The 142,925-nt window shown below is 41.3% G+C and overlaps 4 protein-coding genes across 8 annotated transcripts in view; all 4 read left to right on the top strand.

Moving 5' to 3' along the window:
- The first annotated feature begins 1,864 nt into the window (after positions 1-1,864).
- LOC308325866 (macrophage mannose receptor 1-like) lies at positions 1,865-19,916 on the top strand. Its single transcript, XM_080778593.1, has 31 exons — positions 1,865-2,000; positions 2,848-3,216; positions 4,158-4,328; positions 4,650-4,805; positions 5,045-5,155; positions 5,303-5,440; positions 5,585-5,761; positions 6,115-6,269; positions 6,986-7,099; positions 7,186-7,301; positions 7,444-7,592; positions 7,786-7,985; positions 9,135-9,247; positions 9,385-9,457; positions 11,134-11,287; positions 11,735-11,773; positions 12,188-12,351; positions 12,542-12,603; positions 12,748-12,848; positions 13,218-13,360; positions 13,839-13,944; positions 15,031-15,158; positions 15,427-15,471; positions 15,695-15,800; positions 16,241-16,473; positions 16,789-16,954; positions 17,229-17,426; positions 18,224-18,340; positions 18,790-18,948; positions 19,208-19,234; positions 19,357-19,916. Exons 1-31 carry the CDS (start codon positions 1,928-1,930, stop codon positions 19,596-19,598), a joined length of 4,305 nt encoding a protein of 1,434 aa, XP_080634719.1. The 5' UTR covers positions 1,865-1,927; the 3' UTR covers positions 19,599-19,916.
- A 2,511-nt stretch (positions 19,917-22,427) lies between these two features.
- LOC308325867 (macrophage mannose receptor 1-like) lies at positions 22,428-45,335 on the top strand. Of its 2 annotated transcripts, none has more exons than XM_080778595.1 (34): positions 22,428-22,492; positions 22,696-23,058; positions 24,124-24,294; positions 25,185-25,340; positions 25,653-25,763; positions 26,061-26,198; positions 26,290-26,466; positions 26,602-26,756; positions 27,471-27,584; positions 28,674-28,789; positions 29,457-29,605; positions 30,109-30,308; positions 31,427-31,551; positions 31,680-31,752; positions 32,386-32,539; positions 33,266-33,304; positions 33,868-34,031; positions 34,237-34,298; positions 34,436-34,536; positions 36,363-36,505; positions 37,565-37,670; positions 37,948-38,081; positions 38,216-38,242; positions 38,939-38,983; positions 39,148-39,177; positions 39,508-39,525; positions 40,263-40,383; positions 41,146-41,381; positions 41,812-41,977; positions 42,566-42,736; positions 43,122-43,241; positions 43,643-43,819; positions 43,925-43,951; positions 44,067-45,335. In XM_080778595.1, the coding sequence occupies exons 2-34, from the start codon at positions 22,812-22,814 to the stop codon at positions 44,318-44,320; spliced, it is 4,227 nt and encodes a 1,408-aa protein (XP_080634721.1). In that variant the 5' UTR covers positions 22,428-22,492; positions 22,696-22,811; the 3' UTR covers positions 44,321-45,335. The 2 variants fall into 2 exon arrangements, with proteins under 2 accessions (XP_080634721.1, XP_080634720.1); XM_080778594.1 differs by having other exon boundaries at positions 41,809-41,977.
- Positions 45,336-46,019: 684 nt separating this feature from the next.
- LOC308325871 (extended synaptotagmin-2-B-like) lies at positions 46,020-125,206 on the top strand (the record flags this gene model as incomplete). 4 transcript variants are annotated; one of them, XM_080778600.1, is made up of 24 exons in its annotated part: positions 46,020-46,203; positions 46,495-46,891; positions 78,410-78,451; positions 80,754-80,888; positions 81,226-81,302; positions 81,860-81,932; positions 85,957-86,046; positions 99,319-99,374; positions 107,107-107,227; positions 108,187-108,363; positions 108,803-108,885; positions 109,851-109,899; positions 110,317-110,406; positions 111,005-111,103; positions 115,796-115,858; positions 116,913-116,987; positions 117,952-118,038; positions 118,754-118,903; positions 119,426-119,916; positions 120,492-120,590; positions 121,020-121,151; positions 121,633-121,738; positions 122,409-122,458; positions 123,119-125,206. In XM_080778600.1, the coding sequence occupies exons 2-24, from the start codon at positions 46,502-46,504 to the stop codon at positions 123,162-123,164; spliced, it is 2,781 nt and encodes a 926-aa protein (XP_080634726.1). In that variant the 5' UTR covers positions 46,020-46,203; positions 46,495-46,501. The 4 variants fall into 4 exon arrangements, with proteins under 4 accessions (XP_080634726.1, XP_080634725.1, XP_080634727.1 ...); XM_080778599.1 differs by lacking the exon at positions 115,796-115,858 and adding an exon at positions 112,886-112,987; XM_080778601.1 differs by lacking the exon at positions 115,796-115,858.
- Positions 125,207-137,634: 12,428 nt separating this feature from the next.
- LOC308325873 (vasoactive intestinal polypeptide receptor 2-like) overlaps positions 137,635-142,925 on the top strand; it is a gene marked incomplete at its 3' end in the record, with an annotated part of 68,354 nt that continues 63,063 nt past the window's right edge. Inside the window, exon 1 of the mRNA XM_080778606.1 lies at positions 137,635-137,770. Within this exon, the coding sequence (XP_080634732.1) occupies positions 137,714-137,770 (57 nt within the window). The 5' untranslated portion in view covers positions 137,635-137,713. The remainder of the gene's footprint in view (positions 137,771-142,925) is intronic.

Here is a 142,925-nt window from a genome sequence, read left to right as displayed (position 1 = left end):
ATAATAACATTTCCAGATGCAGACCATGTTGACTCAATAAATTTCCTATAGATTTCCTATATATTTCCTATAGTGAACTACCATGTGCAAGATATAGGTTATAACTGACTCCCATTCTATCTCTACGCAACTCGAAATATGCTGAGACATCATGGGCACTCGCTTGCCTATCGTCTGGCTCGGGCACACCTCAGCATCTCTTCCTACTTTCAGTCGTGATGGAGAGCAACTGGGTGTAGAACTTTCAATTCTCAGAGATCTTCTCCTTTGCTTTGGCTGTCAGTTCTCACCTGATGTCGTGTGGGAGTCCTGACTGCTCTTGAAACATTGAGATTCAACATATTTGTGGTTTGTCAAAACGTACAACCCATTTCTATGCCAATATGATTGCAAGTAAAATAGCAACAGGTTAACAACCCAACTTGGGCAGAGCCTGCAAGAGTGTAGGTTTTCAGCACTGGACAGCGCCAGATGCAGCCACAATGAGAAGTACCTTTATCAGACCGTCAACTACATTAATTGACTATAATATTCAACATAAGCCGTTTTGCAATGGAACACCCCAACCATTAGTGATCCACTTGTCATCTGCGATTGAGGAAGCTCTCCCTCTCAAGTTTTCTCTGATATCTGGTGTTAACTGGACATATTTTTCTATATATTATCGTTTGACTTTAATGTCTTGATGAATTGAATACACGGGACCATAATGGAAATAAGTCCTCAGAGATTTTTGTGTTATCCTTTTAGCACCATTTGTATAATCATATTGCAAACTGTAAAGTATTCAATGAATGAATGAATCAATGAATCAATCATCTTCCCAATCTTTTTCAGCTATGGAGAGAGGGTCAGGAAGTCCCCCCCCGATAATGTCTACGTCACAATGCGTGTTGTGAGCTTGTGGACCGGCTATTTTCAGCAGAAGCTTACCCCACAATAACTGAAAACAGAAAATAAACTTGCAGAGAGCCCTGAGGTACTCCACTCAACCATACTTTAAGCGCTGACATGCTTGAGGCGGCTAAACCAGAGCTAAACAGATTTGTGCAATGGCCACATAATGCTAGCACCGGGGTACAGCGACCCAGGATGAGTGTGCTGACAGTGCTGAGAGGAGTCGGCTGACTTTCAGTTTCGAGCTTAACATTTTCATAACTCATTTCAAAATAGCACTTCTGCTGAAACAAACGGTAATGCTCCTTGAGTGACTGACCACAAGAATGTGGAAGTGTGCCCTCTGGGGCACACATATCCTTTTCATGAGTTTAAAGTCTGATATGTGTCTCCTTTATTCTTGACAAATGTTCTGTCTAAGATAATAGTAACTGTAGTAGCAATAGTAGTTGCAGTAGGCCTATATGCTTTTGTAGTAGTAGAGGTGGTAGAAGTAGAGGTAGTAGTGGTAGTAGTACAAATAATAGGCTAATAGGACACTGGTCTAGTAATACTATACCACGACTACACGCACTAGCATTATCTTGCTCTTATGTTGCACAAGACATCACCCAGTAGAACGGGCATTGCATTGAGAGAAGATATTGCAAAGGAATTCTACAAACTTGGACTTCATTAAAGCATTATGTGACGGAGTGGTCTATACATAACATTATAACATAAGCCACCAATAAGTAATTTGATAAAACACATTGATAGGTGACCCAGGTTAATCTCTCCATTTGGCCTCTGGCCTTTTTATCCTGCTGAGCATGAGTCATGTTTTGGGTAGGTTCTACACACATGTCCTCTCCCCCTTGAAACAAGTGAAACTGCACTGAAGGAAAAAAAACGTCATGTTGTGACGTGACAGGATGTGTCACATTTACTATAAGTTTCACTCTTCCTGGAGATTGTGCTCACATGCTATACACTGCTGGCAATGCGTGGATGATATTGTTTGATGACAGACGTGCACGTATGAGGAACAATGCTAATTATGAGGGGAACTGTTGCAGCTGTTGTGATCTTCATCCAAGTTTTCCAGGGTGTGGCTTCAGATGGTACAGTATACTATTGACCTTTTTATGTGATATGAAAGAGTCTACTGCAGTTGTCAAGATGGTCAGGGCACACATACTGGCATATTAAAATGCAAAGGGTCATTTTTCTGCATTATTTCAAAAGGCTTTGTAGGCTATAAGCTCTCAAGATTGGGTTGATTGATTGACTGATTGAAAACAAGTAAAACTAGCATGTACAATAGTGCAAGTAATGCTAAAAGGAAAAGCCATGATGGCTTGTTGCCATTGTGGTCCTATGTATTCAATTCATGATCAAGACATACAGTATAAGAAACATATCAACATGCAATACAATAGAAATCATCAATACCAGGAGCAATAAAAGGTATACAGCTAGACAATGTGCAATGTTTGTCAATTATAGTTAGAAGTGTGCCTGTTTTTGGAGTGTTTACGGTGTGAATAGGAAGTGGGTCCTTACAGTCTGCTGACCAGCACAATTTGTGACAGGCCTGCAAATCACTATTGTGAAATTAATTGACACATATTTGTGCTTTTTAAAACCTGCTATATGACATACCGTACATTTGTCTGCAAATGTGTCAACACAAAATGTGAATGTTTCAATGAAGAAATCAGTCTAGATTAAACTATTAAGTTAGCACCTCCATGGCCCACTGGGAGGTGTTCTGAGGACCACCAGTTGAGAATGGCTGGTCTACTGCTATTTAGAATGAACGAAAATGTAACACTGTTAAATAATTTCAATTGTATAACTATGAACTATGAACATTATAGTTATAGAGGGCCTTAACCTGAACAAGTTCAAGATGTACAGTATGGGCATGTCTCCCCACTGATTGCTTTATCTACTCTTTCCCCACAGATTCGCCATTTTCACTTGTAAACAAGCTGGGTTTTTGTTTGGTGGGGATTCAGCAGTGGCATGTCACAGAAGTGTGCCATGATGTGCGCTGGACAACCAACAACCGCCTCTTTGTACCTCACATCAGGAAGTGTCTCGGAGTCCAGGGGAAGACTTTGGGCAGTGCAGTGAGCCTTTATGATTGTGATGAAAATAGTGACCTCCAGAAGTGGGAGTGCAAGAATCGAACACTGCTCGCCCTGCAACACCAAGCTCTGTACATAAACCTCACAGGACATGAATCAGGAGTTCTCACCAACGTCGCTGGTCCCAGTAGCCACCTCACAATTCAAGGAGGAAGTGAGGGTGCTTGCTCCAGAACATACAGAGGTATGGTATTACATCTGGATGGATGAACAGGTGTCCATTTCAGGTTGTCCAAAGTCTTTGCTCTGGTCCAATCAGGGTTACAGTTACATTTCTGATAAATAATGCCAAAGAAGAGATTTTCAGCTGCAGATTTTCAGGATATTTAAATGGTTGAAGATAGGGTAACACTAGTGGAACAGCTGATTTGCTAATTATTTATGGGGTTATTTTACAGTCAAAAAAACGAATCTTCCAAAATTGTCTTCTCCAAAAGCACATTTCAAATATTTTCCCATTTAATATCATGTGAGTTATACAATTGTGTGTACTGTACATAATCGCTCTAATACCATTATGTAATGTAACTTATTAAATGCAACACAATTGATCACTTCTATTTCAAATCTGCTCCCATGTGATCCTGAGCGTCAGTTCCCACTAATAAGCAGACATCAACTGTAGTTGCTTTGCAGTGGTACTTTGTATTCAACCTTTGTATTCAACATAAAAACATGTTCATTGCAAATCTTTGAGTGAATCATGATCAGTCAAAAGGATAGCATAATGGAAATCAGACCCCCATTTGAAAATATTTTGTGCCAGTAGGGACCCCGGGAAGAGAAATGTGTGTTTAAAAACGAATCAGAATTATCCAAAAGTGTTCAGCCTGTGAGATTCACCCTGTGAGATTCATAAACACTGGTCCCGCGCGGACCCCACTGAGCCCGAGAACCATGAATGCAAATTAGGCAATTATAGGTAATTAGAGAAAGGAATATCCTTTCTAAATGTTGCTGTAATTAATTGTGTAGGCCTACTCTGTACTGTAGACCTATTCACAGTACAAAAAATAAATGTACGGTATGACAGTATTCATTTGTTGGAAGATACACTTTTGTGCCCTTGATTTGCCAGATAACCAGATCAATATCTTTTATTCTCAACTTTTCTCCCCCTTTTAGAACTTTTCACCATTGAGGGAAATTCCTTTGGAATGCCTTGCATGTTTCCCTTCTTCTACAAAGACAAGTGGTATGGAGACTGCACTGCGTTTGACTCCTCTGCGAAGCGCCTGTGGTGTGCTGTTGAAACTAAATATGACCACGAACTCTGGGGCTACTGCCCATCCACGTGTGAGTATCATTATTGTGCCGAAACTGAATCATTTCTGCAGAAAGACTAAAGTTGCCCATATAGAATATAAATAATAAGGTTATTTGCAGATAAGTAATCCATCTACGTGTGATGCAACATATTGTTAAACAGTTGAACTCTGTCTCTCAGCACGCACACATTACACCGTTCATGATCCAATAATAAGGCATTGAGTAAGGGCTACAGTTCAGAATAATTATTGTATACAATAAGCTTTTTTTACTTCTCTAAAGCCTTAATATGGAGCAATATTAGATGCTTGTGTTGATTTGTTCTATTCCTGTACTGGTGTTTCTCAGCCACAGATCATTGGAAGAAGCACCCTGTAACTGGAGTGTCCTACCAGGTCAACAGGCAATCAGCTCTGAGTTGGTTTCAGGCTCAAACCAGCTGCAGGCAGCAGGGAGCCTCCCTTCTCAGTATCACAGACCCCCATGAGCAGGCATATGTCACAGGTATAGTGCCACCCGGTGGTGAATGTGAAATACACCGCATCGCAGATGGTCTGAATTATTGTTAATATCACATAACTGACAATTTGCCATGGTAGCCATATGTTATATCTTGCTTATACCATGGCTAACTGTTGGTGTCTAGAGAATTAATGTAACTCCATAAATTACCTATAGGTTTTAATAATTATACCCCCCCCCCCCCCCCCCCCCCTCTCTCTCTCACATGCACACACGCACAGCATTGTTAGGTTCAGAGAATTATATTCTCTGGACTGGACTGAACCTGAACCCAGACCATGGCTGGGGATGGGCAGATGGGAAGCCATTCCGCTATCTACAGTGGGATTCTGGTAAGTGTTCCTTCCTGTATGCCACAACAATGATTGAATTAATTCCCAGTCAATCTCCGAATAGAGATTATATTTTACAATATATTTTATGAAGGTACTGTACATCTTTAACTCCAGAAATAAATGGAAGGTTTTGTCTTGCTTCAGAGAATCCACTTCCTACTCCCGGACACGCCTGTGCAGTGATAGACTCTAGAGCGCAGTCCAACTGGAAAAGTGCTGTCTGCAGCAAGAAGCTAGGTTACATCTGTCAAAAAGGAGGATCCGTTCCCCGGCCTACTGAAGGTACAGGAGAAACAAATACACAATTCTATGCTGCTTTGCTGTAATGGCATCTACTGTAGATATGAAACATGTGTTGTATTTATTATAATTCATTTGCTCATTTATTTTTGCTTAATTGTATTACTACCGGTACTTTATTATCAGTTGAGACAGGTCACTGTTCAAGCCCTTGGACTCCCTACAACGGTCAATGCTTCCATCTTCAGCGTGAAAAGAACACCTGGTCCGATGCTAAGACTGAGTGCCGCAAAGAAGGAGGAGACCTGGCCAGTGTCCATAACATAGAGGACCACAGCTTCGTCATCTCTCAACTTGGATACGGTACATGAAGATCTCAGGCACCAACAAGCATTGAGCGTCTATTTTCTATAGACGCTCTGTGTGTGTGTGTGTGTGTGTGTGTGTGTGTGTGTGTGTGTGTGTGTGTGTGTGTGTGTGTGTGTGTGTGTGTGTGTGTGTGTGTGTGTGTGTGTGTGTGTGTGTGTGTGTGTGTGTGTGTGTGTGTGTGTGTGTGCGTGCGTGCGTGCGTGCGTGCGTGCGTGCGTGTGTGTGGTGTGTGTTTGTTTACACAAATTCAGGAAGCCTGATTCTTCCCATTTTTCAGTTGAAAATCTGTTATAGTACACTCTGCAATGTAAATGAGTGTTTACATTGCACTTTCTCCACGGGTGCAGCTAGCAGTGACGAGCTGTGGATCGGTCTGAACGACAGGAAGACTGAGAGACTATTTGACTGGACCGACCACTCCACTGTCACATACACCAGCTGGGAGTTTGGGGAGCCCAGCACCTCTGGTGACACAGAGGACTGTGTTCTAATGCGGGGAGAGGTAGTGTTGAGCATACATTTACACATCATATACATTTTTAAAACATGGCATCATTCTCTAGGCCTAACTTTTTCCACTTGCACAAAATATATCTCAATCTCCCCTATGGGTGAACTTTCCTGGAGGAAGAGCTCTAACCATAAAATATCTCATAATCTAATAGGCAGATTGCATGCAAGATGAACCTATAGCGCCACCCAGGCGACACCCCTTTAGGAGCTGCTAGTGGGGGATCCTTTTGTCATCAAAGTCAGAGTGGTTCTAAAACTTTTTCATGTCAAGGACCCCCAAATGATTATTCATTTGTCTGGGGTACCCATCTGAATATATATTGTGCCAGGGATTCCTATACAAAATGTGTTTCAGAAATATTCCAAATTTGTAAAATAAATGTTCAAGATTTGAAAATAGCAAATAACCATATAGTATGTATTATATTATTATTTTGATGCTATATGAACAGATTTAGCTGGGCACTCCAGGAGCTCCTTGAATAACCCCTGGGGGTCCCCGTCACCAGTAGCCCTGGTATACAGGAGCTCCTTCAATAACCCCTGGGGGTCCCTGGGGCTCCCGACACCAGAAGCCCTGGTATAATGAGCTCACTGCGTTGAGTTATTCTCTATGGATGAGAAAATAAAATAATGAAAACAGCTTGAGATATTTTTGCTGTACTGTATCGTCTCTACAACCTTTATCACCTTCGTACCGTGCAGAAGGGGAACTGGGCAGACCGCTCATGTGAGGAGAAACATGGGTTTATCTGTCGTAAACCAAGTGCTACCAAACCCACCCCAGATGAAGTGGAGCTGGATATAGGCTGCAAGCCTGTGAGTGAAGTTCTAATAACCACACAAACATATTATACACATTATTACACAACTATATTATAATACAGTATGTGCTTGCATTACAGGGTTGGAAAAGACATGGTTCCTACTGCTACTTGGTGGGTTCTGTGACAAAGACGTTTGATGAAGCCAAAGCCCAATGCAATAATTCAGGCTCATACTTGGTGGATGTTTCAAATGGGTGAGAATGTTTTTTCTTTTCACTTTAATGTGCGATCGGATCAACCTCAGGAATGCACGGGTCTTTACATGTGATTTACAAGGTGAGGAAAGATGATTGAGTGAAAGCCAAACATCCTGTCGATTTTTCTGCATGTTTCTAGGGTGGATAATGCATTCCTTATCAGCTTGGTGGGGATGAGACCAGAGAAGTATTTCTGGCTGGGTCTCTCAAACCAGAGAAATATTGATAGTTTTGAGTGGAGCAACAAAGCAACTGTGAGATTTACTCACTGGAATGCACTGATGCCAGGTACTGTATGGAGAAAGAATATTTCCATTTAACTTTTAATTTTATTCCAAAATGCTGCAAATTTGAAAATGAAATAAACGAATGAACTATTTTTACTCAACTGCTGAAATACCATATGCAGTACTACGCACTAATTGCCTAAATAAAATTAAATCAAATCAATAACTACATACATTAATTGTATTTATTTTAGGCCACCAGCAGGGTTGTGTTGCCATTCTGACTGGGATTTTTTCCGGGCTCTGGGACGTCCTGCCCTGCACTAATAAAGAGAAGTACATCTGCAAACATCTGGCAGAAGGGGCGGTCATAACCCCGCCCCCACCAACTCAGGCCTTACCCAGCTGCACTCTGGGTTGGAAACTTGTGCGCAGCAGACCCTTCTGCTACAAGGTATAACTACTGACCCTTCTGCTACAAGGTTTAACTGACCCTTCTGCTACAAGGTATCACTGACCCTTCTGCTACAAGGTATCACTGACCCTTCTGCTACAAGGTATCACTGACCCTTCTGCTACAAGGTATCACTGACCCTTCTGCTACAAGGTATCACTGACCCTTCTGCTACAAGGTATCACTGACCCTTCTGCTACAAGGTATCACTGACCCTTCTGCTACAAGGTATCACTGACCCTTCTGCTACAAGGTATCACTGACCCTTCTGCTACAAGGTATCACTGACCCTTCTGCTACAAGGTATAACTACTGACCCTTCTGCTACAAGGTATCACTGACCCTTCTGCTACAAGGTATCACTGACCCTTCTGCTACAAGGTATCACTGACCCTTCTGCTACAAGGTATCACTGACCCTTCTGCTACAAGGTATCACTGACCCTTCTGCTACAAGGTATCACTGCAAGAAGTATCGTGCCGTGTCTCTTTTTTTCCCCAGTGTTGAAAATATTTCAGCTCTCGGCATGCAAATAAAACTGCCACACATGAACGTGCAAGCGCAGAACAACATGCTGAGAGCCTCATCATCACACTGCGGATGTGTCCAAAAACACGCCGCTCCCATTGTAAACATATACGCTGCACTCAGGGAAAAATTTATTGCACGTTCAAACGTCTTGGTGAACACACACTGCAAATTTGCCCAGGCTTCCTCAAAAAATACATACTGTTCTATGTAGACCCGCCTTGTTAAATGATTACGGTATAATAATAATTCAAACAATACTAATAAATAACAGTGGCTTCCCTGTGTCATCGAAACAAGTTACTAGGTGTGCAATTTGTGAAAGGAGTGCCACCAATGTGGTGCTAATGTGAGTTTAGCAGCACACACACACTTCCCACTTTCCCACTGCAGATCCAGAGCTTAGCACTGGATCCTGACAGTGCTTTCCTTTGCCTCACTCTAAGTCTAAACGGTTAAATAAAGATTTAAGAAGAAAATAGACAGGTGCTCAGGAGGTACAAGAAGGTTGCCAGCTTGATCCCAGCTCCCCAGAATATGACATAATGAGCTGAGTCAGCCTGAGTGAGCCGCCATATGAATATGCAAACGGATTAACTCACACTTTGTTTTGTGTCCCAGTTCTTTACAGGACCGCGTTCTGGTGAGAAGACCTGGAATGAAGCCATAGACTACTGCAGGGCCATCGGAGGAGATCTTCTCAGCCTCCACAGTAGTACAGACATAGCAGTGAGGTAAGATCTGGAACTCAAAATTATGTTGTATTTCAGATGATCAGTGTGGAAAAAGCTCACTGCTTAAATATATTTCTATTGAAGTGAAGGTATAGTTGACAACTTGTTATTTATTTGTCTTTTTTTAATCACCACAGCCACGGGAAAGCCTGGATTGGCCTCAATGCTCCTGACCAAACAACTGGTTATGTTTGGACTGATGAATCCCCGGTGAGTTGTATGTAAATTCCATATCTCACGTTGGAGATATAGTTCCAGAGCTGTTTTTCGGCAGAGGTCTCCATTGAAGTCTCGAGTCACAGTCATATAGTCATCTTGATCATGAATCATTATTGATTCATTGAATCATTCATAATTGGCACCCTCTCTTTAGGCGTCCCTGAACACATTGCTGTAGTTCTCGAGGGGTTTACAGGGGGTCCCCAGCTAAAGTAGTTAATATAGCATCACAATCAGCTTAACCCATTCTGAACGGGAACCCATTTTGGTGTTATAGCATCATGTTATGCTTTAGCTATTGAAAAATAGCAGATCTACAAGCTCATAGCGCGCCACCGAGTGGCGCGCTACGAGCTTGTAGGTCTGCTATTTTTTGAAAAATCGAAGAACGACTGACATTTTTTAGAATCTGATCTCGGGTCAGAATGGGTTCATCAGACCAGTGTGTGTCCAGTGGAAACCTCGTATGAATCTGATCTCAGGTCAAAATGGGTTAAGGCGGTTTCAGGTGGTCCCCAGCTAAATGATGGAGAGTTGGTGACCAAATGTCTTTTTATTGTTAACATCTGTATTACTTCATTTACAAGAAGTCTACACAAAATTTGAGAATGTAGAAGAATTCTTATTTTGATAAACGTTTGCCAAAAGCATGGAATTGTAGACAAAATATTATCCAACGACAACAAAATATTCTTTCGTTTTTGGTCTGAGAGGCTAAAATCTCATAAAATGGTGGTCCGTGGCTCAAATGCCAAATAAATAGTGGGCCTTGAAATGAAAAGGGTTGAAAACCCCTGATTTATATGTCGGCTATTTAAAAATAGCAGATGTACAGGCTCACTTTATCTGCTATTTCTAAAATGTTCCTTTCACTTTGGGTATACCATTCATGTTTGGGTACCATTCATTTGACTTAAGTCACTTAATTCAGGAAAAGTCAAATCTAATTCAAGTCTTATAATTCTGACATTGACATCGACTGATCGACATTTTGACTCAAGTCTGAGTTGCGACTATAAGTAGGTGAGTCGGTCGGGGGAACCAAGCATACCGTAGCTCAAGTGAGACCTTAAAGGACCTATAACATAAAATTCAACTTTTTCAATTTATTTTGTGTTTTTGGGGCTCCCATGTGTGTTTTCTATCCCCACAAATAACCAATTTTGAACAATCGGGCCTTCATGTCATATGGGTGTTTTAATGGAAATTGCTCTCAGAAACAGCTCGACTGATTTTGGCCTCATCGTGATGTCATCAATGTCACCCTACTTTGTATAATTTCTCCTTTTCTTCAGTCTTCAGTTGCAAATTTGCATTTCCACTTTGTTTACAATGTCCACCATTGTTGATTTTCCAAGCTGGCATGGAATGGAAACAAGCCTGGTTTTATCTAGCATGAGTATTATAATGACTCAAATATTAAATAATCTGCATATCAGCACTCCCACCACCTCAGGACATTGTGGTACTGCAGCTAAAACTGCTTTCAAAGTCCAAAAAGAAATGACAAGGACTGGTTATATCAGTGGTGATTGAGGCTCAAACCATTAGAAATAACTTTGAGGGACATAGACAATAAGATTATTAAATATTAAAAGCAGTTTTAAAATGCATGTTATTTGCGCTTTAACAAACCATCTAACTGTGACGTTTGTTTTTCATCACAGGTCAATTTCTTACATTGGGAGAGTGGCGAGCCCAACAATCTAAATAATATGGAATCTTGTGTTGAATTCAAAATGACTGAATGGGGTGCAGAAGGGTCTTGGAATGATGTGCACTGTGAGAGCTACAATGACTGGCTGTGCCAGATACGTCTAGGTAAGTGTGTGTGTGTGTGTGTGTGTGTGTGTGTGTGTGTGTGTGTGTGTGTGTGTGTGTGTGTGTGTGTGTGTGTGTGTGTGTGTGTGTGTGTGTGTGTGTGTGTGTGTGTGTGTGTGTGTGTGTGTGTGTGTGTGTGTGTGTGTGTGTGTGTGTGTGTGTGTGTGTGTGTGTGTGTGTGTGTGTGTGGAGCCAAACACTACCACTAAAGCAGAGACCAGGGTTTAATTCATGGCAGGCTTTAGCTTAGACAGAGCTTTTTTTCTTTTTATTGTGTGGAGGTTGGCAGTGATAGGCATTGGCAACACAGTACACACAGTGAAGAATTTACTACATTAGGAGAGAATGAAAAATAGTACAAGTTGTTCTAAACTTAATGTGAATGCAAGTTATTTTTGTCCTTGTGGACCATTGATTGTTATCGCCTCTTGTCTGTAATCCTCACAGGAGTCACTCCAAAGCCACCCCCCCCTGACCCTGCCAAAGGTACGTCGTCCATTACAGATGTAGATGATAATACTAAGTATATGAGGTGACAGTACTTCATTAGATCCCTTGGTGTGGTTGTTATGTGCAATTATTCCCTTTGTATTTTGGGTTTCTTCCTGGAGGCTGAAACATCACAATATCATCCCCTCCCCCTTTATCATACAACAACAGCTGTGGGTGCGGCTTAGGTTCAGGCCACCCACCAGGCAAACCAGGCATACTTGATGAACTGGTCGGCGTGTCCACATAAAAATATATTTATATTTTAACAAATTCTGTACACTTTTCTGAAAAAATACTTCCTCCTTATATAATAATAATAATAATAATACCTGATGATGTTTTACGGTGGGAAAAAAATCACGGCACTCCATCTTTAAGTCAGCATCTTATTTTTCCAACCCTTTGCAGAATACAATTTAACTGCGGACAACTGGCTTGTGTGGCGAGGCAATCAATATTACATTAATTGGAACTCGATGCCTATGGAGGATGCCCGTCATTACTGTCAACAGAAACATAGTGACTTGGTCATCATCAACAGTGAAGCTGAAAATGTCTTTCTGTGGAAACAGGTAAAAATTTGGCACTGGCACCAACACGTTTATTCAAATCAAATCAATCTCTGCACTCTACCATGCAGTTCTAAAGGTGTGTGTGTGTGTGTGTGTGTGTGTGTGTGTGTGTGTGTGTGTGTGTGTGTGTGTGTGTGTGTGTGCGTGTGCGTGCGCGTGCGTGCGTGTGTCTATGTTTGCTTATGTACAGACAGCTAGAAGTCATGGTCAATTTTATATAGGAATGACAGCGGATCTTGACGGTTCATATGAGTAAGTATGTTATGTAATGTGTTACAGTATATTATTGATACAATGCTGTCTCTAACGCTGCAACAGTGATCCAAACAAGACTGCAGCGTTGAGTGTTAATATTACATAGACTAACCTACAGGCGTGATGGTGTTGTTCTCTAAGGTGGCTGGATGGATCTCCAGCAGTGTTCACGAGGTGGGGTGAGAATCAACCGGATTTTCTTAACAGTGATGAGAACTGTGTTGTCATGAACCACTATAACGGTGAGGACATTCAGAATGCCCCCCTTTGAGGGCATACCTGCATTATTATACACATACCACATGAACCATACTGTATAGCATCCCTATATGCTGGACAGACATGTCACATTAACACTGCAAACACTGAGTGACAATAGCAGCATAGATTGACTATTTTCTGAAAAGAGATATGGTATACCGTACTGCCATCTAAAGTTTGCACGAGTGGCTTGTTTTGAACAAAATGCCTCAACTTTTCTCCATACTCCATCCTTATTGGCGAATTTTCGAACATTGCTGACGCACAATAACCTATACCTGACCTGGCGGGAGACCTGTGCTCCGACTCTCTCTATAATGTGTTTGCTGTTTGCTTCAATGTATTCACAGGGTTCTGGAATGATTACAATTGTGGTGTTGAGCACCGTTCCATTTGCAAACGCAGCGCCTCACCCCCTGTCAACACAACTGTAGCCCCCACTGTGGCTCCTAAAGGTGGCTGCCCATCAGAGTGGACCAAATTTGGCTCAAAGGTCAGAGGTCATTGTTAACATTCGGACTTGTTGAAGGGTTGTATCAGAATGTAAAGTAACGTGTATGTGCACTCCACCAATTTTAAACATGCAACCAGTGTGTGTAATGTTTTGTTCTTTAGATGTGGAAATCTCTATATGTGCTCCTTAGAATGTAAAGACAAGACACATATATGGGCTGTATTTTGCGTGTCTTAAGTACCAGGTCTTATTCCCTAACTTGAGTAAACTAAAGACCTGGAGGCGTGATCAATGTTCATTGCACACTCAGAATAGCCAAATGGTATTGATCACGCCTCCAGGTCTTTAGTTTACTCAAGTTAGGGAATAAGACCTGGTACTTAAGACACGCAAAATACAGCCCTCAATGGATATTTCAGTGGTATCCGATCTCTTTGGGAATACTGTCTCTATGGGTTTGCCCATTCTCTCAAAAGTTTAAAGTTAACATATGTACTCTAACATTTGATACCCATAGTGTTACCAAATTGTTCAAAATCGTAAGGAAACATGGACTGATGCAAGGAAACTGTGTCAGGACAAGGGTGGAAATTTAGTCTCCATTATGTCAAGGTCTGAGCAAGGTATGTCCTATTTCCTTTTCTTAGAAACATGTATGCGCAAAAATACAATCTAAATATAGCACTCATTAACATATTGCAGACATGTTGCACAATAAAATCAAATGTTTTCAAAATCATTCAGAGATTATACGATTTGGATTTTTTTGTCTGCAGGAAAAGCACCCATTTTAAAAGAGGTATCTGTATGTGTTGATGTTTGTTTAGAATAATAGCATTCTAAACAAAGACTTTAGTAGGCTACCATGACACTTAGCGGAGGTCCGGTGGTCCATACAGTATAACTGTGCATCCATAACGGCACAGTGATGAATTTCCCTTTGTTTAATGTTTGTCGTGCAATGAGTACCTGCAACACTTTTTTATTTTCCTTTTTATACATTAATGTGTAATACGTGTTTTAAAGATGCTATAAGCAATAATATGTCAAAATTGTAATGACTTTTTTTTTTTTTAGACAGCCAGCAATGGGTAAACGCTCCCAAAACTAATTTAGTCTCTGTGACACATCTAGGGGTCACAATCTGCATTCAAAGATTTTCCTAGAAGCTTTGTCATTGGTCGATTTGCCTGTGTGCTTCCTGATTGGTTAGTCATTGCGACCAGGTTTTTTCCGACCAATGACAAAGCTTCTAGGAACATCTTTGAATGCAGATTGCGGACCCTAGATGTGTCACAGAGACTCATTTTTTTGGGAGCGTTCTACCCATTGCTGGATGTCTGAATACCAAAAAAAATAAAAATAAAATAAAGGTCAATACAAATTTGACATATTATTGCTTATAGCAGCTTTAAGTGTTTTAATATTGATATGAAGCTTCTCCAAAGAACCTTTGGAAAAGGACTTCAGGTTGTTTGTGTATTTACCCACAGTATAAAACATGTCAAAAAATAGGAATTAAAAAAATCCAAAAAGGTAGCACATCCAAAAATTAAACAAGCGGGGGACAAGGTACTCACATTTCCATTTCTTTATTGGCACACACCAAAAAGGAACGCTAACGCGTTTCGGCTATGCAGCCTTCATCAGAGCATGTATAAAACATGTATTTGAGACTCTCTATAATAAGACTTGTATGCATTTTTCAGCCTTTCTGGTCATCCAAATGGCAACAGCAGCGGCTCCAGACCTTTGGATTGGTTTGAATAGTCTAAGAGGTGATGAATTTTACTGGACTGATGGGCGACCAAGGAAATATTCAAATAGGGGCACACTTGTAAGTAGAGTATTGAGATCTATTAACAACTTGAACCCTATTCTATGAATGTCATACGCAGAAATATAGAAAATCATATACAGATTAAATTCAAGATAAAGAAGGGGAGGAAGTATTGACCCATGGGGGATCCTGGTCAACAAAGTATATAGGGTTCATGCTGTTAAGAAATGTAATTGAGTGCAACTATGCTTACTACAAATATTAAGCTTTCTTAATGCTGTTGCTTATTTAGGAATTTCTCTGACATTCAAATTTTTCATTCCAGTCATCCCAACAACAAATATATCATTTTCTTCGTAGATGGAGTGAGGTAACTATGTTCTAACATTGTTATGTAATGAATTATTCTCATGACCAAGAGTAGTGTAATTCAATACAGTATATTTAAACATAATTATAAATCTCACAAACTCCTAAATCATACGGACATACCGTAAAGCTCCATTATGTTTGACGATGAACCGTGTAATGTACAATGGCTGTTTGAACTGTATATTTTCGCATTAATCCCATTTCCTCAATGTCTTGTCCAGCAGGATCAGTGTGCTGTTTTGAACAGCAATGTTGACATGGGCTTTGGGACATGGCTACTAAAGTCCTGCAATGACACCAATGGATATATCTGCATGAGAAATGTTGGTGAGCTACATTTCTGACCCAATCTTTTCTTCACCTTGCACGACCAATGAAACCAATGTTTCATACTTGCTATAAATATTCAGAAGTATTTATCTGAAATAATTAATATTCTGCTCAAGTCTATCTCACATTGAGGCAGTGCCTCTATTTTGTTCACCAAAAACAAAAGTGTTGCATCATTTTTGGGTGGTTCTGTATTACCTTGGTTCTATACATACGTGTACTTTGTTCTGTTATTGAATGGAGCATTCCAGCACATAAACAAGCATTACTGTATTGTACAGTATGGTTCTTCGATAAACCAAACATCTGTGCATTCTATTGTATTCTGTTAATCTGCACTTTAATCTGAATGACTTTAACTCCTAGAGATGAATGATTCTATGCATCTAAGAAATAAGAAAGTAATAGCGATTTTACTTTTATTTTATTCTCCACAGACCAACGTTTCCAAGTTGTCGCAGAACCAATGACTCCGAACTACTATGTCCAACTGGGCAATGACTCTATCAAAGTTCTGACTCAGAATCTGACCTGGGATCAGGCTAAGACGCTTTGTGAGGCTGACGGTGCACAACTGGCTAGTGTTCGTAATGACTTGTCACAAGCCTACGTGGAACTGCAAGCTCTGAATCTCAACACACCTTTATGGATTGGTCTCAATACAAATCATGTAAGTACATGGTTTATACAAGCTGAATATAACCCAACTGAATGACTTTAATAGTCTTAAAGTAATTTAGTGTTACACACTGAATAGTTGTTCCATTGCAAAGTTTTGCAGTCATTTTGATCATTTGCGTGTATTCATACAGTATGTGCAGTATTTGTCTAATTTGAGGTCTATCATGTTGCTGTTATATTGGGGTAATTAATTATAACTATGTATGGATATATGTGTGCGTGCGTGCATGTGTGTATGTATGTGAATGTGTATGCACAGTATGCATGTTTAGATCCTTTTTTAATGAACCATCCCTGCTTTCAGACTGGAGGTTACTACAGGTTCATTGATGGTTGGCACTTGATCAAAACCTACTGGGCACGAAACGAGCCAAGCAGAGGCCAGCCCTGTGTGTATGTGGACGTGGATGGAAAATGGAAGACTGCTCTGTGCAATCAAACCATGAATAGTGTCTGTATGAAGACCACAGGTATGACTAGTATTATTTATACACAATAATAAAAGAGTCATGCCCTTTAAAGCACCAGCATATAGCGATAGAATGGCACAGTATAGTAAATAATATAACAGCATAATAGTCTTTCCCCATAGCAAGTGCACTCTGGTTCATGTGTAATATTATAATACAACGTTATTCCGGTTTAATTTGTAAATTGTCTTCGTCTTACGCAAATCAGAGTTGCCATTCCGAACAATGAATTGTGTAACTTGAATGTGTTCATCATAATGGCTCACACCCACAGAAGTGCCCCCACCGACTGAGTCAGGGCTGTACCCCGGTAGTTGCCCTGACCACACCACCAGAATCCGGGAGCAGGTTTACTTCATGACTCCAGATTCAGATGAGACTTTTGCCTGGGTGCCATTTAGGGATCATTGCTACCTTTTCATGACGGATGAAAGTGATTGGGCAGATGCAGCATCAAGCTGTGTAAGATTAGGTAAGACCACCTCCCCTCTCTCTCTCACACGCACGCACGCACGCACGCACGCACGCACGCACGCACGCACGCACGCACGCACGCACGCACGCACACACACACACACACACACACACACACACACACACACACACACACACACACACACACACACACTATGCATCTGTATATAAATGTGTATTTCTCTGGCAAAAAGTGGTTCATACGACAGTTTGAGGATCCAATCGAGTTAGGAGGTTTAGTCAGAAGCGATTTTTTTTATACTTTTCATTCGTTAAATATTTGTAACATTTTTGTGAAGTGGGGCGCTCTTATCATCATACATCATTGCATTCCGGCCAATCACAATTTGCAACCTCACCTTCAATGTTTGTGTTTACACAAACACTCAAAGCTGGCCATTCATTGTCAATGACATTCAATGTTTGTGTTAACACAATGTTACAAACCCTCAAAGCTGGACATAGGAGAGGCTAGCGCCCCTCAAACAGTATTGAACCAATGAAAAGCATTAAAAGGCACTTCAGAAAAAACCTTTTAACTCCATTAGACCCTCAAACGGTCTGCTAAAGCAGCTAACTCCACCATCTCTCTCCCACTCATGCAAGTATATAAAGTCACTATACCAACTTTGATGAGGCAGTATTGATTAAATATATAAGGTTTTCTTAATTTCCTGAAAAGATTATATAATATTTTTAATTTCCTGTAAAATGAACATTTAAGAGTTAGGTGGTTTCTTCTCAACAGCAGAGATATATGTAATATATTAACAACTGTCATTTTGTGTCATAAAGGTGGGGTTCTAGCCAGCATTGGAGATCCAGCTGAGCAGATATTTATTAAAAGCAAGGTGGAAAAGCTTAAAGACAGCCACAGTGCTTTCTGGATAGGCCTGTACAAAACTCACAAAGGTACGGTTGCAGTTCTATTGCCAAGACAATGAGTTATAACGAGTTCCTGATTAGGTCAAATTCCATTTCGGTTAATTTATTTAGGCCTTTGGGTAGGCTCTTTTTCTATGTTCTATTGGTCATAACGGATTAATGGATGTATATGCTGTGTGACATGGTTTGTTTTGTGTTTGCTAGACTGACAGTCATCCAGTAGGGAAGGGTATAGTCTATCCAAAATCAGGAATGTGTCACGCCAACACAAAATAAAATAAAGTAAATTGCACAATAGCATTGATACCGATATTTATAATAATATCTATTTACTTACATATATTGACTCAGCTTGTGCTTAGATTTGTGCATTTTCAGCTCATTTCTTTTTTCAGACATTGTGGTAGAGGAAACCAATATTCATGGTTGTTTTGTTGAAAAACAATGATAAAAGGAGAAAACTTCTTTCTATGTAGGGACGTGGTTGTGGCTGGACAAGACACCCATAGACTACGTGAACTGGGCTCGATTTGAACCCGACGATGACACGTATGGAACAGTTCATTCTGACGACGGCACGTGGAGGACTGGACACCGCTGGCATACCAGGGCCTATATCTGCGAAACGCCCAAAGGTGAGACCAACATTCCACATTTAAGCCCGAGTTATACTTGGTTGCTTGAGGTTGCCACATTGAAAATAGCCGATCTACAAGATCACTACACGATACACATTGAAGCGTGAAGATTTGCGAGCTAGATCCATTTTTGGCATGCAGCGAAGTTATGTACCGTATGCAAACTAAGTATGAATCGGGATATACTTTGCTGGGGCAAAGACGTTGTGATTAAATTCCTTATCAATGATGATTATTTTCCATTCTCCTCTGCCAGAGATCACAAAACAGTTGCCAACAGCTGGTAAGATTAATTCATTAATCATAATATATGTACTATTTCTCTCTTTAAAAAATAATAATATATATATACTGCATTTCTGAACATTAGTTGAGACTGATTATTTTGTTCCTTTGAATGTGCAGCTGCTCATAAACAAGAGGGAACTCACCAACGCCATCGTGTCCACTCAGCTTTGGTAGTGGTGCTGGTATTAACGGTGCTCTCAGTCCTAGCGGTCACCGCTTTCCTCCTCTATAAGAAGTCTGGCCGTCCATTGCCTACCTTTGACAATCCACTCTACTTCAACCGTGACAACGTGATAGACACCAGCCAGCTGGTAGGAAATGCAGAGGTTGAGAACCCAGAGCCTATTATAACTTTGTGATTAGCAAACAAGTCGTGGTGTACAGCTAATCGCTCGTGGATTGTGGAAGTAATTCAACTGTGGCAGGTGACATTTTACTCAGGGAAAAGGACATTTCACCATGTTTGATGCTTTATTGACATAATTGTATACTTATATTAACTGAATATTTTTGTATGCTGTTACATAGATGCATTGTTTTTAAAAACAATTAATTTGTAAAGATGTTTGACACTGGTTAATGAAGAATGAACCTTGTACTTTAACATTCACTGAGCAATATTATATAAAACCAGCATGTACATAAATGTTAATGATCGTCTTGTTAACTCATAAACTTCGGAATCGGAATGTCTCAGAAACGTATTAAAGCGAATTCAAGTAAATCTAGGCCTACTAGTACATACATACAGTACACGGGGATGCAGGCATCCAAAGATGTTGAGAGTGTAATATCCTTAATTGTAATAAATATCACAATAGATATACAACAGACTTGGCATATATTGTTTTATATTACTTCATTTGACATAATCCCATTCCATTTATTCATTCAATATTTATTTATTTTGTAAATACAAAGCTTATGAAATCAGCCAGTATACCATGTCTTCCCAATGCAATCTTACAGAAGCAGTACTGCACCTGCGTCATGGGGGTTGACTGGCCACAGGCTGACTAAATAAGCTATTTAAGCCTGATAACTGATTTAAGCGGTTGTTTCACCCCGCAGTCCCGCTCCTGGCTCCAACATCTTTACTTTCCACTCCAAATTCTATCATCTGTAACTCTTTGCTTTTTGGATAAGATACATGCGAAAATTGTTTTTTTTCCACTGCTCTTGGAGAGCTCGACCCATACATGTCAGGGATAATAGGAACCAATCGCCCCCCCACCTCAGAAAATGGCTGGAAGTACCTCCACCCCAAAATGTTCACATCTGCCTCATTGTGGCACTTCAACAGCCCACTCAATGTTTTGACCAATAGTGTTGCTCTTATATTCTCACTCTCCAATCGTCCCCGGACAGTTTTCTCCAAAACATAATTTTTCCTAGTACTCCTTTTTGACCCAAACTCACATCGATTATCTCTGGGGTCATGTGAACAAGATGTATAAAAGTTAGACTATTCAAATTCCATTCCAAGTTATGACTGTCTTCCAGTAGGCAACCCGGCCTGACGGGAGACCTGTGCTCCTCTGTGGAGCACACATTTCTAGTTGAAAATATTTCAAACCTCGGTGGCCAGATAAAAAACACCAGACATGAACGCGCAGTGCAGAATAGACGACCCAGCACCTCATCATGTTGCAGCCTTTTCCAGCACAGTGCAATTATCTGGCGCTCAAAACAATTTAAAACACCGGGGATTAAATGCCATGGCCTTACTGTAGTTATACAAAGAATAAGCTGACTTCAGGTTGTATTGAGTAATCAGCACACCCTGTTACGCAGTTATTTTTGAAGAACTGACTTTCTCCCACTGCCTTATCCTTCACATATGTCTCTGCCAAAACCAACGAACTAAAGAGGTAGTGAAACAAGAAGATATACTCTAGAAATTAAAGCTGTGATTGTCAGTTAACACACAGGATATGACTGTCGTCTTTCATGGCTATATCCAGAATGGACAAGACAGAATCTCTGTGCGCAGTAACCTGATTAAAAACACCACATGTTCAGACTACAGAATTTCATCCTTGCTATGTAAGGTTATTCTATTCAGTAAAGTATAATTGTAATCCGTTCTGGTATTTCATTGTTTTACGGGCAAGGTCCCACTCCGAACATTCGGCAAAAATAGACAATACAATCTACAAGCTGTGAGCTATAGACTATTTTGCCAAAAAGATTTGTTGTGAAGGGGAAAAAAAGGAGTGGTACATAGCAACAACTACCCCCAAAGAGGTTCCATGCTTGAAAGGTAATGTTACAAAAAGGGGTTCCTGGTCTAAATGGGTTAAGATACAATTTACTATTTTACAATTTAGGCATTTAGCAGACGCTCTTAATCCAGAGTGATTTACAATAAGCAAGAACAAAAAGCATGGAAATACATCATATACATAAAAAGTAGTTCATGAAACATGCGTAAGCTAAGAACATAACAGTGGAATATATCGAATGAAACTATATGAATAAACTATACATAATATAATATACTATACTAACAATAAAAACAACCCTGAATGAAAATGACTGAGAATCTCAGAATTAAGTTTACAAGTTTGGAAGTAAGGCTGTGAATGTCTGTAGTAAAAAAGGAGAACAACCAACATCCGTCTAGTACTGTTTGCTGACGGATAGGGGTTTCGGTATTCTGTAAGAGTGTTCCAGTAGATCCTATGTGCATACACATAATTCCATGTATGTGCATGAGTAATGAGAGCTTTGAGCATGAGTAATGAGAGCTTTATCACTAAGGATATGATATTGCTCATCTGAAGGTTTTTGCTTCAGAATGCTAACAACAGCAATACAATATACAATATAATACTGGATAGGACACACATTGCTCAGCAAATCGTTGTGGAGAGGTGCAGCAAAATGTTTGGGTAATTAATTTAAGCTAGAATAGATCATGGCCATGATTAAACATAATATCAGTAGCCACTTGTGTAGGCTCAGGTTGCATATCAACTTTTGAGTTATGGAGAAATGAGTGTTCCTTGTTTCCCAGAAGAAAGAACATTTGTGATTGAATTATGCAACACTTGTGACGACATAATGTGACGTGAATTTGTCACCGCTATTAAGGTTCCCTCTTTTGACCCCGACCTGCTCACGTCCTCTGCTGCCAATGCTTGGGCGATGCCGTTTCATGACAGACCTATGAGAACAATGTTAATTACGAGGGGAACTGTTGCAGCTGTTGTGATCTTTATCCAAGCTTTCCAGTGTTTGGCTTCAGATGGTACAGTATACTATTGACCTTTTTGTGTGATATGTATAATTTACTAATACTATAATTAAACATGTATTATTGTTTAGGACTGTAATTAAAATGTAATTGTATATCAATCATTCTAAGAGCCTTCATCCCTTGACAAGGTGAAGATGTATAGTATTATATATGTCATCTCCCTACTAATTCCTTGAACCACTCTTTCCCCACAGATTCGGCATTTAACCTTAAAACCAAGTTGGGTTTGTGTTTGACTCCGAACCGTTACTTCCCAGAAGTGTGCAATGATGTGCGCTGGACAACCAACAACCGCCTCCTTGTACCTCACATGGATAAGTGTCTGGGAGCCCAGGGGAAGACTTTGGGCAGTGCAGTGAGCCTTTATGATTGTGATGAAAATAGTGACCTCCAGAAGTGGGAGTGCAGGAATCAAACTCTACTCGCCCTCCAAAACCAAGCTCTTTACATAAACGTGACGAGAGTTGGATCAGGGGTTCTCACCAAAGTAACTGGTCCCAATAGCCACTTCATAATAAGCAACGGACTGCAGGGTCCTTGCTCAAGAACATACAGAGGTATGGTATTTATAAATACAATTTCGCTGGACTATTTACTATATTTTCAGTACTTTTACTTCTACTCCACTACATCTCAATGATCTCAGAGGCAAAATTTACTCCACTACAATTATTTAGTTTTTACAAAAACGTTAGTTATACTATAGTTACTTTGTAGATGTATAATTCCAAAACATACATTAACCACTTCAGCCCTACTGTACATTTCACCATTTGAAAATAGCAGATCTACAAGCTCACAATGAGCTTGTAGCTATTTTAAAATGTTTTTTTTAAAAATACATTTTACACACTTGAAAACATGTGAAATAGGACATTCTGTATAATGATGAGTACTTTTACTTTTGGCACTTTAAGTACATTTTGATACCAATACCGTTGTACTCAAGTAAATTTGGAATTCCAGACTTTTACTAATAACAGAGTATTTCTACATTGCAGTATTGGTACTTTTACTTAAGTACAAAATGTGAGTACTTTCTCCACTACTGCATTTTAGTAGTCACTCCTCGTAACGCTGTTGTCTGATGTAAAAAATAAATGCTGCATGGTCCTAGCGCTTGATATTGTATTTCAGTAATTGTATATTTATTAACTGTAAAATACATACAATAAATATATTTCCGGTACATTTACAGTATATTTCTATGTCATCAGGGGCAGACACTGATACATACAAATTGTGTTTAATAGTGTTATAGAAGAATGGAATTTTGTTCTGTGAAAAACATACTGAAAGATATAAAAATATATTAGTTGAAAAGGTTTCGCAAATTCGCAGTATGACTTGGAACTGCTGATGAACTTGTTTATCACACATTTTTAGTGAATCAGGATTTGTCAAAATGACATTATAAATCAAATCTCCTTTCTAGAATTGGCAAGTGTGGTGTGTTCTCGATCTCTCAAATTTAATTTGCAAAGAAGTCAGTGGTATACAATATAGAGATAGAATCTATTAAGATACTGCTTTGAAACACTTTGTACTCTCGATTGCCTCATATTCTCTGTACAGATCAATATATTTTATTCTCACACAACTCTCTTTTCTCTACAATTTAGAAACTTTCACTATTGAGGGAAATGCCTTTGGCAGGCCTTGCACGTTTCCCTTTCTCTACAAGGATGAATGGCATTCAGACTGCACTGCCGCTGACTCCCGTTCGATGCGCAAATGGTGTGCAGTTGAAGCAAGATATGAACATGAACTCTGGGGCTACTGTCCATCCATGTGTGAGTATTACCATTGGTTACCAATTTACAATTTAGGCATTTAGCAGACACTCTTAATCCAGAGCAATTTACAGTGAGCAAGAACAAACATGGTGTACATCAAATGCATACAAAATAGTCATCATGAATCATACGTAATGTGAACCTAACAGTGGAATATTATCATAATAAACTATGCGTATACACTAGAGTGCTATATGTATACATAAAATGCAAAGTTTTACATAAGTTGAGCCTATGCATACGCCTGTAAGGTCGTCGAGGCTAGGGCAAGTATACTATGGCAAGTGCTACGGGCTAAGATAGAGTCTGAAGAGGTGGGTTTTCAGACTACGGCGGAGGTTTGGGAGTGAGTCTGCACTCTGCAGTTCTGATTGCAATGGGAAGTGCATTCCATAGTTTTGGAGCCAGAAGGCCAGGGAGAAGAGTTTGGGTCGTGTGAAGCGTCGTCCCGGCTTTTCTAGCTAAAGTAGTTCCAGCCTCCCTGCGTCGGCTGATCTGAGCGGGCAGGAGGGCTTGTAGGGTCCGATCAGACTTGCAAGATATGGGGGTACCATACCTTTGGTTGCTTTGAAGGCTACCATCAGAGTTGTGTACTCTGTTATATATTACCATAATATATTACCATAATTTTTGCAAACGATAGTCTGTCTATATAAAATATATAAAAATATTCTTTGCAAAGCAATAATCCAGCTACTTGTGAGGAAACCTTTGGTATCTTGTATGTAGCACACTGACTGTTCCAATCCAAAACATGTCAGAGTTTAATTTCAGAATGACTAAAAGTTCTACTCTTTTTACTCATTAAACTTATATAGCCTTAAAGTATACAATTGCAGGTAGATGTTTGTGTTGATTTGTCCTATTCCTGTACTGGTGTTTCTCAGCCACAGGTAATTGGAAGAAGCACCCTGTAACTGGAGTGTCCTACCAGGTCAACAGGCAATCAGCTCTGAGTTGGTTTCAGGCTCAAACCAGCTGCAAGCAGCAGATAGCCTCCCTCCTCAGTATCACCGACCCCCATGAGCAGGCATATGTCACAGGTATAGTAGTACCACCCTGTATATCCTACCAATGGTTTTCAAACCTTTTCATTTCAAGGACCCCAAAAATGATATGCATTTGTAATTTGAGAAGCAAAGATTTTAGTTAAAAATGTTCGCTTAAAAAAATATACTAGTGGTATATTAAAAGATTTGCAAACATTTTCTCTTTATCTTCTCTTCTCTCACCACACACACACACGCACACACACACGCACGCACGCACGCACGCACGCACGCACGCACGCACGCACACACACACACACACACACACACACACACACACACACACACACACACACACACACACAGCATTGTTAGGTTCAGAGAATTATATTCTCTGGACTGGACTGAACCTGAACCCAGACCATGGCTGGGGATGGGCAGATGGGAAGCCATTCCGCTATCTACAGTGGGATTCTGGTAAGTGTTCCTTAACCTGCAACATTTCTTCCATTCCATAGTATCACTTACCTGTGCAGTGCATGGCCGCAGCAGTGGCGTGGACTGATTGTGGCTGCCTGTGGTGGCTCAGCCTTGGTTACCCACCATTTTTAATACATTCCCTCGAGGGAGTGAATTGCGCGCCTCCGATGTGGCTAATTTTGAGGTCTGTGGAAGACAACTGTAGGGCCTTTCTGAACTGTGTGCAAAGATACAAATGTTTACGAGTAAAAAAAACCTGAAATAAATGGATGGTTTTGTTTGGTTTGTTTTCAGAGAATCCACTTCCTGATCCAGGACACGCCTGTGCAGTGATAGACTCTGGAGCGCAGTCCAACTGGAAAAGTGCTGTCTGCAGCAAGAAGCTAGGTTACATCTGTCAAAAAGGAGGATCATTGCCACGGCCTACTGAAGGTACAGAAGAAAATTATTCTATTCTTCTTTGCTGTAATTGTTTGTTTGCTATTATTGTTATTCTATCTATTTACTATTCATTTCTGATCAGTGGAGACAGGTCACTGTTCAAGCCCTTGGACTCCCTACAATGGTCAATGCTTCCATCTTCACCGTGAAAAGAAAACATGGTCCGATGCTCAGACTGAGTGCCGCAAAGAAGGAGGAGACCTGGCCAGTGTTCATAACATACAGGACCACAGCTTCGTCATCTCTCAACTTGGATACGGTATACATGATGGCCACAGTTGAAGATGTTTTGTTTTTTTTACAGATTGTAATTATGTGGATCTGTGTTTGTATGGGGAAAAATAGGAAAAACTAACACCTGGTATTCTTTATCTCACTGTCTCCATGTATGTAGCCAGCAGTGACGAGCTGTGGATGGGTCTGAACGACAGGAAGACTGAGAGACTATTTGACTGGACCGACCACTCCACTGTCACATACACCAGCTGGGAGTTTGGGGAGCCCAGCACCTCTGGTGACACAGAGGACTGTGTTCTAATGCGGGGAGAGGTAGTGTTGAGCATACGTACATTTACACATTTTTATATCGATCTATAAATGCACCACGTCTCTCTCTGTCTGTACAGTACATACAGTACGTATGTACGTGTGTACGTCTGTAATGCACATAACTTGAGAACCGTTTACCCCACCGACTTCAAATTCGACACACACGTTCCACACCCTTGCAAGGAGTGCAGTGCCCGGTGTTGAGTCGGTCAGACCCACGGTTGTCCAGAACCGCCACAAAAGGCCCCTGCCTGGGCTCTGGATAGGGCCCCTGCCCAGGCTCCTTCTGACATCACAACACTCACACATATTTGGGCATGCCTGATACTGTACATATATCGGAATAAAGGGACACAGAGAGACAGATACAGAAATCTCCATATATGGGCATAAAAGGCGGGGGACAGATGGGTGGAACAGGTACTCTGACACTGGTACAACGGGTGGGGCATGGATCTTCACCTTCCATCGTTACCGACTCTGTGCTCTACACCCGGGCACCAGTCTAGTGTATAACAGCTATATTTCTTAGATGGCAACTTTACTGATATTTTACATTAATTTTCTAGTGTGAGGAGAACATGTACACATTTGCATATTGTAGGCTATATTGCACTGCTTGTGTGCAGTGATGAAAAACACCCAGCTAGAGATATTTTGTTGTACTGTCTGTAATATCACTATAGTGACCTTTGTAACGTTTGTACCGTGCAGAAGGGGAACTGGGCAGACCGCTCATGTGAGGAGAAACATGGGTTTATCTGTAGTAAACCAAGTGCTACCAAACCCACCGAAGATGAAGTGGAGCAGAATGTAGGCTGCAAGCCTGTGAGTGTTTAAAACATTTTGTTATTACAGACACATTCACATTTCACTGGAATTTAATATAGGCCTATACCGGGGTCGATAATGACCAGGGCAATCATTATCACATTATTTCTAATACCAATATTTTGTGACAAAGACAATGAGAAAACAGTCATTCTAGGAAGTGTGCAATCTACACTTTAACTATGAGCTGCGTGCGTGGCATGCCAGTGACATTGTCATGGTTAAACTGACCTTTATTATAAAATTGCCAATTGCAATTACAGGTAATGTGGATGTGTTCACTTCAGTGGTCATATAGTTAGCTTTCATTAGAATGCCTCTCACATCGCAAGGCCATTGTTGTACAGTATAATATAAGACTTAACTACACCTCACACAGCCATGCACTTAAACTCTATACTTAGTTGACCATATTATTATTCCCATGGGCTCCACTAAAATCTCCTTGTGGAAAATAGCCAACATAGCATATTTTCTGCTATAATGTCACCCCCTGAGGATGCTATGGTTCCAGTGGCTAACCTATAAGCGTTGCTTCCAGATGCACCCAGCCACCCACCATAAAATAATGGATCTACAGTATATAGTCAAATATTATTAAAATTATTATAGTAAATCTATGTCATGGAGTAGATCAGGCTATTTTCTCTTTCCGGCTGCAGAAAGACTAATTGGGTTAAATAGTAATGCCTTTTGCAGAAGGATTTTGTAGAGGCATGGAATGAGTAACTACAATTACTTTCTTGCTCATGTAACCTATTTCAATTAGCCTAATGCTGACAATGTCAAAAAATATTTGAATATTTAATTAAATTAAACTATATTTAATAAATACCTTTTTTTTTGTGTGTTTTTTTTATGACACAGAATCAAATTCTGTTCTCTGGTCATGATTAACCAGGATCCTGGATGGCTTAAAACATTTTAGATTGATATTGTGGGAAATCTCTATGGGAACAATGAATGGGCTTTCTGTATCTGTGGCACCACAAAATGTCCACCACTGCCACCACTATACTATAGCAATGATTACTCATCAGACTATATAGTGCTATTAACAGTATTTATATATTGCCTGTGTTACAGGGTTGGAAAAGATATGGTTCCTACTGCTACTTGGTGGGTTCTGTGACAAAGACGTTTGATGAAGCCAAAGCCCAATGCAAGAGCTCAGCCTCATACTTGGTGGATGTTTCAAACGGGTGAGAATGTTTTTTCACTTTAACGTAATCAACCAGGAAATCAGGTCTTACTGTGATTTACATAGGTCGCAATGTAAATCTATGAAATAGATTGAAATACTATGAAACGCTCGTGACATCACGCCTCCATATATGGTCACGCGGCTCACGCCTCTTTACATCATGCCTCCATAATATGGTCACACGTCGTGACATCATGCCTCCATATATGGTCACGCCTCGTGACATCATGTGACATCATGGAGACCCTTAGATCTCCATATATGGTTGTCAGTCCATCACGCCTCGTGACATCACGCCTATCAGGTGACTATCATCACCTGGATCTCCATATATGAAGATCACAACACTGACCTCATCAAACCCTGGATAGCCATACATGGAGAAGACTGGATCATCACCTAGATCTGCATATATGGAGCCTTACAGCAAATCTACATCTGACCTCACTGACACCAGCTAGATTAATAGTTTAACTCCTGCTTCTCAACTGTGCTGTTTTAAGAATCTCTGTTTCAGTGTGACCTCGCCCTTTAGTGCGAGGTCGCTTCTCGCCCTCAGGTCGCCTTACTGGTTAGATAATATGTACTTTTATACTGGTTATATAATATGTACTTTTATTGCCTTCACATGTTCACATCCTGTTGATTTCTCTACATGTTTCTAGAGTGGATAATGCATTCCTTGTCAGCCTGGTGGGGATGAGACCAGAGAAGTATTTCTGGCTGGGTCTCTCAAACCAGAGAAATATTGATTTTTTTGTGTGGAGCAACAAAGCAACTGTGAGATTTACTCACTGGAATGCACTGATGCCAGGTACTGTATGGAGAAATAATATTTCCATAACTTTTAATTGAATTCCAAAATGAAATTGAGATCTCTACACTCAATAATATAAAGAACTGCAGAAGTATTTTTGTCATCCAAGCAACCAAGTAAAAAAGCTGCAAAAACAATAACTTTTTTTGCCATGACACTTTCATGGACACTTTCATGGGAGCCAAACTCACACCGGAAGTGCAATGAATACATGGCAGTGAATGGAGCCGGCTGGACCAGCTCATAACAACCATTATTTATGAAAAACATGTATAAACAGCTATAGTGTTTGTGTTGTCTGAACACAAACATTAAATGCCATTGACAATGAATGGAGAATTTACATTGTATATGTCGGCATATGTATGTCGGTGGGAACCCTTTGCCAAGACGGGACCACCATTCTTGATGATAATGTACAATGATTAGAGCTCCCCTCATTTCACACAGATAAACGTTTTTGACAGATAAACGTTATTATAGTATTTATTTTATTTTAGGCCACCAGCAGGGTTGTGTTGCCATGCTGACTGGGATTTTTTCCGGGCTCTGGGACGTCCTGCCCTGCACTAATAAAGAGAAGTACATCTGCAAACATCTGGCAGAAGGGGCGGTCATAACCCCGCCCCCGCCGACTCCAACCCCGATCAACTGTACTGAAGGCTGGACGCCTGTGGCCAACAGACTCGTCTGCTACAAGGTAGAACGCAAGGAAGCTTTGAGAAGGAAGAGTGGTCACCTGACTGGGCTGCGCCATGACACTTTCATGGACACTTTCATGGGAGCCAAACTCACACCGGAAGTGCGATGAATACATGGCAGTGAATGGAGCCGGCTGGACCAGCTCATAACAAACACTATTTATGAACAATTGAGACCTTTGTCATGTAATCGGTTCAGGAATATAAAGGAAGACATATCACAGGTTGTTTTCTAATCACTTACTTTTCGATGTGCACAGTATTTAATTTTATCTGAGGATCTAAACAGCAGCAGGTATCGTTTCTGGCTCCGAAGTATCGCAAGATTTGGCTGCTAGACAGGAAACGGTGGGAAGTCTTGCGATACTTGGTACGTTCAGAAAGGTACTTTGTGCTCTTTAGATACCATAGCAGACCATAATGTGTTACATGTCTTCTGTTATTTTCCAGAAGTGATTACTTTACAAAAGGTCTCAGTCATTCATAAATAATATTTGTTCATGAGCTGGTCACTGAGCTCTCATTGACTCAAGTGCATTCTGCCAAACTTCCGGGTAGTTTGGCTCCCATGAAAGTGTCCATGAAAGTGTCATGGTGCGCAGCCCAGTCATGTGACCACTTCTCTTCCTTCTCAAAGCTTCCTTGGTAGAACGCAGGAAGTAAAATGTTGCTCACATGGTCGTTGACGTCACCATGTGCGTCCGTAGTGACGTGTGTCATTGCAGCTACAGTGTTAGTTTTGTAGCTTTGCATCTAGAAGTTGAACCCAGCTCAGCTTCAATTTGTAGCTTCGTATCTTCATGACGCTGGCTTCCATTGACAATGCATGGTAGGCTATCCTTGCATCTGCCTGTGTAAATGCAGCAAAAGGCTTCATTCACATTTAACACTGTAATTGTGTAGCCAGGGATCACTCAAGTAAGATATTGTGTAATCCAACTCAATTGGACTCACCAGGTTGAATTAAAGTTTAATAAAAAATAATTAAAAGACCTACTGTAACCCCACTTGCCCACTTGACATGTGTCCGGATGTACTCACACTGTAGCATATTAGCTATAGGCCGTAGCACTGGATCATCATGATAGTGACTTAATTCTTCATGTTTGTGTCGCAGTTATTTTCAGAACCACATTCTGGTGAGAAGACCTGGTATGAAGCCAGAGACTACTGCAAGGCCATCGGAGGAGATCTACTCAGCCTCCACAGTAGTACAGACATAACAAGAACAAGAAGTACACGGTAAGACCTGAGACACAGCTTCAGAACCAGTTCTCAGGATGTTTTCAATATGGTGCTTTTCAACACATAATATAACCTGGGGAATGCTCACTGCTTTTCATTTGCCTTTCTTTTTTTAATCACCACAGCTACGCGAAAGCCTGGATTGGCCTCAATGCTCCTGACCAAACCACTGGTTTTGTCTGGACTGATGATTCAGCTGTGAGTTGAAAATTAAGTGTAAATTCCACATATTGGACAACTCATTGTCATGTTTTTTTTACTCCTCAAAAACATATTTAAGGGACAAATAAGGGACAGGGGTTTAGTGGGGTACGTATAGTCCGTACAGGCGAATGGGGCACTCCCACAGCTTTCTGAACAGTTGCGTGAGCTCGCTCGTATGTGTATGTCCTCATCCCTGACCTCGACCATGCATGGTCTCATGATGTCAGACTCATCATCACATATAGAGGGTATGCGCGTGACATCATCATCATACCAGGCAGTGAGGCAGTTATGCAGGACTACCTTCTGAGTGGCTAAAATATAGATGAATCCACAGAGCCCTAATGCTAATTCTGCCCTGCATCGCGTATACTGTAGCTCTCACATGCAGCCTCTCTTCTGTAGCGGGAATATAAAGAACGCTTTACCTACTCACCAATACAAACACGGGTTGTGTAATTAGAAAGCCTACTTTCCTTAAGTGGACACACTCTGAGCCCCCCGCCACACGTATAATATGTACCTTTTTGGGGGGGCCAGATTGTTTTCACCGGACGGAAAAATCTTTCCTAAATCCCTTCAAATGGACAGCAAATAGATAATTGTGCCATTTGTTTTTCTTCACAGGTAAATTTCTTACACTGGATGAGTGGACAGCCAAACAACCCAAATAATTCTCAATCATGCGTTGAATTCCGAATATTCCAATGGGATACGGTAGGGTCGTGGAGAAACGCATACTGTGAGAGTTACAATGACTGGCTGTGCCAGATACGTGCAGGTAAGATTATGCAGACTGTCAGTTGTCCTACGTGTGCTTCACTGGACCCTGAAGTCCAAGATCCACACAATTTTTAGACCCCATCTTGTTTTTCTTTACTTAAAGGACCTATAACATAAAATTCAACTTTTTCAATTTCTTTTGTGTTTTTGGGGCTCCCATGTGTGTTTTCTATCCCCACAAATAACCAATTTTGAACAATCAGGCCTTCATGTCATATGGGTGTTTTAATGGAAATTGCTCTCAGAAACAGCTCGACTGATTTTGGCCTCATCGTGATGTCATCAATGTCACCTTACTTTGTATAATTCCTCCTTTTCTCAGTCTTTAGTTGCAAATTTGCATTTCCACTTTGTTTACAATGTCCACCATTGTTGATTTTCCAAGCTGGCATGGAATGGAAACAAGCCTGGTTTTATCTAGCATGAGTATTATAATGACTCAAATATTAAATAATCTGCATATCGGCACCCTCTCCACCTCAGGACATTGTGGTACTGCAGCTAAAACTGCTTTCAAAGTCCAGAAATAATTGACAAGGCTGGTTATATCAGAGTGGTGATTGAGGCTCAAACCATTAGAAATAACTTTGAGGGACATAGACAATATGATTATTAAATATTAAAAGCAGTTTTAAAATGCATGTTATTTGCGCTTTAAAGAGAAAGAACCCTGATATTGACAGCAAAACATCAATGAAAAAACTCTTTTATGGTGTCTTCACAGGAGTCACTCCAATGCCACCCCCCAGTAACCCTGCCAAAGGTAAGTCTCCATTACATAACTAGTACAGTAGATACTATCGGCTAACAATTTGTTTGACATTAATGTTTTTAATGAATAGAACTTTGTTGATCGCGGGGGATTCAGTTGTCATAGCAGCACTGTAGTAGCCATGAAACACGGAAGACTAGAAATATACAAAATAAGTTGTACGGTAAGGTTATAATTAGGGCATAGCATAACCACTACGTGGTTCTATCAATCCAAAGCCCATTCATTTTACCAGGCTGCTGGTCAATCATGACCAAAAACATTTGATTAAGTTGGGGAAAAAAGACAACGCAAAACAAAGGGTATTTATTCAATGTAGTATCATAATTTACCTGATTAACTTGATTCTAGGCGTAAAATAATTCACATATATTTTTTTGGAATCTCTATGGGAAAAATGAATGGGCTTTGTATCAGTGGAATCACAAAATGGCCACCACTGCTATGCCCAGCTGGGCCTATAATAAAGACAATTGATGAAGAATATGAATGAAAAAAGACTCTGGCGATGTGCTGCACAGACTTAATTCATAACATTTCTCAACCCTTTGCAGACTTCAATGAAACTGCGGATGGCTGGCTTGTTTGGCAAGGGAATCAATATCGATTGAGTCTGTTGGAAATGTCAATGGAGAATGCCCGCCATTTCTGTCAAGAGAGACATGGTGACTTGGTCATCATCAACAGTGAAGCTGAAAATAGATTTCTGTCGAAACAGGTTGGCAACAACATTACATTACTTACTTAGTTACTTATAGTATTCATTCGTATGACAGTAATAAGAAGTCTGTCTGTCTGTCTGTCTGTCTGTCTGTCTGTCTGTCTGTCTGTCTGTCTGTCTGTCTGTCTGTCTGTCTGTCTGTCTGTCTGTCTGTCTGTCTGTCTGTCTGTCTGTCTGTCTGTGTCCCCGTTTGTGTCTACAGATATATCCAAAAATGTATAGATATTACATAGGTTTGAAAGTGGACCTCGATGGCTCATATGAGTAAGTGTGTTATGTTATGTATTTCATACTGCCTCCAAATTTGCAACGACAATCAAAATATAGTATTAGTATATAGTAATATTATAGTATTATTGAGTGTAGACTAACCTACAGACGTGATGGTGTTGTTCTCTAAGGTGGCTGGATGGATCTCCAGCAGTGTTTACGAGGTGGGGTGAGAATCAACCGGATTTCCGTAACAGTGAGGAGAACTGTGTTGTCATGAACTACAATAATGGTGAGGACATTCAGCATTAGGGCTGTGCATTTTTTTATGATCAGTACTAAAACAAGCACAAGCGACAACAACAACAGCGACAACAGAATACGTATGCATGGACATTATTTATGAGCACAAAAACATAATATAAAACAAGGATAGACAAGATAAACAAATTAAAACTAAAATAAATCAAATTAAAAGTTTAAATTTATACCGGTAGTTTACACGACCAAACACGCAGCATCATGAACCGTATCATATGTATACTACTAAGACAGTAAACAATCAAAAGGGCATTGCCTGACCATGGATAGGGGCTGTGAATCTTTGGGTGTCCCACAATTCAATTTGATTCCAATTCCAATTATTGGGGTCACGATTCGATTTAAAATAGATTCTCAATCCAAAAAACGATCTCTATTCAAAATTCTTCTCGATTCAATACATATAGGATTTCATCACGATCTACTCCAGTCTTGTGGCATGAAAGTACATTTCTTAAAAAAGCTTATTGTAAAGGTTTTATCAACTGAATAATAATAATAATAATAATAATCTTTATTGTCCCGAAGGATATTTTTCTTCACAATCTGTTCAACACCCACATCAAAAACAACACAGAGCACATAACACCAAGACAAAAACAAAACATGAGGTCCCCACTGTGTACAGAACCATCCTATCGGCGCGGCGGGGCAGTTTGTTTAATGCCGTGATGGCTGAGGGGACAAAACTCCTACTAAAACGGACCTTTTTCCATGGCAAGGTTCTGTATCTTTGTCCAGATGGCATGAGGTTAAAGAAACGATACAGAGGATGGTCAGTGTCATTTGATATCGAGAGTGCTAGTCGTGTGATGGCCTTATTGTTCATATCAGAAAGTGTGGGTGTAGGAAGTCCGATGATTTTGGAAGCAATACGGGTGATACTGAAAAGTTTGTTCCTATTAGGCAGGAATGATGTGAACACACAAAGGTAAATCCAAGACAACGTGTACAAAACCTTTTTAACTTCTGACTGAAACGGACTATTTTTTCCTCACTTTTTTTTTTTAAATCGTTCATAACGGGAATCACGATTCTAATTCGAATCGATTTATTTTAACACCCCTATTCAGCATGCCCCTTGAGGGCATACTTGCATGTACAATATATTTCACTCAAACACAAATCCAAGAAGCTAAAAACAAACAACTGAAGACACTGGACTATGTTTAGGTGTCATGTTGTGTGCGATTGAAGCGGCTGCTTCATGACGTCTATAATGAAACCAAGAAATACATATGCAATCCCAGCAGCGAGATCGACAGACAGGGCAGGGAGTGTTGCCACCGGCAGTGAGACAGATGGACTATAACTGGCTAAAACAAGGCTCCAGACTTCCCAAAACAAACTGGTCACGTCAGGCTCCTACTTGGCCTCACCCCCCGAACCCACCTCCCCCCTGCCCACTTTGACAGGCTGGAATGGCTTAGGGTCGATGACAGAGTACAGCATCTTGCAATGGGTCTGGTCCACAAGATTCGATACACCACCAAGATACCCATGTACCTGTCTAAATACTTCCTTAATGTTAACGAAGTCAACACCCACAACACAAACAAGGGACTAAATTATTTTCAATCAATCAAACTGACTGATTGACTATATGACATGAAAGTGCACAGCAAAGTATGGATACATGTGTTTACTGTATTCTTCACATTTTCAGTTATTCAGTCCATATTCCATAATCAATCCTTAATTGCTGCACACTGTGTACAGTTTTTTGTTTGTTGTATAGGCTACAAATTCAGAAATGAAACAATTGAATTAACCCCTTTCTCTTCAATGTATTCACAGGTTTCTGGCATGATTACAATTGTGGTGTTGAGCACCGTTTCATTTGCAAACGCAGCGCCTCACCCCCTGTCAACACAACTGTAGCCCCCACTGTGGCTCCTAAAGGTGGCTGCCCATCAGAGTGGACCAAATTTGTCTCAAAGGTCAGAGGTCTTTGTTAAGGAATAAATATAGAGCAGTGGTTCGCAACCATTTCTAGACTGGGGCCTACTTGACAATCTCAAAAGTGTTGACGGCCCACCCATGGTCATGGGCATGGATATGTATATGATACAGACTATAATAATGATATGATAATGAATCAATGATATAATACTGACATGATACTGACATAATGACGCAATACTGACATTATACTGACATGATAATGACACAATACTGACATGGCTGTAGAAAAGAATACCAGCACTCACGTAGTATCCTGGAACAACAGTGTGGACATTTCGTTCCGAAACGTCCACACTGTTTGTTTGCTGCTGGGGGAGAAACATAATAAAGCTTAAATCCTTCCAGGATACTACGTGAGTGCTGGTATTCTTTTCTACAGTTTGTATCTTCCAGAACCGTGCACCTGTGACATTATGACATGGAAATACTCTACAGAGTACTTGCTTTTGCTTTCTTCTTCACAATACTGACATGAAACATGATACTGACATGATACTGACATGGTACTGACATGGTATACAACACGTCACATCGTGACAAGCAAGTAACCATCAGTCCGTCGTACAACAGAGTATATATTAGGCTTCAGTAACCTTTCCAGATGGTTCCACCTCAAACCCCATTCAATCTTGAAAATAGCAGATCTATAAGCTCAGAACGCTTTGCATTGCGGCTCACTGTGAGCTTGTAGATTTGCGATTTTCACGATATATTTAAAAAATGGTGGTTAATTCATAATGTACTTTTTCCCTTTCCTTGAGTCAAAAGTACAATATTTCAAAAGTACAATATTTCTCTTTGAAATGTTGTGGAGTAAAATTCAAGTATCCACAAATAAATACAGTTCTCAAGTAAATATGTGTGGTTACTGTGCAACACTGGTTGTGGCTTGGTCTTCCCTCCTGAACTACAGTTGTAGCAACTCCATAAATGGGGATATAATATTACTTTGTAAGGATATTGGCTATTATTGGACTTACCCGAATCTCTCAGAAACAGAAAGTTAACATTATTTTAATATTTCATACTCATAGTGCTACCGAATCATTACCGACCGGAAGGACACATGGACTGCTGCAAGGGCACAATGTAAAAATAAGAAAGGGAATTTAGTCTCCATTATCTCAAGGCATGAGCAAGGTATGTCATATTTCCTTTTGTCAATGAAAGATTTCACATACACACGCGTGCACGCCTATATATCCATCCATTGAACAATGTCCCTGTTTAGTTGTAATGTTATATTAAATAAATGTATATTCAGGAAACATTTGATGTATTTTTGATTAGTTTACATAATTATCATTCTTTGGAAAAGGGGTTTTAAGGCCTATTCATACTCACCAAAAAAGGTTTACCAACCCAGTATAAATCCAGCTGCATTCACGTGAGACTCTCAAACGATTTTTTTTTTTAGTATTTCTGGCCAGCCAAATGGCAACAGCAGCAGCAGCTTCAGATCTTTGGATTGGTTTGAACAGTTTAACCGGTATTGGATTTTACTGGACTGATGGGCGTCCAAAGCGATACACAAACATGAGTCCCACCTTTGTGAGTAGAGTATTGAGATCTGTTTTAAGCAATTGAGTTCTTATGCTGACTACAAATCCATTTCTTAGACATCATAAAAAATAATTACATTTCCGTGAAATAATTAAGATTGACTTTCCGATTCTTCATTTTAGCCACCCCGTCATCGATGGCATTTATTGGTAATTATGTTCCAACAGGATTTTTTATTATTATTTAACAATATAGTCATTTTCCCCCACATTGGGTTGTCAATCAATTACACATTTGCATTGGTTCATATGGCACAGATGTTTTAATATTGGATCAAAGTCAAATATCTGATCAGACCAGCCCATTGAATCTCCAAACAGGAAATACCAGGCCTAATCTAGTGGTTCTCACCTTTTCTGGACCAAGGCCCACTTGAAAATACAGAAGGCATTCACGCCTCACCCATCTGACCACTTAACACAGCAGCCGGATGGATCAATGGGAATAATGTAGTATATATTTATCACCATGAAAACTCTTTCATTTCTTTACCTTTATTTCAAGATTTTAAAGAAAAATTCCATACTGTATATAGTTTCTTTTGCAAGTTATTTTGGATTCTTTTGAGAATCACTGCCATAATCTGTGTCCTCAGGCATTCTGAATTTAATCGTATGAATACTGTCACGCCTCGCTCCTCTGCCTTTGTATTTGAGCATTGACTTAGGTCCAAACCACTGGACTAATATGTGGCTTGACCTTAATGGTTATGTGGTTGTTATATTGAGATCTGTTTTAAGCAATTGAGTTCTTATGCTGACTACAAATCCATTTCTTAGACATCATAAAAAATTATTACATTTCCATAAAATAATCAAGATTGACTTTCCGATTCTTCATTTTAGCCACTCCGTCTCCGTCATCGCATTGTTGCGTCATCGCATTATATGGTAATTATGTTCCAACAGGATTTTTATTGTAATGGTTCTTAAATAAGTTATTCTATTAACTAAGGGCAGTGTGATGAATATGTACCAATATATACATCTCAGAAAAGAAGCAAACAAAAAAAAAGTACATTCATATATAACTGTCTGTCTGATTTTTCATTTAGGACTATCGAATACATGGCGAAATACATGGGGTAATAAACATGAATTTCAATTGTAACGCTTGAATTATACTCAAATTACAATGTGCAGTGTAATCTAGTACAGTATTTAAAGGTGGTGTAAGTGTTATCATTTTGTTAAAATAAGTGTTAAATACATCTATTGTGATCACTGAGTGTTTGTTCAGTAATGCTGTTTGTTCAGAGTCTCCCCATCTCTCCAGATCTTTAGTAAACTAAAATACACTGTCAGGCCAGGATAACAATTTTATCCATCCAGAAAATGAGCAGTCAAAAATGGAACTGGAACACTATGGCATTCATATTACTTAAAATGCACATTCTGATTCTTCTTAATTTCAGATTCACAATTCTGAGGAGGTAATATGTTCTAACATCTATCTATAAATGCTTGTTCGTTCGTGAGTGTCAAAGTGATTTTAACGTTATGGTATCATTTCTGTTTGGATGTATGGGCTGTCAAGGCCAGAAAGTCCTTTTTTTACCCTCTTTAGGCGTTCGTGCAAAACTTCCGGTTATGATGATGATGTCACACGCATACCCTCTATAGTAAATTATAACGACTATCCCTTACCCGTTGTGAGATATTTGCCCCCCTCTTGTGGCCGTGGGGGGTACTGCGCCCGGGCGCATTGCCCATCGTGTGGTGATGTAAAAACAATATTTGTACAGTAAATATGACAGTTGCGTCTGTAAAAAGTAGCCTAGCCGGTTTCTGGGAGCGTGCAGGTTTTTTTTGGCATGGAGAGATGTGTGCTAATAGTGTGGCTCGGTCGGAGATAGACCACAGACGGATAAACGGGGGTAAACGGCTGTCACTAATAAATTCATTATTAATCATTAATGTGTCAAATCGAAAAAAGGGTTAAGACCTCCATATTCATATGGTCAATGCCTGTGTGAAAAGTGGGAGTGATTCGTGCAGTGAATGATGAGATAACACGCTGTCAGTGACATTCAGACAGACAGACATTCAGACATTCGCTGAATTATAGTATGATGATGATGTGAAGCCCAGAATTCTAAGTTGCATCTGGTATTGTACAGTGCAGTGGATACCTTTCACAATAATCCTGTTTTGCTTGCAATCTTTCCAGAATAAGGGTCTGTCTGCTCAGTGTGTTTCGTTGACCAGTGAACTTGCAAACCAGGAGTTTGGGAAATGGAAAATAAAGTCCTGCAATGACACCAAAGGATATGTCTGCACGAGGGATGTGGGTGAGCTAAACTACTGACCATATACCCTAATATAGTATGTACTTGTTATGGTTCAGACCTTGCTGGGCAGAACCAAGAGTGGTGGACAACCCTGACTCAAGCCCAATACTTGAGTCAAACTATAGATAATCCTGCACAGATATTACTCAACTACAAAGGGAAAGTTGCTCTGTCAAATTAGTAATGGAAATTTCTTGGAGTACTTCAAATTACAAAATGATTACATGTTTTAATATCAATGCCTTGCATTATTATATTGTGTATTTGCATTATACTTAGGCCTATGTGAAATATGTCTTTAAGTGGTTAATTGATAATGCACTTTGTCCAAGTCAAAAGTACAATATTTGTCTTTGAAAGGTAGTGGTAAAGTATCCAAAAATACAAATACTCAAGTAAAGTAGGCTACACATATGCCTATTAAATCAAGAAAGATACTTGAGTACAGTACCCAAGTAAATGTACTTTCACCACTGCACATTTAACATTTACAATTAACATGTACATAATTAACATTGTCCTTAACAATGTCCGACATTGAAGCATTGCTCACAAAGAGTGCAATGCTAATAAATATAGTAGTTGTTTTGTCACTGAAGTAGGCCTATTTCCAAAACGCAATGACTTTAAATGCTAGAGCTGAATGATTCTATCTGTCTGTCCCTGGAATGTAAATGAGAAAGAATTGATTTAACATGTACTCTGTACACGTGCAAATACTGTATTATGGTCAAAACGACTGTCCACTATAATTTTCCACAGACAAACGCTTCCCATTTGATGCAGAAGAACCAATGACTCCTGATCACTATGTCAAACTGGGCAATGACTCTATCAAAGTTCTGACTCAGAATCTGACCTGGGATCAGGCTAAGACGCTTTGTGAGGCTGACGGTGCCCAACTGGCTAGCGTCCGGAATGACTTGTCACAAGCCTACGTGGAACTGCAAGCTCTGAATCTCAACACACCTTTATGGATTGGTCTCAATTCAAAGGAGGTACATGTTTGTGGGGGGGGGGGGGGGGGGGGAGTCGGGGGACGTCCCCCAGCACAATGTGTTGACATAAACATCAGTTTAACCACTTTATACATCACCACTGAACTGAACCTGGAACTATAGCTTTGTTTATTTGTGCTCAAGACCTCTTGTGATTTAATTTGATAATTCTTGAAATTATTAATAATGGTTGTAGGCAAGAAAAAAATACTCAAATCAAAATCGAGGGTTAGTGTACACTACATGTATACTCAAATCAAAATTGAGGGTGTGTGTGTGTGTGTGTGTGTGTGTGTGTGTGTGTGTGTGTGTGTGTGTGTGTGTGTGTGTGTGTGTGTGTGTGTGTGTGTGTGTGTGTGTGTGTGTGTGTGTGCGCGCGTGTGCGTGTGCACGTGTGTGCCGTGTGTGTGTGTGTGTGTGTGTACAGAAGACTGGAGGTTACTACAGGTTCATTGATGGTTGGCGCCTGTTCAAAACCTACTGGGCACGAAACGAGCCAAGCAGAGGCCAGTCCTGTGTGTATGTGGACGTGGATGGAAAATGGAAGACTGCTCTGTGCAATCAAACCATGAATAGTGTCTGTATGAAGACCACAGGTATGACAATTATAGTAGCTGGATTACATCATTTTATACGCAATAAAAAAACAGTCATGACTTAAGCAATTTAGTATAAATAAAGATTAATGTGTGTATTCATCTCCACAGTAAACAATATAGTCATTTTCCCCACATTGGGTTGTATCAATTACACATTTGCATTGGTTCATATGGCACAGATGTTTTAATATTGGATCAAAGTCAAATATCTGATCAGACCAGCCCATTGAATCTCCAAACAGGAAATACCAGGCCTAATCTAGTGGTTCTCAACCTTTTCTGGACCAAGGCCCACTTGAAAATACAGAAGGCATTCACGCCTCACCCATCTGACCACTTAACACAGCAGCCGAGTGGATCAATGGGAATAATGTAGTATATATTTATCACCATGAAAACTCTTTCATTTCTTTACCTTTATTTCAAGATTTTAAAGAAAAATGCCATACTGTATATAGTTTCTGTATTTTGGATTATTTTGAGAATCACTGCCATAATCTGTGTCCTCAGGCATCGTATGAATAGTGTCTTGTTTTGTGATTTTTTTCATGTTATTTTGGTCATTGCAATTTCTCCCAACTACAGACATGCCACCACCGACTGTGTTGACTGAGCAATACCCGGGTGTCTGCCCTGACGCCGTGACTATGCCATATTCAGATAATATTTACTGGATGCCGTTTAGGGATAGTTGCTACCTGTTCGTGACACATGAAACCGAGTGGGCAAAGGCAGCTGCTAGCTGTAAAATAAAGGGTAAGACTACACACACACACACACACACACACACACACACACACACACACACACACACACACACACACACACACACACACACACGTATACCAGTAAGACTTGAGTGTACAGGGTTTGATGAGGTCAGATCAACATGTCAGAACAGGTCAGCTCCATGGGTGGCAGGGGGGAGTCACCTTTACACTTCTGCTCATAGGGGGCTCCAACAAACATGTAAAGTTGCACTGTCTGTCGCTATTTCTCACCATGCAGCTTCCTCCAGTCCTTTACGGCTTGCCCTATAACTGCCACAGCCTTGGGTAGGCAACCTGGACTGGCGGAAATCTGCGTTTTGGGGTCGGGGAATGCACTTTAGTTTTAATGTTCTGTATTTTGTGTTGTGAAGGTGCGGAACTAGTCAGCATTGAGGATCCTGCTGAGCAGAGTTTCATTGAAAGCAATGTGAAAATGCTTAAAGACAGCCACATGGGCTTCTGGATAGGCCTGTACAAAACTTACGTTTTTGGTAGGTACAGTTACACTGTCTTCTTCACCATAACAAAGACGATCAACAATTCACTGTCATGGTTCATTAATGTACTGTAAATAAATACTAAATCAAAGCAAATACATACTGTGTATATACATTACCAATAGTCTTGATTATGGAAGGAGAAAAGGGTAACACTTTCTATAAAGCCCAAATCCATATATTGATTTAAAAACATACTTATAATGCATTATAAAATGCTGTATAATGTGTGATTATGGGATTATTGTAATAATTGTTATTTTGAGTATAACTATAATTATGCCGTGTTATAAGATTTAATACATTTAAATTATGATTATAATGCATTATACACACACGGTTTCATAGAAAGTGTTACTAAAGAGGACATATATAGATTTATTCTTTCTATGCAGGGAAGTGGATGTGGCTGGATGAGACACCTATGGACTACGTGAACTGGGCTCCAACTATGCCAGATCGTGGCCAGTATGGAGAGATTCGTTCTGCTGATGGCATGTGGAGGACTAGTATGGAAACTAGTGGAAAGTTACATATGTTAGACAGGGCCTATATCTGTGAAGCCCCCAAAGGTAAGACCAGCAAACCACTATTACTTTTCTGCAGCAAAATACTGTGACTGGATTCCTTATCAGTGTTTGTTAATCCGATTCATATTTTCCATTCTCCTCTACCAGAGATGCCGGAACAGTTGCCGACAGTTGGTAAGATTAATTTATGGATTCACGGTGGAATCTTTATAGTTTCATTCCTGATAATTTGTTTTACAGATTATTTGACTAATTATGCATTGCATATTTTGGTCCTTTGAATGTGCAGCTGCTCATAAACAAGAGGGAACTCACCAACGCCATCGTGTCCACTCAGCTTTGGTAGTGGTGCTGGTATTAACGGTGCTCTCAGTCCTAGCGGTCACTGCTTTCCTCCTCTATAAGAAGTCTGGCCGTCCATTGCCTACCTTTGACAATCCACTCTACTTCAACCGTGAGCACTCCCAGCCTGACGTGATAGACACCAACAAGCTGATAGAGAAGGCAGAGTTGGAGAACCCAGAGCCTATTATAACTTTGTGATTGGCAAATCCTCGCACGATGTAATGAGACACATTGCATCTAGTGATGGTAGTCATTGGTGTTTGCATTTGTACAGCCTAGTGATTCTTTTTAACACTCTGCTGTGCCATTATATAATCATAATTTAATATGATCAATATAATTAATAGTATACATTTCCTTCCACATAAATTTCACTTGTCTGTATGCAATTGATAGTTAACTCATGAGAGGTGAGTCCCAGTCTCCCACACATAAAATTCTGAATGTCTTAGAAATGTAAACATAGAGGTAAGATGAAAACTAATTAAACATATATTTACAAGCCCTACAAGTATGTTTCACATTCAAAGTGTGTAAAACAATGTGGGTGTGAATTTTCAACCAAGGTGACACTGATTTTGACTTAATTTTAATGTTGGATTGAAATCTTTTTATGTGGTTAGAAACAATTAGATTTACATGTAATTACTATTGATGCATTACGTGTAAATAGGATACATTGTAAAAATCTATTTATGAGACTTAACCGTCTTTTGCATAACGTCACTGTCTGGAGGAAACCACCTAACTCAATTTTTGAGGTTTTAGATTGTTTTGCCCCCCCCCCATAAATCCATGCTACCCCTTACATCTGTGTGTTGGTTAAAAAAATTGAACGATAAAAGTATTAAAAGAGCTTCGGACAAAACCTCTTAACTCCATTGGACCCTTAAACTGTCTAAAGCGGCTAACTCCACTACCTCTCCCCCATGCAAGTCATTGACAATAAAGTCCCAATACCTATTTTGATGAGGCAGACTGCCACAGACAGTATTGCATTTGTAATATAAGGTTTTCTTCATTAACCATGCTCTTGAATCTTCTTTTTCTTTCTCTCCTTGCTCTTTTTAGCACTCTGCCTTTCTTTAATAGTTTTACATTTTAGTTTTTTCTTTTTCATTAGTCATTACTATTCTACTGTTGTTATTGTCTATGCTGCTGCATTGTCTAAAGGAAGCCAAATCGTATGTACCTGTACACAAGATCTTCAATAAAGTACAACCTTGAACCTTGATTTTCTTAAAAATTTATATTTTTCATTTCCTAAAAAAAACCCATTTTGGAGTTGGGTAGGAAATATCCCCCCTCAGACCAGGTCAGATCAGATGGGTTATCCAAATTGACCATACCACATCCAAACAGACCCATTTTAACCTCAGTCAGTAGCTTTCACTGCCGGAAAATGCACACTTTAGTTTATATATACAGTATATAGGAAATTGGCTATGCCAAATCCAAAAAACACATAAAGAATTCGTATTTAGAATGTTTCAGATGTAAAAAAAACAAACAAAAAAAAACATTCTGAGATGATGGAATGATGATGGTCATCTTCTGAAGCTTCAAGGGCAAAGATAATCAACTTAAAAAAAATAATATATATATATATATATATATATATATATATATATATATATATATATATGTCATGACTCATAACGACCTCTCACTCTCAGTCATATGATGTACCCCTCCGTACCGGCCAGTATTTATAACTGGGGGTCCTGAGAATAGCTGTTCTACCACTACCACACATCCACCACAAGATGACGCATTGAATCCTTTTTTGAAAGTACCCTCTCTAGTGAACGCGATGACAGTTTCCTGTAGACTGGGAGAAGGGGCCGAGCCTGAAGGCTTGGATGCGTGTGTGTGTGTGCGTGTGAGGCGGTGTGAGAGAGACAGGGAGAGCCCCTGGCAGAGCAGGATGTGTTCTAGGAAGAGATTAGTCTACGCTACGGAATATACTAGCTGAAATAGACGACATGAAGTGAAGTGGACTGAAAAGCGCTACTAGACTCCTTCATTATTATTATTTTTTCAATTTTAATCTTGTGCGGATGTCGCAGGTGATACGAAGGGTGAGTTGCTGTTTTTCTGTGCGTAAAAGGTGAAACTGGTAACGAAACTGGTAGCGCTTGTTGTGGTTTTGGTTTCGTCTCGCTGGGCTCGAGTGCTTTTGAATCAGACTGTTGTTCACCAGTGAGATGCATAAAATAATAATTTTGTTACAACACAGACCCCCCGGGCCCCGGTGTGGGAAAAAATACGACACGGCAGGTTCTAACTTTTCCAGGCTGTAAACGACATACTGGCGTGCCGCGTATGTCGCCTTGTTTGATGTTAATGTCTGTTCCGAAACTTCTTTCCAGAGTGGAAATGAGTAGCAGCAGAGCGCAAGGAGCAGCTGGGTCCAAACTGGGGAATGGACCCACCACCACACCGCCCGTCAGTCCGGTCAGCAGCACCACCCCGTCGGTGCCGCTGTCCCCCATGGACCTGGAGGACGAAGAGCCGCAGTCGTCCCTCGCGGAGATCTCCCAAATGTGGATTAAATTCGCCAAGACGTTCGCCGTCATCTTCCCGATCTACGTGCTGGGATACTTCGAGTTCAGCTTCAGCTGGGTGTTGGTGGGACTCGGGCTGTTCTTCTACTGGCGGAAGAACCACGGCTATAAAGACAACAGCATAAACCGTGCGTTGGCGTTCCTGCAGCACGAGGATAAGATTGTGAAGCAAAGTGTGGCCACCTCAGAGTTGCCACCATGGGTAAGTCAAGTCTGTTGTAGCTATAGGGCCAGGATTCTGTTGCAGCTGTGTCACTGTGTGTGTGATCGCACAATGTTTCAAAAATGTTTCAAACATAGCAGATCAACAAGCTCGAGCTTGTAGTGTAGAGTAGCTATTTAAACAAGGAAATATTTGAAAATTGTGCAAATGTCGCCGTGGTTAATGTGTTTAATTATAACGCAAACCGATGGGTTTCAGTTTCAGTGGGGCAGTGGGATGCTACACAGGTCAACGTTTTGGGTAGAAGACACTGACTGTATACGTACTGTAGCACGTAGGTGCTATCAAGGACAGTATTGCTGACAGTGACACTGTGACAGGAACTATTCATGACAGGTTTGTCAGACTGTAGCAGGACTTTGTTGACTTTTTACTGTGATATGTATCCACTTATATCATGACAACCAAATTATTTATTGCAATGCTCCACTATACTGTAAGCCAGGAAGGAAGTTGAAGTGAGTGACACAATGAATGGCTTTAGTGTGTGTCATCATCTGTACGCCTTACATGCAGGGCTCTGAAAATATTTATTAAATTAAAACTACTCATTCATAGTGACATAAACATCTAACAAAACACTAACGGAAGATGTGATAGAATTAAGCGTATCATTTGCATGATTTGCAGTGTCATACTGTGTTAACTTAAGCTGCACATTGTTTTGACATTGTCTTTTTTCTAGTCCCGAGAGACTGTATGTCCCCAAAATTCCCCAAGAGCTAAAGAAAGAGATTAAAACTCATGTCAGTTCCCCTACATTCGTTCTCAGTTAGCATCCAGCCAAATCGCAGGAATGTACTGTAGCAGTGCCCTATGATTTCCCTGAGTGGTGTAACCTTAGTGGTAAAATGTTCCATGTGCAGCTGAGGCCAGAATAGTGGATCTGCATTGGCAACACTACAGAATCTCCACTGGCTATTATTCAAGAGACCTACCACTTTCAGTTTCTATCCTTTGTTTTGACTTTTGGTGGGCATACATTTTGTTCCAAAACTGAGCCGGAAATACTTTTGAAATAAGTCGGTTACAAATAACTGCCAGGAAATTCTTACCCGTTATGTTATTTTACAAAATTATATAGGCAATAGCAAGTTGAAACATGTTTTACATTTTTCTTTGTCATGAAATATGTCTCGCATTGTCATTCTAAGTTGAGATATAGTATTGGTGAACCATAAAGGCAAAAAGAACTCACTCACACACATTATGTGTACCCCTAGCGCACTGACTGACTCATCAAAACAGTAAAATGTAGCTGTCGTAGTGCCCTGTCCACTGTGATTTCATTCCAGCACGAACTCTTGTCTGCATGGTGTCACATTGCTGTCAGAGTACGGGTTACGCAAAGGTCAGCCAAAGGGGTCAGCCACCATACAGTACACTACAAAGGGAAGTGAGGTTCAAAACCGAGCAGGTGACAGAATATCTCCTATTTATTTCAGTTGATCAACCAGCTGTAGGGGTGTATACCAGGATTGGTGCATTTATCTATAAATTGTGCAAATCTCTGCATGTGCCTGTGTATGTCTTTCCTTCACATGAACTGAGAGCCGTCCAATAAATTGCCTTCTCCACATTTTGGCAAGTACAGTGTAAAATATGACGGGATGCAAAATGACGTGAATGACGGGCTCATGGGTACAGGCCAATACTGATGTCATAGTACAGTACCTGCTGACAACCGTTAACTGCACTATAGGTGCATGATTCCACACGGGAGAAGGGGGTTAATTTGCATAAGCTAACTAGGAGTGCTGAAACTACAGTTTAATGTGTATGTCTATGCTTTCCGTGGGGAATAATTCTGCAACCAGCTGCATCCCCTCTTATCGGTTTCTGCACCTGTTATAGTTTAACAATGAATCTATTTACATCTGTGTGTGTGTGTGTGTGTGTGTGTGTGTGTGTGTGTGTGTGTGTGTGTGTGTGTGTGTGTGTGCGTGCGTGTGCGTGTGTGTGCGCGCGCGCTGTGAATTTCTCAACCTATTTCTTACCCCAGTACCCGCAGTTTGATATCCATTCATCCAAATAGTTTTTTTCCTTTTCTATCTACACTGTGTAATTCACTGAAAATAATAATAATTCACTTTAACTCTGAGAGTGTACAAATGCACATTCAGAGTTACAGACCTGTGAGGTTCCATTTAAACTAAAACATCCATTGCAGCAGTGAGTTTATACGTTTACAGCAGTTTTTTTTTCTTTTTTCGATACAACACAGATGTTACAGAGACAATGAAGAAACACTATTGAAATTGTTTGGTCTTCAGGTTTAGGTCCAGGCCACATTTGGGTCAGTTGAACTCAGTTCAAAGGAACACTGAGTATTGTATAGTCGATGACCAGGTGTGACTGTTGATTCCAGGTCGTGAGCCAAAGTGTTCGATCATTTAATATCTTCAATTGCTAGGTGGAATGATAGATTCCCGAATTAATTTGAATCCTTTTAAATAAAGTGGATCAAATACAAGGTTGCTCTGTTTTTGTTTAGCTAATTTGTATATTTCTTTGTATATTTCTTCTCCTCGTGCAACTAGCCTGTGTTTTGGTTTCCTGTGGCACAGGCAGCATGAAGTTGGTTTGGGGTGGAATGAAAGGGTATCCCTCACGGATGCCTCTCACATACCTGTCATGCCTTTTCCCCCGACAACCCATGGCCCTAGAAGACTTGTATGTCACAAGCTATCATAGCCTACATTGCTGGTTCTCATTTTGCTGGATTTGGTTATGTGCCGGCATGCACTGTACATGCACATTTCAACATATATATTACTATACTATATAATTAAAGGGATAGTTAATTGTTTTGGAAAATAATCTCATCCAGGAGCAGGACGGAGGCAACCAAAATAATCTAAAATAATTATTAAAATTAAATGAAAACGGTAGATAAAAAACCACGGCCCCTCACATATTAGAAGGTCAAGATCAGTCACCAGAAGAAAGGACGGGTATTTTCGATGAATCTATCATGGTTAAAATGGAGTTTGAAGTTACAATAGTTCGTATAGGAAGGGGGCGGCTGGGCGGGGCAGCTAAAATGAATATCGAATATCTAAATATTGAATAGAGCAACTTCAAAATTGTCTGGGGTGTTCACATAAGCCTGAGTAGACGATGTATTGACCACAAGTTTTTTTTTAAAGTGAAATATCCCCTTTTAAGCTTGTCACAGATGAGATGCGGTTGAGCTGCTTCAGCCTGTCTGGTAAATCAAGTGCTACTGTCCCAGACCTGCTCAAAACAAGTCTACAGGAATAGTTTGAGACGTTTTGAAAGACCAATTAAAAGGAAAATGAAATGTCCTTTTTTCAACAGATTTATCTTCAGGCAGTTTAAAAACATTTCTAGAAGAAAACGGTGCAGCCTGACCCTGTTGCATTCTAGAATCAATTGTGTTTTCCTTGTGTAGAGGGATGGCTAAGTAACACTGCCAAATAAAGTAATGCGTAGTAAAGACGAGCAGAATCTTTAGCATGTGACAGCAGCGTGATGAGTCATGGTTTTAAGCCTGTAATCAACTCTTTGCATTTGCAAATCATTCAGGTCATTGACAGAGGCTGATAATACAGTATGTCATTGGAGCAACCTGACAATACGGTCAGCCGACAAACAAAACCACAGGACTTTAGCCTTTAATTTAAATTGAATACCTTAATTTTCTTGAATTACAGCCTCCTAAGAAAGAATAGCCATTCACAGATGACCCAGCATTGTTGCTTGACTCTGTATTTTCTCGCCCTCAGAATGTCCTGGATTACGTGTGTGTGTGTGTGTGTGTGTTGGTGTGGTGGGAGAATATTGGAGTCTGGCTGATATCCAAGCAGCCACTCTCAGTTTTCAGATTCTGTCTCGTCATCAACATTAGAAGGAGTGATGTATGGAAAATTGGAAATCCTGTGATATAGGTCGAGGATACAGGCCAGGAAAGTCTAGGAAAGAGTAAGGACTAAGGAGATGTTTTGGGTATTTCTTGGAAAGCAAAGCACCAGACAAAATACTCTCTATGAGTTTGGCCGCGCCAGGCTAACAGCTGACGGCTCCTGTGTTGTTTCGACTCGGTGCAGAGTGCAGACATGATGCAAAGGTATCGCATTTGGGTTTAATACAATGCATTATGGACAGATGTCTATGCATTGTCGAAATGCTCCCTTTCGTGCATGTATGCATGTGTAGGCTACATTATTGCATTTAGCGCCCCTCGTCACCAAACTTTTTCACCCGTTCCACCATACTTCCACGGCAAAACGATGACGCACCACAATGTGATTTTTGGGCTCCATCCCTAATCCTAAATGCCTAACATTGGCTTCCAAAATTTGCAGGATTGGCCCGCTTTGAACAAAATAAGTCATGAACGCAGTGTGCAACTTACGTGAAATCTTTCACACACTTTCCTACTAGGCTGAGGAATAAATCCCACCCTTTTCACATTGGCCTGTCATTGTGCCAGCAACAGGTGGATTTTTTCAAAACACATTTTTGGAACAAAATGCCTCAAATCATCCAATTGCCATCAAAGGCGTTAGAAGAAATGGCACACTTTTCACATTGGCCTATTTAGCATTGACCTGGTGGAGACCTGTGCCCCGAGGGTCACTTTTTCTAGTTCAAATTCTGGTTAGTGAAATATTCCTCATGTATCATGTTCAGATGTGTCTGTCGGTATCCAGTGCAAAATAAGAAATTGAAGTCTAGCTTTTTATCGACAATGTAGCTGCAAAACGTTTTCCGAAATTAGACAGCCGGGCCTACAGTGTATGCGTGGAACTATTTTAATTACAGACAGGCAGCATTACGAATGAGCATGCCAGAGATTGGGAAATCATTTCTGGGCCTGGTGGCATGTTTCCTTCCTCCACCAGAAGCCATTATCCAATAGCGTGTCGTCCGCATTCTAAACTAAGCATTCCATTAGATTTTGGTCATAGACGATTACTATGGTTGATAAGGTAACTAGATCAGGAATGGAATTCCCCTTTTTGAAGTATGTTAAATGTACATGACTATGGAGACGTTTTGAGTGCACACAATGTGACCTACATACATACTGACACACATTATTATCACGTGTACTTGTACTAAGCCTTTATCTACAGTAGAACAGCAGACGTCTTTACTAATACTATTTGTAATTCGCACGCCCCTAAGGATCTCCTAAAATCCTGTCGAACTTGGGCAGTTCTGTGTGGACGCAAAAGGAAAACAGGACTCTTAACCGTTTGGCCGCCCGCATTTATTAAGAGTTACAATAAATTAATTAAGATTTTACTGTGTACAGTACATGCAATGGGACATCGAAAGACGTATGACTTGTCACTACATAGTCATTTAGTCACGCTACATCTCTACTTATTCTGTTCGCACATTCAGGTACATAATATACTCATTCCATTTTAGCAAGAAATTGCAAGCCTCACTTAAGACAAAACGGGGGCAAGTCTAGACATCTCTGAGAAAGTCTTGTATGTGCACAACGATAACTTGCCATCCAATGACCGTCTCTACAATATGCATTAGTATTTCCAACGACACGTGTCAAACATTGTGTAAATCAGCTGTAAGCATTAGCAATGGAGCAGCACTGGTCCAACAAAGCTATTCATATTAGATCATCATTAAGAGAAATGCCAGGTTTGGTTGTGAGCCTAAAGCTCTCTCAGAAGATATGTGTGGAATGCGGCCTGGTTGTCTGTAGTGTGTTTCAGGCAGCCGGCAGGCCAAGAATGCCTCAAGTAGGGCCGCCTGTCTGGCAGCTGAACCTGTGCAAGTGCACTAACTACATTCACTTGTAGTAGAGAGAGATGGACAGGAAACGGGGGGGGGGGAGAGACATGCAGCAAAGGTCGCCAGAAACGGGACTTGAACCTGCAGTGCGCCGTCAGGCTACTTATGAGCCTAGGTGCCCGGACCGCAAGGCCAGCTTTCTGGGCCCCAAATCCAGGCGTGCTGAATGATGACTCACACTTGATATGATGAAAAAACACTAAAATATATTTCATTATGCAGTGTCATTCAATGAGGAGACTACTATTGGGATATCAGGAAAACATCTCTGTCATTTTCGATTTTATCTCTGGTTATTCAAACATAGCAGATCTACAGGCTCACAGATCTTGAAACACACTATTCTTCTCTCTTGGGGGTCCCTGGTAAAACATTTTCAGATGGGGGGCCGCGGTCAAATGCAATTTGGGGGTTCATTTGGAGAACTACTGGTTTAGGAAGGCATTAGTAGAATCGGCCTCAGGTCTTTATTGGTTACAGGGGTACAGTAAGGCCTCAGAGGTACTTGCCCATCGGGCAAGTACAGGTCATGTTCTACTTGCCCAAAGTGAAAGGACATGCCCACTTGCCCGAAAAGTAAATTGTCAATTATAAAAGTACTAGAATTTCGCCGGCCTTCGGCCGGCGAATCCTAGTTACATTGCAGCGCAATATGGGAAGAAGGAAACTGCGGGAGTTGACAGAGTCCACTTCATGTTTCAGCTGTGTTTTTAAACTCAGTAGTGTGCCCTGCACATGTAGTAACGGATGGGTTATAAATTATTATAATAACAGAAAGTGTTTTTTATTTCTCATAAATACGCAAACATGGTGAAACAACTACAGTCACAGAGAGCAGTGCCAAGGTAGCTGCTGCCTGCTAACGATGCAAACAACAGCCTTGCCTGTCGTGTGTGTGTGTGTGTGGGGGGGGGGGGGGGGGGGGGTAGCACTAATTTTCAACATTTTACTGTGTCATAAATATTTACATCTGTAGCCTATATTGTGATTACATTTGACCGTACATTTGACTCTTGTGTTATATTCTTGTGAAATATTCAGTAAAGTATTGTGGTGAAATATTCACCCCAAGTTGATAAGATATGCAGAGAATATAATACCAAGAACCCCCAGTTTGAAATGCATTAGGCCACAGACCCCCATTTGATACCATTTGCTCTCTGGGAAAATCAGAGTCCATTTGGTTCCATTTGTATGCTCTTGGAGTATGATGACTGTGCTAACAGTATTATGATAAAATATGTCTCAGTTTGAAGATTCAAAAAAACATATTTCATATGTGTGAGCTTGTAAAGTAGAACGTTCAACCTAGAGACAGTGTTGCCAAGTCTGATCATTATAAGCTACTTTGGACTTGTTTATCTACTAGAATTTCGCCGGCCTTCGGCCGGCGAATCCTAGTTACATTGCAGCGCAATATGGGAAGAAGGAAATTCTCAGTAGTGTGCCCTGCACATATGTAGTAACGGATGGGTTATAAAGTATTAATAATAACAAAGTGTTTTTTATTTCTCATAAATACGCAAACATGGTGAAACAACTACAGTCACAGAGAGCAGTGCCAAGGTAGCTGCTGCCTGCTAACGATGCAAACAACAGCCTTGCCTGTCGTGTGTGTGTGTGTGTGTGTGGGGGGGGGGGGGATAGCACTAATTTTCGACATTTTACTGTGTCATAAATATTTACATCTGTAGCCTATATTGTGATTACATTTGACCGTACATTTGACTCTTGTGTTATATTCTTGTGAAATATTCAGTAAAGTATTGTGGTGAAATATTCACCCCAAGTTGATAAGATATGCAGAGAATATAATACCAAGAACCCCCAGTTTGAAATGCATTAGGCCACAGACCCCCATTTGATACCATTTGCTCTCTGGGAAAATCAGGGTCCATTTGGTTCCATTTGTATGCTCTTGGAGTATGATGACTGCTAACAGTATTATCATAAAATATGTCTCAGTTTGAAGATTCAAAAAAACATATTTCATATGTGTGAGCTTGTAAAGTAGAACGTTCAACCTAGAGACAGTGTTGCCAAGTCTGATCATTATAAGCTACTTTGGACTTGTTTATCTATTGGTAGTCCTTGACATGGAAATGTTTGAGTTCCACTGCTCTGAAACAACATTAGACAACAAAGTTTGACAGTCAACACTATAATTGATTATTTTAAGACTAATTTCCGGACCATTTCTGATTTACCTACTTTGAACTGGCCTATTAACATTTTTATAGACCTGGTTGCTTGTTTCACTCTCACATCCACGATATGTGGCAACCCTGGTTTGTTTTGGTTTGCGTGTGGATGTGTTTTTGTGTTGCTTTAGCATCTTTATCACAGTAGCTATCAGAGGTTGCAGCAGCTGCTGCTGTCATGAAAACGCAAGTTTCTGTCCCAGAAGCTCACGTTAGGTCTGCGCACACTGTATGTTGCTATGGCAACCTGTCATCAAATGCTGCTAACGTTGTGGTCAGCACTGTTAGCATGTGTGCTATCAGGCAAAAGCTGAGATAGATATAAAACTACTGGCCAAAATGTCATACAAAACACAACAACTAAAATCGGAATGTAATTGTGACCTACAGACCATCATGATTTGCTTGCTGGACCTATAATTAATTTATTTGCATTAAATTGCCACTCGCCCATATAAATAAAAAGCAATAGCCTGCATGTGTGTGTGTGTGTGTGTGTGTGTGTGTGTGTATGTGTGTGTGCGCGTGTGCGCAAGACAGACGTGCGTGTGTGTGCAGGCTGAGAGCTGGTGACTGTGATTGACGTGTGAGCTGGATAAATCAGTGAGAGTTGGAAAAAGCGCCCGCAGAGCCAACTCGCAGGCAGTGCCTCAGGCCAGATGCCCGAGAATCGGTACAGGAATCTCTGGGTCACCAGTTTTGGTGTGACACACACGGCTTCCACATTTAGCTTCATACTGGGTGAAAGTGGCGTTCCAAAAATTATTTTTCCCCTCGGAATTCTTATTCACAATGAGATGGAGTTGAGGTGTTTGTGTTTGCTTGCTGGAGCTATAATTAATGTATTTGCATTAAATGTCCACTCGCGCATCGAAGTAAAAAGCAAGATGGCTGCCGATTGCGAGCTGAGAGACGGAGAAAATAGTGACGTGTGAGCCGGGGGCGGGCCTCTGACAACAGCATGAACACAGGGCAGTGTTGCCAGGTTTGCGAATTGTAAGCGAGTTGTAGTGTGTGTAAATAGCGTGGTTGTGGCCTTGTTTCTGCCCCTGTTCGGGCAACAGAACATGTCGACCAGTTTCTGTCAACCGCTTTTGGTCAGGTGACCAACTCCACAAATGTTAAATTAGATTGCAAATGTAACACTGAAACAGCGTCCACGTTCGGTTTAATAACTCCCGACCTGTTTTATCAAAAAAATAACTTGAAGTGGTTTATGGTAGCTGACATGTGTAGGTCCGTTGCCTGAAAATATCACATGTGTAGCTAAACGGATCTCTGAGTTAAAAAATTCAATGTGCAAAATGTTACATCCTTGGCGGCTCTCCCCTATTAGTTTACTCACAGCACAGCACCGTCACTCCTGTCAGTTATTTCGTCCTAATAACTTGAAGTGGTTTATGGTAGCTGACATGTGTAGGTCCGTTGCCTGAAAATATTACATGTGTATAAACGGATCTCTGAGTAAAAAAATGAAACGTGCAAAATATGTTCTAAATTTGTATTGTATTGTGTAGTGTATTCTAAAATTAGTTTAGGGTTGTATAACATGGTACAACTCAATCAATCAAACGTTTGTTTAATCAATGTATTGCCCCATTGAAGAAAAAGAAATGGCCCAACTGGTACACCCGATACTATTTAATATTTCCCTTATGTTTGATACATTTTCTTGTCACATCCATGGTATGAAAACAATGCTAAGGAGTTGCTTCAATGAAATATAATTGCTTTAAGCTGAAAACGATATGTTTAATGGTGTTTTGTAGCGTTGTTACATTTATCATGCATGCCGTTACAATTAATCCGATATGCGCAGCAAATGTAACACTGAAACAGCGTCCACGTTCGGTTTAATAACTCCCGACCTGTTGTGTGTAAGTCGCGTGGTTAAAAGGCCGTGTGTTTCTGTGGTAAGCAACGAATGTTAGGTCTGCGCACACTGTACGTTGCTATGGCAAGTGGCTGCCTGTCATCAAATGGTGCTAACGTTAGCATGTGTGCTATCAGGCAAAAGCTGAGAGATGTGAAACTACTACTGGGGAAAATGTCATACAAAACGCAACACCTAAATTTGGAATGTTATTGTGACCTATTGAGCACAAACAGACCATCATGATTTGCTTGCTGGACCTATAATTAATTTATTTGCATTAAATGTCCACTCTCCCATGCACACTGTACGTTGCTACGGCAAGTGGCAGCCTGTCATCAAATGCTGCTAACGTTAGCATGTGTGCTATCAGGCAAAAGCTGAGATAGATATGAAACTACTACTGGGGAAAATGTCATTCAAAACACAACACCTAATTTCGGAATGTTATTGTGACCTATTGAGCACAAACAGACCATCATGATTTGCTTGCTGGACCTATAATTAATTTATTTGCATTAAATGTCCACTCGCCCATCAAAAAGATGCGACAGAGTGTGAGCTCGACGGACAGAACAGAGCTGGTGACGTAAGAGGCAGGGTGTTGCCAGGTTAGCGAAATCTAAGCGAGTTGTAGTGTGTGTAATTGCATTGGTCCAAAGCAAACGTCAATTGAAGTAAAATAAAAGGTTTTTAATTTTCAGGTCATGTACGCTTTTCATGAGACAGAAATAAATGTGAAATGCAATGTATAGGCTATTGTAAAATGCCAGGGTGATATAATACCCAGTCCTGTGTGATTGTAAGCGAGTTGCAATGTATGTAAGTGGCGTGGTTTTTTCTGGGCGTGTTGGGCTTGTTTGTGTCCCTGTGTGGCAAACAGCAGTTTCTTGGGGAGCCGGGACTGTGTGTGTGTGTGTGTGTATATATACACTCCGTCGGTAATTCCCTGTAGGCTATACCCACATATTGGTAGGCTATCTCAATATTGGCGTGACGCATTTCACGTGAATAATGTTGTGTGCGCGCGTGCGGAGAAATGGAGTTATTTAATGAGTCGCATGTTGGTGTGTGTGTGTGTGTGTGTGTGTGTGTGTGTGCACGTCAGGCGTGCGTGTGCGTGCAGGCGTATGTATACATGTGTACTGGGTCTGGGCAGTTGGCTGTCTGGCGAAAATAGGCAAAGTGCTCGGTGTAATGGGGATATTTCGGCCCAATCCAATGAATGGCAAAGAACAATGTTGATGTAACTAAGGGAATCGTCGAGTCATTTATTTTGTAAATAAAGAGATTGAGATGGAAGAAGCAAAATAGCGATCGTATAATCTGTCCTCTTCCTTCTTTCTCTCATCAATGTCCTGCGCGAGATCAGATTCTGTGCTGCGCGAGATGTGTTTCTCTGTGGGGGCGGGCCTGGGAAGAGAGGGAAGCCTGGCTCCAGGTTGCCAGGTTAGCGAATTGTAAGCGAGTTGTAGTGTGTGTAATTGCATTGGTCCAAAGCAAACGTCAATTGAAGTAAAATAAATGGTTGTTAATTTTCAGGTGATGTACGCTTTTCATGAGACAGAAATAAATGTGGAATGCAATGTATAGGCTATTGTAAAATCCCAGGGTGATATAAGACCCAATCCTGTGTGATTGTAAGCGAGTTGTAATGTATGTAAGTGGCGTGGTTGTTTTCTGGGCGTGTTGGGCTTGTTTGTGTCCCTGTGTTTGGCAACAGCATAGGCAGCATTGATTCCGTGTTGCGTGTAGGAAAGGCTCGGGGATGTGGGTGTTTGGGTGTTTGTCCCGAGAATGTGTGTATTAAAGAAATGCATTGGCGGCGTGAGTGTGGAAGTGAGGCATTATTAGTGCCAATGCCGAGATTATTCTTTGTGGGCTGGTGCTGAGTTTTGTCGAACGACGGTTTTTGAGGAGATAGGCCAGGACCACTGCGAAGGCCTACGAAGGGTAAGTGTGTGACGTCACTGGCGTGTGAGTGTGTGTGGGTGTAGTGTGTAAGATGGTGTTGTGGGTGTTGCAATAGCGACGTAGCGGTTGTGGCTTTGGGTTTTTTTCTTCTGTATGGGTACGACTTCTCACTTGTATAAATAGATGGGTACAATTTGAACTTTGAAAAAGTGTGATATAAAAAGTCATACCTCAATTTGTATGCCAAATAACTATCAACGGTCGTCCTAAATATTTTTACTTACCAAGCTGGGATGACCAGATCTTATGCATTATACCTTATACCTTATAGGTAAACGGTGCCCTTATTTTACATTCCACAGACCTGAGCACTTGCCCAAATACCACCTGCCCGGAAGTTTTATTTACCTGCAAGGGGCAGGTGGACAACCCTTAGCGTCAATGCCTGGGTTAGAATTTGATAACCTGCTTAAAGCATGATATTTCACTCTCAAGCTTATTATTTAAAAATAAGCTGCAGTTTGTGAGTAGAAGTTTGCACTACAGAATTTCACCCATGACTCTTTTATACCTACCGGTAATGTACATGAGACGATAAACTAAAGTAAATGTGATTTTCCAAAGTTCTGGCACTGAAAAAAAGAAAATCACCACATCCAATGATATAGGCGTGGAATAATTGGAAAATACTTTAAGAATTATCCTTTAACTTCGGCACTGCACTAGAGTAAGCTTCTGTTGAAATACATCACTGACTTGGCCACACTGAGGCTATATTGTTACTTGTATTCACATGTTCCTCACTGCAAACAACACAACCCTCAACATCACTCTGTTTCTGCACTTTCATTGAATCTCTTTTGCACTACCTCCTCATTACCCGTGAGGAGGAAGCCCAACAAACCTCGGTGAGGCCTTTAGGAGGGCCATTATAATCCACCACTCCTGAATGGAGTGCCTGGTGCTGGGAGTCTGGTGCAACGCACAGGTCCTGGGCCTGGTGAGAGCAGGAGTGGACCTGGTGAGACGTAGGAGGGGACAGGAGTCAACCCACAGAGCCTAGTCCTTCCACGCGCCAGAATTTGGTTCTCCCAGTCCCGGCAGAGTAGTTCCGGAGAAACAGATTTGTGCATTCCCTGATGGACTGATCGAGGGTAGCTACTGGGACGTAAGTCGGGATTTGATCAACCCCGGCTGGGTCGCCTGAGTGAGGGGTATGATGTTGGTAGACCCGAAACCCCGTTGACCTCAGGACACATCACTGAGGATACGTCCCAGGTGCATCCATGCGATGTATTTTTTGTTATAGCTCTATAACTATAGTTATTAGGTTCAAACTGAACTTTATTGTTAAGTGTTAACAAAAAAGTGGGTGAAGTTCTTATCTCCCGACATTTGCGTTTTTTTGTAGAAAGGGCTAAAGAATGGAGATGCATAATAAATCAAGGGAAACAAGTCACATTATCACAAATATTATCATTATAATACGAGCAATGTCAAGTATATAGGTGCATGGTTAAAAATAACAATGAAATGAGTCCGGCGTTAAAAATAGCAGCAGGAACACAGTCTCTTGTGTGTGTATAATCTCTTGTGAAGGTGAGACATCCCGTGGCAGCATACGTCAAACAGGTCTGCATAATTGACAGTGCCAGTGCAGGCCGTGATGTAGATAGGGGTGTGCTCTCTCCTCTGCCTTCTGGAGTCCACGACTCCACAATCAGCTCTTTGGTCTTGTTGACTTGTTGAGAGTGAGTTTGTCCTGGCACCATAGTGTCAGTGATTTAATCTTGTCCCTGTGGGCACACTGGGCAGACTTGTCATCGACAATCGTGTGTGTCTGTGACTGTGTGTGTGTGTGTGTGTGTGTGTGTGTGTGTTAAAGTAGATGGGCACCTGCACTTTTTGGGTTGCAGGTCTCTGAGCTTTGTGTCGAGCTTTGCAGGAACCATTGAATGATCCTTGAGCTGTAGTTAACAAACGGCATTTGTATGCATCTGTTCCCTGGCCTACATCATCCATGTGAGAGAGGACGGTGTGAAGAGCCATGCCAATTGCATCGTCAGTGGATCTGTTTTGACGATAGGCAAATGTAATTGCCATGGGTCCAGCGAGGCAGTCAGCATGGAACAAATGCATGCCATATGACCTCATTTAATGCTTAAGTTTGTACATTTTTTAAAATATGGTGATGTTATAGTTATTTGTCTGTACATATTTTATGCCCATTTTATGCCCATCCCTCCTGGACACGCAAATGGATGTCCGGGTGCCACAAGGGCAAACGTTCCTGCCCACCACCATGGGGTTTGATTACTCAATTTTTTATTTTTTGAATGGCTGGAACATGCAAATTAAGAGTTTACAAAACTTTACAGTCAGTTTGTTTAGGTGGTGGGGAGGGGGGGGTCGTGAGACATGGCCAAAGCATTTCTGGGGTCCCCCCAGCCAACAACGTTGAGAACCCCTGGATTACTCCATAGTCCAACAACACAGTTCACAATGTTTGTGCGTGGGAAGCTGGTTGGTATTGGAGAGAGGTCAGGGTGCCTATTCAGCTGTTGGTGGAACTGGGAGGCATTGCATGACAAATGCCTCCTAGTGAAACTCCTGACTGTCGGGTGAAAGGAAATGGCTGGTGACTCTATGGGTATTGGACGAGAGACATATGTCTTGTCTAGTATCATGTCTACACCCTCACCAAGACCAAACGGTAGTGGTTGGCATGTGGCAGGGACTACACACAAGGGGGTGAATTGGAAAATTTGGAATCACTAAATTAGAGAGAAAATATAATAAAACTGTATTTTTATATTGTATTATTGAGTCTCACCTCGCACTAAAGATGTGGATGTGCATCAAACCACATAACAGGTCCCTGGCTAGTCTACATATAGCAACATACTGTATATTGAGGGAGAGGTTTCCTTGCCGATCGAGGGTCAAGAGTTTTGTTTCTTTTGTTAAATGTGGGCTTGTAAAGCCCTTTGTGAATGTCTCACAATGATTAAGCGCTAAACATATTTGATATAATAAAGGCTCCTTATTCCCTAGAAAGTGATGGGTAACTGAAGTGCCCCGACAATAATTCTAGGTTATGTCACGTGGCACTGACCCTTCACTTTATTATTTACTGCTGCTGATGTTGGTTGTGGAACTTAAACAAATCATATATTTAATGTAGTTCTGCCTGAACGTCTAAAACATAAAAGTACTTTTGCCGAGTCCCAAAGTTGAGCTGCTGCCTGTTGCAACACTCTGAATCCCTCTGGATTTGACCATGTTGGGTGCCTGAAATACATCAAATGTAAGTGTACTGTGTTATGTTACTATTTTGAGCCAATTTGAACTGTTGTGCTTATTGCAGCTCACTGTATAAGAAGCACATTGGCTGAAAGCGTACAGTGTAGAAGAATGTAGCGCCCCCAAGTATAATGTGAGGCTGATGCTGAGGTCAGTATAGGTCACCCTGTTGGCTGGGCATGCAGGCTAAAGAGTTAGGTCTATTGTGAATCAAACGCAGCAGTGGTGCAGCTGAGAATTAATGGGGTCAGGCTGATAAACAAATGTTGTAGAAATTCGCCACACGTTGCACAATGTAGGGGTCTGTCCTCTACTCTATATAGCTGGATAGCCTCGCTTTTGGGGGAAATACCACTTTATCATTTTTGACATTTACGCACGGCAGGATAAATGTCTTACCACATTTCTGCCAGGATCACAGGTGGAAGACTAGTACCTGTGTGCTCCATTCAAGTATTGTACCAGGTGTATTCCTATTCGCAACATTGTCTGACGGTACCACGTGCTGCTTACATTTCTGACTAATTAAGTGTTAAATCAATCAATCAATTACTGGTTAATGGTTATACTGGGTGCGTGGGTGTGAATTAGCAGTGGGTGAGGGTGAGAAAAAAATGCCCATGCATGATCACCCAATATTTCTAGGCTTAAGAGATGTAAAATAATATTAATAATCATAAAAAAAATCAAACCACATGAACCTTAACATATGTATTCTGGGCTGAACATTCGGCCAAAATACCACAACTAGTACAAGTTCACAACATGTCATGAGCTTGTAGATGAGGTATTTATATTTGGTGTATTAGGAAATGTCCTTTTACAGACCTATTTATTACAATGACGGCTGGGTGCGTAGGAGAGAACAGTCAATGTGAAAAGAAGGTGTATAGCGAAATGTAATGTATGAATGAATAAACCATTGTAAAGCGCTTTGAGCACTTGGAAAAGCGCTATAAAAATGCAATTCATTTTAAAGGAGTGGACCTAGTATCGAGCCTTAGGCCTAGGGGGCCCCGGTCAACTAAATATATAGTTTGAGAATGTGTTGTTAAAGATAATTTGAAGGGAAATACTTTTACCGTGCAATCCTTTTCTAATCACTGCTGCTGCAATAACAGCTTAATCCATTTTGGGCGGGAACCCCTTTTGGTGTTAGCATTATGTTATGCTTTAGCTATTGAGAAATAGCAGATCTACAAGCTCATAGCGCGCCACCGAGTGGCGCGCTACGAGCTTGTAGGTCTGCTATTTCTCATCCTCTTTCTCCTCTCATCCCAGACTTGTGTGACATGGCATGGATGGCGCAGTTTATTCCTTTTTATGTGCCAAAGGGCGGGGCAGGGCAGAACGGAACACAAAATGGAAACAATGTGTGTGCAACTGAAAGGCTTTGTGCTGTTCTCCACGGTCTACATTTGAACGGCAACACAACCCCAGACCTGTGGCCGGTTTTAAATGTAGCCTCTCTGTTTACAGTTGAACAGCTGGATTAATTGTCCCAGATGGTTAATTTAGTGTGTGTCACGGTCAAGGTACACGGAACAGAAGCACGTAAGACACCGTGCTGTACATTCAACTATGAACTTTATTGGGCACTATATCACCTGAATTATACATACAAGTCCTGCAAGCAAACAAACAAACAAACAAAGAAAATCATTCAGGCGTTTTGAGTAATATTTCAAGGAAACAAAGTATCTGTCCACACAACGAGGCAGTGAGGTAGAGAGAGTGTTATGTATTCATGAATCATGTTTCTGCATGATTTGATCAAGCGGTGTTGAATTATAACCACCAACATGCTGGTAAATTAATCTACCGGTAGCCTGTTAGCTGGGGAGGTGGCGGGTGCTCTAATCTCAGAAACATTGACAGGCAAAGCAAGTTTCGATTTTACATTTCAATTTTGATTGTTTTAAACATTTGAATGAGCATAGAATGGAATATGCAGCCTGCTACATATAATTCATAATAGTGTATCAGATGGGGGCTAATTTGTACTGAAGTGTTCAGCTGAAAAAAGTCAAAGTAAATTAGCCTTGAGTGTGTATGAGACAGTTTGGTTTGCTTTTAAGAGTGTGGAATTGCACATGAAGTATCTTATCACAGTGGCAGTGATGGCTGCTTTCATCTGCTCTGATGCTTGAAGTCAATTTGGTGTCAATTAAATTTACAATTTACAATTTAGGCATTTAGCAGACGCTCTTAATCCAGAGCGATTTACATTAAGCAAGAACAAAAGCATGGCAATACATCACATAAAAGCATTTATCATGAAACATGCGTAAGCTAAGAAAGTAACAGTGGAATATCTATATAATGAAACTATACATATATACTAATATGCTATACATATGTACTATGGCGTGCTATGACTATATACAATGCAATTCTAGTGCTGTCTACATAACATGCTATAAGTCTGTTTCAAATGCTATCTAAGTCTACAGAAATGCTATCTAAGGGCGTAGGGTAAGTGCTATGGGCCATGATGGAGTCTGGCTTTGTGCTGTTCTCCACGGTCTACAATTCCCCTTCAGTTCAACCAATTTAAAGTTTTCTCAAAAGCTGGAAATCTCAGGGTGTTATGTTGTTGTTGAATTATTTTAGGCAACTGAATTAACTGAGTACCAGTACCAACTCAATGACTCAAGACTCAGTTGAATAGCTTCCCTCATGCTTCAGACATTCTGAGCCTAAAAGAATAATGGTTGGAAAGCTGACACACCTTGTAAAAGTCTGACTCTGCTTGGGGGGAAATCTTTAAAACCCCCACCCCCACAATAGCCTTTTGCCAGGAACACACACACCTAAATGCTAACCATACACATGCACGCATGCACACCAGGTGAATGCTAGTTCTCCATTTCACAACAAGCCATCACAAGTTTAACAACAACATGTCCAGTCAAGTAAATCCATATCCTTAACTAGAACTGCACTCTGTCGACAGTGTCGAGTGCCTACTTGCTTGTTGCAAACAAGTAGGCCATAAATGGCCTACTAGTGTGCAAGCAGAGCGTGCAAGTACTACTACTACCACTACAAACTTTCAAATCTCAGCCTCTCTGTGAAAGAACGTTTGCAATATTGAATTATTAGGTTTAGCTATTTGCTACGTACCTTGCTTTTGGATGAAAAAAAAGTAGTATTTTGAAGTATGGTAATGATTACTTATGCCTGTTATGGAAGTGGTGTCAGATTACATACATGTATACGTAGGGGCATTACCTTTAGTCCACCCGACACTGAAACATGTCATCGTTACGTCACCATCGATAATCAATTATACCCTGGCATTGTTACATATATTCATCACGTCATATGTCTATATGTATATGTCTATATGTATGTATATGTAATTTCCGAGTTGGTTAGCGACTTAGCGGTATAATGTGGTTACTCGGGTGGTTTGACGCGTATGTCCCTTGAATCCACCCGACACTGAAACATATCATTACGTCACCATCGTAAACCAATTATACCCTGGCATTGGTACATATCTGGGACATACGCTTCGTAGCATGACGGAAAACATACCTGCACGGTCTGCTTCGTGCCAGCATATGACGTCATATCATTATGCTGCTAAGGGACATACGCATCGTAGCACCTGACTGACAACATTACTTGCACGCAAATAAGTAAATAACAGTAAATAACAGTTGAGGCCTTAGAAACAGAAATGGATCACTCTTTATTGGCATTCTTGGCTGAACTCTTTTCTTAAGCTTTTCCCTTTTTTTGAGCCTCCTTTTGGAATGGAAACATCAACTGAATGATCTGGTCAGCTTAACAGTATGAACTAATTATCTTGCTTTCATCTTGGGGGTAATTGAATTTGATACTTAATATTCTTACTTAACACACGCTTCCATACACATCATAGAGTGTGTGTGTGTGTGTGTGTGTGTGTGTGTGTGTGACTGTGTGTGTGTGTGCGCGTGCGCGCGCGCACATTCAGATGCTAAGCTAAGCTCATTGTTTAGCTGCAAGCGTCTGAGTGAGAATTGACCTTCACTGCACAATGGGGCACTCGAGCTGCATCTCTCTCTCCCTCTCTCGTTCAGAAATATACTCTGAGTGAGCTTATGCTAAGATTTCTTTGACGTCATATAGAGTTCTCTGATAATTAGTTAATTTGCAAACTGTCAGAGCAGATACTCATTCATCCTTTCAAATGCATGATTCAATCCATCCCATGATGTATGAACGTGATTACTACCCGTTAGTGTGTGTGTGTGTGTGTGTGTGTGTGTGTGTGTGCGCGTGTGTTCACTCACTGTGTTGAATACTGTCTAGAATACGAAAACAATCTGCTATCACATTTAGCAATGACTTCCTCCTCCATTATTCAGACACTTGGGACAAAATGCTTTGCCCTCGTAGTGGTCAGTGTGACGCTCCAACTGACTAATACGCCAAGAGCACCGCCGGAGTGACCCCCAGCTGCTCTCTGGTTGTTCAGAAAGTCTCTCTCTCTCTCTCTCTCTCTCTCTCTCTCTCTCTCTCTCTCTCTCCAGTCTTTCTCTCTCTCTCTCTCTCTCTCTCTCTCTCTCTTTCCCCCTCCCCCTCCCTCCCTCCCTCCCTCCCTCCCCCAGTCTTTATATATATCTCTCTCTCCCATCCTAAATATAGGCCCCAGATCTTTGGAACAACTGTCTTGTGTTCATGGGCGGTCTTTTCCCTGTTAATATCCACCCATCACTCTCATATATGTCACACACACTCACATATGTCTCACACACACACACACACACACACACACACACACACACACACACACACACACACAGGCAGGCACACACGCACATCAGAGTTGCAGGAAAAGCTGAATGGGCAGGTTTAGTCACACTGGAACTAGGGTCCGTTTTGAGGAGGTCAGGAAATGCCCACAAAACTATAAAATGACTAACGCAGACTAACTAGAAATCATGTATCTCCATATTTGAATTTTGAACTTTTCTTTTGTAAAGCTTGACTTATCACATTGCGGCACGTTGTGAACTTGTAGATCTTGTAGATCTACATTGGATCCACTGGAATATAGTTGATATTTTATCCATTTCCTTAGTTTAAAAGTAACGCTTTAGCTTAGGACAAGGTTTCCTTTTCCACCCAACGGCGACATGTACTGTATTAGCTCTGATTCATCCAGGGCACAATAAGAGCTGAGCAGTGCTTCCGTAACAGTTAAACGGTAATGGCCTTACTGGTGCTGGAAACGGGCAAAGAATGAGACCATGAAAATGAATCTTGTAGATTCATTCAGAGCTAATGAATAAAGGGTAAGGTTTAATGTTATTGGTACAGTGAAAGTATCCCATACACATCAGACAGACAGACAGACAGACAGACATGGCATCAACTGATTTCATGTCTAACATTTGTTTCCAAATGTGGCATATGCTAGGACAAGGAAACGCATGCCATGCCACACACCCACACATGCGCGCACGTACCATACACATATCAGTCTGGGCAGCTTAACCCATTCTGACCTGAGATCAGATTCATACGAGGTTTCCACTGGACACACACTGGTCTGATGAACCCATTCTGACCTGAGATCAGATTCTAAAAATGTCAGTCGTTCTTCGAATTTTTCAAAAATAGCAGACCTACAAGCTCGTATCGCGCCACTCGGTGGCGCGATATGAGCTTGTAGATCTGCTATTTTTCAATAGCTAAAGCATAACATGATGCCAACACCAAAATGGGTGCCCGGTCAGAATGGGTTAAGTATGCTGAATCTTTCAACACACACAGTCACACACAGTTCAATTCGCATCTCCTCTTGGCTGTCGATTGCAATCCGCACACAATTTCATCTGCCAAGTATTTGACTACGGAATTCAGCCGGTGTCCAGAATAGGGATGCTATAGGTTAAAGTGGTTTACTTTAAATGATGAAGATGGTGATTACAATGATGATGATAATTAAAGTTCATCCACTGGGCAGATTATTTTTTATAAGTTTAGATTATTTTAGAAAGGTGTTTTTTCACAAATACTATTTCATCACCGTTCAACTAAACTAACCTAACCTAAGCGGTCGGGTAAAAGAGTGGACCCTGATAAAAAATGATGAGCGTCGAAGCACATTGGTCACCTGCATGGTTTTACCCTTCTTTTTATGTTCTACTGGAACTGAACAGAGCTGCCTTGGACCTTCTTTAAGTTCACCACCTTTTTTTCCTACAAAGGAATTGAACTTGTGACCCTAAACGGCGTTGGAGAAATTCTCGTCAGTGCTTTAGAAAATCCGTTGGGCGCACCATGCTTTGATTTGCTTAAGTTAAATATCCAAATCCTGTTTCTAGCTAGCTGTAAAGTGCTTTGTTTATCCACTTTTAAAATGTAGCTTGTCACGCAGAGAGAGTAATGTGGCCGCTGAAAGGCTGCTCTGAGGACACGTGACCTGGGGTTACCTCACGCAGCAGCAGGATGAGTGGTCCAAGCCAGGAAATAGTTTGGTGCTGAGTCAGAGTCTACAGCTTCCAGCCTCTGTGATCAGGACACAGTGAGTGGTGAAAGCTACTGCTGTTGTTCCACTGCTCCGCTAATAGTCTCTCTCTCTATTCATCTGTGACTCTTACTTGCCCATGTATCTTGTGTTGTGGAGTGAGACGTCTGAACCTGTCTGCCGCTGACTCTGTCTTAATGTTTTATTTATGGGCCGGGCTGTGAAAGCCATTGGTTTGTCTCCGCCAGTCTCCACAACATTTACTGCAATGGGACAAGAAGTCTTGTCCAATATGCAGCTATACTGGTATTGCCATACAGAGTCTCTCTCTCTCTCTCTCTCTCTCTCTCTCTCTCTCTGTCTGTCTCTCATCCTTCTCTTCTTGCCACTAAAAACAAAATACAAGGCCCTGTTGTCACTGTGTGACCAAGCTAGAAGAATCTTCCTATTATCATTTTTTACCATAAAAGGAGATATGTGTTACTGGGTCAAAATTACTCGACAGACCAATGTTAGGATATTATTATGTTCTGTATGTTGGTGTACTCTCCTCTGTGTTTGTAAATGTTTTTTTTAAGATAAACGTCACACTTCATTAAAGTGTTATCAGACAGCGCATGTGCACTATTGAGAAACGGGTGCATAATGGACTTGATGTATACTTGAACTGGAGTTATATTTACAGATATATTTACAGATTTGCTGTGTATCCTCAGAATCCTGATTGGTTTGTTCAGTGCTCACGTGTCACACAAATGACTGCCTGGTCCCACCATCACTTTTCATGATACTTTTCTGAAGGGTGAGGACAAAAAGCTTCAACCACCGGTAGCAATGTGTACTCGAACCACAGCTGGTGAAACAACATGACATGCATGCTCTAAATATAGCCCAATTTGTGAGTGTGTGTGTGTACCGGTATCTATCCTGCTACCCTAATAGACAGGGGTACATGAGCACCTGGCCGTTCATTCGTGCTCTATCTCCGACCAAGCCACACTTCCACCACACATCTCTCTATGCAAAATAAAACCTGCACACTCCCACAAAAGACATAGACTACATTGCATTCGCCAAAAATGTCTTCTTTACTGTTTAAATATTACTTTTCTGAAACACGCTATTCTTGCTCAACCTCAACAGCCTACGTCAGAATCGTCATGTTGGCGTCTACTACGCCAACTACGTTCACTTAATGGGGCCAGTCCTTCACAGTGACACACGCGTTACATCAACCACGCGACCGGGATGGTTTCTACCCCTCAATGTCGTGCCTACTCTACACTGCCATCCCAAGTCCCCTCCCCCTTTCACTGCTCCTGTGTGTGACCTGTGAACTACTCTCTGACTGCACTGTGGCTTGATTTATATGTGCGAGGTGGAAATGTAATGCACATAAATTAATTATAGGTCCAGCAAGCAAATCATGATTGTCTGTTTGTGCTCAATAGGTCACCATCACATTCCGATTTTAGGTGTTGTGTTTTCTATGACATTTATTTTGGCCAGTAGTTTCATATCTATCCTTTTCCCTTTCACCAACACAGACCATGCTAACGGTGTTAGCGCGTTAGCATCACACAGCTTACAGCGTCAGTGTTGCATGAATACTTTCAACCATGACAATGCCGACTACTTTTGCTACACACACTTCCCAAGGATTATGGAGATGTCTTTATTTATTTTTTAAGGTTGAGAAATGAAATAATTATGGTCGTTTCTAATCTCAGCATTTCACAAGAGAAAGACGTGGATGCCTTTCGCTGCTGTTGCCATGTCTCATAGAAACAAGTAAATAGGTCTATAAAAATAATCCCAAAACAAGCGCATATAACAGGGGTCTGTAACCTATTTTAAATGAAGTGCCATGTTTTCATTTTCTAGATAGTCAGTCAGCCACAAGCTCACATCACAACAATAATCCATGTAATAATCACAATAACAATACTAATAATAATAATCATAATAATAATAATAATAACAATAAACTTCTTTGTAAACTCACTCATTTACAAACAAGCTCACATCAGAACAATAATGCATGTAATAATAATAACAATAATAATAATAATCATTATAAGAAAAACAACAATAACAACACTAACAACAGTACAGTACAGTACAGTAAAGACGTACAGTAAAGTACAGTACAGAGGACAACATTACAGTACAGTGCAATACTAAGGAGTGCAGTACAGTATTATAATAATTTATAACCCATCCGTTACTACATGTGCAGGGCACACTACTGAGTTTAGACTTTTTATGCAGGCCCTGGGAAATAAGGCAGAATCTTTTGTTTGTGTAAAAAAAAAAGGGAATATCAACAAAACATATCTGTTTATTGTACACAATGCAATATTGAATGCAATGATATGGTGTGTCCTGTAAGCCCATGTGGGCTGGGCGCCTTTGGTGCATGACACAAAAATAAAGAAATCTATCTATCTATCTATTCAGGCCCATCCTGCTACCCTAATAGACAGGGGTACATAAGCACATGGCCGTTTATCCAACAGCTTTCTCCGACCAAACCACACTTTTACCAGACATCTCTATATGCTAAATAAATTCGCCACACTCCCAGAAAACATATAGACTACATTGCATTCGCCAAAAATGTCTTATTTACTGTTTAAATATTACTTTTCTCAAACACGCTATTCTTGCTCAACCTCTACAGCCTACGTCAGAATCGTCATGTTGGCGTCTACTACGCCAACTACGTTCACTTAATGGGGCCAGTCCTTCACAGTGACACACGCGTTAGATCAACCACGCGACCGGGATGGTTTCTACCCCTCAATGTCGTATTTGCTGCGCCCTTCTAATGCTGCGCCACGCCTACTCTATACTGCTCCATAGACAGCGACTCGAAGTCGAACAGCAGCAGCAGCTCGCCTCCGTCACAATTTAAAGCCCACAGCACTGCACAGCCCCACACCCAAATGAATCGAATTAATGAATAAGGCGCTTATATCGCTTTTGCTCAGTGGATGGGACATTTACATTAAAAGCTATCGGATGGACGCGTGGACAACGGCATGGTTGTGTGCACTCGGAGGGAAAGGTTCCATATAGCTTCCATGCTAGCTGCTTCAGACACAGGGGAGGGGAGTGAGATGGCCCGCCTCACGGGACTCCAGTGCGAAATAGCGCTTATGCAACAATTACCCTAAAAACAACACCACAACTCAATGTCATTGTGAATAAGAATTTCGAGCAAAAAAAATATTTTTGGAAGGACACTTTCAACCAGTATGAAGCTAAATGTGGAAGCCGTGTGTGTCACACCAAAACGGGTGACCTATATAATCCTGTCACGCCGTGCATTCTGTGCTTGCGTGCGCATTTCCCAAATCTCAGTCATTTATCCACACATCGCTCTCTGTGTGTGTGTGTGTGTGTGTGTGTGTGTGTGTGTGTGTCGCGTCGCCCTCCAGCTGCAATTGCGAGTGTGCGCTTTGGCAGACTTTTTATGCAGGGCGTGGGAAATAAGGCAGAATGTTTTGTTTGTGTAAAAACAAACAAGGGAATATCAACAAAACATATCTGTTTATTGTACACAATGCAATATTCAATGCAATGATATGGTGTGTCCTGTAAGCCCAATTAGCCCATGTGGGCTGGGCGCCTTTGGTGCATGACACAAAAATAAAGAAATCTATCTATCTATCTATTCAGGCCCATTCAATTAATCTATCACTACATTAGTTGCCTGTTCAAAACTAAACTACACTTTATGAAATCATTGTTGCAGCCTACAATTTACAATTTACAATTTAGGCATTTAGCAGACGCTCTTAATCCAGAGCGACTTACATTAAGCAAGAACAAAAAAGCATGGGTATACATCACATAAAAACATTTATCATGAAACATGCGTAAGCTAAGAAAGTAACAGTGGAATATCTATAATGAAACTATACATATAAGCTATACATCTATACTACTATGCTATACATATGTACTATGACGTGCTATGACAATAGCACATACAATGCACTTATGCTGTCTACATAACATGCTATAAGACTGTATCAAATGCTATCTAAGTCTACAGAATTGCTATCTAAGGGGGTGGGGTAAGTGCTATGGGCCATGATGGAGTCTGAAAAGGTGGGTTTTCAGACTACGGCGGAAGATTGGGAGTGATGCTGCAGTTCTGACTGCAATGGGAAGTGCATTCCACAGTTTTGGAGCCAGAAGGGAGAAGAGTTTGGGACGTGTGGAGTGTTGTCCCGGCGTTTTTAGTGAGGGTACTTCCAGCTTCCCTGCGTTGGCTGATCTGAGTGAGCGGGAGGGTTTGTAGGGTTCGATCATACTTGCAAGATATGGGGGAGCCATACCTTTGGTTGCTTTGAATGCCAGCATCAGAGTTTTGTATTCTGTGCGGGCAGCGACCGGGAGCCAGTGGAGGGAACGGAGCAGGGGGGAGACATGTGAGAATTTTGGCTGGTTGAAGACCAAGCGAGCTGCGGCATTTTGGATCAGCTGGAGAGGTTTAAGTGCACAAAAGGACACTACACACATATATTCAGGCCCATTCAGAACACATTTCCCAAATCTCTGATTTATCCACACATCGCTCTGTGTGTGTGTGTGTGTGTGTGTGTGTGTGTGTGTGTGTGTGTGTGTGTGGGCGTGTGTGTGTGTCGCGTCGCCCTCCAGCTGCAATTGCGAGTGTGCGCTGTGTGCAGGGCACACTACTGAGTTTAAAAACACAGCTGAAACATGAAGTGGAGTCTGTCAACTCCTGCAATTTCCTTCTTCCCATATTGCGCTGCAACGACACTGGGATGAGCCCGCCGAAGGCGGGCGAAATTCTAGTTTATACAAGTGAGAAGTGGTACCCATACTCATTCTTTGTGCTCTATCTCCGACCGAACCACACTTTTACCACACATCTCTATATGCAAAATAAATTCGCCACGCTCCCCGAACTGACATAGGCTATTTTTTTGCCGTTCAAGTGTCTTATTTACTCTGCAAATATTACTTTTATGAAACACGCTGTTATTGCTCAACGTCAACAGCCTACGTCACAATCGTCATGTTGGCGTCTACCAAAATCGTCATGTTGGCGTCTACTACGCCAACTACGTTCACTTAATGGGGCCAGTCTTTCACAGTGACACACATGTTACATGAACCACGCGCCCGGGATGGTTTCTACCCCTCAATGTCGTATACGCTGTTGCCACAACACGAGAGAAACAAGGACTTTAACCACGCTACTTACATACACTGCAACTCGCTTACAATTCGCAAACCTGGCAACATTTCCCTCTCTTACCAGCCCCGCCCCCACACTAGCTTGCCTATGTCATCTCGCGCAGCACAGAATCTGATCTCGCGCAGGACATTGATGAGAGACAGAAGGAACAGGAGAGATTATACGATCGCTATTTCGCTTATTCCATCTAAATCTCTTTATTTACAAAATAAATGACTCGACGATTCCCTTAGTTACATCAACATTGTTCTTTCTCATTAATCGGATTGTGCCAAAATATCACCCTTACACCGATCACTTTGCCTATTTTCGCCACACAGACAACTGCCCCCCCCCCCCCACACACACACACACCAACATGCGATTCATTAAATAACTATTTCTCCGCACGCGCGCACACAACATTATTCACGTGAAGCCTACAGGGAATTCCCGACGGAATGTATATATATACACACACACACACACACACACACACACACACGCAATATCACCCTTACACCGATCACTTTGCCTATTTTCGCCACACAGCCAACTGCCCCCCCCCCCCACACACACCAACATGCGATTCATTAAATAACTATTTCTCCGCACGCGCGCACACAACATTATTCACGTGAAGCCTACAGGGAATTACCGACGGAATGTATATATATACACACACACACACACACACACACACACACACGCTTAGAATTTAGAGACGCGCGATTACATCACAGCTGTGCGTCATTATAGCCACACACGTCTCTAATTTGCGGACACAGTCGCGAAACTTTTCAGTTGTGTGGTACTTTTATATTCATTTAACTGTAACTGAAAGTTCCCAACTCCCAGCCACGGAGCTGCAACACAAAGCTGGCCAGTGTTGCCAAATAAGCGATTAGTAAGTAATGTAATTTAATTTATCAGCGATTTTGGGATTATTTTTGTAGATTGACAAAAATATTGGGGGTCCTTTGCTCTTGCCATGACAATGTTTGAGAACCACTGCTCTAAAACAATATTAGACAAAGTTTGAGACACAAACACATTGCTCTCTCTCTCTCTCTCTCTTCTCCTTTTGTATAAATTAAATAGGCCTATTCATGATTCTGCTTATAGAGAAGTAGCCTATGTTAGTTTGTTTTATGGACTTGAGAGCTACTTTCAAAACCACCAGCACAACATACCCACCAAATAAAACTATCATCCCATTGCTGCAAATAGTGACAAAATGTAATTGAGGGGCCTTTCATATAAACGCACATGCATGGGAAATAGAGGGGGAAAAATGCAAATCGTAGGCTTTTATTTTTGTTGGTATTTCACTTTGCTACTGATGATTGTAAGCAACAACAAGTATTGCATTGTGTGTTTGAGCTGACAGGCCCTTTTTGATGTCAATCAATCAAGTCATCTCAGGTCATCTAAAGCGGCAGATGCAAAAATCGTTTTTGATATTACAATTAAATATATTTTTCGTGCCATGTCATGTGGTCTACCTGCAAAGCCTTTGTAGATCGTGATCTACCATTTGGGCACTTAACGTCAGATCAGGGGTTTTTCTCGGCCAGCGTCAAAAATGCTCCCCGAAAGCATAATCGCAGCAAATACCGGCCACTGTGTACGAGCCTTAACATGTTGACTACACTACACTACACATAATAACTAATAACCCGTTTTCAGCTTAAAGCAATTACATTTCATTGAAGCAACTCCTTAGCATTGTTTTCATACCATGGATGTGATAAGAAAATGTATCAAACATAAGGGAAATATTAAATAGTATCGGGTGTACCAGTTTGGGCTTTTCTTTTCTTTCAATGGGGCAATACATTGATTAAACAAACGTTTGATTGATTGAGTTGTACAATGTTATACAACCCTAAACTAATTTTAGAATACACTACACAATACAATACAATTTTAGAACATATAATCTTGGCCAATATGTCAAATATGTAAATATTACATATAATGGCATTGAATGGAAGCGGACCATTTGTAACACATGTTACAAATGACCCGCTTTTGCAAGTTTTCTTTGCCGTTGCTTACAGACCAGAATGAACGTGAATTCCGTCTAAACACGATGCAAACTAATGAAGAACATAAGCATGAAGACATCCATGTGGATTTTTATTCACCAACACCAAAGACAACAAATGTAGCACACATATACTCCAGGTGTAAAATTCTACGCATTTTGAAACAAGTCAGATTTTCGCCAATAACTCCCCGTAGGACAAAGGTAAACACTTCCAACTTCCTGGGCACGTAGAGTACGTTGCTGTACACATACTGACGCGATGGCGTCATGGTGGCGTTGACCAATCAAGAGATAACGTCCATGTTACAACCGTGAAGCGTTACAACCTTGGCGGCTCTCCCCTACATTTGTTACTAACATTAGGTTGTGGCGAAGTAGAAACGTGGCGAGCAGATAGTGTGTTTTGGACAAACAGGCTAGGTATTGGTGTTGATTTGGGTCAACTGGACAAACAGCGTGGTGTTGTTTTGTGTCTGTGTTTGTGTTGGAGCGCCTCAGTGTGGCCGTACAGGTCATGTGCAACCTCTTCCACAGAGAGATGGAGACACTAAATCTCAGCTGGACAAACATGTTTGCATGCATGCTTCGCTGCCTTGCATGCTGTGTGCTACTGTTGAGTCTGTCACTTACTTTGACTGATTTATGGCATTGTCTTTCTGTTAAAATCCAACTATGTTAATTTAAGAACTCTGGGCATATAGGTCATTGTTTATTCACTGTGCACACGTGTAGCCTATTGTATGTCAGACTGTATGTGTGTCCCACAGTCACAATCCTTTAGTAATTACGCTGTGGAAATATTCAGGACAAAACAATGGTACATTTCCAATAACCCATCCGTTACTACATGTGGAGTCAACTCCCGCCATTTATTTCTTCCCATAGTGCGTGGCGAAGTAGCTCTGGGATGAGTGCGCGCGAAGCGCGCACGAAATTCTAGTATGTTACATTACAAGTGAGAAAGTGGAAAAAATGGAACAGGGGGGGAGGGGGGCGCCCATTTTTACCCCCCTCCTCCGCTGTGTTATACTCCCACCGCTCGGCTCACTCACTCTCCCTGCTCATTCGCCCACAAGTTAACACATGACGCATGTCTCAGTCCTAGTGTTTTTCTAGGTGGCCATCGAGGTCTTCTCTAAGTTAAATGTAGGATTCTGTGGACTGGATTGTATATGATGAATATATCTCTACATCTTAACTTATGCCCTTGGGAGGGTATGGGTTCAATGTTACGTTCATGCAATAAATCTGTATCTTAGGCTCTGCTTCTCGGGGATTAGTGATCTCAGAGTCTGTGTCACGCTTGCACACTATCATGCACAGTTAACCTGTTGTCTCACAGGAGAGTGACACCGACAAACTGAAAGCAATACCATTGCAATAAGTAGTTAATCCTGATCAAAGTACCTGACTGAACACTTGTTGTCGTTTGTGTACTTGGCACTGCTCCAGTTCCATCCATTGGGGTTTACTTTACTTACAGTTTGGGCGGGCAGCGGGTGGGACGAGCACAGCTGAAGCGACTCCTCTGTGTTATTTAAAGTGTTGTGAGATAGACAGGGGTGTTGACGTTGTGACAAGCTGATGCTAATCAGCGCTGAGGGCTGGGCTTCACCTGCCCCTGAAATATGACCTGAGCTGTGAGGGTGTGTGTGGGTGGTGGGGGGTAGGGGGGTTTAGAGAGGAAGAGTGCTGTGCCTTGCACTGCACTTGTATGGAGTGCGTGAGTGTGTGCGTGTGTGTGCAGGCATACATGCTTGCGTACGTACAATACATAAGTGTCACTCACTTGTGCAAAGTCTGAGCCTATGCATGTTAAATAATATGTACATTGTGCACGGATGTGCATGCATGCACGCTTCTGCACATGCACATCTTTGTCTGTGCGAGAGACAGTGCGTCTGCATGAGGCCTGGCCTGAAGCTTAATTTCTGGTCTCACTGGTGCATAAATTAGGCGTTAGTCTGTGTTCAGAATCCTTCCAGTTATGTAAGGAGCTCCGTCATCCAGCCAGGAGGGGCACAACCAACTCTCACTCACAGCTTAATCCTCTTTTGGTCAGCACTTTACTGCCACAGCTAGCAAGCTACTGTACACAACTACAGCATTACATTATATTATGGTTGTGATGTTCTTCTGTATTTTATTTTAATCATAGTTTCCATTCTGTCGCATGTTTGCGCACGCGTGTGAGACAGACGGACAGACGGTTGTCACTCAGTGTTATTTTTAATATGGCTCTTAAACACGAACAGTTCCACAGATACTTATAGAACGGAACAGAAGTTGAACAGATTACAGCTGACTCCAAAGCAATTGTCTTAATTTAACAAAGAATATGTGTGGCTTGGGCTGACAGTGTCAGCAAGAGTGATCTCACAGAGTTCAAGTCCGTTGCGCTCCCCTTGTCCCCCATATATGGGGACTAGGTTGGTGGAGGGTGTGTAGAGCCCAGGTTTTTAGAAGGGCATTTCATAATTCAATTTAAGAGATTGTGTTGTTTCATTCCTTTAATATGTCTTATTTATCACTGCACTTTCTATATACATATTTTCTTTTTACTGATTTTATTTACATTTTCTTCAGTTTTATTAGAAGCAAGCACATTGTATCTTTTGGTGTGCGTAATAAAAATGCATTATCATAATTATTTATTTCTCTCTCTCTCTCATATTTCAGGTCCATTTCCCAGATGTAGAGAGAGTGGAGTGGCTCAACAAGGTAAAGTACTACACCTCCTCGCTTTCCTTCTCCCAGCCTCTCCTCCTCTGTCCCCCCGGCCACCCGTCTTCCTCCTCTGCTCTCCCTAAAGGCTACTGTCTCCCCAGAGCCCCTGGGCCTGGCACTGCTCCACATTAGCCAACATTAGCCTTTTAGCTAGCACTGGCAGACTGTTTTATAAATAGGACCTGTATCTGGAGCCTGCTCCAGTACATGGCTCTCCAGAGAGAGAGAGAGAGCGAGAGAGAGAGAGATGATTAGGCACAGAGGAAGAGAGAACATTGTGAATTAGATGCAGGGAGAGAGATGACGGGTGTTAGAGGGAGTGATGGATGATGATAATAATAATATAATAATCTTTATTCATAGAGCACCTTTCAGACACAAGTGTGTCTGGTGTGGTATTTACCATTGTGTAAAGCCAAACAGATTGTTAAACAAAAAGGAGGCAGACTATGTGCTTCGCTTAAAACGAGAAGATGGTTGTTGGGGGGGGGGGGGTAGACAGGCTAAGATTGAACAATGCTTGACTGACAGACAGTCAGACGAGACTGAGTTGAGAATGAATGGACGAAGAGAAACAGAGGAATAAATATGATGGGGATGCTGTGAGAAGGATGTCTTCATTTAATGTTTAATGCCAACGTCATTAAAAAATGTTGTAGAGAGTAGACCCAAACTATAAATCATACTAGTGAAAGTCAGCTGGTCGATCGGCCTCTCTTATTATTTAAAAGGCAAACCGAGATCTGCTTCTGGTTTATCGCGGATTACCTGCTTTTTAAGGTTACAGGAGGTTATCATGAACACGGTTGAGTTTCAATATCAGCTGAAAGCATTCCCTGTGATTTACGACCCACTTACGCATCTTAGCACTAACAGAAAGTGGGACAGCAGATACACTTTGAGGCCATTTTTAACTGCAGCCAACTAGTGTAAGCCACCTGGCCAGTCGGTCAGTCGGTTACACATTTACAAGCGTAAAAACCAGGATAACACGAGGGTCTCTAATATCGGCGAGGCTTCCCCATGCAATGCCAGCACTTGTCATGACATCAGTCACTCAGTCATCAACCTATTTGGACGACGAATTGAGGGGATGGTACATACATACGAGGGTCACACAAGCAGTGTTCTCCGCGGCTGACCCCTTCAGTGCCACGCCGTAAAAAAGACAACGTACTACATTTGTCTGAGTTACTTCTTGTCAACACACCAATAGATGTTCAGCTCTGCAGCAGTTTGTCTTGTTGACATTGCTGTCACAGTTACATACTGTGCAGCGTACGTACTGACATGGTATATAGAAAGCTCAATTTATAGCTGTTGTAGTCTTAAGTATTCAACCTTACTTATATCTGTTGAAATAAACCGTAATACATTGGTGGATAAATTAGGCAGAACATGGACATGAGGACATCAAGCCTAGAGCAAAGGGAATGTGCATCACAAAACAGTTTAGATATCAGTCAGTGTTCATATGAGGAACATGCAGATTTCACATTGATTGTGGTCTTTGTTGATCTTAAACAGTGCATACTTTAGTCTTTAAGGCCTTCTAACATTCTTCTGTGAACACAGTATGAACCACACCTGAATGCTTTGAATAGATTATGTCAGCTGTTTAGCAGAGGGCATTCCTGCCGTGAATCACCCACCCACCCACCCACACACACCCATACACACACACACACACACACACACACACACACACACACACACACACACACTAGTTGTTTCGTTTCATGTCATCCTCAATGTCCCCATTGCACTGGGGGTGATCAATTAAAGGGACACTTCACCCTTTTTGCAAAAAAATATATGTTAATGACGTTTAGAAGCTTTAGATCACTTTCCTGGGGGTATTTATGTGTGTAATATGTGGTTTTTAGATATTTTAGATTGTAGCAGTGAGCCTGTTGTCTCTGATGTCATGGACACTGGTCTCACTACTTTCCTGGACTACAATTCCCATGATTATTTGGTGCACTGCTCCTCCTTGTGGATAGGGGGGAGAGTTGTCTTACTGAGACAACATGTAGTCCAGGAAGGAAGTGAGCCCAGTGTCCATGACATCAGAGACAACAGGCTCACTGCTACAATCTAAAATATCTAAAACCACATATTACACACATAAAGACCCCCAGGAAAGTGTTCTAAAGCTTCTAAACGTCATTAACATATATTTTTTTGCAAAAAGGGTGAAGTGTCCCTTTAACAAAATCTGATTCTATAAACGTACTGAAATTGACCATAGGCCACGTCATCTGACCTTATTTCCGTCTCCTCTCTCTGTCCTCAGACGGTGAAACAGATGTGGCCGTTCATCTCCCAGTTTGTGGACAAGCTTTTCAGAGAGACCATCGAACCGGCGGTGAGAGGAGCAAACCCCCACCTCAGTTCCTTCTGTTTCACCAGGATCGACTTGGGCGACAAGGTAACAAATGGTGACGCTAACGTTGGCAAACTAGCATCACAAACGATTGTGTTTGTGATGCATTTTGAGAGAGGATTTCTCTGTTTTTGAGGGGCGATAGCCCCTCCTATGTCCACCTTTTAGTGTATGTGCTAACATAAACTTTAAACATTAAATGCCATTGACAATGAATGGACACTTTTGAGTGTTCGTGTAAACGCAAACATTAATGCGTAACACAAACATTGGTGACGAAGGTGAGGACGCAAATTCTGATTGACCGGAATGAGATGATGTTTGACGATAAGAGCTCCCCTCACTTCACACGGGTGTGATTTTTCTTCTTTCGTCTCTCTAGCCGCTGAGAGTGAACGGAGTGAAGGTTTACACGGAGAATGTTGACAAGAGGCAGATCATCATGGACTTGCAGATCAGGTGACCTTCTCTACTTCCCAGGGGGGTCCCCACATTATTTTGGGGTCCCTAGATGATTAGCTTATTGTGTCAAATATGATTATTTCGGGGGGTTGCGGCCTGACACGTTTTGGAATCCTTGCTCTACTTCACAATTCACATATTGCTGTAAAAGGGGGTGACGGTGTTGGTGGCTCAGGAGGTAGAACCACCGTCTAGAAACCGGAATGGTTTGATCCCTTGCTTCAAAATGTCTTTAAACAAGACACAAATACGCTAGTCTCTCAATAAAGTATTCCACAATAAAGTCTGTAACTAGGCCTCCTGAAAGGAGGCCTAGTTACAAAAAGGAGAATTTACAATGATGACAATTTTACGCCACTGCATAGATGAAACTGAAGCAGGGGAGGTGGCGTGGACCATCCACTTTACTGCCTTCTCATTTTCAGCGCTTCTGTTTGGGCAGAAGCATTTGAAAATTGTGTGAGCCAATGGATTCAGTTGATCACGTTGTTGCCTTATTCTAACTGCATGATGCTAGTTTGTTATTATTTTAATGTAATTTCTTGTCCTTCCAGTTTTGTTGGGAATACAGAGATTGACGTGGACATTAAGAAGTTCTACTGCAGAGCGGGGATTAAAAGCATACAGGTATGGAAAATTACTGGCGTTACAGGGATCAGCCCGGCATGAAATCAAACAGCCTGTTAGACCTGCACACTTTAAGAAATAGCCAACCCACAAAAGAAAATGATTGAGCATGTTTTTGTTAGAAGGCACATAATAGACCCCCAGAAATGTGCAAAAACGTTTAAATCAAACACATGCACACCTCATATATTTCAGGCAAAATAAAAATCTTTACAGCATTTTTGCAACTTTTCTGTCCAAATGTTTTATGTTGAAAGTACATCAAAGTTATTTTGACCCAGATATGAACTTCATGGCCACTGTGTGGCACAGTGGTCCACTGCCACACAGTGATTCTGCATAGTCACCCAGAGACCAAAGACTCCAAATGACACACAGCTGATAAGGGTCAAAGGTTACGAGGTTATCTGCTCCACTGTTGGCAAAGGATCAGGCGATGTTGACTGTTCTGTGATTAGTTGTTGCTCCCAGGAAACGGTTGGGAAAGTATTTTCCATCCAAGGTTTTCCTTTTGCAATGAGTTATAAGCTTTTTCTGCAAAGACATTTGGTATACAGTAGATAGATACCCCAATGTAAACAAGCCAATAGGCTTTCTTGGGTTTAAATCCTCTTAGAAGACCTTCTATTGAACTGTACTTTGCTGTACTTTTTTGTAAATAAAGTATTAAATCAATCAATAAATAGACCTCTCTGGGACTCCAGTCGACAAACTATTTAGCGTTTATGTGATTAAATAAATGGAATATTAAAGGACGAATCCGTTTGGTGTATAAGTGAAGTTGCCAGGTTAGATTGCATAACATAACATCACACACAGCATGATCTTTTCAATGCAATCTGCCAACCCCAAAGTCACTCACTTTAAAGAAGAAAAGGAGGTTGGAGTACTGGAGTAGTCGTGTGTGGCCACTGACTGTTGCCTGCAAATCAACACCAGTTGCAAGCCTGGGAGCATGACTTTCCCTTTTTGTCCTCAAGATTACACTGAGCAAATAATGGCTTTTGTGGAGTCTAAAATATATGTAAGCGTCATGCCGCGTGTTGTGAGCTGGTAGAGATGTTTCAAGTAGAATTGTTACTGAATTGTTTTGACATTATGAGAGAGATCGACTTGAAGACCCCGTTTCCAGACCGAAGCGCAAAACGGTTTTGCGCTGCGGACAGAAGAAGCTGTCCGCAGCTTCTTTTCCGAGTTTTTAGACAGCTGGTGGATGGAAAAGAAGCTCCAAGAAGAGCGTTTCTGGGAATCTGGCCGTTGCGGCAGTCGTCCGCGGAAGTGGAGCTTCTTTTCCATCCACCAGCTGTCTAAAAACCCGGAAAAAGAAGCTGCGCACAGCCGAAAACGTCCGCGGCTCTTTTGATAGTGTGGCAGTACCCAGACAGTGAAAAAGAGGAAGATAGGGAGGGGAGAGAGCCAATGAGAAGAAGATAGGGAGGGGAGAGAGCCAATGAGAGGAAGATAGGGAGGGGAGAGAGCCAATGAGAGGAAGATAGGGAGGGGAGAGAGCCAATGCACAAGAGACGGAGATGGAAAGAGATCATGTGAGATAAAGAGGAGGTGGAGAGCGAGGGAATGAGGAGGGGGAAGGACATGCAGGGAGAGAGGCTGAAATACGTCCGTGTGTGCAGAGTGCAGACTACAGTCAAACATTTGTCTAGCATGTACAGCTTTGGATGTGCATTGTGTGCGTGTGTATGTGCATGCATACGTCAGTCTTTTATGGGCTCTTATAGCTGCTATAAGCAATAATATGTCAAAATTGTAAAAAATAATTGGTATTCAGACAGCCAGCAATGGGTAAAACACTCCCCAAAAATGTAGTCTCTGTGACACATCTAGGGGCCACAATCTGCATTCAAAGAGGTTCCTAGAAGTTTTGTCATTGGTCGAAAAAACTAACTAATCACGAAGTCGACCAATGACAAAGCTTCTAGGAAAATCTTTGAATGCAGATTCTCTGTGTCACAGAGAGTCAGAGACTACATTTTTTGGGAGTCAGTTTTACCCATTGCTGGCTGTCTGAAATCTGAATACAATACACAAAAAAAAGGTCATTAATGTTTTGACATATTATTGCTTATAGTAGCTTTAATTCACATATTGAAGTTGTATGACTTCTGTGTACATAACACAGTCACTATTTGTCTGCTTGTCTCTACTACACATTGCACATGTGCGTGTGTGAAAAAGAGAAATGGAGGGCTTTTCATAGGATGTTTTCACACAAGTTCACACAGTGACAAAGATGGAGAGGGAGTGTGAGAGAAATAGATAGAGGGAGGGAGATGGAGAGAGGAAGATTGACAAATTGGCAGGGACGTTGCCCCGAGAGTTCTTTATTTCAGACAGTGGAGATGTTCAGATAAGAGTGAACGATAGGTGGTCATAATGTGTGTTAGTATGTACATGGGTTACAACCTCAGTGACCGGTCTTTGGAGCAAAGCACTAGCTTGGCTTTGGCCATACTGATAACGTGGATTCACTTGCGCTTAATTACTCCCCGGTATCAGTCTGGACTTCGTCCAATAGGCAGCTTGAAAAGTGGGCGTAAGTAGTTGCCTTGACAGACAGATGAGCTATCCACTCCAATTGGTATTAGAGATAGCTTAATGTCACTTTAGACCTGCATGGAGGACCTGCTAGTAGAGACATACAGTAGGACAGCACAAAATAAGACGTGCGAGAGACGTGGAACAGAAGGCTCTGGTGGGGTTTAGTCCTACGCCAGTGGAGTCACGTGTTACCCAATGGCTTCAACCATCTCGTAAATTCACTTTATTCATCATTGGTAAACATAGTCTGTAAAGATTCATTAGCATAATTAATGGCAATATATTACCCTGCAGACTAGATCCAAACTGTATACTCAATAGGTGTGGTCTGCTGTGGACAGTTGGTGGATCATTTGTTTACAAACCTTCCCCTCCAATAGCAATAAACCACCAGAGCAGATAAACAGACACTATCTCCCATCTCTTCCACTGAAGCCATTTTTTTAATTGGGGGGAAACGTCAGTGGTTTGATTACAGTGGTCTGCGACCAAATTTGGTCCCACAGACCGCAGTCTGCATGTCTGAGCTCTGAGTCACTTCAGCCAGCTGGAGAAGCGTTGTCCCTGCTAATGAAAGCACTGGAGGAAAGAATTTTGGTAATAAAACCGAGGTCAGTCAGAGCTTTGTAAGGAAATTCTCCTAGTTAAGGGAACAAACCTGTGGTTCAGGTTATAATGGTCTACAAAAATCACATTTCGACATACTAGGGCCAGTTTATCGTTCATAATTATAACATTTAAACATCCTGTTTGGTCACATATACAAGAATGAATAAGCAACATTGTACACACTAAAGATTTAGCACTATGAGCAACAAGGGCATTAAGAACATCCAGTAATAAAACTTTTTCAGTAATTGGGATTAATTATCATGCATTATTACCAATTTATTCATACTTGTGCAGACATATCCTCCTTTAATTAAGGAAACCCGTCTGTCCAAACTGTGTTTCTCCTCAGTGGGTTGAGCAATTAATCTGAATTTTGCTCATTACCACGTGCAGACACTGGGGAACGATATTTTTCACTTTTCCCAAATTCAAGCTGTTTATTAGCATTTTTTGGAAACTGTGACTCTACGGCCGCAGTTTTCCCCAGGGATGTACTCTGTTAGCTCTTGGTGTTGTTAGCGCAACGGAGCAGAGCGTCACTTCCGCGGACCCCTTAACGTGTGTGTGTGTGTGTGTGTGTGTGTGTGTGTGTGTGTGCTGTAACTGTCGCAGCTAGGCAGACATCGAACACACACATGTTGCCCACACATACATATACCTCATACGAATACTTTTACTGTGTAAATATGGACTAGTATATCCAACACTTAAATATGTCCACATAAAGGAGAGAAATGGCCCACTTAATACATTTTAAATGGAAAAAGCAACAACTTGAAACAATCTCCGTCAATCAATCAATCAATCAATCAATTGTTCTGTTAATGACAGGTAGTGCCTCTCTCTTTCATTCCAGCTCCATGGTGTGCTGAGAGTGGTGATGGAGCCACTGTTAGGAGACATGCCTCTGATTGGAGCTCTGTCCGTCTTCTTCCTCAAGAAACCTGTGAGTACCTCTTCCTTTTCATCAACACCTCACCAACGACCCCTCGGTGGTGTAGCATAGTACGCCCACTAAGCATCTAACGATGCCTTGTGGGCCTAATATGTTTTCTTGACCAATGCTCTGATTGACACTGTTTGACTGGTACAAGTTTGGCTCACTGACAGACATTTGGCTGAGGTTTAGTTTGTTGGTAGACATTTGGTATTTTGGTTGGCTGATAGATGTGTGGTTTGTTCGTCGTAGGCATGTACGGTAGTTGACTGTATGTAGCCCAAAATGAGTGAGGTCATGTTGGATAAAAAAAACATGTCACAGATGTGTTTTTGGAATTATATTATATATACTTTGGTGTGGCAGTACCTGCCCACCGCCACAGAGTCTCGGTGTTCGAATGCACCGCGGTGCATCTGGCTTTGTCGAGCATCGAGCACGAACACAATTGCTTCCGTGTTTGGGGAGGGAAGATGGGACGAGGAGGGTAATCTCTGCCAGTGCACGTACTCCTACTTCTGGCTAGGGTGGCACCTATCACCAGGTGTGTTGGGGGGTGGGGGTGGGGGCTCTAGTAGGTCCTCCTGGTGGGGGCTCCTCACTGGCAGGTAAGCCAGCAACAACAGCAGTGACAACACACAGACATGTGTTGGGAGGAATTAACGGAGGAGAAACGGGGGTATAAAAAGCTAAAAAGATTGATATAATTTCATTGTATTCAGCAGCATTCACCGTTCCACCAAACTACAGTGGGTGTTAGGCTGCCAGAACACGGCCTATCCCCACCATCGGTCCATTCCTTCTCCCTGAATACGTCTTCCTTCCTGTTTCTTTAGTACATAATTGTATTATGTTTAAGATTCATGGCTCGATATCATCTCCCCCTGGACAAGAAGCTTCAGCATCAGAAAACAGATCTCCAGAAGATGTGAGAAACACGCTGCCTCTCTCCTCCCTGTCCTCAGATTTAGTTTTATTCCCAAATCGAGTTTGAGGATAATAATGTATTCTCACTCAGTTCCTTGCTCTCTTCCTCTCTCATTCCTTTTAATCCACTCACTTACAGTCATTCATTCTAGAAAAATTATTCCTATTAACTTCCAATGTCCACTGTAACACTCAATGTCCATTTAACTAATTGTCCTTTGTTCATGTTTATTATGACTTATTGAAATTTGTTAGTTTACACAAAACAACATTAAAAAGGATCTATATAAAAATAAAATAGATTTGTGTACAGGGAACAAACTCTTCAGCTGTAGAAAAATCCTCCATGTCACTGAATTGAACAACACATGCTTTGTGTTGCTTCTTTGCTCTCCTCCTATTGATTTTTCACAGTGGCGACGTCCTGTCATTGGCTGGCAGTGGTTATGCATTCTATAAGCTTGGTGGTTAAATCACTCAGACAGACATTATAAGAGCTCTCCGGTTCAGACCATTGCAATCAAACACAGTTCATTGCAAGCCAAACGTAATTGGTTGGTGTCGGGCCGTTGATCTAATTTATCTCGCTCGTAAAGCTTCTAGATCTTGGTGCACAGTTAACCCACTCCCTGCCGCATGCCCCATACTTAATGTAATGTGTATTAGAACCAACCAGAGTGATTACTGAAAACGGTGTAGAAGAGGACTTGTGGTTGGTGAACTCCTGCCATTGTCTGCAGGGTTATAGACTATAGAGCACTGAAGTCGGACGTAATTCCGCATGAAATAAGAACTGTGTTCTGTTGCAAAAATAAACAAATTATCCCGGCTGTTTGACTCATAATGGATATGAAGCATCAACTGTCGGTGAGAAAACGCTAATGTTACCGCCGCCGAATTACTCTTCGCCAGAAGACTGCATCAAATATGAGTGACTGACTATCGTCAACGATGCAGAGCCATCTATCTCCCTGACAATATCGCCGGGTCAATTTGTTTGTTGTTGGACCACAATTCTTATACGAGACGATTCTAAGATGACCCAATGTTATTCTCCATAGAACTTTGGGACTCTATAGACCAGTAAGGCGCCTGAGGGCGAGAAGCGACCTCGCCCCTTCCGCCTCGTTGACTTGACGGCAGACTTCTGGGTGAGCGCTGGCGCTTTGGCATGGGGGGGGGGGTCAGATCAACATGGAATTAATTCTGTACTGGCCATATAAGGAGCATGTCTTGAGTGTACAGGGTTTGATGACGTCAGATCGACATATGAAATGTCAGAACAGGTCAGCTCCATACAGTATATGGAGATCGAAGGGTGGTAGCGGGGACATTCTCTTGAGTGTACAGGGTTTGATGAGGGGCCCAGTTGAGAACTCTAGTTTTCGCGGGCTGCCGGACGCGTCTGCACTGATAACTTTGGGGCAGGCCCGTCTAGAGTTTGAATGGACAGGTGGGTCTGTTGAGAACTCTAGTTTTCGCCGGCTGCCAGGCGGCTGCACTAATAACTTTGGGGCAGGCCCGTCTAGAGTTTGAAATTTGAATGGACAGGTAGCAGTCAAAAGGGAGACATTGAAGAGGAAGGATGGATGGCATATGGGGAAGAAGGATCAACATATGGAATGTCAGAACAGGTTCTGAAATATATATATCCATAATTCCATATATGGAGATATGAGGTCAGATGTAGAGTTGCTGGCCAATAGTGATGACATCAGGGATCTCACATGGGCTTAACTGCGACAGCAGGTCGCATTTACTATGACATCAGGGTCTCCACATCTCCATCCCTGATGATGTCACATGATATCACGATACCATGATACCATATATGGTACACACTAACTGATGGGAAATACTCGATTCCACAGTGTGACTGTGCCATCGTTTGGCTGTTGTAACTTGTCTGGTTACAACTCAGTATGTTGTCTTTGACTCTTGGCTCAGGCTCACTGTAGTGCTTAGTTTGGTGTCCTAGCAACAGGCTGAGGTCTCTACTCTGGCAGTGTGGATGTGGATCGTCATGAAGGTAGTCTTCTGTCTTTCAGTGTTTGTTTCAATCTGAGTTGCAGGTAGGTGTGGAAAGTCAACCACACCCCACATTCAACTCCAAGCAGATTTAAACCAAAACTTGATTAATTTAATGTTTTCATTGAGCTTGTAGATCTGCTATATTTCAATAGCTAAAGTATAACGTAATGCTTAAAACACCAACAGGGGTTCCCATTCAGAATGCGTTAACATAACAATTGGTCATTATATTGTTGGGATGCCCCTACCCACCTGGTATCCATACATACTGTAGGTTTAACCAAATACCAAGAATTGAGTCTCTCTGAGGTAATTATTGCCACAGGCATTGTCATTGTTTTGTGTTGCATGTAATCTCTGGTTGATGATGACAGACACGAGAAGAATCTCACTACTTTGCACGGAGATTACATGCCACTGACACTGTGACAAACCAGATTGTGTGTGTGTACTGTTGCGTGTGTGTACTAATATGCGATATATACTGCCCTGCATAAGGTTATTTGTTTAAAAGTGCCTTGGGTCCTGTGTTGCAGTAATGTCATTATTTTACATCATAAAATCAAATACATTTGATTGCTAGATTGCTAGAGTTTAAAGAGAAAATAATGATTTACATTTAATTTACAAACAAGAGAAAAATATGTTGGCAACTGGGAAGATTTATCCTCAGATGAATCTGTAATTTCAGGAGACGCCGTAGTTTCCATGGCAATAATCAAATATTATGGTGTAATACTAACGAGTGTGTAGAATCCTGTCTCGTGTATGACATCACTTCCTGTGCTGGGTAGGCAAAGCAGTCGTTTTTTAAAAGCATCAGGAAGCACACCACCCACTCCATTCTGCTACCCCCCCACCCCCCCCTCTCTCTCTCTCTCTCTCTCACACACACACACACACACACACACACACGCACACAGGAGTGGATATTGGATACTGATGCAAAATTTCGTATACACAGATGCAAAATTTCGTATACACAGATGCGTTGGCAAACTTGGCACACATGTCTAACACATAACACTCGCTCACACATTTTCTGACACAGACGAATAAACTGTCATTCTCTATTTCTCTCTTTCACTCAGTCGCTCTCACACTTGCATACACTACGCCTACACGGCTTTGCCTGAACAGCAGCTGAGCTAGCTCAACCCATCAGCCTGTCGGAGTGCAGTGTGCCAGCTTGTGTTTCCTCTTTATATCCACTCTGCAGACTGGAGGCTGTAAGAAACAAATGGCAGGGATATACACTGTGCACTGTGTATCAAATTAAACCGGGGCCAGTTCTTTATCTCCCAGTAGCTGTGGCAAGACATGATCAAATTGAGGTCATTTTAAGTCTGTCTTTCTTTACATCTGTCTCCGTCCGTCTGTTCGTCTGCCTGCCTGTGTTGTCTGGTCATCCATTCATCCGTATGGCTGCCAATTCTATAGTGCTGCCCCCGCATATTTACTAGCCATTTCCTGTGAGTCAGCTTATACATGTACTACAGTAGTGCTTTTTGAAGCATTTACCGCAACCCCCACACACTGTGTAGTGTGGGACAAGACATGTAACAGAACCACAGCCGAGAAACGAGAGGAGATAATCAAAAATGAAAAGTGTGATTCTGCCTGAATCTGTAGCTGCAGCAATTGGCGAAGCGAGGTAGAGCTCGCCATCACAGGGAGGTTACGCAACATCAAATTTGAGTGCGAAAGCAGCTTGTATAAACGTTGAATAGGCTTTTTTTGAACAGTGTTTTAACAGTATGGTACAGTAAGCACAAACGGCATAGAACTCTCACTTTGTGTTTTTGTTTTGTTTTAGAATGTTGTTGTGAGTGATTTCGACTGCCAAACTGCCTGGTGGAATGTGACAATTCTATTAACCACAGGGGCATTTTTTTTGTGCTTCCTTATCAAATGGTATCAATGCTTATAAAGCCAGTTATTCCAGTCCTGTCATAGTCATGTTGGGTGTGTGAGCTCTGGTTTGCTTTTAGAACTGTGAGTCATGTCAACTTCACCGTTGACCGGTACCATCTCAGGCGGATTTACAGTATTGTACTTATACTATTGTATTTGTAAATATTGTATTTATTGTATAGCGAACACAGGAGGGCGTCTAGTAACTATAGGTTTTATGTGGATATGAGAGGAGGCCACATTCAGAAGAGAACCACGTTATTGTTCTCAGTACATGGTTCTCCAATTACCTTTTCACTTTACCTTACCACAGTCTTGGATTATGCTATGTCAACATCTTGGTTTATTTGCTTTCATTGTGTATTTGAGTTTATACAGGTTTCATACACTAACTAAAATGACTAAATGGTTTCAGTGAACTAGTTTCTGAGCTATGGTCAAATCTAAAATTCCAAATGTTCCGATAAATCCCATAAAATAGCAAACACACTGTAGCTGAGTGGTATAGAGAAGGCCGTCTTTGGTAATATAATCAGAAGGTCACCCGTTTGCCTCCCGGCCTGTACATGCCTACGTGTTGGAGTGTCCCCTTCGTAATGACTATCTGAGCAGCCGTCGGCTGGGTGAAGCTGAAACTGAATTCTGCCTGCAGGATTAAATACTGTAGGCTATTGTAATAACGGAATAACGGCAGTTCTTCAGCATGTTGACCTTTTTGATCCTATTAAAAGCAATAGAAAAGCTCTGTAGAACTAGAAATGGGGCCTGTGGACAAAGTGTGAAACATAATCCTGTACATACTGTTTGAACACACACTCTCACACTCTCTCACACACACACACACACACACACACACACACACACACACACACACACACACACAATGTCATTGATATTTCTTAATACAACACACCCTCTCATCCAACCCATTACCTCTTCCTCTAACACCTTTATGACATAACGCATCAGCCCATGTCTGGTAACCTTGACGACTCGCACACAGATTGCAATCGTTATGATTTGATGGTTGACTCACTGGCATGAGAACGTCCTTCCCAATGGGAATCTTGTGATTCTCTCGTGAGTTACATACATATGTGATTAGTCATGCAGGCAGAAGACCAAGACAGAAATCAGTGAAAGGTCAACATATAAAGACATACAGAGGTCCTATACAGTCCTCAAATGAATGCCAGGCATTTAATTTTAATTTTAAAATCACACAAGGCTAACAGATTGACACGGTACAGGAAGCTGATATACCTCCTGTATCTTGGCAAAATACTACTTAAGCAATATTACATGAGAGCCTGAGGGTGTGCTTTACCCATAGACTGTAAAAAATATGGACAAAGCGTTCCCCGGGTCTAACATGAACGTAAAATGAAGCCTGTCAGTCCTTGCAATGGAAGTCGCCATCTTTCTAGATCCGTTTTGGTCCAGCTGGCCATTGGCTGGCCCAGACAACGAGGTGGGACTTCCCCCCTTCTTCTCCGTTGGTTTTTATTTTGACTCGAGTGGGAGGGGAATCCCTATCATAGACTGTAACGGTAGCCACGCCCCTCAGAACATACGCGACTTTATGGTCATTTTTTAAATTAATGGGACCATAATTTTCCAAAAAGAATATTATGACATTAGAAATGAGACTTTAAACTAGTGACTGGAAGAAGAAAGTATTCATGACCATGTTTATTAAGGTAATACAATCTAGGTGAAGTTGGGCCCAAATACATGGACTTCTATGGGGCTATGGGTTTTTCTGGGTCCAATGACAGCGCCACAACAGGCCATTATATGAACTTTCATTTCCTTAGTGGCTTCACAAAATATCTGTCTGACTGCCCCCCTGGCTTTACCGTCATTAATGGCATTGCTGCAGGAACGAGCCGATGGGCAACTTAACATAGGCAGCGCACAAGTGCCATAATGATGGTAAAGCACAACCCTCGAGTGTATTAATGCGATTTCACAACAGTTAACCTTAAAAACAAACAAAAAAACACGTCAACTCATTTCATTATAACTAGTATGATATTCAGTAAAATAATGTAATTTTTTTTAATGACAGATCAACAGACCAAAAATGTTCCAAGAAAACCGCTAGCCTTAGCAACCCAGTCGGCTCCACTCTGGGAGAGCAGCGACTGATTTTTATGTTTTGATTAGGTGTTGCATCATGCTCAGTCAAAACACAACTTTTCATTCTATTATATGGATATTCAAAAATGTTTATATAATCAGTAAACCAGTTTTTTTTATTGCAAAATAATAATGTGATAGATTTTCTGTCTATTGAAGAATCGAAAAAAAATTCACCCCAACACCCCAACTCTCTCAGTGGCGTTAGTTCAGCAAAAACTAACATATGGCAAGGTGACGGCACGTGCCGTGCGTCTGCGTAAAGCACACGTGCCATGCGTCTGCGCAAATGTTCCGGGTATAACCCCTGCCAATTTGCCATGAAGCTTACAGTGTCAGAAATGTAAAAAAAAACAAAAAACACACACTGTCTGTTTCAAATGAAATTACCGGTAGGCAGACTTAAAGCCTTAGCCTCCATGCTTGGAGCTTCACTGCTAGCAGCATTAGTAGGACCATTTGTTTACCTGTACGCTGCTGGTGGGGGTGGTGGTGCCACCGCCACCATGGTGTTGTTATCCTGGGGTTCAATAAACCAAGTCGTCACTAAATAAAAATGTCTGGGTTTACGAACCAACTCGGCACTGACTCACTGTCAGTCTTCTGCTGCTGCTGCTGGGGCAGTCGCAGTGTTTTCCCCCCAAAAAAGGGATGTACAGTAGTTGTCCTTTTTCATTTTAGGTTTTAGCAGCAGCACACAGTGTAAACACAATCGCACTCCAATCCTGACAGAATCTTGAAATTGCGTGCCTGCTGCTGCCGATGCTCGCCCCTGGAATATACCATTTGTTGAGATAGATCATTTTTTCAAATTTGCATTTCTAGCTATTTTACTGTAATTTAATAACCAATACAGATAGATACAGAATCAACACAGATAGACAAAAAGACATTCATGGATTTCTTTTTTCAAAGTACATTTTATTTTCCCCCTGGAGCCAAGATATTGCAGCTGTCATATCCTGCCATACCCAATAGTCTACTTCTAGTTCTATATCTTATTTCAGGACTTTTTCCAAACCAGGCAAGTACTCAAAATAATGCTAGCATTTCACATTGCATTGATTAGTCTTATTTCAACTGCTACAGTTTAGTTTACACATGTTCCATGAACCCCAGTCTTATCATCGTTAGTCTTAACATGCATATGATCAACATGCATATGATCTCTGTACAGGCTCTCTCTGTATTGTCTCGCTCTCTGCACTGTTTGTCTCTTTTCCCTTGTTACCTATTTTACTTCTAAATATACATGTTTGAGGTCATTTAGAGTTGTCTTTCCAGTTTATGTACCCGTTTTTTTCCCCGCCCAGATATCCACACGTAGACTAGCTAATTTAATACATGACTACTAACTAACTACCCTATCATCCCTGTTCTGGCCAGTGGCCATGTCATCATAGAGCACCGAAGTCTGACGCAATTTACGCTTCCAAGCAGATATTATGATTATCCTACCAGGGTCGTGTTTCTTTCCCCCCCATTTTGAAGTTTAATATTGTATCAAATAAGAACTATGTTCCAAAAATAAACAAATGACCCGGGTGGTTTGACTCATGTATATGAAGCATTACTGAATGGCGCTACTGTTACCATGGCCAAATTAGTTAAACTTTCGCCAGAAACACCTCCCTGATAATTGCGCTGGGACACATTTTGGACCACAATTCTTATATTGGACGATTCCAAGATGACCAATGTTATTTTCCATAGAGAAATTACTTCTGTGACCCAGGGGATGAGTGAGGTGAGGACTTCGGTACACTATATCTATCTATACAGGCCAACAAAATAGGTCAACATTTGGTGAAAATGGGCACATTTTGTTCAGCCGTTGTATTCCACACCATAAAACATCTGCAATCAAGTGATTTCAAACTCAAGCCAAAAGTCAATGGCTCATTATATTTCCTGTGTTGTAACATCCTAATCAAATCGGCATTATTGATTACATTTGTACGTCGGGGGCCAGTCAATTAACCCTGAGAAAACAGCCTCTGACCTGCTGGATTGATCATAACGCTGAGTCACAAAGACTAATTCGCTGAACTCAGCCGTTTTATGGGAAGACTATTGTGTTACTTGACATACTGCAATGGGTTCCTTAGTCCAGTGGTTCCCAAACTTCTTAGCCAGTGACTCAAAATAGATGGTTGCCCCGGACCCATACTACTGAAAATAGCAGATCTACAAGCTATTTTCACAACTTCTTAAACATTTGTTTTCTAATTTATGAAATTTCTTGATATTTCTGTTTTATTTCTTCATGAAATTACTGGAGGAAAATCATTGAATTAGTTTTTAATTAATGAAATTAAATGAAATGTCTTTAAATTATAATTAAAAACAAAATGTAGGACACGAAAAAACAAAGGGACCCATAAAAGATTGCCCGTGACCCACAAATGGGTTCCCGACCCAGAGTTTGGGAACCACTGCCTTACTTATATGGTAATGGCCTAATTCGGCCCTCAGTGATAAGCCAGTCTACAGCCAGGACTTCAGTGTTAACAGTGATGTGGACTTTCCACACTGTGACCCTCACACACCATGACCCATAGTCATACACCATGTGTACAGCCATCCGCACTGCAGTGTTCATGTTTACACTGCACTGTTCACTAAACCACCATCAATGCAGACACTATGGTGCTATAAATGCTCTTTCCCTAGAAATCCAAAGTGCAGTAACTACATTTTATGAGGCATTTTGGGGCAGCGGTGGCCTAAGGGTTAGAGGAGCGCCCTTGTTGCCGAAAGGTTGCCGGTTCGATTCCCCCGGACGGGCAGGAAAAATCTGGGTAGGGAGGTGATTGCCATGTCTCACCAAACACAGCTGAAATGCCCTTGAGCAAGGCACTGAACCCCCAACTGCTCCAGTGGAGCTGCTTAGTGGCCAACAGTTTAAGACTGTGGTTGTACTGGTCAGCTCCCAGGTTTTAAATGTGTGTGTCAGTCTGTGTGCAGGGCGTTGCTGAAATTGAGCACATGTGCTCAGCTACTACACTGGGTAAATACAGGATTCAAAAATATATATATTTATCTGCCTCATAGGTCAAATCAGCCTTCATGGTTTTTGGTACAATTAGTGTAATATCACCTGTATACCAACTAGAATTTCGTGGCCGCTACGCGGCCACTCAATCCCAGAGTTACTTCGCCACGCACTATGGGAAGAAGGAAATGGCGGGAGTTGACTCCACATCGGATGGGTTATTAGTTATTATTATAGCACAATGACAATGATAACGTTGTGTTGTAGATTGTGAGAAAGGGATTTGAAAGTAGCTCTCAAGTCCATAAAACAAACTAACATAGGCTACTTCTCTATAAGCAGAATCATGAATAGGCCTATTTAATTTATAGAAAAGGAGAAGAGAGAGAGAGAGCAATGTGTTTGTGGCTCAAACTTTGTCCAATATTGTTGAAACAGAACACAAAGATGAGTAGTAGCCTATTTTTTTTTAACACGCAGCACCTCTCTCTCTCTACGTCTCTCTCTCTCTCTCTATATCTCTCTCTCGTGTGTGTGCACTGCTGCGCAATGTCACAGACAGACACAGACGCGATCAATAATATATAGCAGAAATAATAGGCAAAATATAACACTTTTCCTCTCTATCTGTGACTGTGATCAGCTCCTCACACATATAACTCCTCTCTCGTTCATGTACGCCTGCTCAAATTAGCAGCAACTGTTAGCATAAATTATTTTTTTCCCCGTTTGGGGGGGGGGGGGACGCTGTTGGGAGTCAGGTTCGTTGAGGCCCGGTCGTGCTGTCTCACCCCCCGGCCCGGCCCAATGTTGTTCCGCCACTGTAGTAACGGATGGGTTATTGGAAAAGCGAGTTGTAGTGTGTGTAGTTGTGTTGGTCCAAAGCAAACTTCAATTGAAATAAAAGAAATGGTTTTTCATTGTCAGGTCATTAACGCTTTTCATGAGTCAAAAATAAATGTGAAATGCAATGTATAGCCTATTATAAAATCCCAGGTTGATAGAATACACAATCCTCTGTGATCACCAACTCACCAGAACATCTCTCATTAAAAACGTTTGGATTGTCATGTTTGAAAGTATTCTACATGCAACACTGAGCCTGTAAGCTGTGTGATGCTAACGAACTTAAATTGAAATAAAATAAATGGTTTTTCACTTCAATTGAAATAAGATAATTGTTTTGTCATTGTCAGGTCATTAACGCTTTTCATGAGACAAAAATAAATGTGAAATGCAATTTTTAGCCTATTATAAAATCCCAGGTTGATATAATACACAATCCTCTGTGATCAGCAACTCACCAGAACATCTCACATTAAAAACGTTTGGATTGTCATAAGCTGTGTGATGCTAACGCGCTAACACCGTTAGCATGGTGTGTCTTAAAAAACGGGCAATCAAGACACGCAAGGTTAGGTTACATGAGTTTATAAAGTTACATCGTGTGTTTTTGTGGTAAACAACTGACGTTAGGTCTGCGCACACTGTACGCTGCTATGGCAACCTGTCATCAAATGCTGCTAACGTTGTGTTCACCACTGTTAGCATGTGCTATCATCAAGCCAAAGCTGAGACAGATATGAAAGTACTACTGGCCAAAATGTCATAGAAAGCACAACACCTAATTTCGGAATGTTATTGTGACCTATTGAGCACAAACAGACCATGATTTGCTTGCTGGACCTATAATTAATTTATTTGCATTAAAATCCTCTGTGATCACCAACTCACCAGAACATCTCACATTAAAAACGTTTGGATTGTCATAAGCTGTGTGATGCTAACGCGCTAACACCGTTAGCATGGTCTGTCTTGGTCAAATAAAAAACGGGCAATCAAGACACGCAAGGTTACATGAGTTTATAATGTTACATTGTGTGTTTCTGTGGTAAACAACTGACGTTAGGTCTGCGCACACTGCGCTGCTATGGCAACCTGTCATCAAATGCTGCTAACGTTGTGTTCACCACTGTTAGCATGTGTGCTATCAAGCCAAAGCTGAGATAGATATGCAACTACTACTGGGGAAAATGTCATACAAAGGCCAACACCTAATTTCGGAATGTTATTGTGACCTATTGAGCACAAACAGACCATCATGATTTGCTTGCTGGACCTATAATTAATTTATTTGCATTAAATGTCCACTCGCCCATCAAAAACGGACAGAACAGAGCTGGTGACGTATGAGGCAGGGTGTTGCCAGGTTTGCGAATTGTAAGCGAGTTGTAGTGTATGTAAGTAGCGTGGTTTAAAGGGCTTGTTTGTGGGCTGGTTGGGCTTGTTTCTGACCGTGTTGGGGCAGCAGTGATTCCGTGTTCCGTGTAGGAATGTTTCATAAAAGTAATATTTTAAAAGTAAATAAGACACTTGAACGGCAAAAAAATAGGCTATGTCAGTTCGGGGAGCGTGCCGAATTTATTTTGCATATAGAGATGTGTGGTGAAAGTGTGGTTCGGTCGGAGATAGAGCACAAAGAATGAGTATGGGTACACCTTTTCACTTGTATAGTAGATAACCCATTTGGTTGGCCAGTTGAAACAAAGACTTTTTGTATCATCACCACCATGATTATTTTCTGAACTTTGGCGTTGTTTAGGATAGAAGTGGTGGTTGGTTAGTTGTCATTGTTTAAACCCAGTTTAATTGCCTCAGCTCTGGCATCCCTATTTTGGGCATTTCATTATAGGCAAAATATTTCAGAATTATGCAAACATTATTATAATTATTATAAAAAATAAAATCGAAACTAGAAATGAAAAAGGGCTCAAGTGGTTAAACTGTACTGTACTGTACTGTCCGTCTCTCTGTGCTGTCTGTCTCTCTGCACAGTTTGTCTCTTTCCCCTGTCACCCATTTTCCTTCTAAATGTACGTGTTTGAGGTCATTTAAGGACATTCTCATCCTAGTTTATTTATGTAGCTGTTGTTTTCGCCCAGATATCCACACATAGGCTAGCAAATTAACTACATGAACCCTAGCATGCGTATTGTGGTGAATACAAAAATACAGATACAGATCTACAAGCTCACAATGTGTATTTCCAAGTATAGGACTATCAAGACAGAATCAACAGTGTATTTTGAACCTGAGCTCTGAACTGCACAATTGCCTGAGAAACTCAACTCCTTGTGATTACATGTCATGATGTCAGTCTTGTGTGAATGGTGTCATTGTGTATTTCTTGTTGGTAACCCGAGTAAATGGATTTGATGTTTTTCTGGGTCAGTCGTTCTATAATAACATCATGTTCTCTTTCTGCATTTTAGCTGCTGGACATCAATTGGACTGGTCTCACCAATATGTTGGACATCCCTGGTGTGAAGTAAGTAAATACATTTCCAGTAAAACGGTAGTAGTAGTAGTAGTAGTAGTAGCAGCAGCTGTGTGTGTGTCACTGTATTTGTTTATCTGTGCATCAGCTTGCATATCATCACTGTCGGACAGAAACCTCCATATTTCAACTTGTATTTTCGTAACATGAATAAATACCCTGCTACTTTATCAAAGTGTCGCACACACTTTGTGAACTTAACAGTTATACTGTACAAGCTCACAAGCGACATGTAACTGCGACGAGCTTGCAGATTTCCTATTTTCACAATTCTTGATAAAATAGTCATAGTTTTGGACACGCATATCTGTTTTTCTGCTGTTGTCCATGACTGTCCCATCATTTGTGTTGACTAGCCTCTCCCTTTATGCAATATGTCGCCACGGAAACCTTGGCGACAGCATGACGCCACATGCCTTATATAAAGGCATGAAGAATAGAAGAAGATAGCTTTGCAGTATTAGTACGTCATTGGGAGCAACTAGGAGGTATCCAAACTAGGTTTCTAGCACTAGGACTCAAGCAGTGACCAGCCATCTCCCTCCGCCAGTATCTAGGTAGGAGATACAGGGCCCTATTTTGGCTAAACAACATTGGCCACACCTCCAGGTCTTAAGATAAGTCACCTGGTACTTAAGACACGCAAAATAGGGCCCACAGTCTTAGGCCACAGGCTTGCCCCAAATAGGCAGCCTTGGCAATACAATACCCGTTGCACCCGTTATCATGGTACCAAGAGGCCAGTCTATGGCGTCAGTACTACAGTACGATGCCATATTGATATTTTGCTCAGACACATGACGTAAATTCTCCATTCATTGTCAATGGGAATTGAATGTTTGTGTAAAACGAAAATCTACACTTTAGCTGAATATAGGAGGGGCTAGCGCCCCTCAAACATGGCACAGACAGACAGACAGACAGATTTGGATTTACAGAGATTTGTGTTTTCAGTTCTGGACAACTGAACTGCCTTTCCTTCCCACTCGGCACAACATACCCTTGGGTACCCTTGGGTCCTCTGGCATACACACACCAACTTTGAAATCAATCGGTCAGACCGTTCTCGAGTGCAGTAGACAGTCGGACAGAACACACAGACAGACAGACACACACACACACACACACACACACACACACACACACACACACACACACACACACACACACACACACACACAGAGAGATTCCGCACATCTATTATTCAATCGTTCGTTCGTTCATTCATTCATTCAACCAACCTCTATTTAAAATTCTCTGAGAGACCATTGAGGGAGACCTACATGATTAAAGGTGGATTATCTGTGTGTTGATCAGATTCTCACTATCAGTCAGTGTTCAGAACGGCAACAACAATGCTGTGTGTACACACACACACACACACACACACACACACACACACACACACACACACACACACACAAAAATAGTGTGCCCATTTTGCCCAAACTGCTTGGTCTGAATGAAAAATGAGCACAATTCACAAGACTAATCTAGATGCTGGAAAGCGATGTTATACTCTGCTAAGCAATCTGTTTTCCTCAAGTGGGATCTTACTGTATATTTATCTTTTAGTGTTACAGATTTGACTGGTTTACTTGTATATGTAAATGGTAAATGTGGGCATTTATATAGGGCCTTTTCTAGTGATTTACAATGTGCCTTAGGCTTAGGCATATTCACACACACATTGACAGCAGAGGAAACTATGCAAAGCACCAACGTGCACATCGGGAGCAGTTATGGGATGTCTTGGTCAAGGACACATGAGCACTAACACTACACAGGGGACCTTGCGATACTCGAGGGAATGCTCTGCCTTCTCAGCTGTGTGCGCGCGCACGCACACGCAGATAAATACACACGGATCATTAGAATACACACACACACACACACACACACACACACACACACACACACACACACACACAGTAATTGTGAGAGAAATTGTTGTATTGTAATAATAATTGTATTGTTATTGAGCATGAAGAGCAGAGCACGAAGGTCCTCAGGCATTCAGAGAAATACATACTGTGTGTGTGTGTGTGTGTGTGTGTGTGTGTGTGTGTGTGTGTGTGTGTGTGTGTGTGTGTGTGTGTGTGTGTGTGTACAATACACCCTGCGTCACACACGTACTGCACTCTTTCTCTAGTGACGGCTGTGTTGGGTCCTCCTCCCTCTCTGCTATTTCATCCAAACATCTTTGTCTTTCTCTCTTTCTCCTTCTCTCTCTCCCTCTCTCGCTGTGTCTCTCCGTCATCAGCTGATAATTTAGCTGACATCAGTAATCCAGTGTTATTTATCTGCAAAATGATACGACGTCAAATGCGCCTTTCACACCTTCAAGCGTATGGAGGGTACGCCCAATGCTGTGAAACGACACAGTTTGACATCATCCGTTCATGACGTCAATATTTTGAGGAGAAATGCACAGAAGACACAGGGTCTTTTTGCTACACTAGTGTTGGTCTCCTCGCATCAGAACAATGGCATTCAGGTTGAATATTGGCAAAGCTTTCCTTTATAGTCTTTTCTGAGAGTCCAGCTGTGTCTTGAGAGGTCATATTATATTCAAGTTACACACACACACACACACACACACACACACACACACACACACACACACACACACTCCTTCATAGTACTTCCACATTCGTGCAAGTGACTTCTTGTCTCATTTGTTTGATTTGGTTTTCAAATATCTCCTCCTTTGTTTGTGCACTCAAGAACTGAAGTTGATTTGAGCATTTGAAATGTATTTACTCGGTAATGTCAACAGTAGGGTTGCACTTGCACAATGAATTGATGGAAAGTTGGGATTAAATTTTCCACTCTGTAATCGTGTAATTCAAAAAAATATTATTTGGCCAGCTGTTGCACCTTCCCTTGTCTCATCCCATTTACACAAGGATTACAACCGGAACATTGCACAGCTCATCATCGCCTCCATCAGGCTCACGGAGGCACGATTAAATCGCTATTAAGAATGTTGAGATTACAATTTCAGCCATAATCGTGCAACCCGAAGACGCACCTCTCTACACCTACTGTAGACATGTCCAGAAGCTGTAGTGAGGAATACTAATTATCTCAGGGCAGTTGCTGAGTCATGCCCTCTTAGCCAACTTGTTAAATTCACACTGTACTTTTCTGTCTGCTAGCAAGTTATTTATAATTTATACAATGTTGCTGACGGACAGCAGACATCTAAGTAGGCATCTGAAAGTTGATGGGCTGACATCATTGGCAGGCTGAAATAGATGGTCTATATTTGGTTCACTGACCATCTGTAAATATAGGATGTTGATGGGATCGGGATGTAAAAGCACATGTGTTCTCATAATGTGTGAGGTTGATTAGTGCACATACTGTAGGAACTATTTTTCTTTCAGAACGTTTTGAAATGAAACCCCTTCTGATGCAAAAGTAGGGCACTTCTACAATCCTCATTCATCAGTAATGTTACCAGAGGGCGCCACGTGTTTCGTGTCTTCCTCAGTCTGGCGACCCAGAGCTGTTTCTCGGATAGAGAAGATGAACTTACAGTAATACTACAGTATGTCCTGTTTGAATGACACTAAACTATACTACACCAGTGGTTCTCAACCTGTGGGGCGGGACCCCACGTGATTTTTTTGGGGGGTCCCCAGATGACAGTGAAGTGACACAATTTAAAGAATTTTAAGACCATTACTGCATCAAAAGCAATCATCAAACTATACTATAAAAACTGGTCAAACATTGGCCAATTGTCAAATAATATAAGAAAGAGGCAAACATCATGAAAGTAGCAGATTTACAAGCGCCTCGCAACACCATAGATGTGCTATTAACACAATATTTATCTGTGGAACCGAGTCAGAATGTCTCAACTCATACATTCCAAGTGCTTGTCAGGGTGGGGCGTCCCCAGTTCAAATATGTTTATTTTGGGGGGGTCTCCACCTGAAAAGGTTGAGATCTACTGTACTACCCTATGGATAGCTATCGGGGCAACTTAGACTTTACTTTTTTAAGTTCCATGGTAATTCTTCCTCGTCTTAAATGTCTTGACATGTAAATGCAAAACCAAACGATTATTATTATTCGCATCAAATAAAAAAGCTAATGGGTGAATTAAACTCATCTAAAGTTAAACACTGTTAACTTTGGTTTAGGACAGGGGTTCCCAAACTGTGGTGCGCGAACGCCCTCATGAAAAGGGTAATGGTCAAATGGCGGTTTTACGGTGTTATTTAGCACAAGCGGCACATCTCCTTACTGTTGTAAGGAGATGTATATAGAGCAGCTGCGGGAATAATCACATTCTGTGATTTTTTTTGCCATAAGCATTCAAAAATTTATCGTCTTTGGCCAAATACAACAAGACTTAGCATTGGGGGTAATATGGGGTGCACGGTCAAACAAGTTTTGTTGGGGGACCACTGGTTTAGGATAATGTAGCATAAACCAAGCCAAGCCAAAGTAAAACGGCTCACAGCGCACTGTTGCACGCATCCTCAGATGAACTGTAGCGTGTATGTCTCCATACTGACTGCAGGCTGCAGGTCATTAAACATTGGTTTTCCAATAGACTCACACACTGTTCAGAGAGAGAAAGACTCCACCCAGAAATGTAGCTCTCCTTGTTCTACTAGTCTGACACACCCGTGTTTGTGTGTGTGTTGTTTCTGTTGTTGGTGCTCATATTTCCTCACTCAATTTGCATTTTGTAGCCAAACAGCAGAATCCTGAGGTCACCCCTAGCACTGTGTGTGTCTGTCTCTATCTCCCCCTCTCTCTCACGCACACACATACTGTACGCATGCTAACAACAACAAAGAACTTACATTATATGCGATCATATAGGACATTCCTTACAGGCGAGAATTATCCATCCCCCCCTCCCATCTCTTCGCCCATCCCCAAAACAAACTCCTTTTATAGGCACAACCCACAGCAGGTTTGGAAAAGGGATTGGAGTGGGAGTTCAGCACCAAGTAATGCTGATCTGGAGATGATTATATGTTTGGTGTCTTAGCTGTCCTCCAATCAGTCTGTAATGGTGTCTTTTAGTTGAGGGTGAAGTAGGGAAATGCACTTGGATCAGTTTTCCCTGTGGAACTCCACACCCACAACACCAGAAGGGAGTGCAACGAACCATGTACAACCCAGATTCGGCACAAACAAGTGACTAAATTATTTTCGCTCCTTTGCCACCAATATGTGGAACGCCCTACCAACAGTCATTAAGACATGCAAATCCCTTGACTCCTTCAAAACCGCTCTCAAAGGGCACCTACGGCCGGCTGCAATTCGAAACTGAATCCCCCCCCCCCCCCACCGCCCACCCTTTTCCCCTCACTGTATATGTTTCTTTTCCCTTTTTATCTCCTTTATGATGATTTCCTGTTCTGTTCTTTGACTACCGGTATAGTGTCTATTTGTACGTCATTGAGTTTGTGCTTGAAATGTACTGCAAACTGTTAATAAATATTTCAATCAATCAATCAATCAAAACTTCATCTCATTGTGAATAACTGAACGCCCACACATGGAAGGTTTCAGTTTAGTGCAATGCTGCCCTCTAGAGGGGATTAGCAGTAATAGACTGCACTCAGTCACTCAGTCACAGTAATATCTTTCTCTCTTGCAGGCACACACACACACACACACACACACACACACACACACGCGCGCGCGCACGTTCACATGTAAATAGATGTAGTTTCACACACTTTGTTTACACATTCACTTCTCAAATTCCAAGCACTCTGTTAGCAAGGTATGTATGTTGTGTGTATCGTTTACTTGTGTCATGGCTGCCTAGATAATCTCAACAGGAAACATTTAAACCCTGGAGTATTCACAGCTACTGCCTGGAAAGTGTGGGATGCCACACTGTCCATGTGCGTGTGTGTGTGTGTGTGTGTGTGTGTGTGCGTGCATGCACACGTTGGGGGGATTGATGTCTCACTGTGTTGTTGTTGGTATTCGTTCAAGTGTGCAAGGTGCACCCTGCCTGTGCATGCATGCATGCGTGCAAAGCAAACTTGTTCTGTTCTCGCTAGTTACAAGTGCAAATTTACATAATTATGCAGTCTTGTTTATACTGTACTGTATGTCTATGCTATGCTTGTGCATGCCAAGTTCTCTTGCGACATGTGGACCGTTTTGTATTGCAAAGTGCAGGGGACACGTGTCTGCGTGTATTTACACATGCTGAAACATGATGCCCGTTTGTGTCTTCAGTGTGTCTGTGTGTGTGTGTGTGTGTGTGTGTGTGTGTGTGTGTGTGTGTGTGTGTGTGTGTGTGTGTGTGTGTGTGTGTGTGTGTGTGTGTCATGTGCCAGTGCCAGACTGTGGGCAGATGGACATGGCCAGCTGCATACAGTGTCTACAGTGTGGCATGTACAGTAGTACCTACTGTACCTGTAGGGCTGGCGATCAACAAGCTCTTAGCGTTGTTGTGAGCTTGTATTGATTTGAATCACATCGCAAGGCCTTGCTAGTACAAAACATATAATATCTAAAGCGTGAGCCATACATTACTGGCTATGACACCTTGATTAATATGAATTATAACCATAAAATGATGATCACCACAACAACAACAAAAAATGTTTGGTGATGTGTTGGTTTTTGTCAAGTGACTGCTTGGGCTACGTGCTCTGTGTTATTGTTGCTCGAGTCCTAGGCTATTACAGTTGTGTTGTCTGCCTGTTTAAGGTTGTTGACAGAGCTGCTGTGATGGCTTCATAAGTGGTTTGTGGAGGGAGGGGAGGGGGGGGGGGTGGGGGGGGTCAGGGTGACATGTCACACCGGAGGCGACGTGAGAGACTGAGTGCTTCACCTTCTCCACAGGAAGCTTTAGATATGGTGGCATGCTGGGGTCAACATTCTTATCTACCAGCGTTTGACTGGGTTTATTGAGATAAAATCTGAAAGTACTGTATAAATGGGTAGGTGGGGGGGGTGTCATAGGGTAGATTTTAACCTTGGGGAACTCCATGATAGATGTGTAGTTTTTGCCTATGGAGATTTGTTTGGCTCTCTAGCAGTATCGTATGGGTTGTACAACAGTGTTTCAGTTTAAGAAAGTGTTTAAAAAGGAAAGAATTATAAAATATGAACTAGAAGGTTAGATATAAGTGTTATTTTGTTCCCTCAGCGTTGTTTTTGTTTGTTCTCTTGTTGAGCTCTATGTTATTTCATCTTGTTGTTCTCTTTTTTTAGGGTGAGGGTTGGGTTAGGGTTAGATGTTTTATTTATTTTATTTGATAGGGGCAGGTATAAATAAGATTTATCTTCTTCCTGCTCCTTTTCTTTTCTGATATGGAATATGTAAGAAAAGAAAAAAATCATGTAAAACCATAACTGAAATGAAATAAATAAATATGAAATGAACTGTGTTGAGCCAGAGCCAAAAAGCTGGTTCCCTATAAAATAAACTCTCTCCGTTATCAATTATTTAGAGAAGAACAATGTGTAGATGCTGAGTACCGAGTGGAACAGTAAGACACCAAGAAAAGTGTCTTCAGAGAAGCATGTTACTGCAAACTATAGAAACTTGTTTTACATTGTAGGAGTTGTGCATGGTCAGCATCTTCTCTCATCTGGGTCAAATTAATTTATATATGCTCTCTATTTCTCCCTCACCTCCCTCTGACCACCTTCCCCCCTCTCTCTCTCTCTCTCTCTCTCTCTCTCTCTCTCTCTCTCTCTCTCTCTCTCTCTCTCTCAGTGGTCTGTGTGACAACATCATCCAGGACATCATCTACAGTTACCTGGTTCTTCCAAACAGAATCACCATTCCTCTTGTGGGAGAAGCACAGCTGGCCCAGCTACGCTTCCCCATGCCCAAGGTACGCACTACGCACGCACGCACTCACGCACACGCATTCACAGACCTAAAGTCAGATGACATTAAGTGACATTTATCTTTGTGGCAGCAAATGATAAATAATGGCTGATGGCATATTGCATCCGTGATTCATTGTTGTGAGCTACATTGAGTTGTATTGTTGTTACCACACCCACACACACACACACACACACACACACACACACACACACACACACACACACACAAGCAAACACATTGTTGAATGTGTACACAACAAACTACAGTAAGTACAGAAACACATACTTGAAATTGGCAGAGAAACTATTCAAAACACTCAAATACCATGCCTGGTATTTTAAAGAATCTGAAACAACGTTATGTTATGTAGTATGTTCAGTCCAGATGAGAGTAATGAGAACAATATTCGTGTGTATAGTGTATAATATGAAGTAATAACTTAAACTTTATAGATGTCTTTCTATTCAAGGTGCAGTTAATTCTAATTTAAAAACGTACTGCTAGAAACCTGGATGTTTCTTTGGATGCTGACCTTAGTTTAGTCATAGATTAGAACAACATTTTTAAGTTTTACTCACATTTTAGTTATCTGAAATGTTTAGTGTTAGTCTAGTTTTAGTCGACTGAAGGTAATAGGATTTTAGTCGACTAAATCTACAGTTGATTTTGTCGACTAAAATGTGTTTTGGCAGGCCTTGATGGCGTTGCAAATGCCTGATTTTACTCTTGGTTGTGGCTGAAAATAGCTGTGACGCATTGTGAGCTTGTATAGATCTGCTATTTCCAGAGCGCAACCAAACATAAAAATGACTCATCTTTTTTTTTCTTTCTTGTACACTAGTCCCCTCCCTAACATTTTGGTCTGGTAGTCGACGACCATTCTTTGTCATAGTTTTTTTAGTCGACAAAATCAACACTGGGCCCATATCTCACTGTTCTGTTCTGGGCTGGTTCTCTCAGGGTGTGCTGCGGATCCACTTCATGGAGGCTCAGGACCTACTGGGTAAGGACCGCTTCCTGGGAGGTCTGATCAAAGGCAAGTCGGACCCGTATGGAGTCCTCCAGCTGGGAACCCAGCTCTTCCAGAGTAAAGTCATCCATGAGACCGTCAACCCTAAATGGAACGAGGTGTACGAGGTAAGCACACAACCGGCTCTACTGTATGCGTTAGGAACGGGTTAGGAAATGATGTGCGATGTTATATGATGCTAAAAAAAATCTACATACGCGTTATGTCTCTGTCAGTCTGTTTGTCTAACCAATATATTTGCATTTTTTTTTTTTTTTTGAGCATAACACAAAAGGTTCAGACACTTGTGTTTGGTAGATTGTTGTTGTTGTTGTTGTTTTTGTGGTATTTCGAAAAATAAATGAAACTGTTCAAAAACATGCAAACAAATTGTCTAAAATACATTTAGCAGATACTGTATTTCCTCCACACATGTTTGTTTATATATGTTTTTAATAACATTTTCCCATTCTCAACCTTCCCTGTTATGCATGGCTTTATCACATAACTGACTATCCTTATGAATGGCTTTTCCGTTATAAGTAAACTTTTTCCCCCCTCCGTCAGGCTCTAGTGTACGACCACACAGGAAAGATGCTGGAGATAGAACTGTTTGACGAAGACACCGATAAAGATGACTTCCTGGGACGGTACTGCACTGTACTTTTAATCTGTACAATCAGCTCACAGGAGTATGATCAATACTATGCTTGATGTACCTCTCTCTCTCCCCCTCTCCCTCTCCCTCTCCCTCTCCCTCTCCCTCTCCCTCTCCCTCTCTCAATATGCACATGAAACCTATTCCGATGAGATTAGTTTTACCTAAGCAGGTCCTGTAATTGGAAATATGATCTAATGCTGACTGCCTGGAATGTAAAACCTCCAGACATCTCTTCGTAGATGAGTATGGCTGAGAACGAGGCTAATATGCGCCAGGGTGCCCCAAGTCAATAAAAAGTCTATTTGAAGCAGAAATGGTGGATTTACACTTTGCAAATACAAGCCACACCATGGTTGAACTCTCCTTCCATCCGTTGCTGTCGGTGCTGTGGGACCTGTTTGACCAGCCTACACTAGTTGATTACTTTGGAGAATTACCTTTGAAAGTGAAGGAAAAGGTGTAATTATACAATAGGTGCTGAACTTTTCAAGTCACCAGCGTTCAAAAGAAATCACACCTGTGTGAAGTGAGCGGTGCAACTGTACTGTGTGGGGGTCCCTGGGGGGAACATCCAGACCCCCAGGGGCCTGGCCGGTTCCGGCTAGCCGCCTCGCGTCCGAAACGGTCGAGAAAGGACAGAGTTAACGGGCAACATCAGCAGATTACAGCAGATTTGCAGCTTTATCAGATTCCATTCCAATTGGCTATGACTGCATTCCAAATTTTGCGGGCCCTGGGTAGGCAACCCGGCTTGAGGGCACTTTTCTAGTTTTTCCATCAAATTGCCAAACCATTTCTATCTGACACCTCTTGAATTAGTGATTTGATAAGCAGGTGATTTGCTTCGACCTGCTTTCAAAAACATACAGTATTGAATCGTTAATTATTCAGAAGCCTTCAGCTGTACTGTTGTGACTTTCTCCAAATGGTTTTGTGTTTGTGACTTGATTGCAGTCTGGTGATTGACATGGCTGAGCTGCAGAAGGAACAGAAGGTTGAAGAGGTATTCTGCAGACTTCATTTTGTTTTGTTTTTTCAGTCATTTGCATTTTAGATGTTTTTTCTTTTAATTATATTGTCTATAATGGGATGCAGATGGGGGTAATTTGCCATGAAGAACAATTCCCTCACTATCCCTTGGTTTTTAATGATAGGATTTGCATAAGGTTGCATTGTTTTATTGCTTGTTTTTGTATTGTATCATTATTTTGATTTTGATTGTGGTACTGAATGTGATTATGCTGTACTGTGTGTCTACAGTATATGTCTGCCTATCAGTATACTTGTCTGCCTGCCTGTCTCTGCTCATATCTCAACTTTATCTAATAATGAATCTGTCACATATTAACTTATGGGCTGGTTGATTTCTTTTGAAAGGCTGTATGAAATACGGTTAACCATCGTTGTTTTCTCTGCCCAGTGGTTTGTGATGGATGAAGTTGCAACAGGAAAGCTGCATCTCAAACTGGAGTGGCTGTCTCTGCTGTCCACCCCAGAGAGATTAGACCAGGTAAGACTGTCAGTTTTATTTCCCTTGGCGTTCAGTGGTGACGGTATCCAGTAAACAAAAAAACACCAGCGCTCACAGAAAGTCCTGATAGGCAATTACGCTGAACATTTCGGGCCATAGCCCTCCTCCAGCGTGATAAATTATTATCATACTGAGAACGGCTTCCGGACAAAACGCCCCCGCTATGCTGCAGTGCTACTATACATGGATCAAATGAATTGAGCGTGTGTGTGTGTGTGTGGTTTAGACAAATCTTTCATCAATTAAAATCCATTCCAACATTTTTCAAAAGTATTTCATAAATGAAATCAGAAAACGTATAATTTCCATACATTTTTTTAATAAATATACATTTAAGAAGTAGCGAAAATAGCAAGATATACAAGCACACAATGCATCGTACACTCAGAGTTATGGGGGTCCTTGAGTTTGAGAACCACTCCACACTAAATGGAACGGAACCTTAATTACTACCTTAATCGGTAACACCTGCGAAGGAAGTAGGGAAGCTGCCTGGAAGTAGGAGGAGTCATTCTGTGTGCATAGAGCCCATTGAGCGGTGAGGATGCAGTAACGTCCAGCTGCTGTCTCTCCACAGACTCTGACCAGCATCAAGGCAGACAGGGCAGGTCACGCCAACGATGGTCTGTCCTCCGCTCTGCTGGTCGTGTTTCTGGACTCTGCTCGCAACCTGCCGGTAAGTCAGACCGATAGAAACCTGAGATGCACTAGTAGTAGTAATGTCCAGAGAGATGACGGGATTGATTTCATGGTGATGAATACGTTTTCTATACATTTAGAGCAAGTCGATGGGAAATTACAACTGGAAAATTCCCAGGTGGCGCGCTATGAGCTTGTAGATCTGCTATTTTTCAATAGCTAAAGCATAACATGATGCTGACACCAAAATGGGTTCCCGGTCAGAATGGGTTAAGGGCTTAATACATACCTGTAGTTGTGATTGTTAAAGTATCTGCACACTACATTGTGTTTTATACAGTGTTCTGGCTGTAAGCTGTACACAATAGTTTTATTTGAATGGGTATTTCACTTTAAAACACTACTGGAATCATTCTAATGTCAACTCTGCTCTCGTGTGATACTCCAGATAGTTTTTTTAAGTTGCTTGATTCTATATTTAGGTATTTGATATTCATCTGATCAGGAATCCCGCACACTGTCTTCACTTACAGAACTTTATATAAGCAGCAGCAGCAACGTTTTGGTCGGTCAGACTTTCTTCGGGCTATTGAAATAAGATTCTGTAAGTGAACATGAAGACAGTGTGCTGGATTCCAGTTTTTTTCCTACTCTTCCAGTTAATTTATCCGACGCACCTGTCCCCCGTACAGTAGGTGTGCATAAGGACTTGGTCCTTCTATGTTCACTTGATCAGACACAGCCCCTCTTATATAGGCCTATTCAAGCCTTTATGTATTTATTTTAAAGCGCAAATAACATGCTTTTAATATTTAATAATCATATTGTCTATGTCCCTCAAAGTTATTTCTAATGGTTTGAGCCTCAATCACCACTCTGATATAACCAGCCTTGTCAATTCTTTCTGGACTTTGAAAGCAGTTTTAGCTGCAGTACCACAATGTCCTGAGGTGGAGAGGGTGCTGATATGCAGATTATTTAATATTTGAGTCATTATAATACTCATGCTAGATAAAACCAGGCTTGTTTCCATTCCATCCTAGCTTGGAAAATCAACAATGGTGGACATTGTAAACAAAGTGGAAATGCAAATTTGCAACTGAAGACTGAATAAAAGGAGGAATTATACAAAGTAGGGTGACATTGATGACATCACGATGAGGCCAAAATCAGTCGAGCTGTTTCTGAGAGCAATTTCCATTAAAACACCCATATGACATGAAGGCCTGATTGTTAAAAATTGGTTATTTGTGGGGATAGAAAACACACATGGGAGCCCCAAAAACACAAAAGAAATTGAAAAAGTTGAATTTTATGTTATAGCTCCTTTAAACTAGAGAAAAAACATTTGATATTGTTGCAGCTGTTAGACTGTTGTGTGCTAGTCTACAATCTCCTTGGTCTCTTTGCTATCTTTATACTTTACTTTCTTCCTTACTTTTCTGCTTTATCCATCTCATCGTAAAGCTGCAGGACATGGGACTAGAGGCCATAGCTTTTGAATGTTAAAAGTGTTTGAAGCGTAAACATTCAGCTCCCATTCAGACAACCCCTGCCATGCTCCCATTCAGACGTGTCCCTTAATATACAAGTTAGTTAACTTAAGTTAAACAAATAATACTATTAATGGTATGTTCAATGACTAACTGTCAGTTTTAAACTACCAGGCTTTCTCACGTTAATATGTATTTCATGATTCCATAGCAGATTGATGATTCCATAGCAGAAGCCTGACTTGCCTCTTTTCAGCCTCTTTTTCTTCTTCTTTTGCTTCTCCTCTCTGCTTCCTCTTCCTCCTCCTCCTCTTCCTCCTGTGAAGAGTGTGTTCGAGGGGAACTTGGGCTCTGGGTTCCTCAAAGAGAGGCGTGCGGCTGGGCTGGTGTTCTGTGAGAACACTGCTTCTCTCTATAGGAGCCTCTTTGTGAGTCCATTGGCTGTTTGTCTGCTTGAGGGTTTCTAATGAATGTGTGTGTGTTTCAAATATGCCGTCTAATTTATGCCATTTTTGTCGAGCGACGTTTGACGAAAGGGTCATGTGACAAATGATGAATTGGCCTTAATGTCACAGTGTGAGGTTGTTGTTTTTTATTATCGTGTGATTATTTTGTGTGTGTGTGTGGGTGTGGGGAATGGGGATTGAAAGCATGAAGACTTTAACCTTGTGCAGATGCTTGAATTACCACTATGTCATTAATTGTGCCAATAGTTTGAACTTTAATCAAATTGCCTATAATGTACAGTATCTCAGCAATTACAACAAAGTTAACAAACTGAGAAGTAGGACCAAATGTGCAGGGCTTCTAGTTAGAAAACTCTAGTTAAAGCAAACCACCACTGTATTACTACCACTGATCAAAGCTGCATCGGATCAGTACTTTTGAAAGTTCTTTTAGTTCATGCCTGTCATCTTACAGGACACTCTAGCAACAACAGTTCAATTAACCTCAGCCATCGTCACTGTCGGGTGGAAACTGTCCAAAAACAAAACCGTTACATTTGAAAATGTATAATAATAATTCATAATAATAACCTGTTTGATTGATCCAATGTATAGTTATTAGTCACAAGCTCCTGTTTTTTCTCTCACTTTTCACTGGTTCGATATTTATTATGCCCACATCACAGACGCACTTAACCACTTTCACTTTAAAGAAGAATACAGATGTACAAGCTCATTCGCATGATCTCGATACAAGCTCGTAGAACAGCTATTCTTGCTACTTGTGTACGACATTGTAGTAAGATGAACTACTGTAGGGTCTTAATTTACCCCCCCCCCCAAAAAAAAACCTGAAATACCATTGAAATATGGAGATACTGTGTGAGGTTTTCTGCCCGACAGCAGCAACGATATCTATTTTCTTTAAAGAAAGGAAAGGAAGGAAAATAAATGAATATGGGAGCACATTAGATTGTATTTTGATGGTATTATGGAGTCCGCGGAGGATGAATTATTAGTGGATTGCCATCCCTCCATCCTACTTGTTTTCCCCCACATGGATGGGTTTACCCCTCGGATCTCCATGGCTACGCCCCTTTACACTCTCGATAAACATTGTGTAGTGTGCATGACGACACATGTTTGTGTGACTTTTCAACAACCTAGGTTAATAACATATTCACAAAAAGACCGTTAAGTATGTTATAACCTATATATCAGTAATGCAACATGCACATTTTCAATTAATACCACTGCCAAGTTCCAACACATAATGATGTGGTTGTTAACTGATTCATAGTAACATGTGTCAAATGCCACACAATTTTTTGTGTAATTGTACCACCAGGGGGCAGCAAACGTATGATCCAATCTCCATGGCTAATATGGGGATTCTGAGGACATGGGCTTAAGTCCTATATACTTAGTTGTGTGATTATTTTATAGCTGATCTATATGCTCAGGAACATGTAGCATCAAGGATGCCAGAGTTTAATTTGGTTGACCTAATGACAAAATAGTTTTGATTACCTTCACTATGTGACAAGAATATTGCAAGCAGTTTTACCTCTTGTAATGTGTGCAAATCCTTTAAAGGACCACTTGACCACTTTTCAATCTATCTTCATATAATTGACATCATCAACAGGGAATCCAAGCTAATAGAAACTGCAGTCTTTCTATTCCTGAAAAGTTGCAATGCGATAATGGAAGCCATCATTCTCGCGATAATAAAGTAATTTAAAATAAAATTTTAAAGATCTGCGTAACAATGATGTCACTGGTGGACGGGTTTCTGAACTGCCCCCAGCCCTCCTATGATACACATACCGAGTAGAAACAATTGTGGTATTTTATCATGAACATTATAGTGAGGACCAATTATATGAAGATGGTTTGAAAAGTGGTGAAGTGGTCCTTTAAGATGATGCTAAACCAATTTGTCTTGTACTGTCCATTAAACATTATGCACTCACTGCGTAGTGTTGTTGTCACACAAGAGTAATGGTGATCAAAGGGGTTAGGAAACCAACATTTATTCATTTTAAATGTAGCCCTCCATCCCTGAGAAGTCACTGATTTGTCATGCATTAGACTAATGGAACAGAAGCTTAGACCAATCCTTTCATTAGATCAGTGATGACCTCAGGGATGTAAGGCATAGGTCAGATAATTTGAAGGCACCCATTTTGAATAATTGCATCTAAAGTGTATTTTACTCCAGTCTATCAGCACATTTTTATAGCCGTTTAACCACTTGATCCCGAGCATCCATATTCTGGGGAGAACATTAGCCAAAAATAGGCGTCCCAAGGGTCCAGTTAACTAAGTCTAGAGGGTTTAAGTGGTTAAAAACAATATAAATTGTCCAGATTTGTTGCCATGGTTTCAAAGTGCTTAAAGCAGAGGTGGATTCAGCACTAATAAAACATTTGTATTGTCAGCTAATCATTTCATGAATATCATGTCCGTTCTTCCCCCTCTTCTCTGCAATACGGTCCATTCGTATTGGTTCAACTTCTAACCAATGACTTTGTGTTGTGATCTTGGCTCCATGTTTAAATGTTTAAATGCATTAACCATGTGATCATCCTTGTTGTCTTAACGTCTGTCTCACATTGTTTGGTGGTGGTGGTGGTGGTGGTGGTGGTGTGTCAATCATCAATAACCTTCTTCCTTGTCCTTCATCTTGCACGTCCTCCCGTCTCCACTCCCTAATAACCCGGGTGGTGCGTTTGTGTTTGTGTTTGTGTTGCTTCTCTTCCTATCGTGTCACTGGGGAAATCAAAGCGCAATCCGTTAGAGTTCAACTCTGAGGGGCTGAAGAAGGCCTCAGTCAGTAAAGCCATCAAGGTAACATGACATCAACAGAGCACACTTAACCTTTAAGATACAGACAGACTGAAAGATAGACAGACAGAAAGATAGACGGGGAGAGAGAATGCTCACATGCATAACTACAGGCACAGACATACCCGAGTCATACTGTATGCACGCTCGTTGCCGTTTATGCATGTGTACATGTACAGTACCTAGATATAAACCACACACTGTCCAGTACATGCATGCACTCCAATGACGTACACATACTGACATGTGTACACATTAGTTGCACACATGTGCACACACACCCAGTGCAGATTGAGGTAATTCCAGATTGTAGGCTTCAGCTACAGGGCTTCCAAATTCAATGATTAGATTATCATTGTCAGATTTAGATCTTTCAGACTAGGGTTATGTATTTGGACTCATGGAATCAGGAATAGTTTCAGGAAATTGTCCCCCATGTTGCATTCAAAATGTCTTGCCAGTTGACTCCAGTTACTGACCACTGCTGTGAAATATCATTAATTAACTCACAAACTAAATCATTTAACAAGCTCTTGTAAATAACGGTGTTTTCTAGTAAGCTAATCAATAATCATCCACTAAGCCGATCAGTCCGTTGAGGACTTAACTTTTCTTCAAATCTGAAATGATTTCTGGTGTCTGGTGATGTCTGGTGTTTAGAGCTCTAGTTTTCTCCTTCACGAACTTTCTCTGTAATTATATGTTTTTCTTATAAATTACATTTTACCATTTAGAACTCAAATGTGAGATGTAGTTGTCGTAATTGCATATATTATATAACGTTTTTATTATAACATAGAAGATAACAGAGTTTTCAATGGCCTACCAGTAGGTAAGATATTGTAAGTACCGGTAAATACAATACTAAGTGTCAGCATTATCAAGCATGTCTCTTTTATCAAAGAGACGTACTGTATATAGCTTCTATGAAGGTTTTCAATTACATCGAGTTTATAAAGGTGTTGCCCTATGTGCCTTTATATGATCCCACAGGGGGAAGTTATAGTGACTAAGTCTTATCGCTCATTTGTTTTATTTTGCTATTGCTTTTCTGCAGTCTGGTAAAAAAGTGAGCAGCGACCCAAGTCCATTTGTCCAGTTCACGGTTGGACACAAATCCTTTGAGAGCAAGGTAAGACCAACATCAAACCAAACCATTCTACAAAACACATTCATTAGGGGCGACCATGGTCCCGGGTGCGCACTCGGGACCACTTGGCAGATGTTGTGGTAGTGTGAATGATGCGTACCGTTCCCGGGAGCGGATCGCCCAACCGTCCCCGGGACCGCATGGGGGGGGCGGGTCTCTGGACCGTTGAAGTGTATTCAGATACTGATCGTTCCAATGTGAATGCATGCGTACCTAAAGAAGGAAGTGGACTGTTTTTTTTAGAACGTGACATGATCTCTAGTCGACGAGCCAAGCGTAAAAAAAAAAAAACAGACGCTGCACGACGCATAACACCAGCGCATTTCTCAACGCCGCCCGTCTCCTGTTTAATCTGCGTATACGCGCAGCACCGCAGTACGCGCTGATCTTATTCTGCGGACTACACGTGGCTCTTGGGCTTTGCTTGGCATAGTTTCCAAAGTAAACCATAGCGAACTAATATCAAGCACGACACTGGAGCACAGAACTGACTGACAGTGATTAGCAGGCAGGCTGACAGTGAAGTAGTATAACGGCAAAGAGGCAATGCAGTGTGTCTGGATTTATTGGAGACAATGTCGCAGAGTTGATGGTCAGTGTCAGTGCCAGCCAGCCATCAAGCACACCGCCATCTGGAGGATTAAAGTGTGTTATGCAAGTGTACCCGCCCGGTAACCCGGGTGCGCTGTTGAATCTCGGGGCAATGTGAATCATGGCCATCGGGGACCGGGCAACCGTATTATGAAACTGTTCCCGTGAAACGGATTCAGTCCGTCTCGGTGTGAATCGCCTATTAGGCTGCTAACCAAAAGCTGGTACATACAAAGTATATACATCCTGTACGTCAGATACCGCACAGCATCATTATGAATAATAACAGTGCTGACAGTTTATCTTTTGCCACTAACCTGCTACTACGCTATGTGTTTCTCTGTCCATCCATCAGACCAGATACAAGACCAATGAACCGGTTTGGGAAGAAGCTTTCACCTTCCTTATCCACAACCCTAAAAGCCAGGAGCTGGAGGTCGAGGTATGACACTTTTATCTGATTTTATTATCTTTTCATCTGCTTCTGAAGCCTGATTTGAATACCATCATACAGTGCAGTCGTCGCACCAAAGATGGCAAATCACAATGCTTGTGGAATCTGCTATTTTCATCATGCACTCCATCCTATGACGGAGTATAAACTAAGCATCGATGCGGTGTTATTAATGAGTGTGTTTGAATGATCAGTCCGCTGTCTGGTCAAATCGTGGCAGTGGTGCAAACTTTCTAGTTGGATTCATTGCACCTGACAGTAATTAAACATTTACCCATTTTAGGACTGAGGACGATTCTAAAAACGCCTTCTAAAAACTGACCTAAGTTTTCTAAAAAAAAAAATACAAATAACAGATATATATATTACAAATGTGGCTATTTACTGTACATAGCAACAAGAACCCCTAAAGGGGTTCCCGTCCAGAATGGGTTAAGCACCATCCATCCACTATCGTGCGTTTGTCCTCTGAATGAACCATAAGAGTAAAGTGGCCATTGTGTGATTGTGTCAGATGCCAATGGGAAACGGCACTTAGGGGGTGCTCATGGGACTGTGGCATAAGAGGACATTTTGACATTTTCTGACCCGATTTAGTCTTTCTCTATTTCTCTCCCCTTTCTTTTGTTGAGTTGAGTGGAATATGCTCATTTTTGTGAACGTTGTTGAGGAGAATGACCGAGTGTTTTGTAACGTCTCTCAGGTGAAGGATGAAAAGCACGAGTGCTCTCTGGGAAAGCTGACTGTGCCTCTGACTCGTCTGCTGGAGGCAGAGGACATGACTCTCACTCAGCGCTTCCCTCTCAAGAACTCTGGACCCAGCTGTACTCTCAAGATGAAGATGGCGCTTAAGGTCAATTGCACTGTGGTTGACAACCTGTGCTTGTTTTATTTGAATACTGTAGATGTAGTTTTGATGGCACATTGAAAAACTTGATTAAAGCATGGTATAAACTCTCAACTGATAGTAAATTACCGTATTGGCCTGAATATAAGAATACTTTTTTTTCTCCAATAGAAATATCCCCAAAAAATGGGGTCGTATTCTAATGGGGGACTAGATTATTTGACATTCAATGTTATTTTTCCACAAAATGAGTCTTGAAAAACGGGGGTCGTCTTATAATCAGAGTCATCTTATATTCGGGACAGTACGGGTAATAATAAATGTAGCTTTCTGCTCTTTCTGAACTGGGGTGAACGTTGCTCACTGTCCAACAAGAGAAGGCTGAGGCCATTCTTTACAGGACCATGCTGAAAAATGGCATGAGAGCTCAGCAAACGAATGTACAGGTTTGACGAATACAGAGTCAAAACGGTAAATAAAGGTTTGAATAATGACCTTAACCCTCCACCTTGGTCTGCCTCCTCGCAGGTGTTGTGTGTTCAGGACAAGGACACGTCCTCGGCCGACGCCGCCCCCTCGTCTGTGCAAGTTCGCAAGGCGAGCTCGGCCAGCTCCAGTTCCACCCCCGCGCCCCGTCCCTCTGTCCCCTCGGAGCCCCCCCATCCCCCGCCTCCCTCCTCCTCCCACCCGCCCCGCTCCTCGTCGGCCTCCGCCCAGGACCTCCTCCTCAACAACCACCACCCTCCAGGAGCAGGGGAGTCTCAGGAGGTCTCCAGCTCCCTCGGAGGCCTGAGCGACGGGCCGAGTGCCGGAGGAGGAGGAGGAGGAGGAGGAGGGGTGAGTGGAGGTTTGAGTGAAGCAGGGAGGAGCATGTCCAACCTGGCTATCTCGGGCTCCCAGCAGTACCTGTCCGGAGGAGGAGGCATGATGGTTAAGGAGCCCACGCCCAGCATCGCCTCAGACATATCCAACCCCTACGCCACACAGGAGCTCCAGCAGAGGCTACGGCAGCTGCAGAAGTAAGGAGGGCTCTTTACATACTGAAGTGGGGGTTACACAGTGCATTTTCCCCACTAATAGCATGGATAAATAAATTGCCCAACATCACAGTTAAGTAAAAGAAAAGTGGGTGAAATTCGTTTTTGTGAATAGTTCCCAAAACATTGAGCAGTGTTGGGAGTTTGGAAGCTCTGGTTGGAAATCCCTCAACCGTCCTGCGTTTCTAAATGTCACATAATGCAGGAGGCAGCAAAATGTTGTGTTATTGAAAACAAGCACTTCCAAACTCTGACACTTGGAAAAATAATCAAATGCAGGGCATTTCTTGACAGAAAGTAGCTCATAACGTTTCTATGGTGGATTTTTATGAAACAAAAACTTTGCAGATAGAAAGAGGATAATTCAAGCTTTTCGTACAGCTGCAATGTTGGTGAGACAGGACTTTTCTGTTTGGATGAATGGGCTGTCAAGGCCAGAAAGTAGTTTTTTGCCACTCAGTGGGCGTTCCCGCATAACTTCCAGGTACGGTGATGTCTATTGTATCTGGATGTTTTAGTCAGTCCAATTAAATTCTGTCTCTCTCTCTCTCTCCCAGTGGTTCAGGACCCAGTTACTTCCCTCTGGGAGAGGTCCAGCTGACGGTGAGACACAGCCCCCAGAGGAACAAGCTGATAGTAGTGGTGCATGCCTGCAGGTAGGACGCAACAGGAAGAGCTCTTTTCACCAAATGTAATTTACTTGAACTTAGTTAAAAGAAGAAATACTAAACGGAAGGTTTGGTGTAAACAGGGCAAGTTAGACAGTATCCTGAATGACAATCATGTAGTTGTATAACTAGGCAGCTCTAAATGTTTTTATGGCTAGACATTTTCCAGTGCCCTTTAGAATGAGATCTCGACACACGGAATGTGAAGTTTCATGTCGGATGTTCACATGCCCTCACAATAGAATAACTGTATACAGGAATATGATAGGTAATTTATATATTTATAATATTATATTCTACTCTATTCTATTCAGTTGTCATGTAACCTTACTATACCAGTTACAAATTATCCACTTGGCACAGTAGAGGCTATACCATTTTAATCGAAATTCTGTCCTTTCACCTTCCCATCCACAGGAACCTCATAGCATTCACAGACCATGGCTCAGACCCTTACGTGCGCCTCTATCTCCTGCCTGACAAACGGCGGTCTGGAAGGAGAAAAACTCACACTCACAAGAAGACACTTAACCCTGTTTACGACCAGATGTGAGTTAATTGTAAACTGCTTTGGTTTACACATGTGAGTCAATGTAGCGTTTGATAAATGCCCTCAGGTTGACTTGTATCATGTAACTCTCTTGTCCCCCCTGCATCTTATTTCATTTGTTGGTCTGTCATGAGGGTCATTATTAATCAGAATATTGCTTTAATCTGGGTGGAATCGGTGCGTTAGTGTGCATGTAAAGGCACTCACTCCGTTTGTTTGTCTGCAATCTGGGAACCCATCGGCCAACAAAGGGAAAACAGTGCCCTTTGCTGTTTGTTTGTTTGTTGGCCCATTTGGTCTGCCCTTCAGCCCTCCTCTTCTGGTGGGGGGCGCCTATGTTTTCATTCCCACTAACAACAATGTATACACATTCCGAATGCCCCTGCCGACAGATTCAGTAGCACAGCTCGGAATGTGTTCCTGAGAGATTAGTTTGTCTGTTATCCACCATCTATTGACCATTCGTTCTCTCTCCATCAGATTTGAGTTCAGCGTATCAATAGTGGAGCTCCACAGGAGAACTCTGGATGTGGCGGTGAAAAATGGAGGAGGTCTGCTGTCCAAACACAAAGGACTTCTGGGAAAGGTACAGACCTGACTTCTCTGACCTTTTCATCTCCCTTCTCCAGCTTATTTTTTTATTATCATTTATGCAGAAGCCCGGCTGTTCTTTTCTGCGTCATTATCTTTGTCTCCACCAGCCAAAGGCGTGTGTGTGTGTGTGTGTGTGTGTGTGTGTGTGTGTGTGTGTGTGTGTGTGTGTGTGTGTGTGTGTGTGTGTGTGTGTGTGTGTGTGTGTGTGTGTGTGTGTGTGTGTGTGTGTGTGTGTGTGTGTGTGTGTGTGTGTGTAGAGCCGATCTCTCTTATGCATGCACATTCCCACTAGGCAGAGGAAGAAATTAGTTTATATTACAAACAAACATCACAAAATGCTATTATCCTGGTGGAGACCTGTGCCCTGAGGGGCATTTCTTCTAGTTTATCCTGTTCCCCTCTTTTTTTTGTCACATCTCACCAATCCACCCTGTTCCTATTATTCTTCAGTGGTTCTTAAACGTTTTAATTTCAAAGACCCCATAACTGACGGTGTACAAATTGGGTCCATTTGGTTCCATCTGTGCAGTTTTAGAGTTACAGACCTAGACCTGTATGGTGCCTGGACCTCACTTTGAGAACCACTGCTATATCTATGAATCCTCTATTGATAAACAACCTGTCTCCTGGTATTTCCTTCATGTTCTGTGTCTCTCCATCAGGTGTTGGTGGACCTGACCAGTGATGAGATCTCCAAGGGCTGGACTCAATGGTAAGTCTGCAACGAGGCTAACACACCTCATGATGGACACGCGTGTAACGTGTGTGACAAATCGTATGACTTTGACTTTGAGAGCTTTATAGTGCATGTTGGATGCTCGGGTATTGTCATGGGACAATTACATTTTTTTCATCTTTTTACAACTTTGTTTATTGGGGTTTTTTTACAGAAGCATTCAAATCAGGAGTCTAAATAATGGCAATGACAGCTTCCTCTAGTAAACCCACATTATACAAAGTTCAAAATAGACCCCAAAGACAAAACAACAAAAGAAACAAGACAAACTGAAACATACATGATCAATACAGGATCAATAAGAATTGAAAATGAAAAGCAGACGGATACAGAGACGAAACAAAACGCAACAAACAAAACATCCGTCAAACAGTACCCATGCCCCATGACAGCACAGCACCCTGACCACAGCAGACCTTCAAACCAGGACAATTCTATTTTCTGCAATTCATCACTGAAACCATATTATTAGACAATGTCAGTTCTAACAAAAAAAAATGATTTATTGATCGTTCATTTACAAAAAAAAAAATCTTTTTTTTCTTTTTTTCTTTTTTATGTTCTTCTATACATGTGAGAAAGATAGTTGCAGTTACATTACAATACGCCTGTAATCCCTGTATCTTTGTCCTCCAGGTATGACCTGAGTGAGGATGGCCTTTCCAAGCCTCACCAACTATAGAGGAACCCAATCCTCTATAGATGAATTCCTCATCTTCATCACTTCAATACTTCTCCCCGTCCTGTCTGGAGAGAAAACTACTATTAGTGACTGCTGCTTCTCCACACGGTGCCATCGGAATCTACTGTACAATGGATATAATAACCTTCCAGTCGCAAATAATGCAGTCTTCCCCTTTAAGAAATGATAGTTTGATAGAGTAAAGGGAGTATAATATAAAGTATATTAGATATAATATTCACACATGCACAGTAACATCTACTCTAGAGCTTACACATGCTAATTAAGACGATTGTGTACTCTATGTGCGTGAGTATGCAGTATAATGTGTATACAGGTGAAGTAAAAGTATTTAAAAGTGCAACATACATACTATTTGTAGAGGCTCTAATTAAGAACCGTAGAGAGAATACTATTTTTCTTGCTCTTGTTTTTAAGGTGCAGTTTTCTGTCTTGACCGACTGGAAGAAACGACAGCCTTGTAAATATGTATAATGAGAAGAGATGGGCGGGAGGGTTTATTCTAGAAACAAGAGAGGGAGGTGTTTGGTCAACAAAAACAATATGGATATTTGTAATTTTTTTATATATATATATAATTCTTGATGAATTTGTACATTGGCAAGCTGGTATGGTTTAGAAAGGACATGAAAGACATGTTTGTTTTGCTTGTTTTGTCTTTTTTTTATGAACACGATTCATACAATTTCCAATGTTGACGCAGGACTGTGGACAAGTTTGAAAAGGAGAAAAATGTCTGTCACCAAAGAGACGCATATTTCATTTTATCACTCGTATGGGGCGGGGCTTCCCTTTTTCTTTTCTTTTTTTTTAAAACCAAAAATGTATGAATGTTTGCACATCTTTGTTCTATGTCTTTGTTGTTTTAATGTTTAGGGATCGTGCGTTCTTGGACAAAAATCGGTTTGTTGGTCCCAATCTGCACGTCGTCCACATTTTCAATCGACTTGAAATCGACTTGAAATGTAAACTCCACCACTATCATCATGAATGGGCAGTTGACAGTTCGTTAAAAGCCAGTCTTAATTCCTCATGCGCTTATCTTTCCTGTACATACATGTGCACATCATATTACACATCACTGCTTATTCAACGCTATACTTTCCAGAAGAAAAAGAAACGTCTGGAAACAAACACAAAGTCCCAGAGTTTGATTTTGAAAGGGATTTGTTCACATTTGTAATGTAAATGCACATATCGATATGAAACGGAGAGAGCTGCTTCAGTTTAAAACTATATTCACTAGTTTACTTAGAGTTTATTAACATCAGTTTATCATTAAAGTGTTTTATATTGTCTACATCGACGTGCCATTGTTCAGCAGAGGCGTTGTCTGTTCTGTCCTAAACATGTCAAAACGACACTAACGGCTTTTGGTGTGTGGTAAAGATCACAGGTCATGACTAAAGCCTGGTTTTAAACTCCGTCGTACGATGCTATCCCACACCAAAAATAGCAGATCTACAAGCTCACAATGTGTCGATAAGGAGAAGAGGCTTTAACCACTTTCAACATGCTGTCCCTATTTTGGGCATGTCATTATAGCCGAACATATTCACACTTTATTTATATAGATCTACAAGCTCATAATGCGTTACTTGTTGACGTCTTGCAGGCTTGTAGATCTGCTATTCTGTTTGTCACACAAATTGTGTAGGGTCTTAAATGGTTAAACAGTCCACTAGTCTGTTTCTCAGTTTGAGACAGTACTTCAGTTTGAGTACGTCCTGTTGTCTGACTGTGGGTAGCAATGTCTGTTTTGTTATTGTGTTGTTCTTTATTTTTTATTTTTTATAAACGTAACAATATGCAAAAGCCAATGGAAAGAAAAAATCATGTCTGGAGTTCAAATATGTGCTCATGTACGGTTTGTCTTCTCTGTTGAACTTAATTTATCTTTGTGCCTTAAATTCACATGACCCAGATATTTAAAAAGAATGCTGAAACAAAATGCTATGATTTGAAAATGTCTCCTTCAATGTCTTTTAAACAATTAAAGAGCTTTTGCTGGACAAGCGGCATCAAGCTGTACCTTTTAGTTTTTTACAGACTTCTTTTTAAATACCAGCTTTTTGTCCCTTTTATGCCCTATAGGGCATATGGGTTGGATCGGCGCTTCTCCATACATGCTTATGGAAATATGGTCAGATCGGTGATGCAAGTTGGGAACAATGCAAGTTGTGAAATGCCATTGGTGCACATACAGTGCACATTGTAAAGTGCTTTGGATGCATCATTTATTAAACGCGTACGTACAACGTATATATTTCACAGAGATCATGTATTATTCACCTTTTCTCCACTGATCTGCATCCCTCTTGACCTGAGCTTGCTGCCTGCCTCCACCTCGGACCTGATGTAGACCAGCTCAAGAGGCACTCAACCAGAGCTGCACTCCTGAAAGGTGGACAGAGAGCGCTGGAGGAAGAGGAGAGGACTCATATCCTGGCTTGTGACTTCGCCACTATACCCAGGTGACCCTGACATGAAGAAACACACTGGAAATAATGACCAAGTCAATACACACTCACACTTAAACTAATACTCAGGATAGGATTGAAAAAGGGAAGGGCCTCTAACGTCACTTAGTCACTGGAAACACCATGGGCTGAGTGAACAGTGAGTCCCTCCATTGGCTCCCAGTTGGTAGTACAAAACTCTGATGCTGGTCTTCAAAGCATCCAAAGGTATGGCACCCCCATAGGTATCTTCAAAGTCTGATCGGACTCTATAAAACCCCACTGTGCACTCCGATCAGCCAACACAGGGAAGCTGGCAGAACATTCACTAAAAACGCTGTCCCAGAATCTTCCCTTCTGGCTCAAAAACTATGGAATGAACTTTCCATTGCAATCAGAACTGCAGACTCACTCCCAATCTTCTGTTTGTAGTCTGAAAACCCACCTCTTCAGACACCATCTTAGCCCGTAGCAGACATCAAATCATGTCATTTAGATAGCACTCTAGTGTATACTCATAGTTTCATTGTACAGATATTCTACTGTTAGAATTTAGGATTTGTTAGGTTCTTAGCTTAGTTATGATTGATGACTATTGTTTTTATGTATTTGATGCATACCATGTGTTCTTGTTCACTGTAAATCGCTCTGGATTAAGAGCGTCTGCTAAATGGTTAAATTGTGAGTCAGAATGCCATATACGTATATATATATATATATATATATATATAGTAACTGCAACGTTTGTGATTCGATTCTATCTGGAGAACTGTGTGTTGCATGTCCACCCCCTCTCTCTGCCCTCAGTTTCCTGTCTCTTTACTGAAGTAGACATCCTAAAAAATACCAGGGGAAAAAAGGAAAACTGGTTTGCCAGCTGAAGATGAGTCATGCAATCCCCTCAATTTACTTTCTTTCTCCACCATACTATGTCAATTATTGAAGAGGCGTGGTGGATGACCCACTCAATGCCGTATATATATATATATATACATACCGGTATAAACACAGCTGAAAATGACATTAATAGAGGGTGTGTTTTAAGTGTGTAACTTCATGCTGGCACGCAGAAACACCCAAATGACAATAACACCCACTATTAATGTCATTATTATGCAGCCGTGTTTGCTTGTCTGTGGGGTCTAATGCCAGAGAGAAGCGCTAAATAAATTCAAGCTAGTATGTTTCAATGATTAATTTCTTGTATGTATCTGCATCAGCTGATAATTGGGCCCACAGCAGGCCTTCCCAGATGTTCTCTTTTCAAGAGTAGCCTCCTGTAGTGCTGCCCAATTAATCGAAAAAGATTGCGATCAAGATTCAGACACCTACAGTATGCCATCTCATTGTGTGAAGAATGGTGCAGCACTAGTTGACTGTCCAATTCATTTGAGTTATTCTCCTGTTTTTGCTACCAGAGAGGGACCGTAAGAGAGGTTTGATTTAAAGCCAATGTAGTTTGCTCTACGTGCCACATTTTGAATGTAGTAATGTTCAGCAACTTTTGATTGATTGAAATATTTATTAACAGTTTGCAGTACATTTCAAGCACAACTGAATACAAAAAGACTGTTAACTGTGAGTGGACGACCCAATAAAGCATTACACTTGTTTTCAAGAGGGTCCACCTTGTTCAATTCATCAAAACATTTAGAGACGTACAAATATACACTTCTATATAGCCAAAGAACAGAACAGGAATTCATCATAAAGGAGGTAAAAAGGGAAAAGAAACATATACAGTGAGGGGGGAAAACAAACGGTATGCTGGTATTGGGCTTCCGGAGTGTGTGGCCTATCCATCCCCACCTTCTTCTCTTAATCTCCTCTTCCACTGGCGGTAGCCTCGCTCTCTGCCAGAGGTCGTTATTGCTGATGGTGTCTGGCCAGCGGATGCTCAGGATTCTCCTCAGGCAGCTGTTAATGAAAGTTTGCACCTTCATTGTTGTTGCCTTTGTTGTCCTCCACGTCTCTGTCTGATCCGTACAATATTACTGGCTTGACGTTTGAGCTGAAGAGTCTGAGCTTTGTCCGCTGGCTGATTTGTTTGGAGCTCCAAATGGTCTTAAGTTGGATGAATGCGCCTCTTGCCTCGCCGATTCTGGCTCTGACGTCTGCGTCCGTACCGCCCTGACTGTCCATGACACTGCCTAAGTATGTGAAGGCTTTTACTTCCTCAAGTGCTGTTCCCTCTAGTGTCACTGGATCTCTGTGTGTTGTGTTGACCTTGAGGACTTTTGTCTTTCCTTTATGGATGGTGAGGCCAATTTGTGATGAGGTGTCTGCCAGCACTCTTATCTTCTCTTGCATCTGCTTTTGAGTATGTGAGAGCAGAGGGATTAGTTTAGTCTAAATGCAGGTCCTCCATCTGTGGAACACCTCCAGCCATTCAGGCACAGTTTGAGGCGTGGCTATACAGGAGAGGCTGGCCTACACGGCTCATATGGTCTGTCTACCTTGATCATACTGGGAAGTGCTCCTTGGAGCACAGGTCTCCACCAGGCCAGGTAGGTTACCGTGGCCTCCTGGTGGCACTATAGGCCAATGTGAAAAGGGTGCCATTTCCTCTGACGCCTTTGACATTCAAAGTAATGATTTGAGGCATTTTGTTCCTAAAATGTGTTTTGCAAAAGTCCACCTGCTGGTGGCGCTATAACAGGCCAATGTGACCACAATGTGGTCGGATTTATTCCTCTGCCTAGTAGGAATGTGTGTGCAAATTAGCCCTTCACTAAATCCCACCCCAAAAAGCGATTGTACAATGCCAATCCAAATAGTTTAGCAACTGTTTCTATAGTACAGTATATATGCAGGTCAAGCTTTCGCCATCTCATAGCTGTCAATGTTATTTTGCATGGCTGTGTTGTTGAACATAATACACGGCTTAACGTTGAGAAAGTTACACAACTGAATACTAATGACCGTAGTCTTACCGTGCAACATGAAAACACCTGTCGGGTGGTCGCTAAACGTTGATTTCTCCCTCTGTAATTTCCTCGTATTTCTAGTATACGGTATTTAAATAATGTCATGCAAATTTGTCCAGGGCATAGCCTACTGCAGATTTAGAAGACATTTTGATGCTCTTGCTACTGAAATGATCGATTATTTATATGGAGAAATCCCGTCATTTCACATGCATCTCTATGGGGGAGAAGGACAGCTTGCCCCTGTCTCCTCGCTGCTAACGTGCCTATTGGACAAGGACCGGTTGGGGGGGGACTTAGCGAAGGGCTAATTGCTCTCTGCGTTCATAATTTGAGGCATTATTTTCAAAACGGGCCAATCCTGTAGTAGAGATACTGTGTACCGATTTGTAGGATACAAAAGTCGGCCTCCTTGTGGCGCTATAACAGAGGCAGAGGTTCCTCGTTGGCACTCAGGGAGTGTATGTGCACACTTTGGCATTGACAGGGCCAACGGTGCCGGAGATTACATCTCGAACACACACACGGACGGAGTGCAAAACATAGGGCGCCCCCCCTCCCCCCAATGCCTTCGGCCTAGTGGAGACAATTAAACATGAAATGTAACACAATTACACAAAGCCTCTCTCTGTTAGAATAGATCCCGCCATGCACAATTTCACACATTTAGCTTTTAACGTGCTAAAGTTTCACTATGACTTGAAATTGTATTGTCTTTGTATTTCCATTACCAAACAGTTTTCAAAAGCAATGCCAGGGGACGGAGCATAATTTAGAAGGTATATTTTTTTTCTTCTTTCTTCAAATGTTTCTCTGTCATTAGTCTTACTCATGGATGTGTTTTGGTCCTCACTTTCACAAAATGTGTGTCACTTTTGTGACGAGATCTGCCACGTAACGATAACTATCTGATAGTCTGTCACTCCATGGCTTGTTTAGGCCTACAACATTAGAGGATTTTGGGGGATATTTTGTGACGTAAATAGAAATACACACAGAGGTTTATACTATCTTCCCCAGTTCCTCTCAACAGTCATTCCACGAAACCGGTACGATTTGGCCTTTTTTTTTGTTGAAAGGTTGACCGAAAGGTTTTGCTTTCCTGAATACCCCACAATATTAAGGACATCTTTAGCTATCAGAAAAACATAATTTCCCATCTCAGGCATTCAATTAATATTTGTATGTAATTTTTAAATAGAATAATATAATAACGGGGTTGAAAATGATAACAGGTCAACCTCGTTAACGGGATTGTGATTTTTTACTCAAGATGGCCACTACGCTACCTGTGGTGATTAATACTCTAAGATCACTACAATAAAGGGCCAGTTAATTATTGTTATGGAGGGGAGAATTACTTGTGTAACGGATTTGAGTGTGATTGGGTGACAGAGCTATATAATGCTATTTTAATGATTAATCATCTATTTATTCAAAAACTAAACATGACCGGCAATAAAGCACCAATAGCTTTATGAATGACATAATTTATGGATTTCTGTACATTTTTGTCATATCTCAAGTCCACTTGCATCGAAGTCCATTGGGGACATGAACATTCCATGTAATTTCTTCACAATATTAAAGGGAACATTTAAATTGATGGAAAAAGCTTTTAAAAATATTTTTTGGTGACTCAATCGATAAAATACACCTTAGAAGGTCAGAGGGACTGCAAATCGTACCGGTTTCGTGGAATGACTGCAACAAGGACACAATCAACTGCAGTCTTTGTGTTTTTGTGTGAGAGTGCATTTCTGCGTATAATCATCATTTCTGTGTATTATTGAGTGCACACGTGACTTATATATCCGTCTGTATGTGCGTGCATACGTGCATGTGTGTGTGTGCGTGTTTGTGAGTGGGTGGGCGGGAGGTGATCACCAGTGGCGTGCACAGATAGACACTACGGGGTGCTAGAGCACCCTTTTCCCTCAAATGTGCCCTTTTGAAGAAAAAAAGGGTCTGGGGTTTATTTTTTTACAGTATGTGGACCATGGTGACATTGATCAATTCCACGTGCTGCACATGGTGCCCTTTTTTCACTAAATGTCTGTGCACGCCACTGGTGATCACCTGCACAATGAAAATGTCACTTAACTCCAATGGGAAACGTTTCTCCAAACAAAAACTACATTGCCGTTTAAATAAAATCCACTCTTTGACATCAAAGGTTTTGACTTCATTACGACTTCTTCTCAGCACTGTAAAAGAAGACTGAAACATAGCCTTGTCACGCTTCTAACCAGGTGAGTGCAACTGCCTCAAGCTATCAGAGTACTTTAGCAAATTAGCACAGGCGGGCCGCCTGTATGAATGCATTATTCTCTACTAGAATTGGGCACTGGCCAATGCACTGAACGATGCAAGGTGGAAATTAATTAACGTACGCACAGAGACTTGGTACATTTATAGATGGATACAAGCACAAATGAATGAATTAATTATTTTAGTACATAATAGGCTAAATGTTACAGTCAAAAAGCTAAATGTATGAATAAATAAATGAATATACAAAAATAATTAATGTCTATATTGAATGTAATGTATGCATTACAATAATCAACTAATGTGCCATTCTAAACTGTATATCCTATATTAAAACTTCCCCCAGACATAACCGAGATCTTACCACTATGCACAAATGGTCATTCTGTGCATATATGCAACCGACCAACTTCAAACTCAGCTTGTTCATCAGAAAGGAGCTTGAGGGAGTTGTTCAGATAATGTGGTTGTCCAGAACCGCTCATCCGACCGATATGGGCATGCTAATATATATTTATAATATATATTTGTTGGTTGTAAAGTGTCGTGAGACAACTTGTTGTGATTTGACACTTTAAATAAAATTGAATTGAATTGAAAAATAATATACAGGGCATGGGCATATACTAATGATCAATCATAAAAGGGATGGATACAGGTAGACAGACAGATACAGAGATAGCCATATATGGGCACAAAATGGACACGACACAGACGGGTAAAAGTAAAACGGGTACTCTGACAAACCCCCCCCCCCCAACACTATATGACTCGGACATATCGGTCGGATCAGCGGTGCAATGTTTTTGCGAACCTAGTTTTGACCTTAGTCAATTAACTTGAATGACTTCTCTAAATAATGATGAATGCAAGAACGCTGCATTCCCTTCATTTTAAGTTTGTCTGCCTGTCTCTTTCTCTCTTTATTTCTGTCTCTTTCTCAGCCTCAAGGGCACTCATGGAGTTAATTTGTCCCAGGGAAAGTGCAATACTAAATTGTAGCTATACCCTAGTCTGCGGTCACCCAACCACACTTTTCACTACTATTAGAAGTTCTGTAGATATAACTTTTCCTTTTTATTACCTGCTAGATATGTTGGACATTACGCCAACAGTCTGGTGGAGTCTGCCGCGCCAACACACTGCTGTGCTCATACAGTATGTGACAAGACTTTGAATCTTCAGTCGAGTTTCAAGTATTAACCCCCCTGCAGTGTTCCATGCACCCCCCCCTTATCTCAGTGTTCCCGGTCAGAATTGACCGGCCTGCACTGCTCTAATTATTTCACCGACCACTGCAGAAGGATTACGTCTGAGTGAGAGAAGTCTTGCTTTAGAAGCATTTCTGTTGCACATGCAATGTTAAATGTACCCATGAATCAGCCTATAATACTGTCCCAAGATACTGTACACGTTGGCCTTTAATTGTTTCATAGATTATTCCCCCCCGTTCTCCATTGTGCCCACCCCTCCCACAGTAGTAAAATGCAGTTAGAATGGAGCTTTGTCTTAATTCTAATGTGGGTATTTTAGTAGCTCTTTTTGTTTTGTTTTTTCCACAAATTTTCAGGCCTGTTGAAAACGCTACCACTGGGTTCTGTATGAACAGCACAAGGGTGATGATTTGTGAAGAAAAATTAATTGTACCTGTACTAAAATATGCCTCCTTCACCTGCACAGCTGAATCTTGTTCAGAGGTACTCTTTTTACAGTGTTATCTTGAAGACAGCTCTAAAACCAAATCATAAAATATGAAAAGATTATTATCTTCGCCAGGATATAGGGCAGGCCATCTCCACCTCTCACCACCTACTATTCTGTCAAAATATCATGCAAATCGTTAAAGTTTATCTCACTGTAGTCATAGCCATATGTATCTATCAGATTTTTCCGATACAGTATGCCAAAATTGCCAAGGCACAGATCTCTCTTGACAGAGATCTGCACTCCAAAGAGTGCACTTTTCTAGTTTAATCTTTACTCTCCGGTGCTTCCAGACCAATTTGTAGGTTTGAGACTAGAGAAGTTGTTAATTGGACAGATGACTGAGAATTAATTTGGAGCAGATGGTTATGAGCAGCTTCTTTGCCTGTTGGAGACTAGCTTGAAAAACTTTTAATTAACCGATTCATGTTAATTGAAATGGATGTTGACGTACTGTATCAGTATCCATGACGCACTTATCATTCAGCTGCAGGGTAGCCTATGAATTGTACATCATCACTATGTCTCTGTAATAGGCTTCCTGTGGGTCTCCAGTATTGGAAATAAGCTTACTTGGATCTATCCTTCTGATGTCAGTTGTGAGCAGTTATACATTTCTTTGCGCATATCATAGTCATTTTCTTTTATTTCTTTTTTAAGATATTGTTTTGGCTTTTTCTGCCTTTATTGATAGACAATAGATGAATGTAGACTGACAGGAAATGGGGAGAGAGATGGGGCGAAGACACGCGTCGGGAACTGGAGTCGAACCTGCGGCACGCCGTCAGGCTGGCACAGCAGCCTAGGTGCCCAGACAGTTGAGCTAACCGTCCGGACCGCATATACCGTAGTCATTTTCAATATAGATTGACTGTGGTCTGGCATGTTAGCCTATTTGACTCACTAGAGGTTCTGGGCCGAACACCTACTGTACGTCGCACCGTCAATCCGACTGATATATCCATATATGGAGATCTCTATATAATCTATGTCAGTCCCTTTTAAGCCCACATAGAGATCTCTGTATCTGTCATGTATGGGGGACTGACAGTCCTCGAAGTCAGATCACAACACATGTGATATATCGGCTATTTTCTAGTAGTCTAAATGGAAAATAGGGCTTACACTCTGTGGTTATTGTATTAATACAAATTAGCTGCGGCCTATGCGCTTGACATGCCTCACAAAGATCTTATTAAGAGATAAGACATTATTCACAATAAAGGTTGGAGCTTTTTTCTGAGCTCTGCCTCAAAATCCAATACAGAAAATAACTCTCAGAACTCTGTCCCAGAATGTCAGAGCTAATCCAGCGTCAGAATACAAACGGCAAAGGTTTAAGAAGTCTCCACTCCACTCCATTACGGAGCTATGTGATTGTGTGTCCCTATGTATGTGTATGCGTCCCAGCACGGAAAGCTGCAACACGAAAACTCCGTCATTTCTTGACCGTTTTGGACGCAGAAAGGCTGGGGGTGTTCCTGGGGGTCTGGATGTTGCGGGGACCCCCACACGGTACAGGTGCACCGCTCACTTCACACAGGTGTGATTTCTTTTTAAACTCTGGTAACTTGAAAAGTTCAGCACCTATTGTATAATTACACTTTTTCCTTCACTTTCAAAGGTAATTCTACAAAGTAATCAACTAGTCAAACAGGTCACTGACAGCAGTGGATGGATGGAGAGTTCAACCATGGTGTGGCTTTTATTTGCAAAGTGTAAATGCACCGTTTCTGCTTCAAATTGACTTTTTCTCGACTTGGGACACCCTGGCGCATATTAGACTCGTTCTCAGCCATACTCATCTACGAAGAGAAAAGCTAGATATCAGCAATTTTAGGCATCTGTGGAACATGCCAACTGTTTTATAGTATTGTACAGTAACAAATAAAGTCTCTGTAATGTTTATGTTGTACTATTACTAAAGAAACGATTTAAAATAAAGGACTGGCGCCGTGAAGTGAACGGAGTTGTCGTAACTCTGAGGCAGTGCGTGTATAGCCGGAAGTGTCAGGCCGGAACATCCGTCAGATGTACTGTATAACCCCCATATATGATATTTTTCGACCAATCACTTTTCACGGAGAATGTAAACAGATTTGTAACCCATCAACGTAGTTCCCTTGAGCGGTACTTCACCAAAATCCAGCACTTCCCTTTATACACTATACACAGCGTAGGTCTTCCGTTTATACACTCCACACAGCGTAGGTCTTGCCCAGCGTGGGTGCATATACAGCACAAGTTGTGTGCAACACGTGGAGAGCTGCCTAATGCCAACAAAACGCTCTATTCCCATTGAAAACCATATTGCAAAAAGACAACCATATAAGCAGATACAAAGTTAGGTGTGAGTGACCGTAGCCTTAAACATACTTTCTCATATCGGTATCACAACCTTTGGCATGCAGTGCCGAATCTTCAAGAAAGCAGATGACTGACAGTCTGCTGAAATTATGTTGAGACTCTACAGAGCCCTGTGAAGACCTAAATTGTTGAAGTCCTTGAAGTTTGAAGGTTTGGTCAGACATTCAAAGCCTTCAAATAGTTTTTCACTGAGTTACCAGACGTCAATCGTTATTACAGGGGAGGTCTGCAGGGTTTAATTTCTGTTAATGTCGTTTTACACAATTGGGATTTATTTGAGTGACCTGCTTATGTGCACCTTGTCCTTGGCGGTCATTTTTAAGGGGTGGGGGGAGGTGCTATTTGATTGAAATAGGATTTAGTAAGATCATTAAAAAAGGGTGCCATGTGACGGGATGCCATCAGCTCCCAAGAGACAACAAAAACAACAGCGTCTTTGTCTTGGGAGTTGCTGTCATCCAATCGCATGGGATTCTTTTAATTATCTGGACTTAATTCTTATTTTGTGATGTCTGCCAGAGGAAATTGTGCAATATGTATTCAGGGGAGACTGCAGTAGTTGATGACCACGTGCATAAAATGAAGCTGAGAGCATTAGCGAGGAGTTCACAGCCAACAACTCAGACTGCACGTTCAAAAAACTAATTCTGTTATTATTTTTATTTTAGTGAATAGCAGTGGGCTGACTGAGTATAATCCTCATGGGTGTAGGTGCTGTGAGTGTAGTGTGTGTCCTGTATGCCGTGTACGGTACCTGATTGTCAAGCTGATCAGGCCTGATAGTGGGCATGAGATGTGTAGCATTGAGCCTTTTCTGGAAGAGCTGTGGGCTGGACTCAAAGGAACATCTGTCATAGTAACATCCACGCCACGTTTCTATGTAGGAGTTTAGCCCAGTTTAAGACTACAAAGGACAATTACTTTAGATCTCTCTCTCTCTCTCTCTCTCTCTCTCTCTCTGACACACACACACACACACACACACACACACACACACACACACACACACACACACACACACACACACACACACACACACACACACACACACACAGATTCATCTCTATGATTCATTCTTGCACAAACACATGCACATTGGGAACACATGCCTGTTCACTTCAGTTACACACTATCCGCTGTACAGACAGACAGACAGACAGACAGACAGACAGACAGACATTGTTGATCCCACCGACCTCCCACTCACCACTTGGATTAATATTACCTGAACAAGGTCAGCGAACACTGCTAAATGGACTCAGACTCCTGCAAATCCACTTTAGACCATTAAGATTCACTCGGTCAGTCGGGTGGACACAAAAAATAAGTGATAGAAAAGTGGTAACTGCTCTAAAACATATAGTACTTGCTCCCTTGACCCTAGCAGGCAAACCTATAAGTGGTATCACCATAATCCAAATGGGACAGAAAGAGACCAATGACCAGTTTTTTTACGAGCTGAACAAGCAAAACAAGCCTTAAGTTCAATCTGTAGAAGAAACCCAGAGTGAATTACATTTTTGCACAAGGAATCCATATGAAATTTGAAGTTAAGGTGTTTATCCAACCAAAAGCCAAGGTATTTGTAGCGTTCCACCCAGCTGAGACAGCACTATGGTAGGCCATTGCATGTGACAGAGGTGTGCACTTATACGGCCATCTCAAGGTGCAGCATGTGCAGCATGAAAAGTAGTATAATAATGCCATTAATATGATACTGCCCGAAAAAAATATTTTTTAATATAACAACTTTTATGTCTCAGCACCTAGTTTGTCTTTCATTGTCTAAAAAAATAAAATAAAATAAAATAAAAATAACATGACAATTAGGGTGGCAGACTTTCCTTGTCTAGTGGTAATGTGCTTGCAAAGTTTCACGGCAATCAGAGCTGCATTCATGATTTGTAGCAATTTGTGCAAAACTGGCTATAGCCTACTCATGCAAACTTTGCAAGGCAATCATGTGTTTTCTTAATCACAATGACAACGCGATAATAGGCTACCAATTTGCATGAGATTGGACAAAAATATTTAGGCCGAGGAAATGTGTGTTGCAAAAATCGACCTCATGGTGGCGCCATAACAGCTCGATTTGAGAAAAAATCGGGGTGGAGGTTCTTCCTTGCAAAGTTTCACAATGGTTGGTTGGTCCAGAACTCCAGACCATGATCCATCCAGCACTGCACTGACCAGTAGTCAAGTCACTGACAGATATATAGTGCCACTGCCTGATATTATTGCGGCATTGCTGTTCACAGACAGACTGACTGACTGACTGACTGTCAGTGACTGACTGGTTTAAGAGACTCACAAGAGCGGAAACGTAAATCCCTCGCCTCGCCTCTGGCCGTTCCGTCCTGGCGGGGATAACAATTAACGATGCGCGCACTCCTCGCAGCACAACTCGATCCTTTCCAAGATATATTGCGCCTCCAGTCCAAGTTAAGTTGTGCATTTCTGAACATCGCTGGTTCCCTCTTCACAAATTCACATCAACTGTCTCCAAGCAATTCAACTCGCATTATCTGTGAGTAGACATCTTTCGTGTTTTCCAAGCGATGACACTTGAATAGAGTTGAGTATAGCCTCGTGGACAAGAAGGGTGAGTCAGTCAGTTTGTGGTGATTTGAAGCGCTGCACATTTCTTGTGGCTACTGGTCTGTATAATACCTCTTTATGCGCCTTTTCCACATCAACGGAATTTAAATTAATTTTCTTTGGCGAAATGAAAAACTCTCAAATAGAGTTTCAATGACATTCGAGGAAAAGCTTTTTTCTTTGGACGACAGGCATCAGGGAGATGAAGATGAAAAGTTTTATTTTTGTCACTTTGTGTTTTTCAGCGTGTCTATTCATGGTGAGTACTGATAGGCATGCATTATATACAAATGTGTACTTATTATTATTATTATTAATAATAATAATAATAATAATATTGTTGCTGTTGTTCCTCTTTTCAAGCACAATGCCAGAAATGATCACGCGTGACGCGTCGCGAAACTTTTAGCTAGAATTCATTCATTCAATTAGCCAATTAGTGTGCAAGATGGCAATAGCCACTGTATGGAAATTGCTATGATTTTATTTTCTATACAGTGGCTTAGCAACTTATTAGGCTTCAGTTGAAATCAGTCTCATAAAATATCCAGACAGACGAGGCTAGTAGGCTATATAGGATGACGCATCTGTTGTCAAATTTGTACGGACAATCACTGAAGTTAATTGTCTTCACCTTAAATGCATTCTCGCACGTGATGTAGCCTAAATTATTATTGTTACATGCACATGCATAGATAGCCCACATGGACTTATAGGACACACCATACAATCATTGCTTCAATATTGCATTGTACAAGAAACAGGTTTGTTTTTTTGTTGTTTTTACACAAATAAAACAAAACATACATACATACACGTATACATACATACATACATACATACATACTTTAAAGAAAGAGAGAAAGAAAGAAAGAAAGAAAAAACATCACAAATCTTTAGTGATCCATGTTTACATGTCAGTGTCTATTAATAACACTGGGGATGTTGCTGTATGGGGTGTTAGCTATAGTTGAACAGCTGTGTAAATGTTTCTTTTAACAGATTATGCGCTCCTCTGCCGAATGTGACTGTCCAAATTCAGCGCAAAGTATAAACAGTGGACCTGCTGAATATCTCTCTCTCTCTCTCTTTCTCTCTCTCTCTCTCTCTCTCTCTCTCTCTCTCTCTCTCTCTCTCTCTCTCTCTCTCTCTCTGCCAAGACAGTAATAGTTTTATTAGACATCCCTAAACACAAAGCTTCAGCCTATATAAACTGGTCCACGTTCGCTTGTCCTTCACTTCAGTAATTGGATGGAGTTTGTTTGTTTCATTATTTGCGTTTTCATATAGGCCCGCCTATAGCTGGTTACTTATCCTGACTAATATAGCCTTTTATAATTAGAGGACACGGGTGTGTGTTAACACCCGTGTCAGTTCACTAATTTGGGCAATGGGCATCTGGGTCAGACCCAGATGCATGCGCACCTGCAGTGGAGAGAGACTGGACAGAGGCAGCCGAGCCTTCTGATTGAAGTGCGCTTCCAAAATGACGCAGCCCTCAGCTGCTTCTGGCAGAATAGGGGTGAGGCATTTTGTCAACGGTTCTTCCCAGAGGAATTCCTATTGGCTTTCCGTGGAGGTTTACCGTCAGACATCACATAATCTCTCTCTCTCTCTCTCTCTCTCTCTCTCTCTCTCTCTCTCTCTCTCTCTCTCTCTCTCTCTCTCTCTCTCTCTCTCTCTCTCTCTCTGAAAGATGAAAGATGAAAATCCCCCCTCCACCATTTATTGTAGGCCTAGGTGTGTGTTGTATGTGTTAACAGAAATGTTGAAAAGTGTGCATGATGGAAAAGGTACAGGAGGCAAATGAAAATAACAGAACTGGGGGGAAGGAGGCATTTAAAGGGCGTCGACACCCGGGCCCAGGTGCGAGCTGATCATCATTAGTAGCTCTGCTCCCCAATCCTATTGGACAGAGAACATACAAATGATTAGGAGAGCAATACACCTAACCAGACAACCTAACATATAACACACAATATAGGGAACTGTCTCACACACACACACACACACACACACACACACACACACACACACACACACACACACACACACAAACTCTCTCTCTCTCTCTCTCTCTCTGACCCTTTGACCACTGCAGTTGTTTACACACACACACACACACACACACACACACACACACACACAGTAAATTTCAAGCACAACTCATGCAAAGACTGTTAACTGTGAGTGGCCGACCCAATAAAGCATTACACTTGTTTACAAGAGGGTCCACCTTGTTCAATTCATCAAAACACACACACACACACACACACACACACACACACACACACACACACACACACACACACACACACACACACACACACACCCAGTCCAAGAGTATAGGTCGCATATATTATAAATATATATGCTATTGGTCCAGCCACAATATCATGTGACTCTTCAGGAAGTTAGTTTTTTCTTCTTTGAATGCCTGCATTGCCCGGCAGATATTGGAAACATGATGAAAGAAAAAACACAGACTTTTTATGGATTTACTCAAATGTTACTTTATTTCAAGAATGGATTACAAAGCGATGCGTCTGAACGAGATATTACCGCAAAGGAGACCGCGTTGGAAAGGCACATTTGTCACCTACCAGCAGGATTTTAAAGTAAGTTTCTACGTGCTCTGAGGAGCATCATATTAGAACTGGAGACCCCCCACCTTGACAATTAGTTTGAATTGTAGGATTTGAGGCAGCATTACCTTACATTACATTACATTAAGCATTACCTTAAATTGACGCTGTTCGGCAGATAATTAGATTATTTTTAAAGGTTTACATTCATTTCCCCTGGTAAAAGTGGCAATTTTAAAGGACAATGTAATGGCAATCTCCACCTTCCAATGGGCTGGCTGGTAATAACGGTTTGATCTCCCCACTGCATGTGTCCTAGCTTAGCTCATCAGCACCACTGACCCTCTAAAAGTCTAAATGCCCTCAATCTAAAGCAAAAATAATACTGGCAACTAACAAAGATAAGGCTCCTACAGACAATTTTGCACTTTGTTTTTGACAATGGTTGGTTGTTGTAATGTGACTTTGCCATTTTTCCCTAGCCGAAAAAGCATGCCTGCTTGGGAATTTTGGCCGGGAATAGTCCAAAATAACACACCAAAACCACACAAAACCGGCAAATGTTCTGCACACGAGCAATATGTGTGCATCCCGGACCACCCCTCCACCTTCAGATATTCTGTGATGCCCCTGCCTTCGTTTGTTGTGTTATTGTAACTTATTAACTGCCGTGGGGAATGCATTGAGAGGATTTATTGTGTGATTAACATACTTGTATGTTCATTTAATAGTTTTATCATCCCCTCTCATCACCAGCCAACGAGGCACTTAATTAAACATTCTTAATTAAACAACTCCTTCATAACATTGCTGTCGGGCAGAAACCTTGCATGTCCATTTAAACGAGGGGATATCTTGACTGTGTTCAATGCAAAATGCTTTGCAAAGTCAAGTCAAGTCACATTTAAACGGTTCCACCCGGCAGCAACGATATCCTGAGGCCTGAGGCCGGTGGCACAGAGAGACATGTAGGTTGCGTTTTAGAGATGTGAGTCATTTTAGTTTTATGTGCTGATCCGAGTTATTGGAAGCTCTGTAGTCTGAGCTCTGTCTGCACACTGTAATGCAGATAATAATACTTTGATAATACTTTTGCTTGAAAACATGTGACTCACAAAGGATGAAGCAATCCACAACACAGTGAAAAATAAACAGTAATGGCGAGTTTGGCTGTGCTGCAAGTCAATAACTCCCAATTTCAACTCAGACTGTTGTGAAATGAGGGCAGTTTCTCATAGATGATAGCCTATTATTTAATTGAAGTATTTATTCTGTTATAGTGTTTGATAGCTTTATTTTTCTCTAGTAAATATACCAGTCCATATCTATCGATCATATGATTGATGTAAGTAATTACATCAATATACAGAGGAAACTTCGTATTCAAATTTATATTAGATCTGTCATCTACAAGCTTACAATAACACATTGTGTTAGATATTTTTTTATAATCAATAGTATATTAGATTTTGATTGATTTGTAGAATTTGGGATAATTGTCTCTCCTGTGCAAATAAGCCAGAGTAAAACAGCTTATTATTATTAAAGAAAAGGCACTCAAAAGGTAAAAAAATGAGGAGTGGGTGGATAAAAATAAACCAACAGACTCAAAAAGAGTCTTCATCAGGGCAAGTACTTGCCTGGTTGATTTTCTTTTGTAGCTTATTATTATTATTTAAGCCTGACTCTATGTTGTTTATTTTATTACCCATGTACCAACTTTATGTTGGTTTGTGTGTTAGTGTGTGTGCAATATTACCGTCGTTCATATTCATGCAAGCAGCGATTGTTATCGATGGGATGTTCTCTAAAACATTTGTGGGACTGGGGATCTCTTGACTGTGTTCAATGCAAAATGCTTTGCAAAGTCAAGTCAAGTCACATTTATTTATGCAAAAAAAATGACCAATGCACTCTTGGCGAAAAATAAAAAGCCTTTAATTTAAAGTGGCTAATGCATGCAAGAATTAAAATGCATCTATGCGTTGCGGCACAAACTGCCTTCATCAGGGTGAAGGCAGTGTGATATACAGGGTGATATGCAGACCAATGTGTATATGGTAATTAACCTGTGATGTCATATCCTATAAAAGCCATGTTTTATCTGCAACTTGTTAGTCACCTTGATGAAGACAATCTGTCTGCTTTGATTTTTCTTTAAAATAGTGTTCATCGTTAATTAAATATGCACATGGTAGACCTGTTGATTCCCTAATAGTGTTTCGAGAGGTAGTTGCTGCATGGCTGACCTCTCACCTCCCCATTAGACAACTATTCAGTGAACCTTGGTTTTGTGCTCTGTGTTTTGGTCGACTTTGCTCCCAGATAAACTCCAGCATTTAATTTGTGAATTCAGCTGTGTTTTGTGGCCAAGCTTTGTCCATGTTTGACATGGTGCGTTCCTCCGGCATGTGAGATACAGTACAGTAAACTACTTTGACAGTTCAGTGGGTGGTGGTGACTTTAGCTTGTTCCACTGGGGAAGACACGGCAGGCTGACCAATCAGAAAAAGCTTATTATTACCCACTCTGTCCTTTTATCACCCCCTTAGGGCAAATATAGTCTGATAAGAAAAATAGTGTTATTCAGTGTAATGCACCTTTCTCACAGAGGCACCATGTACAGTATGTGCAAATATACCTGGCAATAAAGACAACTTTGATTCTGATACAGTACAAATCCTTTAGTCAATCCCAAACTGTCCCTGCATACTAGTGCATATTCCTTTTAAGATATTAAAATTTTGGGGGTATTTTGGGGGATTTTTGCCTTTATTGATAGTGGAAAGTGGAGACAGACAGGAAACGGGGGAGAGAGACGGGGAATGA

This window comes from Protomyctophum bolini (assembly GCF_963924005.1).
Source record: "Protomyctophum bolini genome assembly, chromosome: 12".
NCBI lineage: Eukaryota > Metazoa > Chordata > Actinopteri > Myctophiformes > Myctophidae > Protomyctophum > Protomyctophum bolini.
The sequence above is the reverse complement of the archived record's forward strand: the minus strand, read 5'-3'. Positions and strand labels throughout refer to the sequence as shown.

Bases quoted from the DNA above. Each gene is read 5' to 3' on its own strand.
- LOC308325866 (XM_080778593.1), top strand. From the start codon at position 1,928: ATGCTAATTATGAGGGGAACTGTTGCAGCTGTTGTGATCTTCATCCAA. The intron at 4,329-4,649 runs GTGAGTATCATT...GGTGTTTCTCAG, and splicing joins GGGCTACTGCCCATCCACGT to CCACAGATCATTGGAAGAAG. The intron at 5,762-6,114 runs GTACATGAAGAT...CCACGGGTGCAG, and splicing joins CATCTCTCAACTTGGATACG to CTAGCAGTGACGAGCTGTGG.
- LOC308325867 (XM_080778594.1), top strand. From the start codon at position 22,812: ATGGATAAGTGTCTGGGAGCCCAGGGGAAGACTTTGGGCAGTGCAGTG. The intron at 26,199-26,289 runs GTACAGAAGAAA...ATTTCTGATCAG, and splicing joins ATTGCCACGGCCTACTGAAG to TGGAGACAGGTCACTGTTCA. The intron at 43,952-44,066 runs GTAAGATTAATT...TTGAATGTGCAG, and splicing joins GGAACAGTTGCCGACAGTTG to CTGCTCATAAACAAGAGGGA.